Genomic DNA, 140863 nt, shown 5'->3' with positions numbered 1-140863 from the left:
AACACAGGGGCTCAGAGCCCTTCCCCGCTCAAAGGGCTGGGGCACAGCGGTGCACCCTGAGCCCCGGAGGTTGCCTCTTGGCAACGCATGGACACTGAGCCAGGCCAGGAGGGCACCCCCAGCACGCTGCGGGTGACACACACACACACCCCTGCCAAAAAAGGGGGAAAAAAATCAAACAACGTGTCTGCATCGGGAATCAGTGCCCATTTAATGAAAGTTAAAAAAGAAAACAACAGGGCTGGAGCGATAGCACAGCGGGTAGGGCGCTTGCCTTGCACGCGACCGACCCGGGTTCGATTCCCAGTACCCATATGGTCCCCTGAGTACTGCCAGGGGTAATTCCTGAGTGCAGAGCCAGGAGTGACCCCTGTGCATCTCCGGGTGTGACCCAAAAAGCAAAAAAAAAAAAAAAAAAAAAAAAAAAACAACAGAAGCTTCCACAGGATTCCAGTCTCTGCACTGAACTTGAGGAGGGCAAACTAAGCCAGTAAGAGTGTGCGCCCAAAGCAACTTCCTGCGGACGGGCCGGTCCCCGCCTCTTGCAGGAAAGGCCCAGGGCAGGACGGCTGACGAGAGCGAGTCACGCGGTGGTGCCAGGTGACTGACTTTGTCCAGCATCCTTCCTGTTCACACTCACAGTGTCACATCCGTCACCGTGTCTATCACACCATCCACCACCCTGTGTCCACCACCCTGTGTCCATCACCCTGTGTCCATCACCCCGTGTCCACCCAACCCGTGGACGTGTTGCCAACCACACACGAGACATCCTGACTCAGAGATTCACAACGTCACCATGTCACCGTTAGTTTCCTCTCTGAAAGGTGGCGACACCTTTACAAGCCCTTTCTGTCAGCCTCTGCTTCTCCCACACTCCTGATCTGGAGGTTCACAGCCTCCCCCTCCCCCCGCCCCGCTGCAGCCCTCCTACCGGGACCCGTCCACCTTCCTGGGGCAGCGGCCAGCGTGCTCCAGGAGTTCTGGGCATCCCCGGCCCAATGGGATCCCAGTTCTCTATCTTTATTTCTTTTTTTTTTTTCCTTTTTGGGTCACACCCAGCCATGCTTAGAAGTTACTCCTGGCTCTGCACTCAGGAATCACTCCTGGCGGTGCTCGGGGGACCATGTGGGATGCTGGGAATCGAACCCAGGTTGACCTCGTGCAAGGCAAACGCCCTCCCCGCTGTGCTATCGCTCCGGCCCCAGCTCTCCATCGCTGCTCCCTCTCCTCTTCCTCGTGGCAGGTGGAGACAGAGGCCCGGGCGTCCTGGGACTGGGTGTGAGGATTCGGGCACTTGACGTCTCCGCAGCAGCAGGAGAGAGATCACAGCAGCCCAGAGATGCCCGGACGGGCGCGGGGCCTCCCCACACCCCAAGCTGGCCCCTCAGAGCACAGCCGGCAGGATCCCTGAGTCCTTCAAGCCTCTCTAAACAATCCCAGCCAAAGTCCCCTCAAGCACACAGGGCCCTTCCCTTGGCCACCATAATCCCGAGACAACAAACATTTGAGTTCCCCATTACATAGTGAAGTGGTCTGAAATACGGGGAGTATTAAAAGTGCCCTATGTTTATTTCAAAATAGATATCATATGAAGTACCTTGCACTGGAGCGACAGCACAGCAGGTAGAGCATTTGCCTTACACACAGCCGACTTGGGTTCGATATCCCTCTCGGAGAGCCCGGCAAGCTACCAAGAGTATCCCGCCCGCACGGCAGAGCCTGGCAAGCTACTCATGGCGTATTCGATATGCCCAAAACAGTAACAAGTCTCACAATGGAGACATTACTGGTGCCTGCTCGAGCAAATTGATGAACCATGGGACGACAGTGCTACAGTGCTATAAAGTACCTTATTAAACAAAATTCTTATTTTTTGTCTTTTTTTCCCTTTTTTTTTTTTTTTTTTTTGCTTTTTTTGGGTCACACCTGGCGATGCACAGGGGTTACTCCTGGCTCTGCACTCAGGAATTACCCCTGGCCGTGCTCAGGGGACCATATGGGATGCTGGGATTTGAACCCGGGTCGGCCGCGTGCAAGGCAAATGCCCTACCCGCTGTGCTATCACTCCAGCCCCTTTTTCCCTTTTTCCTTCTATGTGAGATTGTGATTTGTTTTAAAAGATGAAACTATGTGAGCCAGAGCAATAGTATAGAGGTCACTTGCCTCGCATGTGCCTGACCCTGGTTCGATCCCCGGCTCCATGTATGGTCCCCTGAGGGCCCCCAGGAGTGATCCCTGACCACAGAGCCAGGGGTAGGCCCTGAGCACCATCACATATGGCCCCAAACTGGGGCAAAGTGAGATCATTCATTGAGTACCCACCTGGGTATGGATCAAGCGCGGCAGTGGGGGGCCAATGTTTTCTGTCCTCAGCACCGCACAACCCAGCAACACACAACCGACTCGGGAGGATGTGACAGCACCAAGTGGAGGAAAGAGCTGCTACAGAGCAGAGACGCAGAGAGAGAGAGAGAGAGAGAGAGAGAGAGAGAGAGAGAGAGAGAGAGAGAGAGAGAGAGAGAGAGAGAGAGAGAGAGGGAGAGAGAGAGAGGGAGAGAGAGAGCGAGAGAGCCCCCTCGGAGTCTGGTATGAGGACACAGAGAGAGAGAGACCCCTCAGGGCCTGGTAGAATGACGCTGCAGAGGAGCCCGCAGGAGCCGGAACCTGGCGGGTGAGAATGAGGCTGCAAAGCTTAGTCTGGGCCATGTGCCTCTCAAGACAGGGCACAGGGAGGACACTGGGGCTTGCAGCCCTGTGGCCCTGCAGGACCTGCAGGAGAGAGAGAGACAGAGGAGAGAGACAGAGACAGAGAGAGACAGGGGGGGGGGGCTCAGAGGGTTGGAGCACAGGCTTTGCACACAGGAGGCCTGGGTTCGATCCCTGTCACCGCATGGTCCCTAGGCCCATGCGGAGCAACCCTTCAGCACTGAGCTGGGAGTCACTCCTTAGTATCACCAGGTGTGGCCCAAAATTAAAGAGAAAGAAGTTTATAGAAAACAGACTAAAAATCTGGTAAAAACCAGATTTTTAAAAAATGGAGACGGGGGCTGGAGCGATAGCATACAGATACACAGCGTTTGCCTTGTATGCGGCCGACCCGGGTTCGATTCCCAGCATCCCATTATGGTTCCCTGAGCACCGTCAGGAGTAATTCCTGAACACAGAGCTAGGAGTAACCCCTGTGCGTTGCCAGGGGTGACCCAAAAGCAAAAAAAATGGAGAGATGTTGTCATGAACAGAGCGAGGGGACAAAGATCCGCCTGTGTGAGCACTGAGACAGGAGTAAATACAGGGACTCGGGGCTGGGACGGTAGGACAGTGGGTGGGGCATTTGCCTTGCTCGCAGCCGGAAATCAGGACAAAAGTGCACAAGGAGGAAAGTCACAGAGAGAGAACAGCAGCCCGGAAGACCAATTCCTCAAGGAGAAGCCAAAGCAGGACTCGGCGTCCGTCCGGGACCGGCCTGAGTCACCGGAGCAGCGGGTTGGGAGCAGCTTGGCGGGCACTTCCCTGCCCTCCGGCCCTGCCCGGCCGCTCCCTACGCCCCTGCAACTGTGGCTCCTCTGCCCAGGACACCCCTTCTAACGGCAGGGGCAGCAAACACTCCCTCTTTCTTCAGGCTTCCCCAGGAGGGCTTCCCCCGAACCCCAGGGCAAACAGGGCCTCGGCCCCAGGGGACCTGCCATCCCTACCAGAAGCATCTCAGTCTCCTGCCTGGTCCTAACTTCACCTCTTGTTTCCTTGTTTTGGGGGTTGCACCCAGAAATGCTCAGGGGTGAGCCCCTCTCTGTCTCCTTCCTTCTTCTCTCTCTCTCCCTCTCTCCCTGTCTCTCTCTCCTCTCTCTCTCTCTCCCTCTCTCCCTCTCTCTCTCTCCCTCTCTTCCTGTCTCTCTCTCTCTTTCTCCTCTCTCTCTCTGTCTCTCTCTCTCCCTGTCTCTCTCTCTCTTTCTCCTCTCTCTCTCTGTCTCTCTCTCTGTCTCTCTGTCTCTGTCTCTGTCTCTCTGTCTCTCTGTCTCTGTCTCTGTCTCTGTCTCTGTCTCTCTCTCTCTCTCTCTCTCTCTCTCTCTCTCTCTCTCTCTCTCTCCCCTAGCTCTGCAATCAGGCATTACTTCTGGTGGTGCTCAGGGGACCCAATGGGGTGCCGGGGGTGTGCCTCGTATAAGGTAAGTGCCCTCCCTGCTGTATTATCACTCCGGCACGTGGTTTCCCCTCTTATTTCCAAGCGTGAACAGGACTCCCAGTGGACGCTCTGTCTGTCTAAGGACGCGGGCTCTGAGGCCTAAGGCATATGGGGAGGAACCCCAAGTCTGCCACGTGTCTGGGCTGGGGGAATTCGCTGCCACCCACTGAGACGCCGTTTCTCTAAGGGGGATAGCCACAGCATCTACTGTACAAAGTCTATGGGAGGATGGAGCAAGACGGAGACTCGGACACATCCTTGGGAGCCGTGAGCATGAGCACGTGGCGTCCAAGCCAGAGGAACAGCCCAGGTGTATCTGTGGATGGAGGTCAACAGTCCTATGGACACCCTGGTAAGAAGAGGCTGGGCTGGCTGGAGAAACTCTACAGGGGGCGATGCACTTGTCTCGCACACAGCCAACGCGGGTCCAGTCCCCGGCACCACAAACGCTCTCCTGAGCACCACCAGGGTGATTCCTGAACTAAGAACTATTAGCAAACAAACAGATTTTGAAGAAAGAGAGAAACTGATTCAAAAACACTAAGATTTGATTTTTTTTCCTGCTTTTTGGGTCACAACAGCGATACCCAGGGGTTGCTCCTGGCTCTGCACTCAGGAGTTACTCCTGGTGTGGCTCAGTGGACCATAGGGCTGCCGGGAATTGAACTAGGGCCAGCCGCATGCAAGGCAAATGCCCTACCTGTTGGCAATACTATCTATTGCCCAAAACTGCTAAGATTTGAATAACAGCTTCAAAACGGCTAAGAAATCAGCCAGGTGGACTGTGAGCCTGCTAAGATCTCACCTTAGCATGCTTCTCACCCCTGCAGCTGGGCATAGCTGGCGAGGGAAGTTTTCCAGCCTCCATCAACCTCAGCTCTGCTCTGCTTACGGCAAGAATGAAGACTGTCTCCCCGCCCCCCCACCCCCACCCCATGAGAAATAAACTGGAGGGGCTCCGGCCGAGATTCGACCCGGGTGGCCATGCCTTTGCACAGCCAGTGGCTGCGGAACGAGCAGGAGCCAGAGCCAGCTATAAGACTTGGGGTCCCAGCGAGTGCTTGCAACCATGTATCCAGACTGTGACTAAGCTTTTGCTCCATGCTGCTCCAGGAAGAGAAATGATTCAATTTTTAACTTAAATCTCCCTGGACTTAATCAGTAAAATACAGAAATTGTAAACCGCGTGGCCGCAGTAGCGGACTTTTTTATCTCTTCATTCTCATCAGTGGAAAACTAATCATAAAATATTTCCTTGTCAATAGGGCTGTATTCTTGGGGGATAAATTCCAACAAAAATAGTGAGTCTGTGTTGAAACTCCAATAACAATAGTGAGTTTGGTGTTGAAATATGGAATGTAATCAAGGTAAAGAGAAAAGGAAGTGAAATTTATCAGTTACGCGGGGAGGGGGGTTGGGGGGGTGAGGGGAGGGATGTATACTGGGATTTTTTTTTTTTAACTGGTGGTGGAATATGGGCACTGGTGAAGGGATGGGTGTTTGATCATTGTATAAGCCTGAGAACTTTGTAACTTTCCACATGATGATTCAATAAAATAAATTTAAAAAAATTAAAAATAAATAAAAATAAAAACAGAAAAAGAAAAGAAATAAACTGGAGAGGGTCAAGTCGTAGAACAGGCAAAAGGAGAGATGGTGCAGACCAGAACAACGATGAAACAGCAAAGAAGGCAAGCATGTGTCAGGGCTGGAGAGACGGGACGGCAGGCAAAGCGCAGGCCTTGCACACAGCCAGCCCTGGTTTGATCCCCAGCACCCCAGAAGCTGCCCTGAGCTGTGCCAGCAATAAGCCCTGAGCACTGCCGGGTGAGGCCAATAGCCCAAAACAAAAATAATAGATGAACACGTTAAGTGTCGAGTGGGAGGTGGGCTGCCAGTTTGCTTTTATAACTGAAAAAAGTAGTGATGAAAGACACACTCATGAATAAAACATTTGGTGCTCTCAGATGAAAGAATGAAGTCAGCGATACAACAAGCTAAGCTTTGGTTGGGGAGAGAGATCGGCATTTTCTAGGTCTGCACGAAAGGCTTCTTCTCCAGGGCAGGACAGGAGCACGACATGGCAGGCGCTTGCCTTGCACACAGCCAACCTGGTTTCCATCCCTAGCACCCATATGGTCCCCAGAGACCCCTGCGAGTGATCCCTGAGGCAGGAGTAAGCATTAAGCACCACCAAGTGTGGCCCCAAGACAAAACAAAACAATAAAGTTTCCTATCCAATTAGAAATTAGTCAATTTAATAATTGACTGATTTTCGTCTTGATAATTTTGTCCACTTCAGTCCTGTAGACTGATAATAAAAGAGTGTGTTTTTTGGGGAGTGGGGCTTTTAGGGTCATATCTGGTGATGCACAGGGGTTACTCCTGGCTCTGCACTCAGGAATTATTCCTGGCGGTGCTCAGGGGACCATATGGGATGCTGGGAATCGAACCCAGGTAGGCCAGGTGCAAGGCAAGCGCCCTACCCGCTGTGCTATCGCTCCAGCTCCCGAAAGGCAATTATTTCTTATAACTCATGTGATTCTTAAATTCACAAGTTCACAGAATTTAATCATCCTCACAATATCTTGTATCTAATACCTTCCTTCAGGTAATAGTTATTCACTAGTTATGGGACAACAGACTAACTGACCAAGGTTAAATTCAGTTTTAGGGCCAGAAAGAGGCTCATTGGTTGAGGATTACAGGCTGGAGGCCTGAGCCTGACCCCCAGGAATGCCCAGGGTCCCTCAGTCATGACCAGGAGTGGACTCCAAGTATTGCTGGGTGTGGCCCCTAAACAAAAACTAAATAAAAATAAATAAATCCAGTTCCCGAAAGAGCTAATTTACTCGCCCAACCTGAAAATGAATCTGAGGGAAATAACCATAAGATGTCAGATCATGGGGCTGGAGCCGTAACACAGCGGGTGGGATATGTTTGCCTTACACTCGGCCAATCCAGCTTCGACTCCCAGCATCCCATATGGTCCCCTGAGCACCACCAGGAGTAATTCCTGAGTGCAGAGCCAGGAGTAACCCCTGAGCATCGCCGGGTATGACCCAAAAATTAAAAAAAGAAAAAAACAAAACAAAACAGAGCAAAATAGATGTCAAAGCAAAGACAGACGACAAAGAGAAATTCAGTCTTCATAATATCTGTGGAAAGGTTCCTTCTGGTCTCAGAGCCTTTCCTTTAGGACGGTGGGCGGGGAATGTCGGGCCAACCCAATTTATATTAGATACTACACTGCAGAAAAATGACGTCATCCTTTCTGCATTAATTACCATAAAAGTTGAATAAAGGTTAATGGATTTGAAAAAATCACATTTCCAGGAGTCGGGCTTTTAAGACCAAGTGGCTGGCAAGTGACCCATCCATTATAAAAAAAAAATCATTGAGATAAATAACACATACATTAGATAGTAGCAAGGATTTGAAAAGACCTGCTACTACTTTATTTTATTGATTAATTGGTTGTTTTTTTGTTAGGGTACCACACCCAGTAGTGCTCAGAGGCCACTCAGGGCTTGGGGCTGTGAGCTCAGAGGTCACTCTTGGTGGTGTTCAGGAGAAAATGCAGCACTGGAAATCAAACCCAGGCCTACTGCTGCTTAAGTGTATGTGAAATAAAGCATTTAAAAGAACAAAAACGTGGACAGAGAAATAGCACAGCTAACAGGGTGCTTGCCCTGCACGTGGCTGACTCTGGTTTGATCCCTGGCACCCCATATGGAATGCTTGAACCCAGGAGTAAGCCCCAAGCACCACTGTGTGGCCCAAAGACCAGAAAAAATGAAAATATTTTCACACTTGTTTAGAGAAAACAAATAATTTTTTTTTTTTTTTTTGGGTCACACCTGGCGATGCACAGGGGTTACTCCTGGCTCTGCACTCAGGAATTACTCCTGGCGGTGCTCAGGGGACCATATGGGATGCTGGGAATTGAACCCGGGTCGGCCGCGTGCAAGGCAAACGCCTTACCCGCTGTGCTATTGCTCCAGCCCCCGAAAACAAATAATTTTTATTTAGCTTCACAAAAAAAGAAAAATGAACGGCAGGAGTCAGTCAAGAAATTAATCTTGATGTTTCCTCTTATGTGAAAAAGTCCTTCTGGGGGCCAGAGCGATAGCACAGCGGGTTGGGTATTTGTCTTGCATACAGCCAACCCGGGTTTGATCCCCAGCATCCCATATGGTCCCCCGAGCTCCACCAGCAGTAATTCCTGAGTGCAGAGCCAGGAGTAAGCCCTGAGCATCTTCGGGTGTGACCCAAAGAGTAAAAAATGAAAAGACAAAGCTCTTCTGAAATGCATACATGAACATAAATCACTGTCAACTCCACAAAAACAATTTTATTAATAAAAATAAAATATGTCCTGAGGAGTAGCTCACAGGAACACATGGTGACTACAGGCCACGTGAGCTCAAACCCATCTCGAAAGCCCAGAGAACCGCCAGGAACAAGCCCCGAGCACAGAGCTGGGCAGTAACCCCTCAGTGCTACGAGGTATGGCCCCCAAACTAAAAATTACTGAAGGGGCTGGAGCAATAGTGCAGCTGGTAGGGGGTTTGTCTTGCCCATGGAAGCCATGTTGGGTTCGATCCCCAGCATCCCATATGGTCCCCTGAGCCCTGCTAGGAGGGACCCCTGAGCACAGAGCCAGGAGTAAGCCCTGAGCATTGCCAGCTATGGCCCAAAAACTTAATTTTTTTTTTAAATAAATGGCTCACTCATCACTTACGGGTGATCAGATGATAATCCAGTTAAATACAAATATTCAAGACCAAGGCCTCTGAGGAGAGAGGCATGTCGGGTCCATGGTTAGGGAACCCTGGGAGTTTCACTGCAGAAAGTGATGGAGATAAAACACCCGGGGAATTAGGTGCAAAATCTTAGTGCTTTAATGCTTAGTACTTAGTACTTTAATTTTCTTCCCTTGAAATTAATGTTTTTTTTTTTTAATTTTTTTTTTTTTTTTTGCTTTTTGGGTCACACCTGGCGATGCACAGGGGTTACTCCTGAGCACGGCCAGGGGACCATATGGGATGCTGGGATTCGAACCCGGGTCGGCCGCGTGCAAGGCAAACGCCCTACCCGCTGTGCTATCGCTCCAGCCCGAAATTAATGTTTTCAAATTGAATCATCATAGCACTGAAACAGACTAATGTCTCCCTAATCATGACACTAAAGCAAGGAAGTTAAGGAAGTTTTATCAACCACAGCACAGCTGTGGATTCAGGCCGTTAACAGCCGTATCTGGGAGAAAGAAAATTCAGACAGAACTATGATTTCCTAGTGAAAAGGGAGGTCATCTAAAAAAAATAAAAATAAGGGGTGGGATTGGTAGTACAGCAGGTAGGGTGCTTGCCTCACCTTGGGGCCAACCTGAGTTTGGTCTCCCAGAGGGTCCCTGGAGCCCACCAGGCGCGATCCCTGGGCACAGAGCCAGGAATAATAATAATAATAATAATCAGCCAGGATCCCTGAGTGCCACTGAGTGTGGCCCCAAAACCAAACGAATAGCAATAATAATAATAATAATAATAATAGTAAAATAAAAAAATTAAGGGGCTGGAGCAATAGCACAGCGGGTAGGGCATTTGCCTTGCACGCGACCTACCCGGGTTCGATTCCCAGCATCCCATATGGTCCCCCGAGCACCCCAGGGGTAATTCCTGAGTGCAGAGCCAGGAATAACCCCTGTGCATCACCAGGTGTGACCCAAAAAGCAAAAATAAAAAAATAAAAATAAATTAAAAAAATAAAAAGGGATGGCGCTTCATACTAACACCCAATTGGGTAGCATTAGTAACTACAGACATATGTTAAACGTATTATATCTCTAAATACAAGTAACTTTCATTCAGTATTGAGGGTTTCAATATTGCTATGAACTCTTATTATCTTCATATTCCAGAATTAAAGAATCTCTTGCAGATATTATCATAAAAAGACACCAGGCTGAGTACTTGGATATAGTCAAGTTCTTGGGTTCAAATGAGTCAAACTAAATTACAGTGCTCTTCTGTCTGTATGTTTTACATATACCTATCCGGGGCTCTGCACTCGGGCAGGGATCAGGAACCATATTTGGCGCCAGGGATCAAAGCCGGGTGGGGGTGTGCATGGTCCTCCTGTGAGCGCCCTCCCGGCTGCTCTACCCTCCCAGCTCCTCAATGCTCCTCTTTTTCCTCTCCTGCAAATGGCGTCTGCACAAAGGGACCTTCGTGAGATCTGTGATCCTGAATCTATTACCGTTCAGTCTCTGGAATAGATGATTCCATCGATTAAATCCCAACATAGAACAAAAGCTGCAATTTTGATTTTGATTTAGGAGGGACACAAGCAATTTGATGGGGGGGAGGGGAGCCCAGGGAGGTGCTCAAGGAGATTTCTGAGTTTGTTCCTGTTACAGAACTGTTACAAATGGGGGCTGGAGTGATAGCACAGCGGGTAGGGCATTTGCCTTGCACATGGCCAACCCAGCTTCGATTCCCAGCATCCCATATGGTCACCCTGGCGATGCACAGGGATTACTCCTGGATCTGCACTCATGAATTACCCCTGGCGCTGCTCAGGGGACCATATGGGATGCTGGGATTCGAACCCGGGTCGGCCACGTGCAAGGCAAATGCCCTACCCGCTGTGCTATGGCTCCAGCCCCTGTAAACTAATTCTTTAGTGGCATTTCACATAAACGACAAACAGCAAATTGAGGTAGAGTGACTCCCAAATAGTGCTCAAGTGCCCTACCTACTGTGTTATCTCTCCAGCCTGCAAAATAAAAACTTATATTCATTGAAATATCGATGCACCAGTGTCTAGGCCCGGAGTGAGAGTACAGCGGGTAGGGCAGCATTTGCTTTACAAGTGGCCGACCTGGGTTTGATCTCCTGCACCCCACATGGTCCCCCAAGCCTTTCAGGAGTGATCCCTGGGCTCAGAACCAGGGCTAAACTCTGAGCACCACTGGGTGTGGCCCAAAAGACAAAACAAAACAAAAATCAAATTAGAAATAAGTGTTAAATAGCAATTCTACCTCTAATTGCCACCAAGTGGAAGCTTCCCTTTATCTACGGAATGGCTAAACAGTGGTATGCCCACAGACTGGGCCACACTCTGTGATGAAAGGGAACAACATTCCAACACAGGTGAGAAGCACAGGAAATAAGGCAGCTGTGACGAGCGATGAGCTGATGGAAAAATAAATTCTGGTGCTGGATAGATACTACAACAGGTAGCACATTTGCTTTGCACACAACTGACTGAGGTTAGAGCCCTCAAACCCTTTTTGGTCCCCGAACCCAGCCAGAAGTGATCCCTGAGTGCAGAACCAAGCAAAAGACTTGAGCATAGCTGGGTGTGGTCCCAAAACAAAAATAAAGAAAAAAATCAAATTTAAAAGATTCTAAGTAGTGGGGCGCTGGAGCAAAAGCACAGCGGGTAGGGCATTTGCCTTGCACGCAGCAGACCCAGGTTCGATTCCCAGCATCCCATATGGTCCCCCAAGCACCACCAGAAGTGATTCCTGAATGCAGAGCCAGGAGTAACCCCTGTGCATTGCTGGGTGTGACCTCACCCCGCCCCCCCAAATAAAAGTAAAAAAATAAAAAGATTCTAAGTAGAGCCAGAGAGATAATAGAGGGGTTAAGATAACGGCCTTGGGGCACAGTGATTAGGGCGGGCATTTGCCTTGCACACAGCCAAACTGGGTTCGATTTTCCAGCATCCCATATGGTCCGCCAAGCACCAACAAGAGTGATTCATAAGTGCATGAACCAGGAGTAACCCCTGTGCATAGCCGGGTATGGCCCAAAAAGAAAAAAAAAAATCAACGGCCTCACAAGCAATTGTCCCAGATTTGACCCCTGGCTCCATATATGGTTCCCTGGACCTTGGCAGGAGGGATCCCTGAGTAAGGAGTAAGCCTCAGCACGGCTGGGTATGTCCCCCAAATGTAAACAAAGTATGATGTGCTTGATGAGTCCATTTATAAAAGGCAAAAATATGGTGACACAGGACAGTTCAGTGACTGCCAGAGGCTAGAGGGGGGGATGAGTTGTTTGATTCCACGGAGTTAGCATGAAGGAATGTTCTCGGGAAATAAACTGCTGTGTACCAGAGGCTGGGGGTGGTTACATAACTTTATGTATTTGTCAAAAGTCATTAAACAGTATAAAAAGTGACTTTTACCGCGTGCAAATTTCATTGAAACCATCCCGTGCTGGGAGACAGCTCAAAGGGCTGAGCCCATGCTTTGCCCGGAGGTCCGTGTTCCATCCTCGGCATTTCACGGTCCATGGAGCACCAGGGGGAGCAAGTCCCCTGAGCACTGAGCCAGGAGTAGCCTCACGCTCCTCACACCACCAGGAGCGACGCCCGAGTGCAGAGCCAGGAACAAATCACACATGTCCTTTAATGCCTGTGCTACTCAGTTCCTGCCTTTTCCCCACCTTCCCTCTGCTTTTCTTTTTTTTTTTTTTTCTTTTTGGGTCACACCTGGCGATGCACAGGGGTTACTCCTGGCTCTGCACTCAGGAATCACTCCTGGCGGTGCTCAGGGGACCATATGGGATGCTGGGAATCGAACCCGGGTCGGCCGCGTGCAAGGCAAATGCCCTACCCTCTGTGCTATTGCTCCAGCCCCTCCCTCTGCTTTTCTAACTAAAGCATCCTTTTCTGGCAACTCCACTACTGTGCACAACATGAACATTCATAATGTCCTTTATTTATTTACTTGTTTGGGGTTTGGGGGCCACACCCAGCTGTGCTCAGGGTTACTTCTGGCTCTGTGCATAGGAATCAACTCCGAGCACTGTTCAGGGAGACCATATGCAGTGCTAGGATGGAATCCAGGTCAACTACATGTACGGCATGAACCTTCCCCACTGTACTCTCTCTCCAAGCCCCAAGACAGCCCATTCTGACAAGCACAAACAAAGATAGGAATTAATATTAGGAGCAACTGAAAAACTTGAAAATTGTCAGCTTGTTTTGTTTGTTTATGCCTGTTTGGAGCAATAGCACAGCGGGTAGGGTGCTTGCCTTGCACGCGGCCGACCTGGGTTCAATTCCTCTGTCCCTCTTGGAGAGCCCGGCAAGCTAGTGAGAATATCCCGCCCACATGGGAGAGCCTGGCAAGCTACCAGTGGTGTATTCGATATGCCAAAAACAGTAACAACAAGTCTCACAATGGAGACGTTACTGGTGCCCACTCGAGCAAATCGATGAGTAACGGGGTGACAGTGATACAGTGATTCCTATTTGGAAAGACTCTCCTTTAACCCAACTACTTCTAGGGTTAGTTTCTCCGGACCGTTGTGGAAACAGCAAGAATAACTGAGGAGCTCTGGGGCGTTGGGGAAGTGAAGGCACCAGCAAAAGTTCATTTCGGAGCTCAAGCTCATCTCTTGGCAACCAAGACGCCGAAGAATTGCTCCTTCAGAGAACATAAAAGTGAACATTCAAGTTGCTTTCATCCAATAAACGGAGGCATGAAAATGATTCCAACTTCGCTATAACTTGTACATCCAACTTAAAGGTGACCTGGGGAGAATTCCTGAAGAATGGTTTGGGTCAGGGAAGAAGTACAGAAAATAAGGCACTTGTCTTGCATGCAGTTGACCCATATTCAATCCCCTGCATGACACATGGGCTCCTGAGCACTGCCAGGAGTGAGCCCTGAGCATAGAACCAGGAGTAAACCCTGAGCACTTTCAGGTGTGTTTCAAAATAATTTTAAAAATAATTAAAAGGAATGGTTCTAAATAGTTGGAAATAGTGAGAGCTCTAAAAAGGAATACATACCTTCAACACTTATAATGGCTGAAAACTAAGATGGTAAGTAATTAAGTTATTTTGAGTGGTAACACTGTAGCACTGTCGTCCAGTTGTTCATCGATTTGCTCCAGCAGGCACCAGTAATGTCTCCACTGTGAGACTTGTTCCTGTTTTTGGCATATTGAATAGCCATGGGGAGCTTGCCAGACTCTGGCGTCCAGGCGGGATACTCTCTGTAGCTTGCGGGGCTCTCCAAGAGGGACACAGAGGAATCGAACCCGGGTCGTGCAAGGCAAACGCCCTACCTGCTGTGCTATAGCTCCATTTGAGTGGTAACTCATGAGAATGCCACAACTTAGTTTTTTTTTGAATGGAGGTTTCTCCCCTGGCCAAATAAATGGTGGTAACATTATCTCCTTCCTGGGATTGCTGTGAGAAGGGCGCAGAGCTTAGCAACACGGCTGGCTCTGCAAACTCATTAGTACCTTAAGGAGGTCCCTTCGTTTCTACAACAAACAGAGAGACAAATGGCCTTGCTGCCTAAGCAAAGGACAGACACCCGCAGATCTGGGGGAAGGACTGATGACACCTTCTGTTTTACTGGGATTGACAGCTCTCCAGTTCCCAAAGCAATAGATTTCTCAGAGGCTCACCTCGCGACTCTCTCCTCACAAGGAAAGGTGCAAAGACCCAAAAAAGATGCTTGCAAAATGGCAGGAGCAGAGACGGTGCAGGGCACTTACTGTGTACATGGCTGACCCAGGTTCAATCCCCGGCACCCTATTTGGTCCCTCAGGCCCACTCGGAGTGACCCATGAGCCAGGAGTAAACCCTGAGCACAGTTGGGTATATTCCTCCCACACCCATTTGTAAAAATGCCAGTTTCTTATCTATAAATCTAATATCATCTTTAATAATGAAAAAAGGACAGAAATATATCAGATAGATGCAAGCACAAATCCAGTTAGTCGCTTTGCAGGATTTGTGAGAACTTCCATATTATTGAGGTAGAGGAATGAGGAAATAAAAAAGCTTAGACGTGTGTGTGTGTGTGTGTGTGTGTGTGTGTGTGTGTGTAATCTGGAAAATACTTTATAATTTAGTCAAATTTCTTTTTGTTTGGTTTGGTTTGGGGGCCATACCCGCTGCGCTCAGGGCTCACACCTGGCTCTGTTCTCAGGGGTCACTCCGCCAGGGGCTGGGGGACAGTGTGGGGTGCGGGAGACGGAACTCAGCATGGCTACATGCAAGGCAAACACCTGGCCTGCCGCACTATCAGTCTAACCCAGGGGATTCAACTTTCAAGTACTTTAATGCTTGTCTTTATTAGAAACTATCTCACCTACTAATAACTTAAAATTCTTCATCGTCTTCACCCCTTTATCTTTAAGGCATGAAACCTTACATAAGCTGATTAAGCATGGAATGAACAAATCTTCATTCTATGTGAATCGTCATACGGATCATCTCATTGAGATTAAAAGCTAAGTATAATAATTTACCATTGCGCCCAATTTCACCAAAAGTCTCCCCAAACTACTTTTATTTCTAGACTTCATTCTATCATGAAATCACGACTGAAGAGTTTATCTATTTGAATTCTCTGTCTCCATTGTCTTCCCCTTCAATTCCTCTGCACTCTGGCCTTTTTCAGTTATACCTTTTCTCTCATCCATATTTCAAAAAAGGAAGACAATTTTATTTCATGTTTAACTCAGCCTTGTCTTAAACCTGAATAATTTTTATTTAAAGAAAAATAATTGATAAAAAATAATGAGAAGAAACATGTCTGGGGTACTTTGGGACCATTAAAATACACTGACTGGGAACTCAAATATTTCAGCCCTTCTCAGGAAAGCTCAATTATCATCCCATTTTTCTCTTCTAATTGGCTCAGAATCCCTTCCAGGCATATAAATGGTGGTTTTTGCAGTCAGAGGTGGTTAGTATCTGGTCCATCTGCCCAGATGAACCTGATAGACTAGTATGGATAAGTAATTCCAACAACCTCAACAACCTATTTCTAGACACTATGCAAATTAATGCACCAATCACTAAAAAATCGGCCCTGTAAGGTCATATAAATTAAAGTCTGAACAGAGGATATTAGTAAGTAATTTGAATGTTGCAGCATGATGTCATTTGCCCAGCTACAAAATCTACAGAAGTCTTTGAAAATTAACCTTTCGTGCACATTTTTTTCCTAGTAACTATTTTCCAACATACTGTTCCTTAGGTCGAGAAGGGTTCCAAAAATAGATAGAATAAGATTTCATAGAGTGACAGAGATTTTTATAAGGGCATATGTTCGATTTCAATGAAGATATTTAATTACCTCACGCTTATATATAGATAGATACAGAGGTACAGACATACATGGCCAAATATGAAAAACATTTTTTTTTTGCCTAGGATGCAATTTCTGTAATGTTGCAAGTGGCAATAACTTCACCTTCATTCTCAGACGCATAATAAATATCACAAATACAAATTTAATGATGCCTACTGCCGCAATTCATGGGGGGGGGGCGGAAACACCGCTGGGAATGCTATTTCAAATTCATTGTAACAAAATTAGAGACTTCGAAGCAATAAGGATTTAAAACCAAACAAATTTTTTCGGGCACAGGATGCCATTAAACAATTTTTAAAAAAATTTAAAGCACACATTTGTAATGGTAAAAATACATGCACATCAAGAAAGACTGTTCCTAAAGCAAGTCCCTAGTCATATAAAATTCAGGGGCGGCACAGAGCTTGTTACGTATCAAGCACATTTTACTGTCATGTTTTAAATTCTGACGTGTCTGGTGGTCTTCAAAATTCCCTCTGGCTTGGAGAAAGACGCTTTTGTTGGGCCCGCCCTTCCCGGCCCGAGAGGAACCCTTATTCTCGGCCCCAAATGCTTTGATCTTTTGCTGAAGGGGAATCCAGTTGTCTTGGGGAAAAAGAGGGCGTTTGCGGGCGGCCATGGGGGGGCCTTACTCTCACCCCCCAACGCCTCCCAGGACACCAGGCGGTCACTTGGGTGACTGGTCTGACCGCCTGCAGGTGCTAATGCCGTAGTTCCGGCCAGAAGCCCCCACCGCACGCGCCAGACGCCGCACCCCCTTGTCCTCACAGCCTGGTGCGCCCGAGCTCGGGGCTCCCCCAGCGGCCCGGGCACCGCGCGCGCCCCGCGCCCCGCCTCGCCGGTCGCACCCTGGGGCACCCGCGCGCAGGCTGCGGGGTCGGGGCCAGGACTGCAAACGGGGGGATGGGTGGGTGGGTGCAGCTCGGTCTGAAAGTTGAGGTCCCGTGAGCCGCCTCCGGAGGAGCGGGGACGCCCCCAGCGGGGTTCGCGGCTGGGGCGCACCCGGGTCTCTCGTCCTCCCCAGGGGTCCACTCGAGGTTCCGGGGACCCGGGGCGCGGCGCAGAGGGTCATGTGACAGCTGGGGGCGCGCCCCCGGATTCTTGGGGGTGTGTGGGGGGGATGCATGCGAGAGGGCGTGTGCACAAGTTCCCCATCGCGGGCCGGGGAGGCGGGCGCGGCGGGGTGCGCGCGTGCCGAGACGGGCGTGAGCGTGGGAGCGGGTCGGTGCAGGGGCTGGGGCCGGCCTGGGCGCCGCGCGTCCGTGTGTCGGTCCGTCCGTCCTCTGGGCGCTGGGGGCGAGGACAATGGGGGGTGCGCGCGCTCGGGGCACCCACCTGACGCATCCGTGGCGGGTTCGGCGGGGTGCGGGCCCCGCCTTCGGGGGCCGGGGACGAGGGCGAAGCCATGGTCCCGGGCCGGGGCCCCCCTGCCGAGATCCTGGCGGCGCGGCCGGCCGGGCGATGAGCTCATGGACAGCTCCCAGGATCCGTCCACGGCGCCGCGGCCGGGGGGTGGGGACAGCGCGGCCGGGCGCGTCCCCCGGGGCCCGGGCCGCCGCCTGGCCCGGCCGCACACGCTCTTTGTTCTGCCCGCGCTGCCTCGCGGGTCGGGACGCGCGGGTTCGGGTGGGTGGGTGGGTGGGTGAGTGGGTGGGTGCGGTGCCCACCGCCCCGCCAGCGCGGGTCACATGGGCGCGGGGGGGGCGCGCCCGCAGCCCGCGGCTCTTCCACGCTTGCCGCAAGGTGAAACGCGGCTGCTCCCCCGCCCCCCGTGGGTGACGCCCCTGCCGCGCTGCAGGCCCCTTCCTCCCGCGTGTGGCCCCTGGAAGGACTTGAACCCCCCTCCCTCCCCGCCCCGAGGAGCCCCGAGGAGCCCGCGGCCGGGGTGGTGAGCCGCACCGCACCCTGAGGCCCGCCTGATGGCAGGGGGTCCCGCAAACCACTTTCCAAGCCCTGTCCCGAGGCCCCAGGGAGCTGGGAATAGGGACATTTTGCCGAGGTGACCACCCCGGGGAGACTTGAGTTTCTTTCCTCTTCTTTCATGAAGGCGCCGTGATTTACAAAGTTATTCCAGGCCGCGTTTCAGGAATACACTGTCCCCCACACCAAGCCCCGCCTGCGAACAAATACAACTGGGGCGCCAAAGAGACAGTACAGGGTTGAAGGTGTGTGGCTTCCACTCCGCCCACTCAGGTTCCCTCGCGGCGCCCCCGCACATGGCCCCTGAACCCGGCCAGGAGGGATCCCTGAGCCTCGGGTAAGCCCAGAGCACTGCTACGGTGTACCCCCCAAACCAAGTCAAACACAAAACGCCGAACCCCAACTCTGATTCCCCTCCTAGACGCCCTGCAGCCAGCTCCCCTGTCCGAACGTTGTCCTGAGAAGGTTCCAGGGCCGTCCCTGTTCCCGAAACACCGTGATCAGTTCTGCCCTCCTGGCCTGACCTTGGAACATTATTATTTTTCAGTCTTGTCTTGAAAGCGCCTCCCCCTGGCTTCTGGGCGTCCTCGGGGGCTGCTTCTCCCCCACCTCCTCCGTGGTGGGCCCCTGTCATCTCCCTTGACCCCTCAACCTTGGGTGTCGGGGCCTGGCACTCCTTCTCTTCTCTATCTACACTCACCCCATTACTCACCCTCACACGCTCCCGTGACTTTAAATAGAATCTATTTTAAGGGGACCAGGCTGCCGCTGAGGGGTAGAACACTCTCGCCTTGCACGGGTGAGGCCCTGGGTTAAATTCCAATACAGAAGGGGGGATGACCCTCTCCCGACAGCCCCCGTTCCGCCCGCACCCCAAATCTACACAGTGGTAATTCCCAACTGCTTGCCCCAGGCTCCACCCCCTTGGCTACTTAGAAGCGTCAAATGCACCGTGTGCAAAACCGAGCGTCATACTCAACAGTGTTGGAAAACGGTGTGAGGGTATGCCCAGCTCAGGGCCCGGGGTGGGGGGCTGCGTCCCTCCTGTGTCTGGGACCCAGGAGGTGCCAGGGCTGAAGCTTGGGCCTCCTGTGTGGGTTTATGCTTCGTTTCCTTCTTCATTTTTGTTTGCCCGGAGAACCACCCGCTCCAGTTTTGTTTTCCCCCATCCTTCAGGGGCCCAGGACAATAGCCACAGTGACACGTGCCTGAGAGTCCAGGGGACGGTAAAGGCGCTGCCTTGGACACTGCTGACCCTGGTTCTGTCCTTAGACCTGCACACAGTGTCCTGGGCCCTGCAGGATGCCAGAGCCATGCCGAGTGTGGCCCCCAAACCAGACGGCAAACAGAAGCCGCACAGCGTTGGGTTGGTTCACTTGCTCTCATGGTCCACATCCGATCCAGCAGCAAAGCGAGGCCAACTTCCTGCATCCCGCCTTCACATGGCGGCCGTCTCGCTCTCTCTCTCTCTGTCTCTGTCTCTGTCTCTGTCTCTCTCTCTCTCCCTCTCTCTCTGCCCCCGAGGTCCCTTTCTACTCACCTCAGCAGGGAAAGGTCAGAGCTCACTCCACTCTTGCTGTCCGCAACAGCCTTAGGTCGTGTCATTCCCTAGGGCCCAAACACCCCTTCGTCTGGCCCACTCACGGCTGTTCCATCCTTCATGCCTGCCCAGTCCCACCTCTTGCCTGCCAGCCTGGTTTCCACCTGGAGAGTGTTCCAGGCTGACCTCGTCCGTGCCCTAGTACCTGCACTGTGCCTCATCCACCAGCCTCCGTGCCTCCCTTCCTGCATGTCCCTGGGGTCTCAAGCCACTATTACCCGTAAGCCTGGCCTCCCTCTCTCCCCCGCTGTGGGAGGAGCCATACCCCTTCAAATCAGACCTTTTGGGGGCCAGAAGGATAGTCCAGTGGGTAGGGCACTTGCCTTGCACACGGCCGAACAGGGTTCAGTCACCAGCATCCTTTGTAATCTCCTGAGCACTTCAAGGAGTGATTTCTGAGCATAGAGCCAGGAGTATCCCCTGAATATTCTCAGCTGTGGCCCCAAAACCAAAAAGAAAAACAATCCACCCACCCCACTCACCCTAAAGCAAACCTTGCTGAAGGTCTAACCGCCTGTAAGATATTGCAGGTGTAATTCGTTAAGACGATCACATACTGGAGCTGGAGAGATAGTGTGGGAATTAAAGTACTTGCCTTGCTTGTGGCCACCCCTGGTTCAAATCCCGGGCATGGGGCAGGGGCCATAGTTCAGTGAGTAGGGTGTTTGCCTTGCACACGGCTGACCCAGGTTTGATCCCTGGCATTCCATATGGTCCTTCGAGCACTTCCAGGAGTAATTCCTGAGTGCAGAGCCTGGAGTAACTCCTGAGAATCACTGGATGTGACCCCAAATGCAAAAAAATAAATAAACCAAATTCTTGAGCACAGGAGATGGTCTCCTGAGCACAGAATCAGAGCAACCCCAGAGCACTGACGGGCTGTAGCACAATACCCCCCAAATGAGAAAACAAATAAAAGGACATTTGGACACAAACATACGCACAGGGAGGATGTGTCAACAAACATTTGGGGGGATGCTTCTGCACCCCAAGGAATACCAAAGCGTTCCACAGAGTACCAGAAGCTAGGAGGTTTTCTTGTCCAGTTCCATCCCACAGTGCTCAGGAAGAATCACCTCTGCCCAAACGGACTTTTCAGGCAATAGACGTGGATTTCTTCATTTTTAAAAAAATTATTTATTTTTTTTGTTTTTTTGCTTTTTGGGTCACACCTGGCGATGCTCAAGGGTTACTCCTGGCTCTGCACTCAGTAATTACCCCTGGCGGTGCTCAGGGGACCATATGGGATGCTGGGAATCAAACTGGAGTCGGCCACGTGCAAGGCAAACACCCTACCCACTGTGCTATCGCTCCAGCCCCTAAAAAAAAAAATTATTATTTTGATTTTGGGTCACCTGGCGATTCAGGGTTACTCCTGACTATGAATCAGGAATTATGCCTGGCAGTGTTTGGGGGACCGTATAGGGTGCTGGGGATCCAACCCAGTACGCATTGACGCATTGCAAGGCACTAAGTGCCTCCCTGCTGTACTATCGCTTCAGCCCCTCTTCACTCTTTTTAAAACTCAAATGTTCAGGGGCTGGAGCAATAGCACGGTGGGTAGGGCATTTGCCTTGCATGTGGCCAACCCAGGTTCGAATCCCAGCATTCCATATGGTCCCCTGAGCACCGCCAGTTGTAATTCCTGAGTGCAGAGCCAGGAGTGACTCCTGTGCATTGCCGGGTGTGACCCAAAACAAACAAACAAACAAAAAACCCAGCTCAGATGTTCAGCACTTTTAACACTTTGAACAGTCCAGCAGGGCTATATCTCTTCTGAATAATTCCGTCTCTATCACGGTTATGTAGACGGCTGGAGACACTGCAGAGCTGGGGGTGGGGGTCGCCCAGGGCCACTCCCAGCTAGACCAACCCTGGGGGCTTAGTGACCCGGCCTAGTCACTGTAGTTCAAGATCAAACCCAGCTTCCATCCCTGGCACTCCATCTGGTCCCCTGAGCCGCCAGGAGTCATCTCTGAGCACACAGCCAGAGGAAACTCTGAGTAGAGCTGGGTGTCCCCACCGCACCAAAAAAAGAAACCAGCAAAAATATTTTCTTTCATATTAGAGCATCAGGGAGATAAGTGATAACAGTGCTTGTGCAAATTCCTGCGGAGTCCCCATCAGGAGGCAGCACAAAGAAATCAGGATCAAGGTCTTTACTCCCTAGGGGGTTGGGTACTAATCTAAGTTAGCAACAACATTAGTTTACCGCATTGTGGTTTTAAGTAGATTGACAGGTGTATAATAGGGAGGATTAGATATCAAGATTAATAAATAGACACATAATTACATATTTAATTATTTAATTAATTATTTAATCAAACAATTAAATACTTAAATTAAATAATTAAATACTATATCATATATAAGAAAATATTTTCCCCCCTTTGTGGTTTTTTTTTTTTGCACCTAATGATGAAAAACTTTATTCTGCATCAAGGTATCTGGAAATGAAGCTGCATTTGAGCACATTACAGATGAGGGATGATCCACATGTGTTGAATACAAAACAATTACAGAATTATTTCTTAGTTATTACCAGATACCCCAAATTACCAATGCTTAATTGAAGTAAAACATGATTTGCCACACTAAAAGGCTAGAAGTGAAATATGATAGAATTTAAACCAGCAGAGATAAATGTAGCACCTATTTGTATATATTAAACAAACCACCAAATACTGTATTTTCCCCCCTTTGGAGAAAGGGGCAACACCTAGCAGTGCTCAGGGATTACTCTTGGCTCTGTGCTCAGGGGACCCTCGTGGTGGTGCTCGGGGGACCAAATGTGGTACCAGAGTTGAAATTCTGGTCAGCCATGTGCAAGGTAAATGCCTTCTCCACTGGGTACATTTTTGCCTTCCTAACCCTTGTCACTTGCCACAGTAGTAACAATTGTTCCCTGGAAGTGTCACCTAGTTTCCAAAGTGAAAGTATTATTCAGTCCCTAGATGGGGAGATATTTAAAATATGATTTGGAAAGGTCAGAGAGATAATACAGCGGGCAGGACACTTGTCATGCACACAGCTGGCCAGTTAAATCCCTGGCACCAAATATGGTCCCCTGAGCCCTGCCAGGAATGATTCCTCATGGGGCCAGAGCAATAGTCCAGCGGGTAGGTCAGCTGTCTTGCACACGGCCACCCTGGGTCCAATCTCTGGCATCTCCAAGCCTAGCCAGGTGTGATCCCTGAGTGCAGAGCCAGGAACAACCTCTGAGCACTGCCAGGTGTGGCCCAAACAACCTCTGTAGCCCCCACAAATAATAAAATATAAGTGGGGATCAGTCTGGGTACAGTGGAGAAGGCACTTGCCTTGCACATGGCTGACCAGAATTCCAACTCTGACACCACATTTGGTCCCCTGAGCACAGAGCCGAGAGTAATCTCTGAGCACTGCTAGGTGTTGCCCCTTTCTCCAAAGGGGGGGGGAAGAAAAGAAAATGCAACTCATCCCTTTTTCCTTAGTCAGCTCATCTACCTGTCCACTCTGTCCATGCACACAAACACTCAAAACCTGGTCGGTCCTCAGCATTTCTGACCTAGATGAAAATTCTCACTCAAGTCGCCCAAATGAGAATCCTTCATGTGATTCTAGAATCCTCCATCTCACTTGCTGTGTCACCTTTCCCCACCCCCTGGTTTTCTAGAGCATGAGGACTTGCTTCCAGGGCTTCATTCCAGAATTTCATTTCTCTTCATGGACGCTGGGAGTTTCTCAATCCTGACTGTGCCAAGTCTGTTCCATCCTGGAACACTGCATAACTCGGCCAGAGTGCCTTCCTTAAACACAGAAATCCTCCTTCAAAAGCCTTACGTCATGTTCCAAAAAATGACATAAAATAGTTTTGTAAAAGTGAGATCGATACCTCAAGACCCTAAGAGAGTGGTGGAGATACCCACAGTCTGGCGGAGCAGGGGTGGCTGGAACACACACCCCGTAAATCACTGTGACCAAAATCCATCTTTTTTTTTTCTTTTTGGGTCACACCTGGAGATGCACAGGGGTTACTCCTGGCTCTGCACTCAGGAATCACTCCTGGCAGTGCTCAGGGGACCATATGGGATGCTGGGAATTGAACCCGGGTCAGCCGCGTGCAAGGCAAATGCCCTACCCGCTGTGCTATTGCTCCAGCCCCCCCAAATCCATCTTTTTAATGATAAATTCCTTTTTGTATGTGTTGTTTACCTTTCCAAATCTTTCTTTTTACTCACACTTATATGTCCATGGGGGGGTGGCCCCTGGCCCAATAAACAGCCTCCCAACAACAGTATGTTTTAATATCAAGAAGCTTTATAATTTAATGTAGAAAGCTATCAATCTCACTTGTTGCTGGGCCATATCCAGGCTTCTTGGGGCTGCTGGAAGAGATCACGAGGAATGGGCAAAAGATGACCAGAAAAGCTCGCCTTCTAAGTCACTGTCTCTGTCATCCCGTTGCTCATCGATTTGCTCGAGCGGGCACCAGTAACGCCTCCATTGTGAGACTTATTGTTACTGTTTTTGGCATATCGAATACGCCACGGGGAGCTTGCCAGGCTGTGCGGGCGAAATACTCTTAGTAGCTTGTTTAAGCTCTCTGAGAGGGGCGGAGGAATCAAACCCAGGTCGGCCTTGTGCAAGGCGAATGCCCTACCGCGGGGCTATCGTTCCAGCCAGCCTTCTAAGTAAGAGCTCTTTTTGTTGATTTAGATTATTTGGGGGTTGAGGGGTACACTCAGCCCTGCTCAGGGATCACTCCTGATGGGGCTCAGGGAACCACAGGGGGTGCCGGGGATCCAACTGGGGTGAGCAGGATGCAAGGATGCGAGCGCCTTATCTGCTGCATCATCCCTCCAGTCCCCACTCTGTTCCTCTCTTAGAAGCGTCTACTCCCAGGGTCGCCTGGACTGGTGTGAGCAGAGGGCAGGCCGTGAGGGTGGGCTGTCTTGCTGGCCCACAGGCCGTGAGGGTGGGCTGTCTCTCTGGCCCACAGCTGGCATCCCTGAATAGCATCTGCCTCGCTCTCACCCCCCTCGGTCCCCAGTGACCACCGTGTTGTTATTTCTTCAAATCCGGCCCTTTCCCCAGTTCCACCTGAAAGATCCTAAGATTCATGCTTCCCTCTGACTCCGGTCACGGGTGTGGCGGACTCAGGCTGGCTCCCCTGTGACACATGGCAGGATGTCTTCTGTCTGGGTGAAGAAGGTGCCACGCTGCGTACTGCAGCTCCCCCACCCTCCCTCTATCTCTGGGCACTGCTTTGTTTCAGCCTCTGGGACCTGGGAACTCGGGCAACAACACGCAGGAAGTTCAGGGTTTTTTTGTTTTGTTTTGTTTTGTTTTGTTGCTTTTTGGGTCACACCCACCAATGCACGGGGTTACTCCTGGCTCTGCATTCAGGAATTACTCCTGGCGCTTCTCAGGGGATCATATGGGATGCTGGAAATTGAACCCAGGTCGGCCGGCCGCATGCAAGGCAAATGCCCTCCCCGCTGTGCTTTTGCTCCAGCCCCCAAGCCACAATTTCTAAAAGGAAATTTGAAGAGGACACAACTGTGGCTTATGCAGATTCTGCCCTAGGAGAGCACTTTTTCCTGGAGAAACTTAGAATTCTCTGAGAAATTTCTGGGCTGATCCCAAAGGGACAGAAAGCAGAAAGTTCAGGCGAGAGTTTGGGGCATGGGAAAACGTGCGTGCAACCTTGAGTGGGTTTTTGTTTGGGGGCCAAAGCAAGCAGTGCTCAGGGCTCAGTGCTGGCTCTGTGATCACTCAGTGATCATTCCTGGAGGGGCTCAGGGGATCCTGTATGGCGCGAGGCAAGCCCTCCACCCACTGTACCCTCTCTCTCTGCCACAGTACACACATATTTCTGAATCAAAGAAAATGTGATGGAAGGCTCTGCATACTCGTAGGGACAGAATATTCAGACAAACAGAATATTCATGGGCAGTGAGAAAACTTGAAGACCAAATTTCATTGGTTAGCAGATGGCATATAAATGTCAAAATAGATCAGAGAGAACAGCAGAGAGTTGGAGAATCACTTACATCATTTACAAGAACAGCGTCAAAGGGGCTGGAGAGATAGCATAGCAAGTAAAGTGCTTGCCTTGCTCATAGCCAACCTGGGTTCAAATCCCTGGAATTTTATATGGTCCCCCGAGCACCACCAGGAGTGATTCCTGAGTGAGTAAGCCCTGAGCACCGCAGGTGTGGCCCCCAAGCCCAAACTCAACGCTATTGGACGTATTGGTCAACTGCCCAGGCCCAGCAAACCTCGGAAACTCAGTTTGTCCTAGACTGGTCCCAGCTGCTTCTCTGCATCCTTACAGTGAAACTGGAAATTTGCAGGCTGAACCTCATGCCTTTCTCCTCTTCCTCCAATTTCCTGCTCATTCATTAAATTCTCACGTAGACTCTTCTAGACCACCCACTTCTCCACATTGCCACAGATTTTTTTTTTAATGGCTTTATTTTGGGTCACATCCGGCGATGCACAGGGGTTACTCCTGGCTCATGCACTCAGGAATTAACTCCTGGAAGGGCTCAGGGGACCATATGGGATGCTGGGATTGAACCTGCGTCGGCCGCGTGCAAGGCACCGTCCTACCCGCTGTGCTATCCCTCCAGCCCCATTGCCACAGGCTTTGTTTTGGACTCTCACCACTTCCCTTCCTGTGCTTTCTTTTTCAGGGGGCGTAGGAGGGAGAGGCGGTTTGGCCCCCCAAACCATCAGTGGTGTTCAGGGCTCACTCCTGGTTCCAAGCTTAAGGATCACTCCCAGCAGCGCTCGGGGACCAGACACAGTGCTGGGGATCAAGCCCAGTTTGGCCGCGTGCAGGGCAAGCTCCCTGACCACTGGGCTTTCTCTCCGGCCCCTGACTTGGCACTTTCTCCAGAGGAAAGGGCAAACGAACCCCTCCAGAATAACAAGTCTTGCTTCTCAGCAGCTAGAGGCAGAACCGTAAGACTCAATGAAATGACAGCGCGTTCAAGTTTGACCGAGGAACCCGTGATCCTCCTCAACAGCGCACTATCAGTGTCCCTGCGGGGAACACTGAGGAGACCTCTGTTGGCAGGGCACAGCCCCGCCCAGTCCCCACTGAGCACTGTCCTCTCCTCCTCTGTCTGAGTGGCCACACGCTCCTCTTCCCCGCAGACCGAGAGGTTACTTGGGGAGAGTTTCGTTTCCAACCCTTGCACTGTCTGTCCAGCACTTTCTACGCCTGCCTTCACGGAGCTTTGGGGGACAGACACCGTTTGGAGTATTGCGGAGAAGGACACAACCCTCTTCAACAGGAGGGCCGAGGGTTTATTGTTTGTTTGTTTGTTTTTTGCTTTTTGGGTCACACCCGGTGATGCACAGCAGTTACTCCTGGCTCTGCACTCAGGAATCACTCCTGGCGGTGCTCAAGGGACCCTATGGGATGCTGGGATTTGAACCCGGGTTGGCCGTGTGCAAGGCAAACGCCCTCCCCACTGTGCTATTGCTCCAGCCCCGAGAGCCGCGGTTTAGATGGCGTTTCCATGTGGGCGAGGCAGGGGTCCAGTCTCCTGAGACACCCAGTGATGGCGGTCAGCCACGGCACGCAGACATCTTTGTTGTTTTCTTCTTCCGGGTCACACCTGGTGGGGTTCAGGGACCACTCTGAGCTTGGTGCTCTGGGTCGCTCCTGGCAGAGCTGCTGGCATCATGCGGTGCTGGGGAGTGAATCTGGACCCCCCACATGCCAACTTTGCCCTCTAGTCCTTTGAGCTATTTCTTCAGTCTCTCTCACCCACTTTGTGTTGTAGAGATTGCCAAAGGGTGCCTCCCTCTCGGTGGTCCTCACACACTGTGCTGGGACCATCTGCGACTCTGGGGGTCTCAGCCAGTGTTGCTGCCAGGGCTATGCTGGGGCGTATGTGAGACACTGGGGCCTTGAACTCACGACCACACGTTTGCAAGGCGGGCCCTCCCTCGAAGATGGAAAAGCATAACTTCTCACCTCGAAAAACAAAACAATAAGCGTGTCCTTCAATGGCAGTTTCCTTGTGGAGGTTTTTTTTTTTTCCTTCCCCCCTCAAAGGATTTAAAAAGTCTTAGATTCTTTCATCCAGGGCACAAAAAAACAAGCTAAAGAAGGTGAATGTTGGGACTAGAGTGATAATGGGTAGGGCGCTTGCCTTGCATGCAGCCGACCCGGGTTCAAGCCCCAGCATTACAAAAACAACTGAAAAAAAGAAGGTGGCTGTTGGATGTAAAAGGAAAAAGTAAGTGAAGGTCCAAGGGAAAAGATGGGTTTCAGAGGCCCAGGGCCCTCAGCTGTTGCTGCTTCTCATCTTGCACTTGGCCTTCTGCCCACCGAGTGCTTGGTCTGACCGCCCTCTTGCTCCTGCCCTTGAGGAGACAGACTCCGAGTGAGGCAGTGGGGACCCGAACACCCACTCTCCAGGGCCAGCTCTAGGACGCAAAGCCAGTCCTGGGTGATTTCTTTGGGGTTTTGCAGCCATCAGCATTGCCTGAAGGCTTTCTTGAGTTTGGACCTTTCACCTGAATGAAAAAAAAAAAAAAACCAAAGAAATCTCTTGCCATAAAATCCGCAATTTAAAATATGAGTTTCAGAATCAAACCACCTAAGGGCTGTAGACTCAATATTGACATCATGCCATGAGATGCTAATCACCTGCGAGGGTGAGACACAAGCTATCGGTCAGATAAATTTGGAATCTTACTCGTGATGGGGTCACCTATTAGTGTGTGAGAATCCTCGAAGCAATTGATTTAGTTTGGTTTGGGGGCCACACCAGCTGTGCTCACGGGCTTACTCCTGTCTTTTGCTCAGAGATCTCTCCCCTGGGGCTCAGTGTACTATTTGCAGTGTTGGAGATTGAATCCGGATTGGCTTGTGCAAGGCAAATGCCTCCTCTCGGTACTATCTCTCTGGCCTCCGCTGAAGTTATTTATTTATGTATTTATGTACTTATTTATTTACTTACTGATTTGGTTTTGGAATCACACCTGGCGATGCTCAGGGCATGCTCTTGGCTCTGTACTCAGGAATCACTCCTGGCAGTGCTCAGGGGACTATATGGGACAATGGGCATGGAATCCAGGTTGGCCTCATGCAAGGCAAGTGCCCTCCCCACTGTACTAATGCTCTGGCTCCAAGTAATTATTCTTCAAGTAATTTATTCTTATTCTCTCTTGAGAATAAATGACAGATTGAACCCAGAGCCTCACACATGTCAGGGATGTGCTCTGTATTCCCAAGAAAGGACTTCGGGATTTGAAAGGATGGCCCGGAGGACACAGATGCAAGAATTTTCCAACAAGTAGCCACAGAACCTACTTCAGTGAATCAACAATCGAGTTATGCAGAAGCAGCTTCCAAGAGTCCTGGCAGAAACTGGGTTCAAATAGATTACTTAGAGGGCTGGAGAGATAGGACAGTAGGTAGGCACTTGCCTTACATGTGGCCAACCTGGGTTCTACCCCTGGCATCCCATATAGTCCCCTGAGCATTGAGCATTGCCAGGTGAACCCCAGGAGGTACTCAGGGAGCATATATGGTATAGGGGACTGATCCAAGGTCGCTTCCTTTACGGCTTCGTTTCTCTCTCTGTCCATCACTGTATCACTGTCATCCTGTTGTTCATCGATTTGCTCAAGCAGGCACCAGTAACATCTCCATTAATTCCTGTCGCATGCTAGTGTAGCCTGATGGCATATTGGATACCGTATCTTCAGGGTTAGGGGAATGAGGACCGTCATTGTTACTGTTTTTGGCATGTCGAGAATACCACAGTTTAAAGTGATAAATTTGTACCCAACTTCGTACTGGAGAAACCCATCAATATGTCAGGGCAAACAGCCAATCACAAGGGCACCTTCTTTGCCAGTTGAGTGCCTTTCTCCCCAGGACCAGAGTGCCCTCCTGCCCCTTCAGGCCCTGGCTCCCGTGACCATTCTTCAGAGCAGGACCGAGGGTCTTCCAGCCCCCTTCTGCCTCACTGCTTTTGGAATCCACATCTGTGTAGATCCACATGCATTTATTTTATTTATCTATTTTTAATATATATATTTTTGCTTTTTGGGGCACACCCTGTGATGCTCATGGATTACTACTCCTGGCTCTGCACTCAGGAATCACTCCTGGTGGTGCTCGGGGGACCATATGGGATGCTGGGAATCAAACCCAGGTCGGCCTCGTGCAAGGCAAACGCCCTACCCATTGCACTATCGCTTGCATTGAAACGCACTTTCCCTGTCTGATGCTCACACTTGAGTACCCCAGAGGGAGGAGAATCCTCCCCTCCGCCCCCTGCACTGTGTCCCAGCATCATCCGCTGCTCTCCCCCCTCACTCAGCACCAGGCCAGCTGCACGCCCGGCTGAAAGGCGATCCCAGGCACCACAGGGGCTGTGGGCATGTGGCCCTCTGGGCACACAACCTTCAGGTCTTAGTTCAAAGACGATCCTGCCTGTGAGCTCAGACTGGACTGTCCCCCTCTCAGAACTGTGCCGTCTCCATGGACAGCCCTCCCCCCAGCCCCAGGGACAAACCTGGTGCTGCTCAGGGGTTCCTCCTGGCTCTGCACTCAGGAATCACTCTCAGGGGGCTCAGGGACCGGGTGGGATGCCAGGGATTGAGCCTGAGCCGGCTGCATGCAAGGCCAGTGCCCTCCTCCCTGTGCTCTCTCAGCCCCTCACCCCAACTTATCTCCCTTCCTGGTTTTCCTTTTCTTTGTGGCAGGTCTCAAAACTCCACTCGAGCGGGTCATGGATGCAGAACTCCGTACTTCCTGCCTGCTTACTGGAACAGAGGCCCAAGAAGGACAGGTGTTCAGTTTGGCTGCTGGGGTCTGGCCTTTCTGAGCATGCTCAGTCTTTGCTGACTCTGCCATGTACCCTGGACGCATCGGAGGAAGCATTTTAATAAAAGCACATGATCAAGGCGGCGTGGGATCCCAGGAGACCCCACCCGAGGAGGTGAAGATGAACGTCCAGATTCCGGAGGGTCTGAGATGACATGTCCACTCAATGGCTCTGCAGGATCTCTGCGGGGGTGGGGGGTGAGTTGGGGGGAGGGTGCAGAAACAATACCGCATTATTCCTAGTATTGAAGTGCCTCTGTGACCATTTCTCATTCATGTTAATAGAGCTCCTGTTTTCTCCTTTTCCTCTGAGGGCAGTAGAGCGGGGGGAAAAAAAAAATTTAGTTCATGGGCCCAGAAGGGAAGGACTAACTAAATATAGCCACACAGTACTGTAAGAAATAAAGATTGTGGAGCTGGAGCAATAGTACAGCGGGTAGCACGTTTGCTTTGCATGCGGCCGACCCGGGTTCGATTCCCAGCATCCCATATGGTCCCTGAGCACCGCAAGGAGTAATTTCCTGAGTGAAAAGCCAGGAGTAACTCCTGTGCATCGCCGGGTGTGACCCAAAAAGCAAAAAAAAAGAAAAGAAAGAAAGAAAGAAAGAAAGAAAGAAAGAAAGAAAGAAAGAAAGAAAGAAAGAAAGAAAGAAAGAGAAAGAAAGAGAGAGAAAGGAAGGAAGAAAGAAAGAAAGAGAGAAAGGAAGAAAGAAAGAAAGAAAGAAAGAAAGAAAGAAAGAAAGAAAGAAAGAAAGAAAGAAAGAAAGGAAGAAAGAAAGAAAGAAAGAAAGAGAGAGAGAGAGAGAAAGGAAGAAAGAAAGGAAGAAAGAAAGAAAGAAAGAAAGAAAGAAAGAAAGAAAGAAAAAGAAAGAAAGAGAGAGAAAGGAAGAAAGAAAGAAAGAGAGAAAGAAAGAAAGAGAGAAAGAAAGGAAGGAAGGAAGGAAGGAAGAAAGAAAGAGAGAAAGAAAGAAAGAAAGAAAGAAAGAAAGAAAGAAAGAAAGAAAGAAAGAAAGAAAGAAAGGAAGGAAGGAAGGAAGAAAGAAAGAAAGGAAGGAAGAAAGGAGAGATTGTGTCCTTCTGCCAAAACTCAGATGCCATCAACAAAGAACACGTGACGTCACCCCGGCCTCAATCTTTCCTCCTTCTAACTCAGTAAACCAGGAGCCGTAATTCCTCACTGTCCCTCTAACAACCAGAAATGCAGAGCGAGCTGGCATTTGGCTTGTCCTTCCCAAGTGCGACCTGGATATTTAAAGGGACTACGTGACCGCAGACAGAAATACACGCACGGTTCGGGAACCTAGCCGGCTGCAGGAGGAACATTTGTCACTGGTGACAGCGTTCTTCTCACTCCCGGGAGAGCGGGCATCTCTCCCTCTCCGCTCCAACAGCTCCCTGGCCAGGGCGGGTGCCACGGACGGGGGCAGGGCTGTGTGCAAGGCCCGTGCTCCCACCCGTGGCACTCTCCCCAGCTGGGTTTCTATTTTCTTTTTTGTTTTCGGGCCACACCCAGTGATGCCGAGACTTGATCCTGGCTTTGCACTCAGGAATCACTCCTGGCTAGGCCTTGAGGGACCATAAGGGATGTCGGGGATCAAACCTGCGTTGGTCGGGTGCAAGGCAAGTGCCCTACCCACTGTGCTATCTCTCTGACCCTTTGCTAGCTTTCTAAGGAATTTTTTTTTTTTTCTTTTTGGGTTACACCCGGCAATGCACAGGGGTCACTCCTGGCTCTGCACTCAGGAATTACTCCTGGCGGTATCAGGGGACCATATGGGATGCTGGGAATCGAACCCAGGTCGCCTGCATGCAAGGCAAACGCCCTACCTGCTGTGCTATTACTCTAGCCCCCTCTAAGGAATTTTAAGTGTCATCCCATCCCTACATTTTCCCAAACCACTTCCTCCTCTTCCTCCTCCTCCTCCTGCTGTTCCTCCTTCTCTTCTTCTTCTTCTTCTTCTTCTTCTTCTTCTTCTTCTTCTTCTTCTTCTTCTTCTTCTTCTTCTTCTTCTTCTTCTCCTTCTCCTTCTCCTTCTCCTTCTCCTTCTCCTTCTCCTTCTCCTTCTCCTTCTCCTTCTCCTTCTTCTTCTTCTTCTCCTCTTCCTCCTCCTCTTCTTCTTCTTTTGCTTTCTTTTTTTTTTTTGGGGGGGGGTGGTCACACCTGGTGATGCTTAGGGGTTTACTCGGCTCTGGACTCAGGAATTGCTCCTGGCGGTGCTCAGGGGGTGTTGAGTTGCATGCAAGGCAAATGCCCTCCCCGCTCCAGCCTCTTCCAAACCTTTTCAAAGTGAAATATCAGGCCTCAGCAGGTACAGTGACAGTACAGGAGGGGTGCACTGGAACCAGACAAGACATCCGCTGACCAGGGAACATGATGTGAGGGTTTCGGCAAGTAGCAGCATCTCAGAGACATGTCAGTACGTGCTGGAGAAGGGGCTACACATCTCCTGTATGTAGATAGGGTGGGACACTTGCCCTGGCCACGGCCAACCCATGTTTGATCCACAGCATCCGGTATGGTCCCCAAGTCCCGCGGGAGTGACGCCAGAGCCGAGGCCAGGAGTAAGCTCTGAGCAACGCTGAGTGAGACCAGCAAACAAATTAAAACAAAAGAAAACCAAACGTGTTGGCGAATCCCTCTGGGCGGCGAGCTGCGGGTAGGAAGGTGAATGTGGTGGTCACCAAAGGCAAGTGTGGGCCAGGTAAATTCCCAGGTAAAGGACAAATTTACCTGGGAATTTGTCCAAGATAAAATTTCTCTGAAGGCCGAAGCGATAGTATAGCAGGGAGGGCATTTGCTTTGCATGTGGCAGGCCTAGGTCGATCTCCAGCATCCCATAGGGTCCCCTGAGCACCACCAGGAGTGATTCCTGAGTGCATGAGCCAGAAGTAACCCCTGAGTATCGCCAGGTGTGACCCAAAAAAGAAAAATAAAAAAAAAGAAATTTGTCAGACCAGAGCCATAGTACAGCAGGTAAGGGGCTTGCCTTGCAAGCAGTCAACCGGGGGCTCGATGCCCGGAGTCCCATATGGTTCCCCCGAGCACCGCCGGGAGTGATTCCTGAGTGCAGAGCCAGGAGTAACCCCTGAGCATCGCCGGGTGTGACCCAAAAAGCTAAAAAATTTAAAAAAGGAAGCCCGTGCTGGCCACGAGGGAGACAGCTGGCCTCCATGGACAGTGACCGGAATCCACGGGGACGTGCCAGTTCCGGGCCACCCTGGGAGACGGGAGCAGGACAGGCAGTGGCTGGCGGGCGGAGACGGCCCGGCAGTCACGTGCTGCTGCCTCTGCCAGTTCACTTGGCGCCCGAAGAAGGTCATGTCAGGGGATGACAAAAGACGGGGCTGCAGAGTTGACGCTGCGCCCGGAAGGCTGAGCTGAGATACCGTAACCAGTAAACAGGGGATTCGACAGGTTTACAAATGAGGCCGGGCCGGGCCAGGGCGCCTACAAGCCGCCCGTCCAGGAGTCTAGTCCAGAGCCAAATGCATGGCTTGGTGGTAGGGACTAAGCAGCTGTCTTGGGCAAGGACTGAGCCTAAGGTATATGATTGTACACAGTACTTCTTTGGGTGCTTAGGTGCTTACTGTGCTTTATTTGGGGGGGCCACCCTTGCGGGTGCTCAGGGCAAGTAGGGCTCCTTGGTAATGTTGGGGGGACAATGTGGTGCTGGGGATTGAACCCGGATCCCTACATGCAAAGCTTCACTCAGCTTGTTGAACTGTCTAGCCCTATTGAATGTGTTTTAGCATCTCCTTACACTATTTCCCATCTCCCACCCAACACCAGAGTGTAAACTCATCAGGAATCACAATCACCGAATCACAAAATCCCGTTAATCACCAATTTCTCGGGCGGGCTCAGTAACATCTCATTTTGTCCTTTCCCTGAGATCTTAGAAGTCCATTTCGACTCGGCTCAGTCCTCCTAACGATGTTGCACTGGGGGCTCTTCAGGGTCAGGGGAATGAGATCCAGCTTGTTACTGGACTTAGCATATGAATACACCATGGGAAGCTTGCAAGGCTGTCCCATGGGGGCAGAAAACTCTCAGAAGATTGCCAGTTTCTCCCAGAGGGAGAAGAAGGCTAAAGATATCAGCTTCTGGGAGCTTACTTTTAAGTCTCTCTCTGGATGTTGGCCGTTGATGGGATTACACACACCTGGGTTCCTCTGCCAGTACCTTCATGCATGAGGCTTGTCCGAACGTGTGGAGAGGGGCCTCCGGCATGGCTGTAGCTAGATTCCGGTGGTCTTCAGCTGCCAGGAGCTCTGCTCGGGGTGGGGAGGGAAGCTGGAGCCAATCTGAGGGTAAACTCATATGCAAATTAAAAATGGGGGGGTTCACTGACAACCAGCAGTGCTCAGGGATTACTTTTTTTTTTGCTTTTGGGTCACACCTGGTGATGCTCAGGGGTTACTCCTGGCTCTGCACTCAGGAATTACTCCTGGCGGTGCCAAATAGGATGCTGGGGAGCAAACCCAGGTCGGAAACGTGCAAGGCAGATATCATACCCGCTGGACTATCGCTCCGGCCCAACTCAGGGCTTACTTTACTGCTGGCTCTGTACTTAGGGATCATGGGGATTATGCTGGGGAGACCACACGTGGTAACGGGGTGCCAGACTGGCTGCATGTAAGGCAAGGGTCTTACCTGCTATGCTAGCTATCTGGCCCTCCCCTGGGGCATCTTCCATTAATTTTTGTCTTCTTCAGTTTCTTTCATCATTGTTGTATAATTTTCAGTTTGTAGGTCTTTCACTTCCTTGGTTAAATTTATTCAAAACTGTTTTATTCATTTTAACACAACTGTAAATTATTTTCTTCATTAATTTTTCAAATAGTTTCTTGTCCAGATACAGAAACACAAGTGATTTTTGTTCAACTTTAGCAACACAATAGACAATGATTTTTTTTTTTTTGGTTATTTTTGTTCAACTTTAGCAACACAATGGACAATGATTCTTTTTTTTTTTTTTTTTTTTTTGCTTTTTTGGTCACACCCAGCAATGCACAGGGGTTACTCCTGGCTCTGCACTCAGGGATTACTCCTGGCGGTGCTCAGGGGACCATATGGTTTGCTGGGGATTGAACCCGGGTCATCCACATGCAAGGCAAATGCCCTACCTACGGTGCTATCACTCACTTCAGCCTCGACAATGATTTTTTTAATTAATTTTTTTCCGACAATGATTTTTTTTTTTTTTTTTGCTTTCTGGGTCACACTCGGCAATGCACAGGGGTTACTCCTGGCTCTGCACTCAGGGATTACTCCTGGCGGTGCTCAGGGGACCATATGGATGCTGGGACTCGAACCCGGGTCGGCCACGTGCAAGGCAAAAAGCCCTACCCACTGTGCTATCACTCCAGCCCCCCGACAATGATTTTTAATAGGGCAACATACCAGAAAACTTTTATTAGTATTAGCAATACGCAATACTAATTAGCTTTTTATTAGTAATTAGATGTTACTCACAAATATTTATTATTAACTCTTACTAGTAATTGGCTTTTACTGGGTGTTCATTTTTATAAAGTTAAACACAGAGCTGTGAGTCCATACCCCTCCTACCCTCTAGCTGCAAGTACTGTGAGTTGTCCAGCGGTCAGAGATGGGACAGGGATGAGGCCATTGTAGTTAGACCCGACACAGCACCTGAGCCCCAGACCACCTCCAAGAATACTCCGTGAACAGAGCTGGATGTTCTCCAGGCGGCCTCTCAAATCCCCCCAGTAAGAAATAAAGTGGTAGGAAAGAGACAGGTTAGTCGGTGGACAGTGGAATTCTGAGCCCAGTGGCCACTGAGCCGCTCCTGTGGCCAGCTCGGTGCATCTGCCCCTGGGAGAGGGTACGGGGTCCTCAGAGGCTGGGGGTCTCCCAGCTGCCCTCTCGTCGCCCTGAGTCTGGACCGAGTCGGTCTTGGGCCCAGTTACCAGGCAGGGTTCTGTTACAGGGCCAGTCCTGGTGTTGGTTCTGGGTGGTGCCGGGACTGACCCGGGCCTCCTGCATGCAAAGCTCAGAATCAGAACAAAAAAACTGCAGGAAGATTTAGGAGCCAGAAAGGTAGCCCAGTGGGTAGACCACTTGTCTTAGCATACACCACCCAGGACTCAATCCTGGGACCCCTCTGCTCCCTGGCACCCCTCCAGGAGTGATCTTTGAGCATTGCTAGGTCTGGCCCTCAAACCAAAACCAAGGAGAAACAAACAGGAGACTTATTTATCTAGGCTTTTCTGTTGGTTTGGGGCCACACCCAGTGGTGCTCGGAGGTCCTCCTGGCTCTTCACTCAGGGATCACTTTTGGTGGGCTTCGGGGGACCCTATGGGGTGCCGGGGATTGAACCTGGGTCGGCCACGTGCAAGGCAAAATGCCGTACCCACTGCACTATCTCTCTGGCTTGATTCAGCTGGGCTTTATCCAGGAGTTCATGTGCCTTCTTCTTTGTACTTCACCCTTCGCTTTGCCATAAATGTTTCTAGGAATTTACCTGGAGTTAAAGACTTACGGGGGAGGAGCAATGTAGAGCAGGGAGGGCACTTGCCTTGCATGCGGCCAACCCAGGTTCCATCCCCGACATCCCAAGGGCTGGTAGGAATTATTCCTGAGTGCAGAGCCAGGAGTAACTCCTTTTGTATTTTCTAATTATTTTCCTTCGGGAATGTTATCTACGCAAAAAAAATTGTTAAAGGGAGCTATTTTCCAGTATTTTGGATAATTTAAAAATATCTTTAGGGACTTAGCATTTGTTTCTTATTCTGTCAAATTTATCTGCTTTTTAAAAAAAATCTAGAGGCCTGGTAAATAAAGTTGGTCTCCTTAGTAATAGCAGTTAAAGCTTCCAAGCATTCTTTTCCTTTTTGTTTTCTGCATTACTTCCTTTTAAGACTGTTTAGATTTCCTGAGTAATAGAGATGCATACTAATTATCCAATTTTATTCTAGGAGCTTGAAAATGATGACTGTGAAAACAACTTGATTCGAAGCTAAAAACCAACAATTTATCAGCTTTAAACAACAATTTTAAGTGGGTCACCACTTCCTCCTAGAATTTTCAGATGCTTTCCAATACCATGATTTAAGTTCAAGGCAAGGGTGGATGGAATATTGCACAGATGTCAAGAGGCTTCTCAGTCATATTAAATCTGAATATTGTATTTTCAAAAATATGTTTCTCTTTCTTTTTGTAGGCAAAGGCACACCAACCAGTGCTCAGGGCTTACTCCTTGCTCCATGCTCAGGGATCATTCCTTGTAGTGCTCAGGGGACAATACAGGGTGCCAGGGATCTAACCTGGGTGAGCTGCATGTAGGGCAAACGCCATTCCTACTGTACTATACCCTAGCCCCAGTCTCCTTCTTTGTTTTTTAAATGAAGGGACAGGGGCCAGAGCGATAGTACAATGGGGAGGGCGGTTACTTTGCATAGGGAGGACCTGGGTTCAATTCCCGGCATCGCATATGGTCCCCAGGAGTAATTCCTGAGTGCAGAGCCAGGAGTCACCCCTGAGCATGGTTGGGTGTGACCTCAAAATAGAGCAAAAATAAACGAATAAGGGGACAGCAATGCAGTTTAGAGGTTTGGGGCCACATCTGGCGTTGCTCAGGGATTACTCTTAGCTCTATGCTCACGGACCACTCCGAGCCGTGACGGGGAAAACACTTGTGGTGCAGTGGGTCAGAAGGCTAGCTGTGGCCTTATCTCTCGGCATCACTGCTGGCAGGGCTCTGGGGACCATGTGTGATGCTGAGAATCAAGCTGGCGGCACGGCGGGAAAGTGCCCCACCTGCTGTACGACTGCTCCGGCCCCACCAAGTGCAGTTTTCAGTATACAACATATACTGCATGTTTCTGCCTGATGACACTCCTGGGCCTATTCCAGCTCAGTGCTTGGGAGTCCTGAAGGACTTGGGATACCTCGTGGTGCTGGGGATCAAGCCTGGGCTTGTTCCTCGCAAAGCCGGCGCCCCGCCTGCTGTCTCCCTGCCCCTGCATTTCATACTTTAATAAAGTGAACCGCAAGGTGTTAGGGTAATTGCTCCCTGTAGGATTTAAGCACTGGTGTTGGGGGCTGGAGTGATAGGACAGTGGGGAGGGTACTTGTCCTGTACAGAGCTAACCCAGGTCTGATCCCTAGCACCCCAGAGGGTCGCCTCAGCCCCACGAGGAGGGATCCCTGAGCAGAGCCAGGAGTGAGCCTTGAGCACCGCCAGGTATGGCCCCACAGCACACGCTGGTGTTTTGTGCGATACAAAGCGGCTGACGCTAACTTCACTGGGCTGGAGCATGCACTTCTGTGCATCTGAATGACTGCACATCTAGGAAGGACTTCCGAGCCTATGGCCGACACCGAGAGCCTGACAGCTCCCTAGGCTACACCAGCGTCACAATTTCAGTAGCAGAGCTATTTGGGGGGAAACTCAAGTCCCTGAATTTTTTTTTCTATTTGGGTCACACCCGGTGGTGCTCAGGGGTTCCTCCTGGCTCTACACTCAGGAATTACTCCTGGCGTGCTCAGGGGACCATAAGGCGATCGAACCCAGGTCGGCCACTTGAAAGGCCAACGCCCTCCCTGTTGTACTGTCGCCCCGGCCCAAGTCTTTGAATCTGGCTGCTGCTGATTGTGATTTCTCTATGTCCAAACATCGAGAGGAAATTTCCACTGGGAACTCTACCACCAAGTCAAAACATATTAAAAATTTCCCACTCCGTGGCTGGGGAGAGTGTCGAGAGAGGGAGCGGGTGGCTGCCTGCCTGCTGCTGACTCCGGTCCATCTCTGGCACAGGATGATCTTCCTGAGTACTTACTGCACTGATCCCTGAGCACAGAGCTACGAGTCACCCCTGAGCACTGCTGGCTTAGCCCCAACATCCACATCCCAAAAAAAAAAAAATGCTTACTCTCATTCCTCCACTCTACCACCAGTCCATTTCCTGAAAGTCAGCTCTCATCTTTCCTTTAAAAAATAAAAATCAATTGCTGTGCTGTCTTCCAGCCAAACATCTCACCAGCAGCCCCGGCTCCTGTTCCATCAATCTCTGAACGTGATCAGTCACCGGCCTGTCCACTTTCCTGATCCAGAACTCGGCGTCCCCAGTACCCTTTCATTCTCATCCAACTCTTCGAATCTTGTTTAGCTGATGTTTCTTCCTTCCTCGCTTCAAGTAACTGACCATTTGGGGCCAGAGAGAGTTCCCGGAGCTGGAGAACTCAGGCACAGCAGTTCCCAGCAGAGATCCTGACCATAAGCTTGAGCACTGCCAAATGTGGCCCCCAAACAAATCAGAAAAAGGGGCCCTTTTACATTGGTTTTATTAGCTTGGTATTTCATGTTCATTATTACTTTTTTTTTTGCTTTTTGGGTCACACCTGGTAATGCACAGGGGTTACTCCTGGCTCTACACTCAGGAATCATCCCTGGCGGTGCTCAGGGGACCGTATGGGATGCTGGGAATCGAACCTGGGTCGGCTGCGTGCAAGGCAAACGCCCTACCCGCTGTGCTATGGCTCCAGCCCCATCTTTCACTAGTTTAAACCTCCAGCTGCCTATAGAGCGGATTCCTAGGCCTACAATTAACAACAATAACAAATAAACTCTATAGACCAATCTTAATCTGCCTAAACCATTTTTTATCTTTTGTTTTGGAGGAGGTGGTGCTGGACGGGGGTGTCTGTGGGTGTTTGGGGGCCACTCTTGGCAGTGCTGAGGGGACGGAGGTGTTTCAGGGACCGTAGGTGCTGGGGATCCAAGCTTGGGCTCCTGTGAGCAATGCACACATCACAGTACGTATGGATGTATGTACGGAGCGTGTGCAAAACTAAGCCCTCTCTCCAGTCCTCAGAACCATCTTCCCGGTCGCTTTTCCCTTTGCCTCCGTCAGCCGCTGACACACCAGGCAACTTCCTCCCGCTCCAGGACTTATACGGGTGCCATTCTCTCAACTCTAGCCGACAGGGAAGGATCAGGGGGGTGGATGTCAGGGATCGAACCCAAGGTGGGCCGCATGCAAGGCAAGTAAGTGCCTCTCTGCTGTAGTATCTCCTGGGCCTCTAGTTCCGACTTCCTGTAGCCCAGAGAATGGTGACACAGGGTTTCTCAGCTGCTCTCGTACTTTCCTGTCAGTAAGCTGCCGGGTCCGGTACTGACCTGTCTCTGACGGTGATGAGAGTGAGTCAGCCAAGTGCCTCTTCTGGAGCTGGGTTTGCAAAAACACAGAATATACCTCTGTATAAATTGAAACGAAGGATAGCCAAGGTTTGTGAAGGAAAAAAGCAAACTCAGTGAGGATTATTATGACATTTTTGCAAAAGCTATTTTTGGTAATATAAAAACAACCAAAGATACATGTTCAAAACACATTTATTTACTGAAGTACAAATAATTTCAACAAACAAATGTTTAATGGAAAACTGTGGTATATAATGTATGTGCCTCTTGAAAAAATTCTCCTTCACAAGTTAAAGAGCAAAGGTGTTTCTTTTTTTTTTCTTTTTGGGTCACACCCAGCGATGCTCAGGGGTTACTCCTGGCTCTGGACTCAGGAATTACTCCTGGCAGTGCTTGAGGAACCATACGGGATGCTGGGGATCAAACCCGGGTCGGCCATGTGCAAGGCAAAACACTCTCCCCGCTGTATTATCACTTCAGCTCCACAAAGGTATTTTTCATTAACTGTACATCTTAAAGAAACAATCACTACATATTACCATAATAAAAATGGGTTTTATTTTATTTTTAATAGCTTACGTATCCAGTGAAATATTCAGAGATAAACCAAAACTTTTCAATCATATTCAGAAAATCTAATGTGTTTACTTGCTTGCTGAGTCTTCTCCAGTCTAATCTTCTCTGCTTTGGTAATTAACTAGAGAAAGAAATCAGAAATTAGAGTTTACTGAGTATCTTAAAAAAAGAAAATCACGACTAAAAAACTGCACAAAAATCAATCTCAATGACAAGCTTTTATTTAAAAGAGCAGTAAGAGGCTGCGGTGATGGAATAGCAGGGAAGATATTTGCCCTGAGCAGCTGACCTGGTGGATCCCCATATAGTTTCCTGAGCCCTGCCAGGAATGATCCTTGCGCACAGTCATGAGTAAGCCCAGAGCACAGAGTCACGAGTAACCTCTGAGCACCAGTGGGTGTGGCTCCCAAACAATAGGAAAAACAAACTCCTCTCAAGACAGAACTGTGATAGTGGTGGCACCGGGATGAACCAATAAGTGCTCTGTATGCCACGGGGACAAGCCCCAGTTTCCCCCAAAAATAGTTTTATAAATATAACCCCTAATCAACAAACTGAGAATTTAGGGACCATGACTTTCTTTGTTCCTGAGACACACTGGTGGTGCTGTTTTTGAGCCACATTGGTGGTGTTCAGGGGAACGTACAGGGAGCCAGGAACTGAATCAAGGTCTGTGGGGATCTAGCCCAGGAGAGACCACAGGAATCTATTTAGCTTTCTTAAGACTCTTTTTACAGGAGCCCGCATTCTAGAATAACTTGATTTTCTGCCCCTGAGCAAGGAATTCAGATACAGGCACCCCGGTTCGCAAGAAGGGTGGTGGTCAGACCAGATAACCAGACCCATATCACATGACCCATATCACAAGACCCAGAACTGCCCCCAGAACCGGGACATTCCTGAATATTGGCGCGAATACTGATCTCTGAAACCATAGGCTAAGGAGTGATGTCCTTTTAAATGGATTGGTTAAGAAAGTTTGCAATATTACAAATCTATTGGCTATGAAATGCGCGGGCTCTGCTGTAACGGCTGGGGAAGGCCTATATAAGATCTCCTTTGGAGAAGCTCGGGGTCTTTCGCCCAACCTGCTGGACCTGAGTGTCCGTGTAGGCGGCTAGACCCTGGCTAGCCAGTCTTACAATAAACCCTGCTTGCTATTTGCAGTCTCTGGAGTCTCTTTGTCGTTATAGGGAGATCTCGATCCTCGCCCTAACAGGTCGAGGGCAATGCCTTGCCTGCTGTACTTTCTCCGGTTTAAGGAGGACCTTTTAAAGTGCTAACCAATTAAAGGAAAAAAGGTCTCCCGGATCTTTATCATGTACATTAAACATCTTCATAGTGGGGCTGGAGAAACAGTACAGCATGTAAGGCACTTGCCTTGCACACAGCTGACCAGGATTCGATCCCAGGCACTACCAGGAGTAATTCCTGAGTGCAGAGGCAGGAGTAACTGGGTATTGCTGGGTGTGACTCAAAAACAAACAAACAGAATCTTCATAATAATATGAGCAATTTGTCCAATTTTGTTCAAAGCAAAAAGGTTTTCTAAGACTTATATAATCTGGCTTAAACAATAAACTTGAGCTCACTAACAATAGTTACTGTGTTAGTATCACTTAAAATAAAACATGAAAGACATGTCTCAAATTAATATCCAACTTGTTTACATATCACTTGTTGACTAGAGCAAGAAAACTCAGCACGGCTGTGGAGAACGTCCTGTATGCAGTGCCTCAATGCAGCCTGCAGAGGCTTCTGTCTGAAGGACAGCAGCAAGAGCGAGGGTTAGGGCACTGGCCCTGGAGACACAAGCCCACTTTGATCCACGGGGCATCTCCAAGAGCAACCTCTGAATACAGTCATGGGGGGCTGAGAGTAGCAGCATGGAGTGAAGCCTTTCAAAATAGAGAAATGATTACCGCCCCCCCCTTCTACCCAAAACACAGTACATACCCTGCGGTTTTTTTTTTCGCCTTTTGGGTCACACCCAGCAATGCACAGGGGTCACTCCTGGCTCATGCACTCAGGAATCACCCCTGGCGGTGCTCAGGGGACCATATGGGATGCTGGGATTTGAACCCGGGGTCGGCCGCGCGTGCAAGGCAAATGCCCTACCCGCTGTGCTATCACTCCAGCCCCACCCTGCATTTTTTTATTGCAGGTTACTAACCTCTGAGCAGACAATCAACATCTGGGAAATGGGATTATCTTAGCAAAGACAAAATACATCAACTGATTTACCTTCTCAGTGCCTCTCTTCTTTTCCCGAGGCTGATTAAGTTTCGCTTGTCTATCTACCAAAATCTTCTGCCAGTACCTCTGCTCATGATCACCTTAGAAATAACCAAAATCACCCATCACATGAGGAAACACAGCTGAGGAATCTTCCAGTCTCAGTAGGAGAACAGAAATAATTCTCGAATTACACTGAAAGTCACTGTAGGCACATTCCCGGATAGTGAAATTACTGTGACCATCCCACAAGAAGAATTAGTACAGGAGTCCAGGAAGCTTTACCAGAAAGGATCTCGAGTTTCCAACAGTGCTTCTTTTTAATTTCTGCACACACATTGATGACTGCCTGGGCATCCTCGGGAGTTTTGAATCTGGCGTGGCACTCCGTGTCTCCTTCCAGCAAATCAACATACACGACTTCTGAGATGGCTGCCAAAGTATCCTGCCGCAGAATTGAGAAAGACTTAAGGAATAGGAACAAGAGCTTCCCGAATACCTTTAATATTATTCCAAAGGCTCGAACAGAATGCATTATATAGGTAATATGTATCTCTGAATGAGGGAGGCTAGCCTCAAAATCAAATATTTCTCGCTAAAAACACACACATGTTCTTCAAAACTGACTCGGAAGAAGCGGAAAACTAATGCAACATCAACTCGTAACTTTTCTGTTTGCCCGTACTTTGCATCTTAGCCAGAACAGGTATTTGGCAACCGGATACATACGCAGAGCACAAGGTACTTCCCTGCACCCCCAAATCAGCAAGAGGGAGGTTCCACACAAACACTGGGTCTGTGCAGTTTTTGTGTGGAGAAAGACACAATATAAAAACCATAATACACACATAGACGCAAACCTTCTTATTTTTCCAGGAAAAACTAAACCTTTGACAACTCCTCATGGAGAACAAGGGTCAGCTACGTGACTGCCTATCAGGGCCTATCTTCCCCCTAGGAGGAACCACCGAGCACCTCTAGGTGCAACTCAAACCAATTCCCCCCCATGTTTAATGAAACTTGCAAAACTTACTTCTAGCTCCTACAGACCATGGAAATACAGGTCAATGGTTCTTTGGGATACAAGGCCTAAGGAACCCATTCTAAACATTTAATGGTCACCCAGCAAGGCAAAGTTTCACCTAGGAAGCCTGCTGTGAGGGCAAATGAACAAGATTCCTGCATTCTTAATGACCTGCTCTGGGGAGTCTCAGCAGGTTGGGAGAGTACACAAAGCAATTATGCAGGAATGTTACACTAATTCTAAATTCATCAACTTCCATTCATAAAGTTCAAGAAATCACTGGAGATTCCCAGGGAAAGAAGGCTTTAGTCATCTCCTTCACCCTTTTTTTGGCTATTTCAGATTTCAAACCAAAACTAATTTAAATGCTAATGTAGATAGCTTTAGATGCTTGATTTTTTAGATTTGGAAGTACAGAAAGAATTGAGTGAGAGCAAGTATTATTTCATCAAAGAATAATAAGAAATGTATATTTGTTACAGATAGACAATAAGTGATAAAAATTTAAGCAGAAAATAAACAATCGAACTGGCGAAATTTGAAGAAGTTACTAACAGTAGTGACTTTGTAACAATTCATCAGATTACAACAATTCAAAAGATATTTACTAAATATCCATTATAATCAGGCTAATCTTCGATTTAAAAGCTGCTAAGAATGACAAATTAGTGTAATAACCCACATGGGCAAGTCACGGATCAGTAACCATCTGAGCTTTTGTTTCAGCAAAATATGTCATGAACTTACTTAAAGCTATTACTTTACAAGTTTGAGATCATAAATGAAGAATCTGTGATTAACACACTACAATAACTACTGAAATAACAAAAACTATTTGAAAATGTAATGAGATCTAGGCTAATAATTTCCAATGCAAATGTTGAGTAATTTTTCTATTAAAGTTTTTGCTATCTAACGACAACTAGCATTTATATCCTCAACAATTTTGTCTTTTTCTCTGAAATTCTTTATGACTAAGGTACCTCAAATGCAAGCTGATTTTACCATCACCTTGGGAGCGACCAAGTCATGTCAACATCTTACATTTGAGAAATTTAACTTAAGAAAGAGAATCTTAAATTTATGTCAGCAACAGCTACAGGATTTTAGGTTAAGGTTTCAGATAATGTGCTGATGGATGACAACAACCCAAATTATGCAGATGATCAAATGTGAGTCTATGCAAAACCAAAATAACAGAACATACAGTGCTAAATGTCAGTAAAACAACTTATAAAAAATATGCAAACAACATTTGTATAAAAATGTCCCTCCATCTAAATGGATGGGGGGAGTAAAAAAGATAAATCATTTTACACAAAGAAGACTCAATAAATACTGCTATGTAAGAAATGTGGAAGGATACAAACCATATACTATATATTTTTTTATAGTAAAAAGTTTTCCTTTATAGTTTAAGCTAGATTTATTTGCACATGAATAAACAAATTTTGCTTTAAACTTTTCTAATTGTTGCAGTGTTTTAAAGCAATCAACATGGATCAAAAATACACAGCTTTTTGTTTTTCTGGTTTTCCAAGAGTTAGCAGGCTCTAGAGCCCCTTCCGGCCGTTATCAGGGGTGTGTGATCAACACCTGCCCCTCCAAAAACAGAATATCGAAAGCGAGTTGCTGGAATGGAAACAAATGGTAATCTTAGACCAATTCTAATGCTGATTAGATCCTAAAAAAGAAGCTTTTGGCCACAAAGTATTTTTCAAAAAATCCACTTTCTCTGAAAACAAAATAGTCCTCTAAAAAACTGAATATTGTGAAAGTATTTTACTGCATCTTACTACTTTGAGTTCCAATGCCTAGAACACGGCTGTCTTTTGAACTACACCGGCATCATTAGGGGCACCTACAAAACATAAGCACGAATTACAATCTTCCTCACAAAGAAGTGTGCTTCAACACGGTTCACTCCAGACTTGTTCTGGTGAAAAGTTTGGTCTTCAGATTCCGAATCAGGTCGAATTTAAGTGTCTCTATGGCACCAGAATTTTGCAAGTTGTTTACTAAGAGGAAGAAATTCTCACTTGATTTCACTGTTTTACATATCCAAAATACTTCCAGGCAAGAAAGGTTTTAAAAGAGAGGGCTACAGCGCTGGGGCTTGGTGGGCAGACAGAGGGTGCAGAAAGCATTACCCTGATGAGTTTCCTGCCAGGCAGAGGGCCAGCGCCGAGAATCTTCACGATTACTCCGCTCACAAACTGCGGGCCCGGTGCGTGAACCTTCTCTTGGGGCCCACGCTGTTCACTGTTGTCTACCAATTTGAAAAGGAAAAGACAAGAAATAAAGCATCTCTTACACGGACAATACTCTAACAATACCACTTTAAAAAGACACTGAGTTCTTAGCCTGGTATATGTGAAATTGACATTATTATTATCGTTACTGTTAATTTATGGCTACACCCTAGTGGTGCTCAAAGATTAAATGTGGTGTCGGGGGTCAAGCAGGGGTTGGCCAAATGCAAAGCAAGTGCCTGAACCTCTGAATTGACTCTCCACACCGTAATTTAAAATTTAACTCTAAAATATTTTAACTAAAAGAATTATGTCCATCCAAGCCTGTGCCCTTAGCGGGCACAAATTTAGTTCATATTGTTTATGACAGCAAACGGCAACTGGAATTATCAAAAAAAAATAGATCAATTAAAGTCAATTTGTGATAAAAAAAATTATGTCACAGGCGATATTGCTTACAGCAGATCACTGTGGCATAAAATACAAAAATCTTAATCTCGTAAAATGCAAAATGCCACTGTTAAAATATGTTTAGAAATTTCCTTTCCTAGGAACTATGGATGTGCTAAAGAACTTTAATAAAGAATGGTGCTATGAAAATGTATACTATTAATACATTTAATAAAAATTTTAAAATACTAATTATTCTGCAAGAATCTTGTTATAATTTATTCCTGTTTATGTCTCCTGACACTGGAATGAAAGGTAAAAAAACTACTGTTCACTTCATAAAAAGACACTCATGAATGAAGCCTGGGGAGAAAAGACATCCTTAGAAAAGGCACCGTTTGGACTCAGCCCTGCAGAAGGCAGGAGCTTCATGGACATGCAACAACATAGGGGGTTCACAGCCTGGCAACCAGTTTTGCAAGAAGCATCAAGGCAGCTTCTTTCCAGGACAGGAGGAACACTCGGTGCTTGGCACTGAGTGGGCACACTCAGTGGCTATGGCTGCCCCCCCACAGATGAAGGAAGGTAGGCTTCCTCCTAGCTTACTACGCGACTTCAGGTGTTTCCAATCATGAATTGTCTTTGGATAAAACACCTTGTACTTTTATATTTCAAAGGCATACCATATCTCCCATTAAAATTTTTTAAGTCTCTTAACAAAATAAATTTTACATTTGTGGATTTTACCTATTTCATGTGAACTTATATATTAGCACAGAATTAAAAAAAAAATGCTTTAAATTTAGGAAAGGGGAGACATGATAATCACATTAAGACCCAAATACAAAATAAAATTTAATGCAATATAGTTTACATACCGAGGTTGAAAATTTACGAGAATAGACACATTCTATTGTATTAAATGTTTCATTCCAATTTTAGTACATGTGCTGCTGAAGTGAGCACTGTATTAAATGTTTCAAATTTCTTTATTATGTAGGTTAACATCATATAGCAATCAGTCATCACAAACTGACTTCTATTTTTTTGGTGCTGTTGTTTTGGGGCGACTCCCAGCAGGGCTCAGGGCTTACTCCTGCCTGTGCACTCAGGGATCATTCCTGGTGAGGCTGGGATAACGCCCTACTCCCACTTCCCCAACCTGACTTCTATTCATTTGTTATCCTGATAATTTCATTTGCTAATCCTTTAACTTTAGCTGGAGCAAGCAATATTAGATTCGTTCTATGCCTGCCAGTGGGGAAGGTTGATGGGAGTGGAGAGGGGATACGGTGGGTGGGACTGGTTGGGTAACACATGCCTGAAACAACTCTATTTGGAACAACTCAGTATAAGACCACGTCTTAATAAATAAATCCCTGGATCAATAAATAAACTTAAAGAAAAAAAAAAGGATCTGCCCTTCAAAAAAAACTTTATAGCAAGAAGTTAGTAGTTGTTTTAATGACTATCAAATTTTAAAAAGTTTACCCCATAATACCTCAGAGACAGCATCTTGTTGAGAATACCAGTAATATGCAACATCCCTAAAATCGGTTACTTTTACCTTTTTCATTTTTTGTTTCAGACTTATTAGGAACTCCATGCTCTGTCTCCATTTCTGACTCCAATTTTATTTGGGATATTGTTTTCTTTAAAGATGCCATGCTGGCTTTTTGCAGCGCTAAATACTCTTTCTTTAAATCCATCCATTCACTCCTGTATTAGGAAAAAAGGAAAAAAAAAAGAAACCAAACAAAGAGATGCTTTTGAAATAGTGATAACAGATAACTCAATATATAACCCCAGTGACCTGCAACTCTTCCTCAACTTTTCTGTTTTTAAACACACACTAAATTATTTCCTGAGTTCTAAGTCCATCAAGTAAAAGCAAACACAAGCCACCCTTGCACCAACATTCAGATTCAATGTTTGAAAACCTGGCAGTTCAACTACTGAGCAAGCTAGCGGCAGAGAGCTGGACTTGTAAAAATAAAAGTTTTAAATTAATTAACCAACTAGTAACATTTACTAGGACAGTGGAGCATTTGGGAGAAAAGACTAAAATTTAAAGATTACTTGTTAAAACTGCTTCCAATTAGAGAGATAACATTCCTCAGTATTTACTTGAATCAAAAGGAATGCTAAGAAGAAAATAACACCCCATGGAAGCAATTTATTTATTTACATACATTTAACATGTAGATGTTTCTTCAAACAGCTCCAGCTCCTCCAGATAGGAACACAATGCCTCGCAGGCTCCACGGGGGCACTCATTGTTAACCTAATCTAGGCCATCAAACGGGCAGATAGGGGATTTTCTTAAAGAGGAGGATATTTTGTGGTAATGGTTTTAGCTGTTAACATTGACATTTGTATACTTCAAAAAAAAAGGCAAAAAAAAAAAAAAGTATCCAGACCCACCCAGGATCATACATTCCCTGAGAGCTGATACATTAAAATAACAAAAGGCTCTTGTAATGATTCTCTGAGATAAAAAGGCAAAAGGAATTCAGGAGTTAAGAATAGTATAAATAGGAGGGCCGAGGTCTTTGCATTTTAGCCTTCCGAGGGAGAGCCCGCTGTTTGTGGAGTGGATCTGGAAGGTCAAGAAACACTTCCCTTCTCCAGGAAAGGTATGTGCCGGGCTCCTCGGGGCGCTTGCTGGACGAGGTGGATTCCCTTTGACTTTAACATGGGAGTGCTTTCTGTGTGTTCTCAGAGAGTAAGTGCTTCCATGTTTGAGTAGAAGTGGGTCCAAATGCTTCCTCCCTGCCGGGCCGCTGCCTCCGTGCGAGGGTCCCGGCGACCCCCTTCGCTTTAACACGGGGGCACCTGCTGTGTGCCACAGAAGTAAGTGCTTCCGTGTTTCAGTGGAGGCGTCCCCCGCGGCATCCCCCCGCGAGCCGGCTTTCCGGACCCGCGCACCGACTAGGCTCCCCACCACTTAAACGTGGATGTACTTGCTTTGGCACTAGAAAAGTAAGTGCTTCCATGTTTTAGTGATGGTAAGTCTTGCATTTACGTGTCCGCAGCCCCCGGCCGCACCACGCTGCCTGTCTCTCTCTGTGCCTGACCAGGAGCACCCGCGACTTTAACATGGAGGCACTTGCTGGGACGTGACCAAAAATAAGTGCTTCCATGTTTTAGTGTGGTGGTTCCCTCCCGCTCCGCCGCCCACGCAGACCTCTGCCACAGGCCACGACTGTTGCTAATCTGCAACTCTGTTCAGCTCACACTGGAATTGCACTTTAGCAATGGTGATGGAGTGTGCCAGGAGCCCGCGACCCCCGGCCCACCACTTACTTGGAGAGGACGCGCAAAGGGATCACCTCTTCCCCCATTTTATGCCTCTCCTTATGCTTCTTCTTGTGCTTCCGTTTTGTTTTTGAGAGCGACCCGTCTTTGATAATGTCTCCTGTCTCTTTCTCCTCTTCCGTGGAAACTTCTAAGTCTAAGAAAATTTAAATTGTTAAAACAGATCGTATGTTAAAATTGGAAACAGATAGCCACTTATTTCAATCTAACCTTTGGTTTCCTTAGAGACTGCTGAAGTCTCCTTTTTAACGTCTTCTTTCGGAGCCGTTTTCTTTACTTTTGCTGTCGGATTCCCTTCTGTGTCTTCAGAGTTGCTCCTCTTCCTCTTCCCTGGTCTGACCAGAGGTAAGCCGGATGCCTCAGTCTTCTCCCGTTTTTTCTTTTTCTTCGAGGGCGGCTTCTGGGGTTCAGGAGCCTCCGTCTCGGAGCCATCCGAGGTGGGCCTGGATCTTTTCACTTTGCAGACATTCTCTTTGCTTCCGTCCACATCCATGTTCGAGTCTTTGGCCTGCACATTGTCTTCCTTCTTAATTCGGCCTTTCTTCTTCTTTTTCTTCTTCTTTTCTTCTGTAACAATACTGCATTCTTATTTTTTGTCCAACTTTACTGAGATGCTTAACAACAAATTTCCTTAATACAAAATTACAAGTAAATGTTATTACTTCTTACCTGCTGCTCTGAGGCCTGGAATCGGCTTATTTTTCACTGTTTTAGGAAATATACCCGGTTTTCTGGGAGCTTCTTCTGGAGGGTTGTTAAGGAACTAAAATGATGTAAGTAAAATGGTACATTTTTAAAAAATCTGTACATTTAATATTATTAGCTAATTTACCTTTTTTTGTTGTTGTTTTTTAGGTTCTGCCAGACTTTTACCTCAATAGCTTTTGCGGCTTGTTCTTTTGTTTCAAATTCCACAAACGCAAATCCTTTTGGATCTCCTGTAGACTTATAATGTGGTATGCTAACATAAACAACATTGCCACATTTTCCAAACACTCTTTCAATCCAGCTGTGGTTAACATTTTTGGGAAGTAATTCCTACAATAGTAAAAAGCACATTTAATACGCATTTATTCTGAAAAAATAAAGCTTTCTGTTGCATTAAGGTGTCCAGTTGCCTGACTTACCACATACACCGTCCGCTCATCCTCATCCTTCGGTCTTTCTCCGAGGGGCTTTTTTCTCCTAATTCTGGTGCCTTCCAAGTCCAGCTTAAATAAAAAGACTTTAAAGGTTAAACTGAGCAAAATGTGTGACATAAATTACAGCTACATTTTTAAACTGGTAATTCTTACCTCTACAACAGCTGAACTTTTCAGTGCCCTGGCTATTAATTTACCATCTGTGGTCAATTTTTTCATTTTATTAAAAGACACGAGAAGTGATATGTCAACATCTAAATAGAAAAGTAAGAAATTCATATAAATTATCAGCTATGAATTTTAAGTAATTTTTCTTTTTCATCATGGCTGAAAATTTCTTTAGAACTTACACCCATCCCTAGATTTTTCGATCTGCTCCCGAAGAAATCTATCCTTGTGAAGATTTGCATCTCCAAACCAGAAGTCCACTTGCTTGGCAATATCTGCCAGCACCTGTTTCACTCGAGACCTTTTCTTTTTTTCTACTTCCTTTTTCTTCTCACTGCTTTCCTGTTCCATCGCCTTTTCCTGATTCCCAGTTTTTGGTTCCATTCCTGTGAATGTGGGAAGTGGGGGGACGAAAAGGAGTTTATTTTTAACCTTAAATGTACAAATATTTCACATATTTGTTGTGCATGCTACATGTTATAAACATTTACATATTTGTGTGGTAGTACACTTTCTCAACTTCATCTCAGACACTATAAAGGCAGAGTTAAAGCCCTATAATCAGCACTGTACAGCAGTCCCCGCACGTTTCTAGTCACAAAGATGTTTTATCCCTTAGAAACATGACCTCTTTTGTTTTTCCCTCACTTGAAGTCTTGTAGTTAAAATGTCACCAGAGGTAGCCTATATCTATCTATCTATCTATACATATATACACACACACACACACACACACTCTTATTTCGGGACTATGTATTTCTAAGTAAATCACTCTTCTCTCTACCTTTGCTTGTCACCTACCATTATATACCCTTTATGTTCTCAGAATGCCTGAAAATAACCTCAGTTTACCATAATATGGTGTCCTTGGGAAAGCTAAAACAGGTAGAGGATGTGTTGTGGTCCTTATCACTGGGGAAGCTACCTACCTATGCAAATACCTCTGTCTGTTGGAAAAGTGGGGGAGAGATAGTGGACCTGAACTTGGGTGATATGACAGAATTCTTAATATAGTTGGCTTTGGTAGCTGCTGTACCTCAGCAAACAGCATCAGTTTGAAGGGTATGTGAGCCAGAAGGTGGTTTCAGAGGCCCAACATCCTGCTTTATAGGTGAATGCAAGGTTCCAGGAACATTGAGTCAGGAGCAGTTTATCCGCTCAGATCTGGCCCAGAAACTCTTGCCTACAATCTGCGATCTTGAAAATCTGTTGTGGGGACTGAGCTGAAGACTTGTATGCAGGAGTGTGGTTCAACCCCTGACTCTATTGGTCCCGCAGGAGCACTGCCAGGAATGACCCCAAACCATCCTAGGTAACAGAAAAGTGACTAGCAGCAGCTTTTGTTAGTCTCGGACCTAAAAGTCGTCTTTCCCAATACTGTGTGAACAAAAGTGATATCATTTCATAACCCCAAATCAAACATTTTTTGGGGGGTATGGGGGGGAAAAGCCACACCCAGCAGTGCTCAGGGCTTACTTCTGAGCAGTCAGATAATCACTTCTGGCAGGGCTTGGGGGACCCCATGGGGTGCCTTGGAATTTGAATAGATGGCATGCAAGGCAACAAACACTCTAACCACTGCACCACCCCTGCACAGGCCCCTCTCCAGACACTTGTATTTTACAGAGGGCCGAACACGAGGTGTGCTGGCCACAGATACTACAGTGTCTGGTTCTTTAGACTGCCACATGGCCCACGTGACTGGCGGCTCAAACCCCGAACCTAAATGAATTCCATGTCATTTTGGTTTCAATGAAGTCTTGTGAAGCATTAAAAATTCTGCAAGTTCTAAAGCACTCACACAAACAGTTGACGAGTACAAGGCAAAAATCTTACTTAAACCTGGGAACTGGCAAAGCATTTAAGAACCAATTCAAAGGAGACCTCAAAAACGCGGAGAGGCCTAAGCAGCAAGAGCCTGGCTTGGGGGGCGTGGGGAGGGGTGTGTGTGTGTGTGTGTGTGCAAAATCTCGCTAGCAGATGCACAACCTGTTAGGCCATAACTGCAGAATGAATGAGCTGCAGGGCGAATCTGCATGGATAAAGAGCACTTTTGCAAATGAGCTCGACGGCAAGGAAAGGCCGAGATGAGCTGCAAACGCGCGCTAATGCAAGACATCCGGCCTTATTTATTCTCTTTTCAGTTCCCTGGCGAGGAGTCAAGGAACCCGAGACCATCTCCAAAGCCCCCAGTGGGAGAAAAAAAAAAAGTCATCCTGCTCCCAGCTCTCCGCCCCGCCACGCCCCGCAACACACGCAGGAACGCCCTCCTCCACGGTGCACGCCTGCCCCTCCGACGGCGCGACTCCCAGCAGCCAGGACGCGCGCGTCCACACCCCTCGCGAGCCCGCATCCTCCCTCTCCGCGCGCAGCCCGGGGGCGCCAGCCCCGTTCGCGAAACCCCATTGGCCCCTCTCGGCCCCCGTCGCCCACCCCTCTCCGACGCCGTCAAAGGCTGGCGGGCCGAGGGTGCCCCCTCTCGCTCGGGCCCGGAACTACGCGGGCGGCAGGAGGGCTTCTGCGCCTGCGCAGAGAAGCCGCAAAGGCGCCGAGAGGCAACGGGGACGGGGGCGGGGCGCGACCGCGGACACGGCACGGAAGAGCGCTGCGGGGAGTCCGCCCGCCGCAGCCACCCGCCCGTGCACCTGGAACCCCCTTCGCTCACCTCCCCGGCTCCAGGCCCCGAGGCCGCGTCCTTCCGCCCTTTTCCGGCTCCGCAGCCTCAGGCTGGCGGCGGCGCTCGCGTCATAGGAGGAGCGACGCCGCGCTCCGCTCCGCTTTCCCGAGAGGCGGGCCTGAGGCGGCGCGCGGCGTCGCCGTGACGTCACTCGAGTGGACGGGCTCCGAGGGGCGGGGCACCGGAGGCGGGGCGGGGAGGCGGGAAGGCGGGGCGCCGCCAGAGAGAGAGGTGATTGGCTGCGAGAGGAAGGGGGCGGGCCTACCGCTGGGACGTTCTCTGTGGCGGTCCCCGGTGGATGACGCACGGGCGTTCGCGGGAGAAATTCGAAAGTGTATCCTGTGCGCTCGGGCCGAGGGACGGAAAGTGTTTTTGCGGGGCTGAGGCGGAGATAAACGCCGGGATCGCAGCGTGCGGCCGCATGGCCGGCCTGGGGCGGGGGGACGGAAGGACCTGCGGCAGCAGAGGCCGAGCGGTAAGGGCGCCGAGTGGAAGCCCCGCCGCGGGCTCCTCGTCTCCGCGGGGCCGGCCCGGCGCCGCCGCCCCTCGCCCCGCGCGCACCTGGACGGGGGCCGCAGGACGCTGTCGTGTCGCCCGGGGCCTGACAAGCGTCCTGTGGCGTGTGCCGGCCCCAGGGCCGGAGCGTTGGGGACCGCGGTCCTCGGGAGGCGCGGCCCCGAGGCCTCTGACGCGGCGTTGCGGGGGGGGGGGTGGGGGTCGCACCTCGGAGGCGTTTCCACCCGGGGAGCCTGTGCGGGAGTCCCGCCTGTCCCCGCGCCCGAGGACGCCCGGAAGGTCTGCTGTCCCCGCCAGCGTCGTGAGGGCAGCGCCCGACGGCCCCTGCGGCGTGGCTGGGCCTCCCCGGGCAGCGCGGGGGACTCTCCCCCGGGGACGTGGGCGCACTCCCCGGAGTTCCCGCGTGAGGCCTCCGGCCCTCGGGAGCCTGCTGGGGGGCAGCGTGCCCGCCTCCTGGGCCAAGGATTAGTTCCCCTCGCAGGTTGGCCCTTGGGTGCTTCTCGGAGCTGGTGGGTTGTTCACGAGAGGCCCCTCTTATTCCTGGCGGTGCTCCCGGGGATACTCAGGAATCAGTCCTGGCGGGCTGGGGGGACCCTCTGGGAGACCCAGGGTTGAACCTGGGTGGGCCCTGTGCAAGGCGGGCGCACTACCCGCTGAACTGTCACGCCGGCTCTCCTTTAGTATTTTAGCTATTAGTCACGCCCGCTAGACTGAAGATGCCTTGAGATTAGAAAGGGTATCACTGTATCACTGTCATCCGTTGATCAACGGTTTGCTCAAGCAGGCCCAGTAACATTTCTGTTCGTCCTAACCCCGAGAGTTTAGCAGCCTCTCTTTACTTGTCCTTCCCAACAGTGCAGCAGTAGAGGCTCTTCAGGGCCAGGGGAATGAGACCCATCATTGTTACTGTATTTGGCATATGAATACACCACGGGGAGCTTGCCAGGCTCTGCCCTGCAGGCAGTAAACTCTCGGTCGCTTGCCAGGTTCTCCAGGAGAGAGAACTAGGCTCGATGTCACTTCCGGGAGCTTGGTTTTATAGTCTCTGGATGTTGGCCATTGAATGGACTACACGGCACCAGGGGCAGTTTCTGGGTGTGACCACCTAGCTACTGGAAAGTGGGGGATCTGGGTGGTGGAGGCCCAGTCCCGATCCATCCTAGAAGGCTTGGAGATCTCAGCCCCAGGTCCCCCAGGTTCCTCTGCTGGTTCCTTCATGTGTGAGGCTCGTCTGAACGTGTGGAGAGTGGCCTTGAGCATGGCTGTGTGCCTGGGCTCTGCTCCGGGTGGGGAGGGAAACTCAACCCGCCTGCTCTGAGGGGTCCTGGTGAAAACAGCCAGGTGGTACTTTGTTTATTTTATTTTGTTTTTTGGGGCCTCACTCAGCAGTGCTCGGAACTTAGTCCAGGCTCTGTGCTCAGTAATCACTTCTGTCAGTCCATATGAGATACCAGGGATCAAACCCAGGTTGGCAGCGTGCAAGGCAAGCGCCCTACCCACTGTACTATCTTTACAGCCTCATGGTTTGTTCATTTTAGTGTCTCGGCATAGTGCAGTATCTGACATTAGTATCTATTGAATAATATAGGTAACATAAATAATGTGTAGGTACCCTATTTGATGGTTTTTTTTGTTTTTTTTTTTGTATAAAGGACTGGAGTGATAGCACAGTGGTAGGGCGTTTGCCTTGCATGCAGCCGACCGGGGTTTGATTCCTCTGCCCCTCTCAGAGACCCTGGCAAGCTACTGAGAGTATCCCGCCTGCACGGTAGAGCCTGGCAAGCTACCCATGGTGTATTCGATATGCCAAAAACAGTAACTGCAAGTCTCATAATGGAGACATTAGTGGTGCCCACCAAGCAAATTGATGAACGACAAATTGATGTTGTCGGGACTACAGTGCTTGTATAAAGGAGGATCAGACCCAGATGAAGCTTTGTGTAGGCCCCCTTAGTCTTCCGGATTGAGTTTTCAAACTTGGCAGGTATCGCTAATCATCTGCAGGCTAGTTAAAACTGTGGCTACCCCGGGCTTTCTGGCTTACAGGTTAGTGCTGGGGCCAGAGAACCAGAGTTTTTCTTTCTCAGATGGTGCTATTTAAAGCTGCTGTTCCAGGATTCATATCTTTATTTATTTATTTTTTATTTTGCTTTTTTTGGGGTCACACCCGGTGGTGCAAAGGAGGTTACTTCTTTTTTTGGGGGGTCACACCCAGCAATGCACAGGGGTCACTCCTGGCTCATGCACTCTGGAATCACCCCTGGTGGTGCTCAGGGGACCATATGGGATGCTGGGATTTGAACCCGGGTTGGCTGCGTGCAAGGCAAACACCCTACCCGCTGTGCTATCACTCCAGCCCCGAAGGAGGTTACTCCTGGCTCTGCACTCAGGAGTTACTCCTGGCGGTGCTCAGGGAACCATATGGGATGCTGGGAATCAAACCCGGGTTGGCCACGTGCAAGGCAAATGGCCTACCCTCTGTACTGTCACTCCAGCCTTGGATTCATACCTTTAGAACTATTCCTTTAAGGGGAAAATAATTATTTGGCATCTTTACTTTTTAATTCACCGCTGAAGATTTTCTTTTAATGTTTTAAAAATTTTTTTTGGCATTTTGGGTCTCACCTGGCAAGGCTCAGGGCATACTTCTAGCTCTGCACTCAGGGGTTACTCCTGGCAGTGCTCGGGGAACCATATGGGATGCTAGAGGTTGAAGCCGAGTCAGCCATGTGCAAGGCAACGCCCTACTCACTGTACAGTCTATCCGGCCCCAGTGATTTTTATTTTTAACTTTTTAACTTTTGGGGTGGTGCTGGGCGGGACCTCATGCAAGGGGTCCCCGACCCCTGCTGAGGATGAGATTTGCACATTTCGACAATAACAATTTTACCCAGTAGGCATAGGATAGCTATAGTACTTGTTTTAGTGATAATTGAAAAGATGTGTTTCTTGCAGAAATATATATTTGGTCCTAGCTATAGTGCAACATTAACATGTAAAAAGGAAAGAAATTCAAGGCAAGGGGGCCATCTTGTGGTGAATATAGTGACTCAGTAATTTTAAAAATGGAACCGCCTAAGGAACTTAATGTGTGAGGGGTCTGGGGGGAAGAGTTATTTTCTTATAGCATCAGAAATATGTTTGAGACTGCTAGTTATTTTTGATATCTTTCCTGTCTTGGGAGATCTTCCCACAGCTTTTATCCTGTTATTTTTGTAGATAATTTGAGCCTTCTTTGCTTGGTATGATCTTGGAAGCGTTAGAGCAAGAGTTTGGGGTGGGAGGAGGGTTGTATTTTGATAGTCTTTTCATAAGCTTGAAGATTCTTTGTCCTTTTTTCATGTGGAGGAGGTTTGTATTTTGATACTTAGGCTCTTCCTGGGCTTGAAGATTCTTTGTCCTTTTTCATTTTAGGTGGTATAAACAGTTGAACAACCACTATTTTCTGGTTTATACAGAAGAAACAATGGGAACCCAGGAATTTGTTGTAAGTCTTAGCAGTTTTCAATTTATCTCTCTCCTTGTCTTTCCTCCCCTCCTTTCTTCCTCAAAAGTGCCTTGCTAGGGCTGGAGCAATAGCACAGCAGGTAGGGCATTATTTGCCTTGCACGCGGCTGACCCGGGTTCGATTCCCAGCATCCTATATGGTCCCCTGGGCACTGCCAGGAGTAATTCCTGAGTGCATGAGCCAGGTGTAACCCCTGTGCATCACCGGGTGTGACCCTTAAAGCAAATTAAAAAAAGTGCCTCGCTAGAGTTGCCAAGATTTTTTTTAAGAGAGAAAAAAAAAAAAGTCAAGCAAACAGCCAGAGATATAGCCCCAAATTTAAGGCACTTGCCTAGTGGCCAAGATCCTACTTCGAATCCTGGCTCTGCCTGCGCTCCTGTGGGCACGGAGCCCACAGTGGCCTCTGAGCATTGCCCCTTCGGGTGTTGCCCAGAAACCAAAGGGGAAAGAAGCAACCAGGACGGTTAGATTTGAATTTCAGGCAAATAACGGTCTCATTAAAAACCAATTTTATACCTTACTAGTATAAATGTGTGCATATTTTATCTCTTTTTGTGATAACGGGGGGTGGCCACCCATTGTGATCCTCTGGGGTCACCCTGTAGGTGTTTGGGGGTCATGTGGTACCTGGGCTCAAACTTAGGGTGTATGCTCTTGTGGGGCATATATTTACTGAGGTATTTCATATTGGAAATCATAAATGTAAAAAAAATAATTTTTAAAATTCCATTTAACACAGATTGCTTCTTTTGGTGGTATAGAAGAGTGAACAAAAATTACATCTGTATGAAAATAGCTCTGTATATAAGATCATAACACAGGGGGGGAAACGTTAAAAGTAGTTTTGCTATATGCTTTTCCAAATTCCTTTTTTTTTTTTTTTTTTGCTTTTTGGATCACACCTGGCAATGCACAGGGGTTACTCCTGGCTCTGCACTCAGGAATTACCCCTGGCCATGCTCAGGGGACCATATGGGATACTGGGATTTGAACCCGGCTCGGCCGCGTGCAAGGCAAGCGCCCTCCCCGCTGTGCTATCTCTCCAGCCCCTCCAAATTCTTTTTGTCTGTTAGCCTTGGCAGTACTCACGGCACCACTCACGGCAGTACTCAGGGCTTACTCATGGCTCTGCGCTCAGGGATCACTCAGGAACCATCTGTGGTACCAGGAGTAAACCAGGGTCAGTCTCATGCCAGGCATGTGCCCTGCCTGCTGGCCTCTAGCAAATTTTTTAATGTTTGACTTAATAGAGAAGAACTAGGTTTTCAGATAATGTTTCTGCATTCAATATTGGATTTATTTTGTTAGTTTCTAGTTTTGGGGTCCTATCAGGGGCAGCCTCCAGTGCAATGTGTGGGGGCTGCTCCTGGCAGTGCTTGGGGGACCATGCAGCGCTAGGGCTCAAACCCAGGCCTCTCACATGCAACGCATGCACACTAGCCCTTCTCACTAGCTCCTCAGCCCTCAGTGTGGAACTGAATTTGCAGTATTACACGTGCTTTTGATTTTGTTTTGGAACCAAATCCAGTTCTACTCAGGCCTTCTCCTGGCCCTGTGTTCAGGGGTCACTCCTGGTGGTCGGGGGACCACAGGAAAGGCAGTCATCAAACCGGGGTCAAGGCACACACCCTTCCCCCTTACTGCCTCCCCGGCCCCACAGCATTACACATACATAACCCTAGGAGAGGACTCCACTGCGCGAGAGAGGCAGGTGGTGTCTGAGTGGAAGTCTGCGGGTCCCTGAGACTGTCGTGCGGCCTCTGGGACTCCGCACTCCATTCTGAGGAGAAGCTTACAAAGGTTTCCCTGCCCAACAACAACTGGTTTCAGGTAACTCAGAAGTACTTTTGTTGCTTAGCTACCTTTTCAATTTTTTATTAGATTTTTAAATTTGTGTTTGTTTTGGTTTTGGGGCCACACTCAGTAGTGCTCACTCCTGCCTCTGAGCTCAGGGGCACCGTAAGCGGGGCCAGGATTGTCCCAGGGCAGCCACCTGCAAGGCAAATCCTCTCCTCACTGTACACCCCCCAGCCCTCCTTAGGTTTTTATACTTCTCTTTTCCCCTTCCATTTTTTTTTTTTCTCTTTCTGGGTCACACCCGGCAATGCACAGGGGTCACTCCTGGCCCTGCACTCAGGAACCACCCCTGGTGGTGCTCAGGGACCATATGAGATGCTGGGAATTGAACCCGGGTCAGCTGCATGCAAGGCAAACGCCTTACCTGCTATGCTATCGCTCCAGCCCCTCCCTTGTCTTTTAAATTTTTTTTTCATTTAAAAAATTTTTGTTTGTAATTGCTGTGCTGATCTGTTTTTTTTTTTTTTCGTTGACAATGTCTTTAAAACACTAACTGCTAGAAATAGAAACCCTTTCTTTGTTTTCATCCTTGTGGACTTCAGGTACTCTATACTCACCAAAAGCTAAAGAAGGCAAAAGTGTGGCAGGATGGAATTCTGAAGATCAGTCACTTAGGAAATAAGGTAAGTGCCAAGTAGTTGACTACAAAGTCCAAAGCTGGGTTTTGACTTTTGATAGAATAAGGAAAACTTTATTTTCCTTATTGAATAATAATGAAAACTTTGGAGGTAATAAAATGTTAGATATGTCCATAAACTGACAAGGTATGAAGAGAGAAATTATCAGTAAGTCTTACTGCCCCCACAAAAATCCAAAGTAATAGAAACTAGCATATAAGTGTCTAGTGGAGAAATAGCTAGAGGAGCCAAGGAGAAAGCCTGAAGCAGTAATGGGATTAGCTTCCTTGCCCCCAGGACTCCTTTGTATCAGACCTTATTATTATTTTTGCCTTCATTATACTTTATTATTATTTTATTTTTGTTTTGGACCCAACTTTGCACTTATAACCCTTACTCCTGGCTATGCACTATGGCAGTGCTCAGGGGACCATATGGGGTGTTGGAAATTGAACCCAGGTGAGTTTCGTGCAAGGCAGATACCCTAACTGTTATACTATTGCTTTGGCCCCATCTTCATTATACCTTATAAACAACTGTTTTGTCCCAGTGCTGATGACCACTTCAAACACTGTTCATCCTTCTGATAGTCCATATTTCATTACTACCATAATTTGTTTTGTATTAGGGGAAGGGGCACCATCAGCAGTGCTCAGGACTTCCTCCTGGCTCTTTGCTTAAGGATTTCCTCCTGAGGGGCTCAGGGGTCTCTCTATGATGCCTTGGATTTATTTAACCGGGTACAAAAGAAGCCCCTTCCCTCTGTCCAGCTCTCTGCCCCCTCCTGGTTTTGTTTGCTTGGAGGGTCCCCCTCGCTTGGGTCTTGGGTCGCTCCCCTTGGCGTGCCGGGGATTGCCCCCACGCCTCCCGTTTGCACTCCAGCCCTGGGAGTTCTCTCTGACCCCTGTCTGCTGTTGCCAAAGCCCCGCTATTCCAGTTTTGCTTCCTAATTCCATTTCAGGTTCCTCCTGGTAGGGCACACAGCCCTTTGTTCTCTTGCGCAGTGCGTCTGTTTCAAACATGATGCACTTCCTACTGTTTTGGGGGATGGTGTCAGGGGTGGATCCCACGGCCTCTCACACATCCTCTATCACCAAGCCATGTCCCCCGGCGGCCTATGCACTTTCTAATCCAGATGACAAAGTGGGTGATCTTTCATGGTATGGTTTACTTCTATAGCTATTTTGTTTGCTACTATGAATGTTTAAGAAAACAGAATTATGTTTGTTCCTGTTTAACATTTATTTTATTTTATTTTAATACAGGCCATTTTATATGATGACAAAGGACAGTGTTTGGAGAGTATATTTCTTAAGTGCCTTGAGGTATTTTAATGTTTATCTTAATAATGTTATCTTATTTTTAAGTTGTTGTTAAGGAAATCTTTTTTGAGTACTTCTCTTTGAGTAGTTAAATAATATAGTCATTATTACTATTACTAGTTGGACTTTGAGCTAAACCTTTTAGATTTTTTTTTTGAAGTAAACAGATTTTACTTAGAGGTTTCTGAGGGAAGGAGGAAGGGATAAGTGGGAGAGAGAATAGTAAGAATAACTCGCTCAAGAGAGAACTCGGGCTTCTCCTAGGGTGGAGAGAGCTCTACACACGTCCTAGCACTAGACAGGAAAGCATGAAAGTACACATCTCAAGAGGGGAGATGCAGGCAACACATGTGCTCGGCCACGTGAGCACAAGCAGCACATGGGATCAGGCCGCATATGCGCTAAACGTTTTAGATTTTATTTCATTTAAAATGAAGTCTTTGAGGCCAGAGTAATAGTACAGCGCATAGGGCGTTTGCCCTGCACACGGCTGACCCGGGTTCAATCCCCAGCATCACATATGGTCCCCCAAGCACCGCCAGAAGTGATTCCTGAGCACAGAGCCAGGAAAAACCCTTGAACATCGGTGGGTGTGACCCAAAAAGTGAAAAAAGAGAATGAAATCTTTACATATCCCTATTTTTTGTTTTGTTTTGGGACCATACTGGTGATGCTCAGGGCCTACTTCTGGCTGTATTTGGGGGTCTCCCCTCTAGGACCCACGTTGGTGCTTGGAGAACCACGTTGTGCTAGAGATTGTTAGGGTCTCATTTGCCAAACATCTCCTAGCCCCTCCCCCGTGGTTTGTGTAGATTGGAAATGCAGCATAGAGAGGTGGTGACTTGGCAGGTTCCCAGTGGCGGAGCTGGGACTTGAACCAGAAAGTGACTCATTCTGTAGTCTAACCATGACATGGTTTTGATAGGCAGGGAACTAGAGTGAAAACTGTATTTGGGGATCAGGGGTCACACCTGGTGGTGCTTGGAGGACCATGTGGTACAGGGTCTCCCATGTGCCAAGCAGGTCTTGAGCTTTCCCTTGTCTCCTTAAGAGTTTGTTTTGGGGGCTGAAGCAATAGCACAGCGGGTAGGGCATTTGCCTTGCACACGGACAACATGGGTTTGATTCCCAGCATCCCATATGGTCCCTGAGCACCGCCAGGGGTAATTCCTGAGTGCAGAGCCAGGTATGACCCAAAAGGAAAAAAAAAAAGTTTGTTTTGGTTTTGGGGGGGGTCTCACTTCGTGGTGCTCAGGGGATACTCCTGGCTGAAGAGTCATGCCTCAGCAGTGATACTATGTGATACAAGGGATCAAACTTGGGCCTCTTGCATGCAAAGCACGTGTGCCAGTCCTTTGAGCTACCTTTCTGACCCATGACATTAATTTAAAATATTTTATCAAAGATTCTGTTTTTCTTCCATTTGAAAAAAGGTAGGGAATTAAAGATGTACTTCGGTGGTGAGAGTCAGGATCTTAGGGGCTGGAGCAATAGTAAGCGTGTAGGGTGCTTGCCGTGCACGTAACCCACCCAGGTTCAATCCCTGTCATCCTACATGGTCCCTAAACCCGCCAGGAGTAACTCCTGAGTTGCAGAACCAGGAGTAAGCCCTGAGCATTGCAGGGTGTTTCCCCTCCTCCCTCCTCCCCTTCCCTCACCACTTTAGAGCTCGTCCTTTCAAATTCATTTCCTTCTTTCATGTACTTCCCAGGTAGCCTAACTTCTCCAGTAAAACCAAACCAGACTTGGGCTGGTCTAAAGTCAGACCAAGACTATAGAGGTGCTATCTTATATACTTTTTTTTTCAGTGATTCTTAGTGTTATAATGCATATTTTTATTAACACTGTAATGATTTGGGCCATGGTATTTAAACTGTTTTAAAATTTTATTTGACATTAATAGTGGTCATAGTATTTTTTTTTTAAGATTTTTTTTTTTTTTGGCGGGGGGGGGGCGGGTTTGGGTCACACCCGGCGATGCACAGGGGTTACTCCTGGCTCATGCACTCAGGAATTACTCCTGGCGGTGCTCAGGGGACCATATGGGATGCTGGGAATCGAACCTGGGTTGGCCGCATGCAAGGCAAACGCCCTACCCGCTGTGCTATTGCTCCAGCCCCAATAGTGGTCATAGTATTTTTTTTTTTTTTTTTGCATTTTGTTTTTTTTTTTGTTTTTTTTTTTTTTTTAATTTTATTGAATCACCATGTGGAGGGTTACATAGTTCTCAGGATTATGTCGGTTATACAATTCTCAAACACCCTTCCCTTCACCAGTGCCCATCTTCCATCACCAACCCCCCCAGTATTATAGTATTTTTTAATGGTATTTTAATATTGATAGTATAAAAGTATCATATTTTATATTGGGACTGAGACACCGTTTTTGTAGATAATCAGTTTGTGGTAATTACTGTTATTTCCTTGTAAATAATTTAATTACTAAAGATTAAGCTGATACAGAGTTTTATATTTCAAGTATTGGTATGTTGCAGTCAGATGTGTGTCAATTGCTATATTTTAAGGTGATTAAAGATGCTTATATAGAAATTAATTAAATAATTATAATGACATAATCACTTAAGTTGTGATAATTATGACTAATTATGTTTATTTATGAAGATATCTAATTGGTATTGAAGAGTTCTAGTTAGAAAGATTTCGGGCCCAGAGAGATAGTACAGCAGATAAAGCACTTGCTTTGCAAATAGCTGGCCTGGGCTTGATCCCCAGCACCACATATAGCCCCCTGGCACTGCCGGGAGTGGTCCCTGAGCAGAGCCCTGAGCAACACTAGGTGTGACCCCAAAACAATAGCGATACACACACATTTATTTGTCTTTTTTTTTTTTTAATTGTATGTATGAATTTCAACAGCTTGGAAGGAGGCCTGTTTTTCTTTCTTTCTTTTTTTGTTTTGCTCATGGCTTATTCCTGGCTCTGCTCAGGGATCACTCCTGACAGGTCTCACAGGGGACCATCTGTGGTCCTGGGATTGAACCCAGGTGGGCTGCATACAAGGTATGCCCCCTGCCCACTGTACTATCCATCCAGTCCTCATGGTTTTTCCTGTTTGCCTTTATATCTCGGGCATACAGCAAAAGATTTCATATAGGCCCCCAATATTATGGAATGAAAAAATATTTATTGTTGCTGTATCCTTTTTGCACTGGTTGGTAGTTAACTTAGTACTAATGCTAAATACAGATTTTGCTGTTGGGGGTCAGGGAGACAGCTCAAAGTTCCAGGGGTGCTTGCTGTGTTTGCAGGAGCCCGAGCTTCAGTCCCTGCCACCACCTGGTCTCCTGAGCACTACTGGGTGGGCTTCCCTCCAAAAGAATTTAGTTACTTACTGTTGGGGTCCTGGCCAGTCGACCCCGGCACACTGGAGTATGAGCCCCGAAGTCACCGGACTTACTCTCTGTGGGAGAGGGAGTGGGAAGGGGAGAAGCCTCTGCCCTGCCCTCTGCTCGCTGCGGGATTCCTGCTGCCGCTGAGAAAGAAGGTCACCGGGCAGAGACGGGGAGTCTGGTGGTCAAGCAGTCTCCGTTTATTCATTCTTACACAGGGGTCTTTATGCACACAATCAGGGGGAAGGGGGTGGAATTCCACGCATGTATCACGCTTGTCTCATCGAGCTCAGTACAGATGCTAGTTAGTGATTTGAATTCCCCAATCTCAGGCCCGGGTTAACTAGCTCAGGCAAATGTTAACTGTCACACTCTTTATCCCATTGCCTCCTCAACCAGAGTGCCTGTGTGTGGAATGCAGGACCCCGGGGCCCCTGAAAACAGGACTGGTCTTGCTTTCAGGGGCAGGGGGTTTAGTCAAAGTCTCAGGCTGGCTCCTGAGACCCCAACAGCTTACTCAGAGAGCAGCTACTTATATATCATCTGACTTAGAAGACATAGAATTCCAATAATTAGCTACTTATGACTTTGGTCTATTCTTTAAAATGCAGGTGAAACCTGGAGATGACTTGGAAGGTGACCGATACTTGGTCACCATCGAGGAGGTTAAGACTGCCGGGCCCGCCGCCCTGGGGCAGCCCGTCGCTAGAGCAGCCCCTGGCTTGGGGAGGTGCGTGTCCTCTGGCCGCGCCCAGGGATGCCAGCCCGCTGGTTTAAAAAGGAAGTTTACTGTAAGTTTCTTAGGGTTTTATGTATTATTTGGGCACCACACCCAGGGGTCCTCGGGGCTGGCTTTGTGCTCAGGGTTCACTCCTTGCTCTGTGCTCCTGCAGTGCTTGGGGACCGCATATACAGTGTCTGTCCCACATCCAACCAGGGTTGGCCGTGTGCAGGGCTGGTGCCTGACCCTGTACTCCCTCTCTGACCCATGTTTTTCTCTTTGAGCCTCCTCTGGCCAGACTCTGGGCTTTCTCCCACGTTGGTGCTTGGAAGTCCCCTCCTGCTTGCAAAGTGCGTACTCCGCTGAGTATCTCTTCCCCCCAAAGCATACACATTTCATATCTTAATAAGAACTTCACTTTGCAGAACATTTATATTCCTTTTTTTTTTTAAGGCAAATTCATTTCATAAGTTCTTTGGAAAATGTATATTATGAAACAGCTAATTATTGCTTTTAAATATTTTTAGGGTTTTCAAGGACCACGTCAAGTGCCCCCCAAAGTAGTTGTTTCAGAAAATAGGGAACTGGCTGCACCGCCTGAGGCTAAGGAAGCTGGGCCTTCGCTTCTTTCTTCACTTTATGACACATCTCCTTTGTTTGCTGTTGCTGGCCAGAAAGATAGAAGCAGTGGGCCGGCAGTCGCTGAGAACACTGTTGCTTACGAGAACAGAGAGAGAAATGGCATGCCACCTTTTTCTTCATCAGCCTTCAAGAGTCATCCAGAAACGCGAGGTGACGAACATGACTTTTGCCCTCCTGTCAGTCCTGAAAACAAGCGTTCCTTCCTGACTGACGGGCCCGTGAAACGAGATGGTTTGTCACCTCCCCACGCAGGAGTCTCGCACAGCATCAGAAGCAAAGCCCGGATCTTGGCTCTGCTGAAGTCCCAGCCAGCCGGTGCGTGCAGAGCACTGGGTTCTGAACTTAGAGCACAGCCACAGGGCTGTGGCACCATCCCTCCTCCGCCAGGGTGCTCGGCTGAGCGGAAGCGGCCAGAAGGTCTGCAGTACCCGCAGCCATCGGGGAACACCGCGAGAAAAACAAGCCGCTGGGCCGTATACTTGCCCGCACAGAGGTCACCTGAGCAGTCCCCAGCTGAAGAGGAAAATGAGGCAGCAGCGAAGGCCGAGGTCCAGGACGGCAGCCTGGACAACGGGAGCGACGTCTGGGCACAGGAGGGGAAACCTTTCTCTGCAGCATGGGCGGGAAGCGGCGGGGACGGTAATGAAGACAGTCCAGTGGGTGATCATGATCCACCCTGGGCTCGAGGAGGAGAGTTAGAGAGTCCTCCCGTCACAGAAAGCAGTGCTGCCCCTGTTACCTGTGGCCACGGCGAAAATGGCGGCCTTCTGTCAGAACCTGGCACTCAAGAAGAGAGTGAAATACGTGTTCATCAAAGCAACCGGATGTGCCTGGGAGAATCACTTCTCATTCGAGAAAATGCTGAGGAGAGAAGCAGACATGGAGGACGCGAAGAGGAGTCTGAGCAAGGGCTGGAACCGGAACATCTACCGACGGATCCCTCCCTCAGAACCAATGCTGGGCTCTCTGATGACATCACCCACGTGTCTTCTGAAAATAACAGTGATAACGAAGATCTTAATCGAATTTCTGAATTTAGGGATAATGCCGAGCAACCGCTGGTGGAGGTGACGTTTAATCTGAACAGTTTTGAAGCCAGTGACACTGAGGGGGAATCCGAGGGGAGCCACACAGTGCCCCAGGACGCAGAGGATTGGGGAGAGGAAGCCTCAGGGACCGATGAACATTCCGGCCGTCAAAGGCGACAGGGTGGAAGTTGTGAAGGTGCTGGCGGTGCACAGCTGCACCTCCTCAGGTCCGAGAGGGGCGAACCAACAGAGCCTCTCTCCCAGTTTTGCGATAGAACTCGTGTAGGCTTCTACCCAGGACCCTGGAAAGCTGGGAATGCTGGGAAAGAAATAGAGCAGGAGTGTAGTGACACATTAAGCAATTTTGACTCATCTTTAGAGTGGCCGGATGATGAAAATGTAGATAATAAAGAGGCCACTCCGTCTAAAGCCAGCATTCGTAATGCCGTTGCTGCACTTCCAAATACATCTAAAAAGACTGAAACAAGTTTACTGACGCCTCACTTTTCCAGCATTGCTACTAATCAGCCTCCTAAAAACAATTTCTTTTCAGAACAGGCTCAGTCTTTTGTTTGGGGAAATGACTCAGCTGTGAACGATGAACAGGTTTTATTCCCATCAACTTCTAGCTGTGATGAGCGTGTCCAGCTACTGAATGTTAAACAAAATCATTTTGAAGAACGTGTTGCCCTTGGAGAATCACATACCCAAGCTTCCAACCCTTTTTTTCACCCTCTGGGAACAAGGAATCCTATTTCTAAAGACACAGAGGCACACATTCCTGAATCAAAAAATTTGGGAAGGATTCAAAAGTCGCCCCAGGATCTTACGGAAGTAGAAACTGCTGGAGAAAAACAGTATTCAAATAGTTCTAAAAATCTTTTGGAACCTTCTGGATTCATAAATGACATTTGTCTCTTAAAGTCATTGTCTGAACACAGTACAGCTTTGGAAGGCCTGGAGATAATGCAAAGGAGAAACACTACATTTAAACAGCAGCAGGGTCTCCGGACAGCCAAGCCACAGAGCTATCCCGAAGGTTAGAGCCACTTTGGACTGCTCTGCCCCTTTCCTTTCCATTGGTGTGAATATTTGAACTTGACCTTAATTAATTTATTTTTAATGCTTAAGAGCATATTACATTTCCTTTTTTTGTCTTCAGCTTTATTTTTGAAACATAACTACTGTAGAATTTGTCCATTCTTACTGTATATAATTTTCTATTTCATGGAATTCTCATTTTGTCCTTATTACTTGATTCTTTTGGTCTTAAATAATATTTTGTGACCTTTTGCTAATTTCTTTTCCTAGCTGGGGAGCTACCAGGGCCACTGCTGGCACTGGTGTTGCCAGGGACCAAAGCCAGGCTTCCGCGTGGCAGGCATTCACCCTAGTCGTGAGCTTTTTTCCCAGGTGTAATTTCTTTTTGTCTTCAGTTTTCAGTCTCCAGCACTGCATGCGATTCCCTGGGCACTGTCAGGAGTGATCCCCGAGCTCCCCTCCAAAAACCCCTTTTATTAAAATAACACTGACGTAACAGGTTTTAGGCATATAGCATTATAACTAAGCATTTGGGGTTTTGGGGGTCACTCTTGGCAGTGCTCAGCGCTCACTCCTGGCACTGCACTCAGGGATCACCACTCCTGGTGGGACTGGGGGGGGCTAATAAGGGGTGGTAGGGATTGGGTAGCCATACGGAAGGCGAGCCCCCTGTCTACCATACTATCAGGCCCTAATGAGGCGTTTGTATCTGAGCCACTGTTAGAGGCTTCTTGGGGTTACATGATGCTGGAGTCACGCCAGGGCCCTCCAGCATGCAGAGCTGCCTCCACCCCGGCCCCCAGTTCGAGCTCAGAGGAAGAGCGGGCGTTTGCTCTGGAGGCTGCTCTCCACCGAACAGGCACACGATACTGGCATAGGCGTCAAATCCCGCCCTTATAAAGTCAGTTGTGAAGGAGGGTGCATGGTAAAGGGAGGTCTGCTGCCTCCTCCGGGGCGCCCAGCAGGGACACGTCCAGGTGAATAATGCCTCATGTCAGAATTCATTCCTGATCATTGCTTTCAATCCATGCGAGCAGAGTTTTTAAATTAGCTTTTTTTAGGGGGGGTTGGGGGGCTGGGCCACACATACCCTGCAGTGCTCAGGGCTCCTCCTGGCTTCTCTGCTTTAGGGAGCTTGTGCTGGGCATCTAACCAGGGTTAGCTGGTGCAAGGGAAGCACCTTAAGCCCCTGTGCCTCACTGAGCCCAAGGAGAGGCTGCAAGGCAGGCACCCTTGGGGGCCCCTGGACTCTGCTCCAGCCCCGTCTTTGCTTTCTTTCTTCCTTCCTCCTTCCCTCCCTTTCCCTCCCTCTCTCCATTCCTTCCTTTTTTTTTTTTTTTTTGGTTTTTGGATCACACCCAGCAATGCACAGGGGTTACTCCTGGCTCTGCGCTCAGGAATTACTCCTGGCGGTGCTCAGGGGACCATATGGGATGCTGGGAATCAAACCTGTGTTGTCCGTGTGCAAGGCAAACACCCTACCAACTGTGCTATTTTGCTCCTTCCTTCCTTCCTTTCTTCCTTTCTTTCTTTCTTTCTTTCTTTCTTTCTTTCTTTCTTTCTTTCTTTCTTTCTTTCTTTCTTTCTTTCTTTCTTTCTTTCTTCCTTCCTTCCTTCCTTTCTCTTTCTTTCTTTCTTTCTTTCTTTCTTTCTTTCTTTCTTTCTTTCTTTCTTTTTTTTTTTTTTTTTTTTTTTTTTTTTTTGCTTTTTGGGTCACACCCGGCGATGCACAGGGGTTACTCCTGGCTCTGCACTCAGGAATTACCCCTGGCCGTGCTCAGGGGACCATATGGGATGCTGGGATTTGAACCCGGGTCGGCCGCGTGCAAGGCAAACGCCCTACCCGCTGTGCTATCTCTCCAGCCCCCTCTTTCTTTCTTTCTTTCTTTCTCTCTCTCTCTCTCTCTCTCCCTCCCTCCCTCCCTCCCTCTCTCTCTCTCTCTCTCTCTCTCTCTCTCTCTCTCTCTTTCTTTCTTTCTTTCTTTCTTTCTTTCTTTCTTTCTTTCTTTCTTTCTTTCTTTCTTTCTCTTTTTTTTTTTACTTTTGGGTCACCAGCAATGCTCAGAGGCTACTCCTGGCTCTGCACTCATTAATCACTCCTGGTGTTGCTCAGGGGACCATAGGGGATGCCAGGGATCAAACCCAGTTGCCCTACTATTGCTCCAGCCCCTGTTTTTTTTAAGTCCTGAGTTCAGATTGATCTCATTACAATTCTCTTGGGCAGCGGGGCGGGTGGACGGGGAGCCTATCCAGCAGTGCTTGGGAGACATTAAACCCGGGGCTTCAGCATGCAAGAAGTGCCCAGGGCCTCAGAGCCGTCTCCCTAGCCCCAACTGCCATTCTAAACACAGGGAGGGGTCTTCCTGTCCTCTATCCATAATCGAGTTTCCTCATTCCCGTCCCCATCAGTATTGTCACTTCCTCAAGCCCCACAGTACACAGCAAAAGTTCCAGTGTCAGACTAATGTCTCCGAGAGCAGAAAACTTGTACATTTCATCAAGTCCCAAATCCGCTGAACTTTGTTTTTAGAATAGCCTCCTGAGAATACTGAGTTGGAGGCCAGTGTATGTTTTGCTCTGGGAGCCACCCCTGCTGGTACTCGGGTACTCCTGTCTCTTCTCGGGTCATTCCTGGTAGTGCGCAGGGGCCAGAAGGGATGCTGGGGATTGAATGCAGATTGGCTGAGTGCAAGGCCAGTGCCCTATCTGCTGACCTATCACTTGCTCCTGGGTTGATCACATAGAATGTCATAAGTCCCTAATATGAAGCTTTAGGAGTTAACATTTAATTTTTGGGAAATGACCTCATTTTGGGAAATGAGGCTTATAGTCGATTCTCATTTGTGGTAGCCACAGTCTTGAAAGCAGTGAAAGCCCTGAATTACCACTCAGGAGAAATACCAATCAACATGGAAACCTGCTTGTGTGTGCCATTTTCAGCCACCTTTACAATAGATTGTTGGCTCACTGCCATTGAACTCGAGGCCAGGAGCTCAACAAGTCCCACCTGAATAAAACATCAATGCGCAAATCTTCCTGACGGACATCACAGCTTTTTGGCACTCGGCACTAGATAGGCCTGTGCTGGGGACCATTTTAAAGGCAGTTACCAACAAAATCCGGGTGTGAAAAGTGTATTAAATAGGTCACCAGAAGCCAGCTGGGCTGGGAAGCAGGGTGGCCCACCCACCTCTGCTGGACAGTCGCGTGCACTGGAGACCCCAGAAGGCACATTGGGGTGGTGGTGTAGGGAAACAGTGGTCGGGTGGGTAAGGTGGGTTCAGTCTCTGACACTATATGACCCCCCCCCACCCTGAACACTGCTGGGTATGGCCCCCAAATGACTTTTTTTGGTCACACCCAGCAATGCACAAGAGGGGGGTTCACAGGGATACTGTTGATACGCAGGGCCTACTTTTGGCTCTCGGCTCAGGATTAGTCCTGGGTGGGCTCAGGGGGCCACATGGGGTGCCAGAAACCAAGTTCGGGTTGGCGTCAGGCAAGGCACACTATCCCCTGTACTATAGCTCCAGCCCAACAGCCCAACTTCAATTTCAAGACAAAGCCAAGCACTGATTCTTACTGGATCTGGGTCTATTTAACCACCCTCTGTATGATAGGCTCTCCTGTTTCACTTTATAATTAAGCTTAACAGGGGCCAAAGTGATAGTACAGCGGGGAGAGCGCTGGCCTTGCCCATGGCCTACCTGGGTTTGATCCCTGACAGAGTAGGGTCCCCTGAGCCTTGCCAGGAGTGATGCGAGTGTAGAGACAGGAGTAAGCTTTGAGCATTGCCAGGTGTGTTCCAAAAGATAAGTTTAAGAAATATTAGTGGGGGGCCGGGGCAATAGCCCAGTGGGTAGGGCGTTTGCCTTGCACGTGGACAACCCAGGTTCGATCCCCATCGTCCCACGTGGTCCCCTGAGCACCACCAGGAGTAATTCCTGAGTACAGAGCCAGGAGTAACTCTTGTGCATTGCTGGGTGTGACCCCCAAAAAGAAAGAAATATTAGCATACTAGTATCTGTGTGAAGAATAAGATGTTCATCTTATTCCCTTGTAGCTGGGGGACCAGTGTCTGCAGTCACCTCACGAGCTGTGCCAAAGCCTCCCCACCTGGACCAGGGTTCTCAACAGGTAAATAGGTATTTTTAGCAGTATGTTGTCTTGTGCTGCTAGAGACTGTTCTAGAATTTGTAGAGGTTAGAGTAATGCAGAGGACTCACGTGGGTCAGAAAAGACTTCTCAGTTCACATTGATTTTTATGGGGGGTTGAGGCGACTTGGGCCACACCTGGCAGTGCTCAATGGTCAGTCCTGGCTCGGTGCTCACAAGTGACTCCTGGCCGTGCTCAGGAGGCATATGGAGTGCTGGGGATCAAACCCGGGTCAGCCGCATGCAAGCGCCTACTGCTATACTATCGCTCCAGCCCCTATTCCTGTCTTTCTTATGTCTAGTATAAATTCTACATATTTTTATAGCTTACTATTGCTTGTTAATTTATCTTACATGTATTAATGTTCTGTTTATCTCACATCTATTAATGTTCTGTTTCTAAGATGCTAAAAGAAAATGAGGTAGAACCTGCTGAACCACTTCAATCTTTGGAGGTGAGTTCACTTTTAAATGTAGAGTCTCCAGGCATGCTATTTGTATGTAGAGGTAATGGGATACAGTTTAGTTTGTATGTTATGAAGCCGTAGTTCTCACACACAGTTGAACTTCTTTGTCTGCCCTTCCATAGTGGACAGGTGAGCCTGGGCCTGCTGCCCTTTGTGAAGTGTCCTGTGCAGTTAGTAGGAGTTGGGAATTCGGTTAAATATCAAATCCCTCATTATAAGCAAAATCTGTGGTACTGTAGCACCATAAGGTCCCCCAAGAATCGCTGGGTGCAGCTGCGAACATAGTGGGGTACAGGCCTGGGGGGTCTGGGCCCCATGGGGTCAGAGCTGCCCTCTCGGGCCTCACACTGACCCACCCACCAGCTGGGTGGTTGAAAGGGTCTCCTGGCCTCCTGGCCCTATAGCACAGCCCCCAAATCCCCACAAAAGATCACTTTTTAAAAATGTATTGGTTTCGAGGCCACACTCAGCTGTGTCAGGGCTTGCTCCTGGCGGCGCCTGGGGGACCAATATGATGTCAGGGATCAGACCTGGATGGCCGCGTGCAAGGCAAGCACCTCCCCACTGAGCTGACTTCTCCAGCCCCAGCAAGTATGTGTTCAAAGGTCACATCTGACCCTGCATTTGCAGAAGGCTTTCCCTTGAGAGTCAGGAACAGCTCAAGAACGATGCAGCCCTGTACTTGTTACTATTTTGTTCTAGTTCTTTGCCTTGAACACTGAAGAGGAGCCTGCTTTTGTAGCTGTTACTCCCAGACAAATAGAGATAGCGGCCTGTGACCCTCAGGTAAAATTTATGGAAAACATTGATTTTTCTTGCCACCCGTATTTTCCTATTGTTTATTCCCCTCCACCCCAACCCTCCGTAAGTGTTACAGTTTCCGCAGACAGGTCAGTGATATAACAAATGTGTCTGGTTTTAAGAACAAGAGAAAGGAACCACTTTTTTTGCTTTTTGGTCTTGATCCCTTACTCTGTTACTAATGAGTTAATAAACAACAGACATATGATGTCTTGGGGGTTGGACATAGATATGGCAGCAAGTTGTAGAGAGGGTGCAGGGGTTAAGGTGCTTGCTTTGCATGTGGCCAAGTTGGGTTCCATTCCTGGCACCCTTTATGGTCCCCAGAGCACCATCAGGCATGGTCACTGAGCAAAGAGCGAGGAGGAAGCCCTGAGTACTCCAGGTTGTGGCCCCAAAAAAAACCAAACAGGAAATGATTGGTACAATTAATGAATGTTTTGTGGAGAACGGAAATGAAGCCTTGAATAGCCTTTAATTTGATCTGTCCACTCCCCTCTACTGGCTCAGTGTGTAGTAGATATAGCCCGGGCTCTAATCTGGACTGTCTCCCGTGCATCAGAAATTGATAGATATAGCCCGGGCTCTAATCTGGACTGGACTGTCTCCCGTACATCAGAAATTGATAGATATAGCCCGGGCTCTAATCTGAACTGGACTGTCTCCTATGCATCAGAAATTGCCAGGGGCCAGAATGTGGCTCAGGTCCTGGGACCCACGGGCGCACACATACACCGATGAACACAACTGCATGTCAGTGATTAGGTTTTGCAAATAGCAGTTCTATTCTAAGACCACAGAGAGCTCCACAGGCCGCAGAGAAAATAAAGCATCTGTGGAAACAATGTACCTCTCACCAAACAAAGCCCATCTAGGCAGTCTTTAATACTTGAGACTTTCTTGATTAAAATATTTTAAAAATTAAGAGTATTTTCAACAAAAAAGCCCCCTCTATGTGAGCATTATTATTATTATTATTATTGTTATTATTATTCACTGTCACTGTCATCCCATTGCTCACTGATTTGCTCAAGCGGGCACCAGTAACGTCTCCATCGTGAGACTTGTTGTTACTGTTTTTGGCATATCAAATACGCCATGGGTAGCTTGCCAGGCTCTCCCATGTGGGTGGGCTCTCCGAGAACAACTAAAGATAATGACTATAAATTCTAAATATGGAAATAGAATATCATGGTAGAGTGCCTTTAAATATTCAGAAAAGCACCTGTCTTTTCCCTTCATTATAATAATCATCACCTAAAATGCCTATATGCTTTAACAAAGATTGCTGTGGGTATAGCACTTCAGATAAAGAATTAGATAAATACTGTTTTAATTGTGCTCGCTTTGCCAGCACATATACTAAAATTGGAATGATACAGAGGAGATTAGCATAGAGTAAAAACAGTACTGGGTAAAATTCCAAATTCCAATCACTTTTTTTTTTTTTTGGCTCTTTGGGTCACACCTGGCAATGCACAGGGGTTACTCCTGGCTTTGCACTGAGAAATTACTTCTGGCGGTGCTCCAGGGACCATATGAGATGTTGGGAATCAAACCTCGGTTGGCCGCGCACAAGGCAAACGCCCTACCCGTTCTGCTATTGCTCCAGCCCATTATTATTGTTGTTGTTGTTGTTCTTGTGTTATTATTTTATTGTTTTTTGCTTTTGGGGTCACACCTGGTAATGCACAGGGGTTACTCCTTGCTCTGTGCTCAGGAATTACTCCTGGCGGTGCTCAGGGGACCATACAGGATGCTGGGGATCAAACCTGGGCCAGCTGTGTGCAAGGCAAATGCCCTACCTGTTGGCATTTTGTTATCTTTTTTTTTTTAGTAGGGGCTACAGCTGGCAGTGCTGGGGCTGGGATGGGCAGGGAGTCCAACTGGGGCCTCTCACACGCAAGGCACCAACTGCCACGTCAGCCACACCCCCAGCCCCATTGGGGCAACTTAGATTTGCTTTTCCTTTCAAACGTGTGATTCACACTCACTTTAAAATAAGGGACTGGGGGCTGGAGCGATAGCACAGCAGGTAGGGCGTTTGCCTTGCACGCGGCCGACCTGGGTTCGATCCCCGGCATCCCATTTGGTCTCCCCAGCACCGCCAGGAGTAGTTCCTGAGTGCATGAGCCAGGAGTAACCCCTGTGCATCACCGGGTGTGACCCCAAAAAAGTAAAATAAATAAATAAATAGAATAAAATAAGGGACTGTTCCAGTTCCATATTAACATAATTGTAGTCATTTATCCATTAGAAATAAACTACTTTATATTTTTTCCACTATTAGCAATCTTCTTTTCCCCATTCTGGGCTGGCTTTGTTATGGGTCTGAAGTGAAAAATCTTAGTGCCCTCAAGGGGGCAGCAGAGGAAGCCATTTGAATCTTGAAGGCTTAAGTGTCCTGAAGGATGTGTTATTATTATGCCCGATTCTCAGGCCTCTGCTCTCAGGAGACGCTGAGCCCACCAGTCCTCTTGCAGTAAGCCTGAGAGTTCGTGGTCTCAATCCCCGGAACCCCATATGTCTCCGAGCCCCACCAGAAGTGATTCCCGAGCACAGCCAGCTGTCAGCCCCAGATAAACGGCAAGGACGGACAGCGGAGGGAGGGGCAGCTAGTAGACAAGTCAGAAGCAGGTGCAGGGCCAGGGATCTCGTGGCAGGGCTCATGCGTGACACGAGAGACCTGGGTTCAATCCCCGATACGAAAAAGAACAAAAAGCAGGAACTTGGGCGGAGTATGTGCTAAGCCCGTGAGAGCTTGTTCGGTGTAGCTGCGTTATTCATTGTTGATGGTCTGCCCGTAGCCTGTTGAGTTTCAAGGGCACCAAGTGAAAGGATCCGCTGCCGGTGCTGTGATGCTCAGAGGGCCCAGCTCTCCTTGGGGACACAGTCTGTTTCCCGGGAACGTCCAGGGTGAGAGTCACATAGCCCGCGCTTGGTTGCTGGCACCACAGGCTCCGGGCACTGACGTGCAGGCTGACTTCTTGCAGGTAAAAATATTTTCATAGTTGCATCTTGCCATGTCATTTTCTTTATGTCAGGGCTAAATACTGCAAAAACGGTCCATTTAAATTTCTGTGGATGATGGGGCTGGAACGATATAGCACAGTGGGTAGGGCATTTGCCTTGCACGCGGCCAACCTGGGTTCGATTCCCGGCACCCCATGTGGACCCTGTACACCACCAGGAGTAATTCCTGAGTGCAGAGCCAAGAGTAATCCCTGAGCATTGCTGGATGTGACCCAAAAAGCCAAAGAAAAATTAAAAAGTGTGGTTCTTGAAAGACATCAAAGTAGCAAAATTACTTAACATGTCTGAAAATAACTGTTCAGACTTCTAATCAAGTGATCATTACATGAAGAGTTACTAATTTGCATAGTGTTGAACATGTATGGGGAGTGATAACTATTGTCACAGGTTATGTTTGTGTTAAAGACATGTAAGACTGTCATCAGTTTTAAGGTGCATCTCTAGTTCAGAGATAAAATGGGAACTAAATGTAAGGCATGATACTTGATGGTGTTTACTATACTCTGCTTTAATGAATAGAATGAGTTTTAGAACTAATTCCCATTATTCTCTGCTTCTTTATAACTAAGCAGTATGTGAGTGTATAGATAGCTGTGCACATGGATTTTTCTTTTTACAAAATAAACGGATAAATTGACCTCTTGTTTTCTAGTTCCCAAATGAAGACTACTTTCCAAAAGGAAGTACTAGCTTTAATATTGAAGACAGTTATCGAGCAGTAATTGAATCTGAGAAAGACTCATTTGAAAATGATTGTAAGTAAAATATATCATTGGGCCAGAGAGTACAGTGGATAAGGCACTTGCCTTGCACGCAGCTGACTTGAATTTGATCCCAGGCACCCCATAGGTCCTGCAAACCCATCAGGAGTGATCCCTGAGCACAAAGCCAGGAGTCAACCTTGAGCACTGCCAGGGGTGGCCCCCAAAAAACAAAAACGCCAAAAGATATAATATTTAAGAAGTTATCTGACTTTGAACAAATTTATGTAAAGATCTATGCTTTTTCTCCCCCAAAGCATCTTTAGGTTTCCTTCCTAAAAATCCCGAACATTTATATCACTATTTGGATTATAATTTTAAATCAGCAGAGAGGACTTCTTGGGAAACAAATAAGGTATACTATAAACAAAGTTTTAATACTTGAGTAAATCATTTTGGTAGTTTATAAGTCATGAATCAATAAAAATCAAAGATAAAAATCTTAAGACTAGGTACTTTTAAAACATGACCAAGAAGGGGGGGCAGAAGGAATGGGTGGGAAGGTATTTTTTTTTTCTTTTTGGGTCACATCCGGCCATGCACAGGGGTCACTCCTGGCTCTGCACTCAGGAATTACCCCTCGAGGTGCTCAGGAGACCAGATGGGATGCTGGGATTCGAACCCAGGTCGGCCGCCTGCAAGGCAGACGCCCCACCCGCTGTGCTATAGCTTCAGCCCCAGGAAGGTATTTTCTTGATGAGCTTTACTGAGGGATGTTGAGAACCCTGTGCACAGAGCGTGGGGGACCGAGGGTCCCGCCGTTCTTGAATACTGTTGGCCTATCATAACTCACTTAGAACAAAAAAGAATCTTTATCAACAGTCAGCCTGCATTATTTTAGGGATGAAAAGGCAGAGTCGTTTCTACTAGAACAAATAATAAAATGTGGACAACTGCTCTCATCTTTGTTGTTCAGACATGTGTTGCTTTTTGCAACATGACCTCAGAGGTGTACAGAATTAGAAAAGAAGAAATAGGAGAATCAATTCAACCTGAGGAGTGAAGTGTAAGAATTCCCTGCCTGGGCTGGAGTGGCATGACAGGAGTTAGGGGCCCGCCTTGCCTGCTGCTGACCCAGTTCGAGCCCCAGCACGCCCTGGCCCCTGAGCGGCACACAGTGCAGCCGGGAGTAGCCCCCGCACACCACGACGTGGCCAGACTCCCGTCCCAAATTATAAAAGGGGCAGCTTAGCATTACTGTGTTCCAGGGCCAGTCACAAGCATGGGAACCCCTTTTCCCAGTTCCTTTTTGGCTTCATTTTGGTCTTTGGTTTTTAGGCCTCAGGTGGTGGTGCTCAGGGTTTACTCCTGGCTCTGCCTCAGGGGCCACTCCTGGTGGCTTCAGCGGACCATATGGGATGCCAGGGATTGAACGCAGGCCAGCCACGTGCAAGGCAAGCACCTTACCCGCTGTACTAGCTCTTTGGTACCTCCAGAGGTGTTTTTTTTTTTTGTGAGAGAGCAGATGATAAGATTCAATTCATAACTTTCCTAACCAAGCTAGAAACAGAGTCCCAATAATAGCAACAAATTATATAAGTGCCCAAGCATAATTGTCATTGAAACTATATATAACATATAAAACTAACCATGAAATTTTACTATGAAATACAAAATTTATTTTAAAAAATGGGATCGGGGGCTGGAGCAGGTAGCACAGCGGGTAGGGCGTTTGCCTTGCATGTAGCTGACCCAGGTTCAATTCCCAGCATCCCATACGGTCCCCTGAGCACCGCCAGGAGTAATTCCTGAGTGCATAGTCAGGAATAACCCCTGAGCATTGCTAGGTGTGACCCAAAAAGCAAAAAAAAAAATAAAAAACCCAAATGGGATCCCATATAATTCCCTTATCCCTGTCAGGAATGATCCCTGAGCTCAGAGTTAGGTCTTCTTTCTTATTCTTGTCTTTTTTTGTTTTTGTTTTTGCTTTTGGGCCACACTTGGCAGTGCTCAAGGATCACACCTGACAGTGGTTGGGGAGCCATTTCTGCCACCAAGACTTGAAACCGGGTCAGCTGTGTGTGAAGCAAGTCCCTTACCCTCTGTACCTCTTCCTAGACTTGTAAGAAGTCATCCTTCTCTACTTCAGTGTAGATGCACAAAATACTTATCTAACTTTCTTTAAATGCCTACAAGGTGAGAGAGATAATCAACTCACTCATTCATCAAGTATAACTTAAGCCACTACCAACAGCTGCACCATTCGAGGTGCCAGCACTAGGCCGCCAGCGAGCAGAGGCCTGCCCTGGGGATATCGGCACTTTGTCGTAGCTGTGACATTCGAAGAGGGGTGAAATTACACTCCTAATGCAAACACGGTCCAGTGCCGTCTCAATTAACAAATAATAATAAAAGGCCTGCTATTTGAGAACGTTCTAGAGAAGGGAGGCAGTAAGCGAGTGTGGAGCAGCTCTGAGGGCCTGAGAGCCGTGGGGAATAGCAGTGCTCCGGAAGGGCCCAGGGAGTCCAGAGGCGTGGAACTCTCCCGCGGGCGTCAAGGAAATCTCTCAGGTGAATGGAGGGAGCTGCAGGCTGTGGGCACAGGCTGCTCGCAGGACCGCAAGGGTGGCGGGGTAGTGGGGGCTGACAGAGTAAAGGAGAGAGGTGGGAAGGGGGGTCCAAGAGCAGGGGAGGGACCTGAGCTTGCCGGGAGGCTGGACAGGACCCGTGACGAGCCTTCCTGCACCCAGACAGATTGGGAACGGCGGAGTTTTGACGAGAGGAACGAGATCGCTGAGCCCGGATGGGCTTGTAGGGGACACACTCAGGCAGAGACTCCCAGACTCATTGGACCCACCACCCCGCTGGCAGGGGGCAAAATCACTCAGCTCCCCCCGGACTCTTCTCGAAGCAAACACAGCACCCCCCTCTTGCACCTGCTCACCCACATGGGAAGCACTGTCCCTGGTCCCATTGGTTTCTTCTCCCAGACGGGCCCCTGGAACCCAGAGTCCCTGCCCACCTCCACGGCCTTAGCTCCCAGCGCGGGGCCAACACCACATGGCTGCTTGGGAAAACGCTTTCCAATGGATGTATGGACTGTCCGCAGTCACTGTCGCCTACTCAAAGAAAGAAAGCACACACATACACATTGTAACGAGTTCAAAACACTCAGAGTAAGCAGTTCCAAGTGAAATAACCCTCCCCTAAACTCAGCCTCCGTTATAAACCCTACAGACAGTCTCTGGATTCCTCCACACTTCCAGCCTCTTAGTCTGTTCCTCTGGGCATAAAATGTGAGCATCCTAGTAGGTTCAAGAAGCAGCAGCAAAATTAAGCTGCTTTAAGGAGGATGGTAGTGTTGCACAGAGAGGAATAATATGACGAGGAGTAAATCATCAGTAGGAAAGAACATGACTTTGGTCTGAAGTGTATCGAGAATCTACTCCTCGGGGGAGCAGTCTGTTGAAGTTGGGTCAGCTGTAGATAAGCCGGTCTGGGGAGCTGCAGGGAATTCTAGCTTCTCAGCATCACTTAGCCTCAGCTGCTTACACTGAAATTGACCATCACACGCCAAACCCCACAACTCAGATAAAGCCAGGCCTGAATCTGATCCATCTGATCCATTTCAAATAAGGTCAATGGGGCAGAGGGTCTGTATTTCACTGTCTATTTTTTTTTCTTTTTGTGTCACACCCGGCAATGCACAGGGGTTACTCCTGGCGGTGCTCAGGGGACCATATGGGATGCTGGGAATTGAACCCGGGTCGGCCGAGTGCAAGGCAAACGCCCTATCTGCTGTGCTATTGCTCCAGCCCCAACATCTTTAATTCTTTAATGGGTTTATTCTAGCCTGTCTTTTTTTTTCCCGCTTTTTGGGTCACACCCAGCAATGCACAGGGGTTACTCCTGGCTCTGCACTCAGGAATTACTTCTGGTAGTACTCAGGGGACCATATGGGATGCTGGGAATCAAACCCAGGTCAGCCGCATGCAAGGCAAACGCCCTACCTGCTGTGCTATCGCTCCAGCCCCTCTATCCTGTGTCTTTTGAAAGACTCTTTATCCCACTAGTGGTAGACATAAATCTTTGAAACAGAATTGCCCAGACTTTGACGGCTAGATGAATGCCAGCCGTGGAAAGGCACGGAGGAGGTTGTGGTCTGCAGCTTTGTTTCTCTCTGGCTAGGTGACCTCAACAGAACCAAGTCTCTCAACCTTCAGACCTGTTTCTGCTCTTCCTCTGAATTCAAGAGATGCGGACTTCATATTCGAGTTCTCTGAGGAGGCCCTCACAGCAGCTCGGCCTGGTGATCTGGATTTGCTTAACTGTGGTGGCAGTTACCGTACTGTTCTGATATCTGTCCATGTCAAATGGACCTTTTATTGGAAGAGATTGTTACCGAGTGAAAATATCTTGGAAACAGATCCGTTGTCCTATCTCCTAAGGCTTCCCTCATGCCCTCCTGCTTTTGACGTTTTCTATTATACATGGCTACTCCTTCTAGATACAATACTTGGTTCCTTTTTTCCTCCGTCAATTTCTCATCAGAGATATCTAAAGGTGTCTTTTAGTAGTGAGACCACTTGAAGGGCCGGGTTTGCATGCAGGATCCCTACACCACTTGGTTCCTTGAGAGCTGAGCCAGGAGTAGCCCTGAGCACTGCTGGGCATGTTCCCTAAAACCAAAATCAAACCCAAGAATGGCTTTTACCACTGTCTCTGCCTCTCAAAGCTCGCGCTCCAGCACCCACCTGAAGCTTCTTTCCCTCCCGGGTACTGATTCAGTGCGAGTACCTGACCAAGTGACAGATCACCACAGGTGCGGTAACATAATCCCCTTTTCCGCTCTGAGACTATCAGGAAGTCCCACCTGCCGCTACCGCCCTTGCATCTCAGGCCTCTGTGTTTTCATATGCTTTTTTCTTGTCCCTCCAAGTAACTTCCTGCTTCTAAATAAGTTTAATATGCTTTTAATAGTACCCCTTCACTAATTTCTCTTGTAATATTAACATATCTTATAATATCAATGTATCTGCCCTTGATTCCTGAAGTTACATTTGGTGAGAGACGAAGCTATAGGTGAGTCTTGTGGCCATAGACAGATTAAAGGGAAAAACTGTGGCCAGGAAAGATACTGTAGCTGGTCAGGCACTTCCTTGCCTTGCAGGCCGACCTGGTTTTAATCCCCAGCACCACCATCCCCATAGGGTCCCCTGAGCACTCCCAGGACTCACCCCGAACGCAGGAGTAAGCCCTGAGCACATACAGGTGTGGCCCCCAAACAGAGACAAATGAAAGAAAGAACTGCGTTGAGTGGAGGGGTGGGGTGTGCCCTGGGTCGGCTTGGACAAGGCTTGCTGGTTGTGAGGTAGAGGGGAGTGGGCATGGCAGCTGTGGTTTTCGGAAACACGTAACAGGGAGGGGATGGATGATTCCAGTTATTCAGGAGTTTGACTCGATGAAGTTTGCATTTTTCTGTCAGTGCTTGATTGTTCTATATGTTTGGCAGGGGGCAGCAGGGCTTTGAGCCACTCATGGAAAAGCTCAGGAGCAGCTCATGGCAGGGCTTGGGGGCCCAGCTGGGACCAGGGATCAGTCCTGGGGCTCCCGCATGCAAAAACATAGCGTGCTAGCAACACAGCCTACTGCTTTTTCAAATACTCATCCACTCACTTCCCTCTGTGCCATTTCCCAGGGGCTCGCCAAGCTTAGGTCCAACAAAACAGGAAGTCTACCAAATTTATGCTGCCTTGCACGCAGCTGACCCGGGTTTGATCCTTAGCATCATTTGTAGTCCCAGCCCTGCCGGGAGTGACCCGGAGTGCAGAGGCAGAAGGAAGCCCTGAGCGCCACTGAGTGTGGCCCAAAAACACAAACAAAATTATTATTTGTCCTCCTGGGCCATGTCCAGCAGTGCTCAGGACCTGGTCCTGGCTCAGTGCTCGGCTGGTGCTCAGCCAACATGGGGCGCTGGGATCAAACTGGGAATCCTACATGCAGAGCATGTCTTCAGCCTTTGAGCCACTTCCGGGCCCAAAACCATTACAGGTTTTTGGGGGTTTTTGTTTGTTTGTTTTTTGCTTTTTGGGTCACACCTGGCGGTGCACAGGAGTTACTCCTGGCTCTGCACTCAGGAATTACTCTGGTGGTGCTCGGGGGACTATATGGGATGCTGGGGATTGAACCCAGGTTGGCCGCGTGCAAGGCAAATGCCCAACCCACTATCGCTCCAGCCCTAATCATTACATTTTTAACAAAGGAGATAAAATGATACAAGTTGTGTTTTGAAGAGGGAGCCAGGCAAGTGCAAGTGCATACTTCTCTCTGTTTTGTTCAGATGTTTATACTAGAGTCGGGTGCTGGCTGACAATGCAGTTTTATTTCATAGGCATTTTTCTCCCTCCAGTAATGGAAAAGTCTAGTTTTCTGGAGAACAGAAACCTTGCAGAGCTTCCATTAGTCGGTGGAACCCAAGCTCCGCTCACCGCTTTGCCTCCTGCTGCTGACCCACCCGGCTTTGCTCTCCGTCCTCACCCAACGCCCTGGGACGGCCAGGAGGCGTCCGGGTTCCCGCTGCCGGGCTTGCAAGAAGACTCTGCACTTCCGGCGTCAGGCTTTGGGAACCGGGGAACGGGCTTCCCTCAAGCATCCAGAGCCGCGAGTCCGAGGGCTGCGTCACGACGCCTCCACAGAGAAGCTGCTGCAAGCAAGTGGCTGAAATATCAAAACCTCACGCAGGGCGGCACGGAGCGTGACCCGGTAGATGGCGCCTGTACCAAGCATGTCAGGGGCCCGGGGCCCAGGCCGCAGGACGCCCTGCACGCCGGCCCCGCAGACTCTGAGCGCTTGCAGAGGATCAAGGACATGCTTGGGCCCCAGCAGCAGGCCTGCGGCAGCCAGGACCCGGGGTCCGGAAGCAAAGCGTTCCCCGTGAGTTCACGCCCCGGGAGGGCACGCTCGGGAGGGCACGCTCGGGGTGGGCCAGGCTGCCCTGGGTCTTGGTGCGGGCTTTCAGTGGAAGAAGGAGAGAAATTATATTGACACTGGATCAGCTCTGAGAGCTAGTGACTTTTTTTTCCCTCTCTTTTTTGGGTCATACCCGCAATGCACAGGGGTTACTCCTGGCTCTGCACTCAGGAATTACTTACTTCTGGCGGTGCTCAGGGGACCATATGGGATGCTGGGAATCGAACCCTGGCCGACCACGTGCAAGGCAAACTCCCTACCCGCTGTGCTATTGCTCCAGCCCCAAGAGCTAATGAATTTTAACTTTAACTTCTCTAGAACAATAGCTGCGTTCCCATCTTTTTTGACTTAAATTCTTTCCTTGTTGAGGCCAGAGCAATGGTAGCACATTTGCTTGCATGTAGCTGACCCTGGTTTCCATCCCAGCATCCCGTCTGGTCCCTAAACTGAGTGATCCCTGGGCACAGCCGGGTGTGGTTCCCCATCTCCTCCCACCAAAAAATCATTTCTTTGCCTTGTGCTTGGAGCCATAAGTGAAATTAAGTATTTGAAAGTCCAGTATTTGAGTATCCGGCAGATAATAGATACTTGGGGGATCATTTTATTCTGTCCCACCACAGCCTTTACCAGGATCCTTGTCAGTGTCCCCTCTGTTCTTCTGATCAGGTCATTGTCAGGTCTGTCATAATTTATACTCATTGCAACAATTTGCTGAATTTAGGGGGATTTTTTTTTTTTTTCTCTCAGTGCTGGGGACTGAGCCCAGGACCTTAGCTTAGAAGATAAGTACTTTACAGAGTGGAACCCCAGCCTGCAACAATTCTTAAAATAGTTGTGTCTAGGAGTATTAATACATAGTGATACATTCACATCAGTTACATTTTCCCTAAAAAAATTAAAAGATCTGAAAGCGTATCAAGGAAAGGATAGTTTTGTTTATAGCTAAAAGTGCCCAGGAGAATCATTCTTGCTCTACTTAGGTTCTCACTTATAATTAGAAAATGATTTTGGAGGGTTTTGAAAAACAAAATATGTTTATTTTCTTAAATCAATAGAAAGTGATTTGCTCCTTAGTAAAACGAATTTTTTGAAGCAGTTAGAATAACCTGGATTATTTCATTTCAGGAGGTAAATGGCTCTGAGCTATGCTTCCCAAGTGGGCAGAAAACAAAATCTGCTTATCTTCCCCAAAGGCACGTCCACATACCAGCTGTCTTTCAGTCTCCTGCACAGTACAAACAGATTTTTACATCTTGTCTCATAGGTATGATTATTATCGTCTTATTTTATTATGATTGACTGTGGTTTAATATAAGTTGTGTATCATTGTGAGAAAGAATATCACCATTTTGTGAATGTTCATATTGAATTCTCTACTTGGCACCTGTTATGTTCCACACTCACTCCTGTTTTTTTAAGGTTTTTACTTTTTCTGCTTGTTTCCCACACCCAGCAATGCTCAGAGGCTATTCCTCATTCTGCTCAGAGACCATTTGTGGTGCCAGGGATTCAAACTGGGCGCAGCCAGTGTGCAAGCTGTGTCCCTGTACTCCCTCTCCGGTCCGGCCCCTTAACCCAGTTTGAAACCACTAGCTTTATCCTTTCTTTTTCTTTTTGCTTTTTTGGGTCATACCTGATGATGCACAGGGGTTACTCCTGGTTCTGCACTCAGGAATTACTCCTGATGGTGCTCGGGGGACCATATGGGATGCTGGGAATTGAACCCAGGTTGGCCGTGTGCAAGGCAAACGCCCTACCCGCTGTACTATCGCTCCAGCCCCTAGCTTTATTCTTATTTCATGTCAAAATCAAGTTTTATAAGGGGGAGCAACTATATACATACAGTTTTTTTAATTTTGACTTTGTGGATCTCTCAAAGAGAGACCAAGCACATTTTCAAAGTGCTGCGGGCCGCTGGACAAGAACTGAGTGTTTAAAGGAGGTAAAGGGATATTTTTGATAACCTTTCCATATCAGTATTGCAAAGCACAATGCCCCAAAGCAGGATGGGGGGGTGGAGAAAGAGAGAGAGAAAGAGAGAGATGGGGGGTGGGAGACAGAGGACAGAGAGACAGAGAGAGAAAGAGAGAGAGGGGGAAAGAGAGAGAGGGATTAAACGCATGCCATAGAGGCAGGCAGGGGTGGGGGTAAGCTGGGGGCACTGGTGGAGGGATTGGGCTTGGAATACTGTATGGAATCCAATCGTGAAGAGCTGTATGGATCTATCTCAATGATTCAATGAAAAAGTTAAAAAAAACAAGAACAAAAACAAAGTGTGCTGGGGAAATGATGTGGGGTGTTGGGGATCGAACTATAAGGCAAGCGTGTAAACTCTGTACTGTTGCTCCAGTGGAATTTATAGCTTTTAACGTATTTTAAACATGGTTATGTAAACAGTTGTTAATTCTAAGTGGAAAATTTTAAGTATGGCGCATGGTTCCATGATTAATTTAATTAAATCAGGTGTTTGCAGTGGGGCGTGCATACTGCGCCTGGCTCTGCTCAGGAGTGAGCCTTAGCGGTGCTCAGACTATAAGCGTTGTCAAGAATTTGAGCCTGGGTCCTGGGTCCTGGCCACACAGCCACGTATAGGGCAAGTGCCTCACCTCCTGTGCTCTTTCTGGCATGCAGCCAACTCAGGTTCGATCCTGACATCCCATAAGTTTCCCTGGCAAGCACTGGCAAGAGCAATTTCTGAGCACAGAGATAGGAGTAACCCCTGATCACTGCCAGGTGTGACCCCAAAACAAACAAACCAATAAGAAAATCAGGGCCAGAGCGATAGCACAGCGGGTAGGGCGTTTGCCTTTCACGCGGCCGACCCGGGTTCGATCCCTGGCATCCCATATGGTCCCCCAAGCACTGCCAGGAGCAATTCCTGAGTGCAAAGCCAGGAGTAACCCCTGAGCATCGCTGGGTGTGACCCAAAAAGCAAAAGAAAAAAAAATAAACCAAACAAACCAATAAGAAAATGGATTTTAAGGGCTGGAGCAATAGGACAGCGGATAGGGTGTTTGCCTTGGATGTGGCTGACCTGGGTTCGATTCCCAGCATCCCATATGGTCCCCTGAGCACCACCAGGGTGATTCCTGAGTGCAGAGCCAGGAGTAACCCCTTGCATTGCCAGGTGTGACCCAAAAAAAGAAAAAGAAATGGATTTTAGTATGAGGTTTTTAGCTCACTGTTAAAAAGAGAACTAACCCAGCTAACGAATAGCAGATGCAATACAGGCAAACTACTTTGTATTTCATTTTCATCCGTACTATCTTTGATGTGCTTTTTGGTAGAACATCTAAATATAATGCTATTTGGATTGGCCCAGAGGCTGCACAGAGCCCTCGCAAAAGTGGACATTTCGTTTTACACATCGCCCAAAGGAGAAGAACCAAAAGGCCCGGGAAAGAGCGTGCCGTCCTGCCACCATCAGCAACCTGCAAAGCTTGTCATGGTGAAAAAGGACGGTCCCAACAAGGTCCTGCTCCTCCTTTCTTCCCTCCCCTCCCTGCCGTGAAGGACACCTCTAACTGTAGAATAACTAGTTCACTGGTGTATTTTGATGCAAGCAGTGTTTGTCAAAGTCTTAACAGACAACATGCACAGATTAAAAAATAAAAATGTTGCCTTTTGTACCAGCTTACTATCTTTTTTTTCCCCCACTAGGGTCGTCTCTTTTATGCCTGTGATGGACCCAAAGCTGACCAGTGTAAGTTTTTCAAGTGGTTTGAAGCAGTAACTCCAGGAAACTTACTGCCGGGAGAGTCCCCACCTGTCAAGGTTCTAAGTGACATCAAGAGCATCGGCTTGTACTTGAGAAGCCAGAAGATCCCCGTGTATGAGGAGTGCCAGCTTTTGTTGAGGTGTGGCGTTCTGTGGCTTGCCTTTGTTCTCGGGCACACTCAGCAGTGCTTAGGGGGCTCTTGGCGGGCTCCGGGGACCATACGGGGTGCTGGGGATCCAACCCAGGCCAGCCTTGTGCAAGACAGATGCCCTACGTGCTGTACGATCGCTCCAGCCCCCTTAGTGAGCTGTGTCTTATTTTTTAAAAAATTTATTTAGCTTTTGGATTTGGGGGCCACTCCTGGCGGTGCTTACGGACTACTCCTGACCCTGCACTCAGGAATTACTCTTGGCGGGCTCAGGGGACTACATGGGGTACGGGAATTGAACCTGGGTGGGCCACGTGCAAGGCAAATGCCCTCTCCTCTGTACTGTCGCTCCAGCCGCAGTGCAGTGTGCCTTAGGTTGACCAGGTAATGGCCTCTAGTTATGTCAGAGGACAGCCACGCTGACAGCTCACAGTTTTCTAGGTGTTTGAGATGGGGAAGGCATTGGAAATACAGGATACCTTCATCTCTGCCTTGGGGGAACAGTCAAACAGGAAGATGTCCGTCCCCCCCCCCCGATATTTCTGGGGCCCTCTGTCCTCTGTCTGTCAGCATCAGCAATGCCACAGTCACTGCAGGAATGATCTCTTTGTCATGCCTGGGGTCAACCCAAGATCTCAGGCATGTCCTACGTGAGGCTTGTCCTCCACCACGGAGCCTTTGCCCGGCGCTAGAATGCCACTCTTCAAGCCACTTTACTTCTTTCTTTTTTTTTTTTTTTTTTGCTTTTTGGGTCATACCCGGCAATGCACAGGGGTTACTCCTGGCTCATGCACTCAGGAATCACTCCTGGCGGTGCTCAGGGGACCATATAGGATGCTGGGAATCAAACCCGGGTCAACCGTGTGCAAGGCAAACGCCCTACCCGCTGTGCTATTGCTCTAGCCCCACTTGACTTATTTCTTGGGCTCAGCATTCGGGCCTGGTGCTTTTTGGGAGGAGCCTGCAGCATTAGGGATCAAACTTAGGGCCTCAGCCTCGCCAGGCTTACACCGCCTGGCCTCCCCTACAGCTCTACCTAGTTTAATACATCTGTCACAATCCTCAGGGAAGTCCAACAAACCATAAGATTAATTCTTATTAGTGCAGATGATAAAAATTACCTATCTGATAAAAATTCTGATGATCTTTATCAGATAGGTAAGGACTTTCATGAGCCTGGAGCACGTGTTAAAAGTAAAAAATAGAGGGCCAGGGAGATAGCCCAGGGGGCGAGGTGCTTGCTTTGTGTGCAGTCCACCTGTTTGATCCAAGTCCTGCCAGGAGGGACCCCCAGCTGCAGAGCAGGAGTAGCCCTGAGCACAGCCCAGCGTGGCCTGAATCAAAACCAGCAGAGGCCCAGAGGGACAGGCCAAAGGGTACTGCAGCCTCTGCCTGGGGGGGGGGTGGTCCCAGGGCCTGTCCCCTGCACGGCAGCATCCTCAAGCGCAAGCTCTGGGAGAGATGCCCAGTGTAGTCCCTGCCCAAAAAAGAAGACAATGCTGCTTTTGGTAAAACATCTTTTAAAGGTAGGATTATCCAAAAGGTAAACATAATGACCATCTGCATAGTAATTTGCTGGTAATACTTATTGAGAAATTTTGTGTGTGCAAGGCAAACACCCTACCCGCTATGCTATCGCTGCAGCCGCTGGTCTTTATTTTTTGAGACATGTCCATACTGTTTTACACACACACACACACACACACACACACACACACACACACACGCACGCACACACACACACACACAAACACACACACACACCAGGAACGCCTAGTAATTGCATATATTATTTTAATCATATAATGACCTAGAAAATAGATATGGTGGGTTATTTGTTAATACCCTTTGAAAGTTATATAAACGGAGGTACTCAGTATCTAAGATAATTTCTTGTGGGTAGTGGTGGATGTCCAAATTGTTTTCAGGGGGTCGGGGGCCACTGCCCTTGATATTTGGCCACTGGGCCAGAAGTTCAGTGGTAGGACCCCCCCAAGCAGTGGGGCTTAGGCCTCGAGGCCCCCCCCCAGAGATGCTTGGAAGCTTGTGGTGCCAGGGGCTGACCCCAGGTCAGGCACACACTAGCCCCTGTACCCGCTCCCAGCACCTTGATAGAATAAAATGTATCTCTTTTAAGATTAATGTTAATTTTGTGAGTTGAGTTGCTGTTTTTTCTCTTGTCACAATATTCTATTTTGTTTGCATGTATAAAAGCATACATACACCCTGAATTTTTTTGTTTGTTTATCTTTTTGGTTTTTGGCCCAGTGGTGCTCAGAGCTTACTTCTAGCTCTATGCTTAGGGGCCACCCTTGGTGGGACTCGGGGAACCATACTGAGTGCCAGGGATTGAGCCGGGGTTGGCCTTGAATAAGACAAGCGCTTTGCCCGCTGTACTGTTGTTCCGGCTCCAATATCTTGGCTAGTGTGAATATTGCTGCATTGGACACAGGAGCATATATATCTTCTCAAATGAATGTTTCCGTTTCCTTATTTGTCTTGGGTCCCACCCAGCAATGCTCAGGGGTCACTCCTGGCTCTGCACTCAGGACAGAGCCATATGTAATGCCAGGGATCAAACCTGGGTCGGCAGCATGCAAGGCAAACACCCAACCCGCTGTACTATTTCTCCAGCCCCTCAAAAGAATGTTTGTATGTTTGGGGGGTAGGTGCCAAGAAACAATTGCTGGGTCATATAGAAACTCTGGTCTTCATTTTTTTTTTCTCTCTTTGGGTCACACCCGGCAATGCTCAGGCATTACTCCTGGCTCTGCACTCAGAAATCAGTCCTGGCAGTGCCCAGGGGACCATATGGGATGCTGGGAATCGAACCCGGGTCGGCTGCGTGCAAGGCAAACGCCCTACCCGCTGTGCTATCACTCCAGCCCCTGGTCTTCATTTTTTGAGACGTGTCCATACTGTTTTCCACAGTGGCTGGACCCTACGAAGTCCCTACCCAGTGTATGAGGATTCCTTTTTCCCTGCACCCCGCCAACACAGATATGTTTGTCCTTTGACATAATTTACTGTTCTTACTCTTGTGAGAGGCATCTCATTGTCATTTTGATTTGCAGTTCCCTGGTAATCAGTAACAAAGAATATTTTTCCATAGATCTATTGGCCGTGTGCCTGTATGTCTTGAAGATGTGTTTACTCTGCTTCTCTCCCCGATCTTTGGATGGGGTGATTTGTCTTTATTTATTTATTTTTTTAAAGTTTTGCCAGTGCTGTATAAATCATGAATATTATCTTTTTGCCAGAAGTGTGGTGAGTGAATATTTTTTTTCCCACTCATAAGGGTATCTTTTTTATTTTTGTTTTTTTCATTGTCTCATTTGCAGTGCAGAAGCTTTTTAGCTTGATGTAATCCTATTTGGGTTTTTTCGTTTTTCTTTTTTGCTCTATTTTTTCTTAGTCATTGAGACGCTTTTGAAGTCAGTATCATGAAGAGTTCTGCATCTGTTTCTTAGGTGAATTTTATAGATTTAGGTTTAATATTGAGGTCTTTAATCCATTTTGTTTTAATATTTGTTCATGCACAAATGTGATGCATAAATGGTCCCAATTATTTTAGTATGAGGCTAACCAGTTTTACTATAAATTTGAAAGTCAGAGGATAGGTCTTAAAAGTTCTCTTCATGAGCCAAAGAAAAGTTTGGAATTGTGGTGATGGCTGTTACAAGACTTGCACTGTAGTCGGGATTTGTGTCATATACCAACATATTAGTGTCATGAAACTAATATACTGCATGTAAGTCATAGCTCAGCTCAAAATGTTTGCCTCATATTCAAAATCATTTTTTGTTTATTTATTTTGCAGAAAAGGATTTGATTTTCAAAGAAAACAGTATGGCAAACTAAAGAAATTTGCTCCTATGAATTCTGAATTCTGTAATGATGAGCCTAAAAGCAAACTTTATCTTAAGCTGAGTCGGAAGGAAAGTTCTTCAACTTACAGCAAAGGTGAGAGGCTCTCATCTGATGACAGCGTGATCGCACCTAAGCCTTGTCACCCACCCACGGCTGCGCACCTCGCAGAAACATTTCCTCTTTAAAGTCTTTCATTTTGTTTGAGGCCTCCTGAGTCCCTGTGGTTTCAGGATCAAACCCAGGGTCCTGTGCACGCCGAGCATGTGACCAGCACTCTGAACTCTTTCTGCTCGTTTTTTTTTTTTTAATAGTGGATCAACATGGAGAGTATCATGCTAAGTGAAATGAGTCAGAGAGAGAGGGACAGAGAATGACTGCACTCATTTGTGGAATATAAAGTAACAGAATGGGAAGCTAACGCCCAAGGATAATAGAGATAAGAGCCAGGAGGATGGCTCCACGGCTTAGAAGCCGGCCTCACATGCTGGGGAAAAAGGCAGCTGGGATAGAGAAGGGACCACTAAGTGAATGATGCTTGGAGGGCCCGCTCAGGATGGGAGATGCGTGCTGAAAGCAGACTATGGACCAACATGATGGCCACGTACTACCTGTATTGCAAACCCTAACACCCAAAAGGAGAGAGAGTAAGAAGGAATGTGCTGGGAGCTGGAGCGATAGCACAGCGGGTAGGGGGACCATATGGGGTGCTGGGGTCAAACCCGGTCAGCCATGGACAAGGCAGGCATTCTGCCTGCTGTACTATGTCTCTGGGCCCTGGGAAAACATTGTTTGGTTTTTTGTTTTATGTCTTTTTTTGGCTTTTGGGGTTACATCCGGCAAAGCTCAGGAGTTACTCCTGGCTCTGCACTTGGGAATTATTCTGGCAGTGCTGGGGGACCACATGGGATGCCGGGGATCAGTCCCAGGTCGGCCGCGTGCAAGACAAATGCCCTCCCGGCTATCCTATCACTCCGGCCCCAGGGCATTTTTTTTTTTTTTTTATTGAATCACTGTGAGATTCAGTTACAAGTTTCATGTTTGAGTTTCAGTCATACTATTGTCATTTCTTGGGGGCTGGAAAGATAGTACCATTGTAGAGCCTCGGCCAACCCTGGTTCCATCCCCAGTGCCCTACATGACCCCCTGAGCACAGAGCCAGGAGTAGCCACTGAGCACTGCCGGGTATAACCCCCAGACAAACAAACAAAATCTTGTCTTTCCAGATGATCTCTGGGTGGTTTCAAAAACCCTGGACTTTGAGTTGGACACTTTCATTGCGTGCAGCGCTTTCTTCGGGCCTTCATCTGTCAGTGAAGTGGAGCTGCTGCCCCTGAAGGGTTATTTCCCCTCCAACTGGCCCACTAACAGTAAGTGTGTTTCTTTTAAGCAACTATTAATGGACCCATCTTTTTTTTTTTTTCTTTTTTCTTTTTGGGTCACACCCAGCGATGCTCAGGGGTTACTCCTGGCTTTGCACTCAAGGAATTACTCCTGGCAGTGCTTGGGGGACCATATGGGATGCCGGGGATCGAACCTGGGTCGGCCACGTTCAAGGCAAACGCCCTCCCTGCTGTGCTGTCGCTCCGGCCCTGGACCCATCTTTTGGGTGGAGACCCCACCCAAGAGTGCTTGGCGCTTACTCCTGGTTGTGCACTCGGGGATCAGTCCTGGAGGGGCTCAGAGGACCACCTGGGTGCCAGGGGTTAAACCCAGGGTGCCTGTCCCTAGCCCTACTGTCCCTGGCCTCCACCTCTTACCTTTCTTTGTGTTTGGGCCACACCCAGCTATGCTCAGGGATTGCTCCATGCTCTGCGCTCAGGAATCACTCCTGGTGGGGCTCAGGGGACCATACAGGGCACTGGGGATCTGACAAAAAAGTTTGTGTGCAAGGCAAAGACGCTGTCCCCATTGCACTATCACTTTGGCCCCTCACGCACCTTAGTTTCTGTTGGAAAAGGACGGCAAGGCCATGAGCCAGCTCAATGGTCAGTGCACGCTTCTCATGCAGGAAACTCAGTGCTGGCCCTGCACGGTCCCCGAGCACTTTTCGGGAATCACCCCGAACATAGGGTTGGGAGGAGCCCCTGGCACCACCAGGTGCGACCCAAACACCCAAATGGGCAGAGCCTGGTTGGCAAGACTCCCTCCCGTTATCCCGTCCTGCCCTGCTGAGTCGTTCCTTCAGCCTGTGCGTGCCCGCGTGCTGCTGTGTGGAGTCTGGATTGACCCCTCGCTTTAGGGGACCCGCATGGAAAGGTGAGTGAGTGGAGAGCTCTCGGTTTAATGGCTCACGGGACCTCTGCATATACGCAAGGGTTTAGGGTATGGCCTGTGATTAATTCATGATAGGGGGTGATTCAGGGCTGGAGCAATAGCACATCGGGTAGGGCATTTGCCTTGCACATGGCTGGCCTGGGTTCGATTCCTCCGTCCCTCTTAGAGAGCCCGGCAAGCTACCGAGAATATCCCACCCACACGGCAGAGCCTGGCAAGCTACCCGTGGTATATTCGATATGCCAAAGACAGTAACAAGTCTCCCAATGGCGACGTTACTGGTGCCCACTTGAGCAAATCAATGAATAACGAGATGACAGTGACAGTGACAGGGGTGTTTGTTGTGTTTCTTCCTGGCTTGTTTCCATACATTAAAGGTTCACTCTCAGTGTTCTCTCTCCAGCCGTGGTGCATGCGTTGTTGGTCTGTAATGCCAGCACGGAGCTGACCACTTTGAAAAATATTCAAGACCACTTCAATCCAGCCACGCTGCCTCTCACACAGTCCCTGCTAACAATGTGAGTCGTCGCTTACTTTTGCTTCCCTGACTTTCATAAACGGAGACTGGGGCTGGGCAAGTAGCTCAGAACACTGTCAGCAGAGCACTCCAGCGTGGGCTCGGATCTCTGCTACCATATGGTCCCGTGAGCACTGTGCTGGGTGAGCACTGCCAGATGTGGCCCCCAAACAAACAAAAAATTAGAGGTTAAATATAAACATGAAAATATAATAAAATGACATTACAAAAATGTTTCCAGTAAAAGTTTAATGATCTTTCAGCCTGAAATTGCTTTCAGTAGTTAAAAGTAAAATTTGAGAAAGGGAAACATTCTTCCTTTCCCATGTGTCCATCTTTCCATCTACTTATCGTAGTTGGAACTCATAAATAGCACCATAGTTTTCTCATAAATAGCACTATGGTTTTTCCCTGTTGTTAGGAAATTGTGTTTGTGATGGTGTGTGTGTGTGTGTGTGTGTGTGTGTGTGTGTGTGTCTGTGTCTGTGTGTCTGTGTGTGTGTCTGTGTGTGTGTCTGTGTCTGTGTGTCTGTGTGTTTTGACCACACCTGGAGGTGCCGGGAGTTTATTCCTGGCTTGGGGGATAATTCCTGGGGTCAAACCCAGGTGCTTTGGTAGCTATGTTTAAGGCCACACCCGGCAGTGCTCAGGGGAGCAGATGAGGCCCGGGGCACGGAGGACAGGTAGGAGCTCGCCCCACTGAGATATCTTTCTCGGTTCCATTCTTCAAGTCAAATTCCCAGCCTCAGAAATGATTTTTTTGGGGGGTGAGGGGTGAGGAGCCGCACCCAGAGGTGCCCAGGGCTCAGTCCTTGCTCTGTGTTCAGATCATATGTGGTGCTGGGGATTGGACCCCGGTCGGCCACGTGCAAGGCAGGCACCTTACCCACTGAACTGTCTCTCCAGCCCCGTTCTCATCTCTATTTTAAATTTACATCAGTGAATGTAAAAATTCCAACTTCATTTTAAAAACGGGAAGTGAATTTATTAAGTACATTAAAATGATAGAAAAGATCTAGTTTCGTTTTTGCTTTTTCGTTTTGGAGCCGTACTTAGCAGTGCTCGGGCTTACTCCTGGCTCTGAGCTCAGGGGTCACTGCTAGCCGGGCTCAGGGGACCACGTGGGGTGCTGGGGATTGAACCTGGGTTGGCGGCATGCAAGGCAATCACCTTACCTGCTGTACCAACTCTCGAGTCCCTTATTCTTCCTACCCTGAAAATAAGGGCATGTATCCGTCTGCGCCCACTGAAACTCCCCCCAGGAGGCTATAAATAAAGGCTTCATTACAAATGAGTCTCTCACTAACTTTAAAAAGCCATGTTTTCCCCTTGATTTCCCCCCCACCCCTCTGCTAGGTCTTCATCAACTCCAGCGACCAGCAAACCCGTCAGTACGAGAAAATTCACGCCCCCGGCCTTCTCAGGCGTCAGGCCTCGACCTGAGCTGCCCGGCCTGGGAGCCACAATGCGCTTGGCCAGCGAGTTGGCCCAGGCCCACGGGCTAAACCAGGACCAGGCTGCAGCGCTGAACCAGATCGCGCGGATGATGGCGCCACAGCCCATCCCGGACGACACGGCCCCGCGCGGCCCTGCCCGGCCCATCACCATCATCCACGGTAAGAAGCGAGCGCGAGAACAGCGGCCGGCACTCCTCAGAGTCCCTCCAAAAGTCAGATTCCGGAGTAACGCCAGGTGAAAGATCAGAGGGGACCCGCCACTCAGGCGGAGCCGAGCTGTGCATCTGGGGGCCGAGTCCATCCTGCCCACACTCTGAGGGTCTCGGGTAGGAGTCAGGTGCCCGTGCCCGGCACTCAGCAGTGGGCTTCAGCCGGGCCCAGGAGGGCCTGCTGTCAATCACTCCCAGCCTCCTGCCTGCTCGCTGCTCGGCCCTGCTCCTCGGCCTCCTCTGCATCCGGAACTGAGTCCCTAAGAGGAACTGCAGCGCCCCCCACCCCCACCTGTGGACGTGTCCATCCAGGGCAGGGGATAATCCGACACCTGACCTCGTTCTCTGCCTCTTTAGCTCACTCCCTCCCGCAGACTCCCGCCTGGAAGCCGCGCTGACTTTTGGCCATGTTTTGGGGTATACACCCCACCCCTGCTGGCCCAGCTGGATACCTCTTCCTCCTCATCTTCCCTCTCCCTCAGAGCTGGTCTCCGTCAGCCCGTCACTCAGCTGCGCCTTCTGTGTCCCTTCGCACTCCCGGCTCCCCCGGTCCATGCTTGCCTGTCTCCTTGCAATGAGAGCGTGAGCACTGAGCACTGAGCTCATTCTCTGCACTGCAGGGTGGCTGCAGACAGCCTGGCCCTCAGAGGCTGCAGGACTCCATGAATACGCTGCATTCGTCAAGGCCCAGCAAGGTGCCCGGCTTGGTGGCACTTAGTAAAGTGAGCGTATAGTGTGATGCCGACCCCACACCACTTTATCACTGATCCTTTGGTCCTGCTTTTCTCCGTCCTGTCACCTAACTGGTGTTTGGGTTTGGTTTTAGAGGGTGAGGTTGGTGCTCAGGGCTTCCTCCGGGTTCCCTCCTGGTGGGGCTCCAGGGACGTAGGCGATGCCAGTGAGCAAGGCGAGCCCCTCCCCGCTGCACTCTCTTCTGGCGTCATTTTCCCTAAACAAGCAGATCAAGTCAGATTCATTGCTTAAAATCCCCTTCTGCTTCCTCGGCCGTGAGCCAACGCTGACGCAGAGCGGCAGGGAACACACTCCTGGGGCTTCCTGCCGTGGCCTGCGGAGCACTTAGCTGCCACCTGTTCTGCCAGAGCTGACTTCCGGCTGGGTGCGGGCGGGACGGGGGTCCCTCATACAGCTCGCGCGCCCCTCCTGGCCTCAGCGCTCTGGGACAGCTGTCGGCACACTGAGCTCTGCTCCTTCTTACTCTGGCGGCCCCGCCTCCCCCAGGGAGAAAAACTGCGCTTCCCTCTCCGCCTTGGTTCCGACCATCCCGGCTGCCTATTGTTCCCCCTCCCCCCCCCCCCCCCCCCCGTCCCTCCCCGAGTGCCCAGGGCCTGCTGGCGCCGAGGCTCCCGGTGTTGGCCCTGCTGGGCACCTCGTGTGCGCGCAGTGCTCGCTGTGTGGATTCCGTGGGGAGGGGGCGGGACACGGGTGAAGCGTGTCTGGCGATTTCAGGATTTATACGGCGCCTTTATTTTCCTCCCTCCCCCAACATGCTCAGGTGTTTTCGGAGCAGGAAAGAGTTACTTGCTGGCACTGGTGGTCTTGTTCTTTGTGCAGCTGTTTGAGCAGAGCGAGACTGCGCCCCTGGGGGACGCTCGGCCGTGGAAAGTGCTGATTTCCTCCTCCACCAACGTGGCTGTGGACAGAGTGCTCCTTGGGTAGGTGTGGCGGCCGTGTGGGACTCGGGAATGCGTTCAGTCACTGCTCTGAGAGGCAGTCCCCCCCGTCTGTTTATATTGTTCTTGCAGGGCATGCCAGAAATATAAGGCCTTTCATGTAAGAAAGATATGAAATATAAGAAATATAAGGTGCAGTGCATGCGCCCGCAACCATAACATAGTACCAACCTGACTTGGTTGTTTTCATTTATTTATTTATTTTCTTTTGGGTCACACTCAGGAATGCTCAGTTATTGAAAGGGCTTGCCTTTTCCTGGCTTTGCACTCAGGAAGTACTCCTGGCGGTGCTGGGGGACCATATGGGATGTCAGGGACCCAACCCGGGTCCACCATGTGCAAAGCAAATGCCCTCCCTGTTGTACCGTTGCTCCGCCCCAGTACCAGCCTGACTTGTAGCAGGAGAAAAAAAATATACCAAACTTGACAAGGTTAGCACAGGATTAGCCAAGGAACATATAGGCACTTAACATGGAATTCTACACGTACAAAATAGTCCTGTTACACAAAAGTAACTTTGGTCACATGAGACTTTCATCTCCTATTTTATCAATAATGAGAATTTATTTACCTCCTCTTTAAAGGCTTCTCAGTCTGGGATTTGAAAAGTTTGTCAGAGTTGGCAGTATTAGGAAGATTGCCAAGCCAATTTTACCTTATAGGTAAGAACACTAAAGTATTGTTTTGTTTGTTTGTTTGCTTGTTTGTTTGGGGGGCCACACCCAGCAGTGCTCAGGGGTTCTACCTGGCTCTGCACTCAGGAGTCACTCCTGACAGTGCATAGAGGACCATTTGGGATGTTGGGATTGAGCCTGGGTTGGCTGTATGCAAGGCCTTACCCACTGTACTATCTCTCCAGCCCAAGAATACTAAATTCTGAATGCACAGAATGTTCGCAAAAGAATTTTATCTGACTCTTACCTTACATTTAGATTGTATTTATTATTTTATTAAATTAAGCAATTAATGTTATTATAGTTGAAGTACCCAGTATTTTGTTTTGTTTGTTTGTTTGGGGGCCACACCTGGCAATGCTCAGGGGATACTCCTGGCTCTGCATTCAGGGATCACTCCTGGCAGTGCACAGGGGACCATATGGGGTGCTGGGGACTGAGCCTAGGGCAGCCCTGTCCAAGGCAAGCGCCCTACCTGCTGTACTAGCTCTCTAGTCCCCCCAGTATTTTTACACACAAGATGATAACAGTCTTCTCTTTCTCTTGGTTAACTTGGACAAAACATATTTGACTTTCTGTTTATTGAGTTTTCATTTGTCTTTTTACCATGCTGGGGACTGAACACAGGCAGGGGTGGCACTCTACAAGGAGCTTTTGGTAATGTTTTTCAAAATGATGACTGGAGCCAGAGTGATGATACAGCAGGTAAGGCACTTGCCTTGCACATGGCCAGCCTGGGCTCAATCCCCGGCATCCCATATGGTCCCCAGAGCACCACCAGGAAGTGATTCCCGAGCTCAGAGCCTGGACTCAGGCCTGAGCACTGCTAGGCGTGGTCCCCCAATATAAAAATTTTTAAAAAAGGGACTTAATAGACTTTTTTTTTTTGTTATGAGCTTTTATGTTTGGGTTACAGTCTCACAATGATCAAACACCCATCCCTCCACCAGTGCACATTCCCCACCACCACTATCCCCAGTATACACCCCCTTTCCCGCCCCCCCCACCCCCCGCCTCCATGGCAGACAATATTCCCCACACTCTCTCTCTACTTTTGGGCATTATGGCTTGCAACACAGACACTGAGAGGTCATCATGTTTGGTCCATTATCTCCTTTCGGCACACATCTCCCATCCTGACTGGTTCTTCCAGCCATCATTTTCTTAGTGATCCCTTCTCTATTCCATCTGCCTTCTCCCCTCCGCTCATGAAGCAGGCTTCTAGCTGTGGAGACCCCCTGGCCCTTGTATCTACTGTCCTTGGGTATCAGCCTCACGTGATGTTATTCTATACTCCACAAATGGGTGCAGTCCCTCTGTCTGTCCCTCTCTGACCCATTTCACTTAGCATGATACTTGAGAGATTTCTTTACAGAGGGTTTCTTTAGCTTGCACGCAGGCTCCGAGAGCGACAGCGAGCAGCTGCAGGAGCTGCAGGCGCTGCTGCGGGCAGACCTGAGCCCCGCGGAGAGGGTGTACGTGAGGAGGAGCCTCGAGCAGCATAAGCTGGGCACCAACAGGAAGCTGCTTCGACAGGTGACTCCCCGCAGGGTCCTGGGGACTCAGCTCTGCGCCGGGCCTTCTCCCTCCCCCTGAGGAGAGCGGGCGGGTCTAATCCCAGGAGATCCTGATGGAGAGAAGGGCCATGCCCGGGCCCAAGCCCCGCGCGGTCTGCCCGGCTGCTCTCCCAGGGCGCCTGCGCTCTCGGGTCCACGTTCTGGGCCAGAAGTAAGGTCACTCAGTCTGTCCCTGCGCTAAACTGTCATTATACTTCACGTTGTTAGAAGGGGGAGAAGTCTGTATGTCTATTACATGCACATATAAAATTATGTATCTCGCACGATGATAATTACATCTATGTGAATGTGTAGTTGCTGAACGCTCAGTCAGTGACCACACCACCAGTGACCACGTCCGACTAGAAAATCCATCCACTCTCCTCTCATTTACACTTAGCACTGAGGATTAACTATTAGCTTTAACAAGGTTTTTTTTTTTTTTTTTGAGAATAATGGTGTTCTACTCAGCTACTTAAGACTATTTTTATGCGAGTCAAGGATACTTCAGAACACGTGTCAGTTTTAATTTACATCATTCAGAATGAGTTGGTCTTGGCCATCTTGGCCTTCACCAATGAAGACATAGTGTGCCGAGGGTGAAGGGGATTAAGGCCACCGACTTGCTCAGTGCCCTCTGGGGAGACTGGTCCTATGTTGGCACATTACTACAGGCTGTTTTCCCTCCGCCTTATCCAGAGAGAGAAAATATGTGTGTCTTCCTGGGCATTTTAAAAATGTTTGGAGTTATAACCCCTTTCCTCTGAAAACCAGAATGTGCCTTTCATTATTGTCTGCTGAAGGGCTGGTGGCTTAAGAATCTCTCTTCCACGATCTCCATCTTATATGGTGGAATAGTGAGAATGTGCACATCATGTGACCTATGATTTCCAGTTGCTGGTAATTATTACTTTTTTGTGATTTTTTTCCACTGAATCACGGTGATGAGACCTTACAAAGCTTTTCATGGTTCGGTGTCAGCCGTACAGTGTCCATTTCCCAGCACCAGTGTCCCCACCTGATTGCTGGTCATTGAATTAGGACAAGCTCACTTTCTGGCTTTAGCCTTTAAGTGCTTTGCTAAACACATCCTCTTATTTCTTGATAACGACACTAACAATTTCTCATCGTCACGAAGGTCCGGGTGGTCGGCGTGACCTGTGCCGCCTGCCCCTTCCCGTGCCTGAACGACCTCAAGTTCCCGGTGGTCGTGCTGGATGAGTGTAGTCAGATCACCGAGCCGGCCTCTCTCCTCCCCATCGCAAGGTACCGCACTGTTCTTTCCCCGGGGCTGTCAGCTGTCACAGTCTTCTAGGCGTGTCCTCGGTTCCAGCCTTCACCAAGCTTTAGCAGTCATCTTTAGCAAAGCGGGTATTAAACTGATTTTTGTTTTGTTTTGTTTTGGGGCCACACCCAGCGGTGCTCAAAGCTTACTCCTGACCCTGCACTCAGAGAATACTCCTGGCGGTGCTCAGGGAACCATGTGGGGTGCTGGGGATTGAACCTGGGTCGGCTGCATGCCAGGCAAGCATATGCCTGACACATTCAAATGTGCCGGACACATTTAAATACCCATAAAGTTCCAACAATGAAATCAGACCAAGAATTTCTTCAGACTATATTTCTATGTCAGGAAGGTGGAAATTAACTGTCAAAAGAAAGTTGGGAAAAGCTGCAACATTTGGAAACTGAACAACGTGCAGTTAAAAAACTATTGAGCCAATAAGGAAATAAGGAAGAAATAAAAGCTCCCTCGGGGTGGATAAGAATGACTAAGAGGGAAGACACGGGCTATCAAACAGATGGGCCCCGGCAACACAGGACCAAGCGGGGAATTCACAGCCACACCAGCTCACAGCAAAGCCAGGAGAAAGCCAAATCAGTACCGAACCGCACAGCCTGGGAAAACGGAAAAAGAACAGCAAAGAAAAGGAAAAAAAAGAAAGAAGAACAGCAGAGAAATCTCAAAGTAGGGCTGGAGCCATAGCACAGCGGGGAGGGCGTTTGCCTTGCACTCGTCCAACGCAGGTTCGATTCCCAGCATCCCATATGGTCCCCCGAGCACCACCAAGAGTAATTCCTGAGTGCAGAGCCAGGAGTAACCCCTGTGCATTGTCTGGTATGATCCAAAAAGAAAAAAAGAAAAATCTTAAAGTAGAGGAAGGAAATCATGAGATTAGAGCAGAAATACACAGGCAGAGAACAACATAGAGGGCAATGAGATCAGGCACTGTTTGTTTTGGGGGAGAAAGGGCTTGGGTCACATCTGGTGGCGCTCAGGGCTTTCTGCCAGTGCTTGGGGGTCCATATGCGGTGCCACAGAGGCCCCCGGTGCAAGGCGAGTGCCTTAACCCCTGTTCCATCTCTAGCCCCCGGGAACTGGTTTTGCCAAAGAAAAAACAAGTGTTCATTGTCAGGCAGAGGCACTGGCCTTGCACACAGCCACCCCAGTCTGCTCCCCCCACCACAGGCCCTCCCCCCTGAAAATGTGCCCACTGTCACTTATTATCAGGGGATGCAAATCGAACGGCCTGTATAAAAAAGACTGCAAACAAACCAGTGTGGGTGAGATGGTGGTGGAAAAGGGCCCCTCACTCCCTGGAGGGGGCGCTGTGTCTGTTCAGCCTCTAGGGGGCAGTATGGCGACTTCTCAAAAAACCAAGGATAGAGCTTCCAGGTGAAGCCGCAGTTCCACTTCTTACCCTCTAGTCCTCAGACACAAAAGCCATTTGAAGATGTATGCACACCTGGGAATGCCCACTGCTGCACTTGGCACAACCGCCAGGGTCTGCGTGAAGACGAGGGGTGGGTGGGTATCCACAGAGGGACATAGATGAAGCCCTGCAGCCGCTGCAGCTTTATGGAACTGCAGGGTTGTCACTGAGCATGATGGGCGGAGGGGGACCGGACACTGGGTGACCTCAGTCATCTACGGTCTCCAGAGAAAGACACGCAGCACACCGTTGGCCTTAGGCTGTTTAACCGAGAGCGCCAAACCCGGGGCAGGGGTGGAGGAGGGGGGGAGGAGGAGGAGGGGGAGGAGGACGAGGAGGAAGAATGGAGAGACTTGGGCATTTGGGGGAGCAGGGCAGGGAGGGCGGGCAGTAACTTTGTGTATCAAAGCCATAAGCGTGAACGCCACTAGAACCACCTATAGCTAAGTTACTTGCCTTGTCCTTAGAATAAAACAGTTCCGATTCCGACACAGGTTGGTTTTATACAGAATTCAGACTATTTCCCCCTTATCCTGCTCAGAGACATTTGGGTCTGGAGCCTACCGGCTTCAGGTGTAAAGCCAGGGTTTAAGCCAAGTGACTTCTAAGAAAGCTTTCATTCTAAGAATTTATAGATTTAAAACAAAAAAAAACCATTTTTTCTGAAATTGTGTTCTGTGAAATAGTTATTTACATAACATGGGACTTTTTTTAAATATAGCAAAATTAAATCAGTAAAGAATTCTGGACATTGTTACAGAGTTTTTTAGACCCCCGTTCAATGGTAAGGAAGGGCTTCTTCAGCGCAGCGCGCTTGAGGCATGCAAACTCTGACATGCGTGTTGGAAGCCTGCAGCTAGTGATGTCTGCTTGCTTTTCCTCTTTGCGCGCACTAATTGCTGGGTTTTTGGTCTTTAGGTTTGAATGTGAAAAGCTGATTCTCGTTGGAGATCCGAAACAGCTCCCCCCAACCATTCAGGGCTCCGACGCCGCTCACGAAAACGGACTGGAACAAACGCTGTTTGATCGACTTTGCCTAATGGTAACCGCTGCTAAGCGGGTATGGGATTGACGATACACGGGGTGGGCAGGCGGACTTTCATTTACGCTCTCTGCGAGCTCCCAGGGCAAAGGGAGGGGCTGGAGAGAGTTTGGTGGGAAGGACACTTGGCCTTGCATGTAGTTGATCTGGGTTTGATCACTGACATCCCATATAGTTTAGTTCCCCAAGTCTGCCGGGAGTGATTCTGAGTGCAAAACTAAAAGGAAAGGAAAAGAAAGGAAAGGAAAGGAGAGGAGAGGAGAGGGGAGGGGAGGGGATATTCTGTGTGTGGGTGTGGTGGTGGTCACCAGAGGCCAGGGGAGGGGGAAATGGGGAGCGAGTGCTTTTCTGTGGTGCTGGCTGGACGCTGGTTGGGAGGGGCACACTCCCGGTGGGTCTCAGCCCTGTGTTGCTGAGGGACCCGGCACCGAGCCCAGGGCACCCGGCGTGCTAGACCATGCTCTGCCACTCGCCCGGCTTCCACGCCTGAACACACACATGCAGGGCAGCTGCGGGCTCACGCCCTGATCCCCCCGAACCACCGTCCTGGCCGCTGCCCAAGCTCCTGGCGCTTGGTGCTCGAGTCTTTCTCCTTTCTTTCCCGTTTTTGGTGAACCATCCGAGGGGGCGTGGAGTGGCCTCTCGGCGTGGCCTCCTTAGCAGCTGACTGAGGCCGAGCAGGCTGATTCAGGTTCTTACTTGCCATTTCTGCACCTTCTTCAGAAAAATTCCTATTCAAGTCCTTTGTCCGCTAAAGGAGAAAAAAAAAATCTAACTTCTAGTTTTATGAGTTTTGGGTAACTTCTGGCTACTTAACTCCTTTATTCGGCGTATTTCAAGGTTTTGTTTATTCCTTATCAGATGGGTTGTCTTTTTTGTTTTGGGAGTTCACTTTAGTCTTCTCTAGTTTTTCTTCTTTTGTGCTTTTTGGAGCATGAAATTTTTGCCAGCCACAGTGTGGGGAAGACTTCCCGCAGCCCCTTCTCCCCGCTGTGGTCGTCTGGCTCTTCCCGCCCAGTGCTCGGTCCTTCTGGGTGAGTCTGTTGGTCTGGTGTGAGCTTAGCTGTGCTTCGTCCTCTTGCGCGAGAGCCAGTTCCTGGCTCCCCGGCTGCAGGCGGTGCCCGCCGCTCTCGCCCAAACCCGCGGCCGACCTCGACGGGGCTTCAGGGGAATCCATACTTGAAGCTGTCGGTGACGCGTGGCACTGTGCTGTCGTGAAGCGTGTGGCGCCCCTCAGCGCCCCTGGGTGCCCATCCAAGAGCCACGGGGTAGGTGCCCGGCGCGCCTGCCTATCGCCCTGTCTCTCTGCCCCGCGTCCTTTGCACAGGATGCCTGTCTGCCTCCTCTGTCAGTGCTCTGTTATGTGCCACCTGCTCTGGGCAGGGTGCAAAGGCCAGGAACAGTATTCTGTCGGAGCACTGCTGGGGGCAGCCCCGACCCCCGGCCCAATTTAAACACAAAAGGATTTAACATGTTTTGTATTTTATGGTTTTGTCATGCTAAGTAATAGTTTGCTATGGACATGTTTTTATTCTCCCTTTCCTGGAGGGGGCGCAGGGGCACACCAGCGATGCGCAGGGCTTACTCCCGGCACTGATCCGTGTGGGGTGCCGGGGATCGAGCCCGGCTTGACAGGCACGCAGGGCAAGTGTCCTACGTGCTGTATTATCACGAAGCCCCCAGGACATAGTTTCATTCCAAATTTAAGAACTTAGCCAGAGTGATAGGACAGTGGCCAGGGCGTTTGCCTTTCAATCCTCAGCACCCACACCCAATATGGTCCCCTGAGCACCGCCAGGAGTGACTCCCTATCATCTCCAGGCGTGACCCACATAGGAAAAAAAAAACCTAAGAACTTTTTGATTTATGATCCTTCTTAGCAGAGTTCGACTGCTCTCCCTAAGAATGTAACATTAAGTATGTAATATTTAATGCTTTGATATTTAACTTTAATATTTGAGAACCTTTAAAGTACTTTCCATGTCCCCCCCCGCCCCCCAATGGAAAAATAGCGTGGTACTTTCTTTCCTGCATTTGCACTCCTTAGGGTCACGAGCCGGTCCTGCTGAGGACCCAGTACCGGTGCCACCCTGCCATCAGTGCCATCGTGAACGACCTGTTCTACGAAGGACGGCTGCTGGACGGCGTTTCCGCCGCAGAGAGGGGCCCGCTGCTGGCCTGGCTCCCCACTCTGTGCTTCTACAACGTGCGAGGGCTGGAGCAGGTCAGTGGCGCCCCGAGGCACAGGAGGGCCACTGTCCGGGGAGCCCCCGTCCCCCCAGCCTTCCCGGAAGGAGAGCGGGGTCTGTTTCTTGTTCCAGATGGAAGGAGACAACAGCTTTCATAACGTGGCCGAGGCGGCGTTTACGCTCAAGCTGATCCAGGCGCTGCTCGCCGGTGGAGTGGCGGGCTCCGTGATTGGGGTGATAACACTGTACAAATCCCAGATGTACAAGGTGCGTGTCGCAGGGCCTCTCCGGGGGCTTTGGAACTTTACAGGACAATACTTGATATTGTGCTTCCAGTACTTTTTCTTTTGGTGTCTGAAAAATTTGGATAGTGTATTTTAAAAAGAGACATTTTGATTTTCATCTTTTTTTTTTTTTGGGTGTAATTACATGTAGTCCTAACAGGCTTTAATTGAATTCAGTTTACAGCTGTTGGGGTAAAAATGCAAATAAACAAATTAGAGGGAAGAAAATGCGGTGTATGCTTTGTGTTTAGGGACAGATGGGGCTGAGTCTGACTTCCAAAGTGTCCTTCCGGGATTATTACATTTCACGGGGAAACGGAAGACAGATACCAGATAGCAGAGTCCCCGCGCGCCAGTTGCTTCTAACGAGTTTTTCCTTTGCTGCTTTCAGTATTTTTTTTTTGTCTCTAGTTTATTAACTGTAAATTAGCGTATCGAAACGATTCTTCCAGAAGTAGATAAATCCTCACTGTTTTCTTTGGCTTTTGTTTTGTTTGGGGGCCACACCCCGAGGTGCTCAGGACTTACCCCTGGCTCTGCACTCAGAGATCCCTCCCAGTGGGCTCTGAGACCACAGGGGGTGTCGGAGTGGGGGTGGAACCCAGGTCAGCTCACGCAAGGCAAGTGCCCTACCCACTGCGCTCTCTCTCCGGCCCGGCCTTTCTGAAATAATAGAGGTTGACACCTCGTGCTTGTGAGCGCCTCATCCGTTATTTTAGAAACTGGCCCAGTGTGTGAGAGCCCTAAACCAGAACCGAGAGGCCCCGCGCTTGGGTCTGCCCGGCGTGACCCCGCCTGCCGCGCCCGCCTCTCCCCTCCGCAGCTCTGCCAGGCGCTCTCTGCCTCCGACGTGGACCACCCCGACCTGCGGGCCGTGCAGGTGTCCACCGTGGACGCGTTCCAGGGAGCCGAGAAGGAGGTCATCATCCTGTCCTGCGTGCGCACGCGCAACGTGGGCTTCATCGACTCCGGGCGGCGGATGAACGTGGCCTTGACCAGGGGGCGGCGGCACCTGCTCATCGTGGGGAGTTTGGCCTGCCTGAGGGAGAACCGGCTCTGGGGCCGCGTGATCCAGCACTGCCAAGGTGGAGGGGCGCCCGGGCGCGCGGGGCGGGTGGGCGGGGCGGGCGCGAGATCCCGTTGTCTCCAGCGCCCTGGGTGTCTGTCTTCTCCAGGGAGAGACGGCGGGTTGCAGCACGCCAGCCAGCTCGAGCCACAGCTCGACCGGCTCCTGCAAGCGTATTTGGAAGAACAAGCAGCAGCAAAAGAAAGGAGAAAGGGAAGAAGAGAGACTTAAAGGAGGCCTGGAGCTCTGAGCTGGTCGGAAGTTGTTCAGAGTCACGCACACAGCATGTTTATTGCTTATTATTCCCAAGCCTTGTTAGAGAGAAAAAAAGACTGTGATCTTTAACATCTGAAACATCAGATCCGCTCTTTAAAATGTATAGCACTTCCATTGAGAGCGATAGTATTGATAGTCATGTGAAGTTTTTTTTTTTTGTTTGTTTGTTTTTTTTTTCTTTTTGGGTCACACCCAGCGATGCTCAGGGGTTACTCCTGGCTTTGCACTCAGGAATTACTCCTGGCGGTGCTTGGGGGACCATATGGGATGCCGGGGATCGAACCCGGGTCGGCCGCGTGCAAGGCAAACGCCCTACCTGCTGTGCTATCGCTCCGGCCCCCAGTCATGTGAAGTTTTATAATAAAAGTTAATTTTCTAAAAATATGTGGCTTCTGGTTAGTAAGAAAAACTGTCCTCGGGGCCAGGAAGCGCCTTCGTGGGACGGCACAGCCACGCAGCACGAGTGTTGCTCCCTGCGCCCCGTAGGACGCACCCCCATCCCACAACCCACGCCTTCCTGCGTACTGCGAGGTCCCAGTCTTAACTTTCCGTGTGTGGGGGTCACACCTGGCAGTGTCCTGGGCTTACTCCTGGCTCTGTGCTCCAGGCTCACTCCTGGCAGTACTCAGGGAACCATGTGGGGTGCCTGGGGTTGAACTCAAACCAGCCGTATGCAAGACCAACACCCTCCACACTGTACCACCACTCTGACCCCCGTGCCCCTCCCTTTTTTCTTTTTTCCTTTTTGGGTCACACCCAGCAATGCACAGGGGTTCCTCCTGGCTCTGCACTCAGGAATTACTCCTGGCGGTGCTCGGGGGACCATCTGGGATGCTGGGAATTGAACCCGGGTTGGCCGCGTGCAAGGCAAACGCCCTCCCCGCTGTGCTATTGCTCCAGCCCCCCACCCCCTTTAAAGAAGGGAATTTGTGCCATCTTAGGGGTGCAAACACTCACAGGAAGACCTGCAAGGGGTACAGAAGAGGCAGGAGCCAGCAGGGGTGAACACTGGCCTCCCATGCAGCCACCTCGGCCAGTGTTTGAGGGCTGCTCCCAGGCCTGTGCTCAGGGCTTGTTCCCAACAGTGCCCAGGATGCCATGATGCTGGGGATCGAACCCGGGTCACCTACGTGCAAAGCAAATGATCAGAACTTTATACTACTTCCCTCCCATTCTTACGTCACTTTAAATCATTTCAATGAAAGGTACAAACACTGAGACCAAATACCTACTCACTGACCCCAAACTGGACTCATGGCATTACAATTTACTTTGGTTAAGTTATTAGATAACCACTTATTAGCAGTGAATTTATTTGGATAATCTGTGCTTTGCTGGTGAATAAATTTCACTAGTGAAATGGCATTGGTGGCTCATTGAAGGTTTCTGAGGGCTTATATTTGCCACTTAAAGTTTGCAACTTAGTGCAGGAAAAACATTAAAACAATTATTAGTAACTGAATTGGAGAGACAGCTTTTTTTGCCATACCCAGTGGTGCTCAGGGACGACTCCGGTGGCGCTCAGGGACACATGCCATGCTGGTGACTGAACTCTGGCCTTTCACGTGCAAAACTGACGCTGTTTGAGCTGTCTCTCCCACTTTTCCGAAAGTTGGTTACAAAACTACATGTATTGAGCAATAGCACGATAGATAAAGCGTTTGCCTTGCATGAGGGCAACCTGGGTTCAATTCCCGGCCCTCCATATGGTCCCCAAGCCCCACCAGGAGTGCTCTCTGAGTGCAGATGCAGGAGTAAGCCCTGAGCATTGCCAGGTGTGGTCCCAAAATAGAACAAAAAATCAAATACATATGTTTTATAATCTGTACCAAAATACTGCTCTTAAAAATATACTCTTCAACAAGTTAAAAATTATAATCTAATTATAACTTAAAACCATAATAAGATGTAACTTTTGGTAATACTTTTTAAATATTTGTACCAAAAACTGCTTTATTTGGAAGTGCCAGAGCAAACCCCAAAGGCTGCACCGGCTATGGCTTAATTTAAAGGCAGCTGTGAAATAGCTTTATACTAACTCAATCTTTTTTATATTCAATAAGAAAGAAATGGAAATTGGTGATTTACTCGACAGATAATGGACCTCGGAAATAAATAATTGCTCTAAAAGCATTAGCACAATGCTGATTTGAAATGCCTGCTTTGTAATTAATCATGAGGGAAACGTATGTTCAGGTTGTGATTTTGGTTTACATTAACATGAGTTAATAAAATTAAGGAAAAATACAAATGGAATTATCTCTGCAAGCCTTCAGTTTCTTTTATCCTGAAACACTAATGTTAGGCAGGGTTTTGAAAGTTCTGGTAATTACTGCTTTTCCTTAGTATTCTCCAATCTAGTCTTGCAAAGTTGGTCCCAACCATTGAGTCAAAGAGGGTAAGAGAGAGAGAAAATGGGAGCGTGGGTGAGAGAATATTCAGGAAGCAATCAAAGCTAAAGAACTACTGGAGAGGGCTGGAGCAATAGCACAGCGGGGAGGGCGTTTGCCTTGCACGTGGCAGACCCGGGTTCGAATCCCAGCATCCCATATGATCCCTTGAGCACCGCCAGGAGTAATTCCTGAGTGCAGAGCCAGGAGTAACCCCTGAGCATTGCCGAGTATGACCCAAAAAGCAGAAAAAAAAAAAGAACTACTGGAGAGCGTGGAGAGCAAGTGGTATGGGGTGAAGGCACGCGCCCTGCGAGTGGCTGACCCCAGTTTGATCTGCACCACGTGACCCTCTGAGCCCTGCTGGGTAAGCATGGGGGAGCTGAGCACGGGGTGTCCTGGGTACCCCCCAGCCCACATAGTCTGAGCAGCATCACATCCTCGTGTCCTTACACTGACCCACACTGTCCTTACGCTGAGCCCTGAAGGTGAAGCAGTGCACACTGGAGCTGGGTGGTCTCTGCAGCCCTCCCCTTGGGGGTCCCAGACACCCCACCTGCTGTCACACATGGGTGTGGATCACTGTTGCCCCTCCAGGCCCGGAGACCCCCCGCAGGGCCCGTTCCTTCCCTGGTATTCATTCTCTTCCCAGCTGCTCTTCGCTGCTGCGGATTGGGAGTGGGGAGGGCCGGTTGCCTTGAATGCCCCCCCCGTCCCCCCACCCCCGCGGGATCCAGCAGTCCCCAAAGTATCGGGACGCCGCGTTCTCATCACTTTCTAAGGATTTCCCTATCAGGCCAGTTGTGTCCTCCGGACGCACCCCAGAGCCTGGCGCACCCAGTTGGGACCCGCTGACACACCCCCACGTTTCCGGGCCGCTTCCCGCACTGTTATGATGTGGATTCACTGGACTAGTGTGAACTCAGACTTCACGGTGTTTGATAAGGAGTTGTGAATCCACGTATGCTGACCGTGGCTCTCCGGGCAGGATGTGGGCGCCAGACCATCCTGGCCTAGGCTGGGGATTCTGGCCCTGCCTAGTGCTCCGGGAGTCTTGGGAGGGAGACAGTGCGGTCCAAGGACACACTCATGTCCCTGGCCTGAGTGTGGCTGACCCGGCGCCATCCAGCAAAGCCCTCGGAAGCGACGCCCCAGGGATGCCCAGGGAATAACCCCACATCGCCATCCCCCAAACCCAAACCATCAGCAAAGCCCAACCCAAGCAGGCAGGCATGGGAGAAGTCGGTGGAAGGAGCGGCGCTGCGGCCGGCCGACGGTCTAGGGTTCTAAGTGGGTTGCCACCAGAGGGCTGAGGGAGAAGGCAGGGGTCCCGGACGTTTGCTCAACACCCCCTCTGCCGCCTCCGCTCACCACCGACGCTTTGGAGTTGGCAGGCGAGAAACGCCCGTTTGTGCATCTCGAGCCGCAGGGGAGGACCCAGAGAGCAGGTGTGGGTGCACCGTCCAGACTGCAGCCCGGGCTCCCCAGCACCCCGCCAGGGGGCGCCCGCACCCCGCCGCGCCCGCACCCGCTCGCTAGGCCTGGGGGCCGGGCGGGGGGCGGGGGGCGGGAGCTGCGGGCCCACCTGGGAAGGCTCAGGTGTCGGGCGACCCCCCCGCCCCCGCCCCCGCCGGGCCGGCTCTAGGGGGCGCCCCTTCCCTGGGCCATGCGCCTCCCCTTTGCACGACCGTGTTGTTTTGTGTTTGGTTTTCAAAGCCGGGGTCCGCCTCCCACCCCCCACCCCTCACCCCCCACCCCTGCCCGGGCTCCGAGGCGTGAATGGGCGGGGGGGGGGGTGGGGAGCGAGCGAGGGGGCGCTGGGATGCTGAATGCCGCCTTTAAATTACTACTGACACCTCGGCTCCAGGCCCCTAAAATCTCAATCAACAATCCATTAGAACTCGACGGGAGTAAAACGAAATCCTCGTTTAAGTGTGTTTATCCGACCCCCTTTCTCTCTTTCAAATGCTAAACGCAGGCGGCATATGCCCGCGCGCTCGCGCCTTCCTGCGGCCTGGCAGCCCGCAGCAGCGGGTAAATATGAAAGATGCTAATCATATGACATATCACGTCTCCGCCGGGGCCCGGATAAAGCCTTCAGATTTGGGATCATTGCCTCCAGACAACAGCTTCATCAGCCGGAAAGTTGGGGTTTTTTTTCTCCTTTCCTTCAACTCTCAATCCCTTCTTTGTCTGGGGGAAAATGCGGCCGACTCGAGCCACCCAAGCCATATGGTTCGCTCTGTATTTTCTTTTTATTTATTTATTTATGTAATTATTTTTTTAATTATTAAAAAATTAAAAAAAAATTTTTTTTTCCCCCGTTCCGTATTTTCTTAGTTGAATTCGGAATTGTTTCTGTGACTTGCGAAGTTTTTTTTTGGAAGTGAGTATAAAGCCGTCCAGGAGCTCCCGGTGCTGGGAGCACCGTGGCCGCCCTCTCTGGTGCGGGGTGCAGGGGGGTGCGGGGCGGGGTGCGATCCGGGGGCGGGGGAGAGGGGGAGCGGAACGGGGCGACCCGGATCACCGGCCCAGCTGCCTGGGATCGGGGACACACCTGCACCTGGCAGTGCGTCTGGCACACAGTAGGTGCGACACAGCCTTAGGGGAGTGAAACAATGACCGAGCCCGTCTCAGCCCCACACTGAAGCTTCTCAGGTGTCCCTTTGGGTCAGTGAGAAGGAAAGAGAGCCGGGGTTTCTCTCTCATGCTCCCCCCTTCCATCACTTCTCTCTCTCTCTCTCTCTCTCTCTCTCTCTCTCTCTCTCTCTCTCTCTCTCTCTCTCTCTCTCGGATCCTGAATCACCATAACTTTTTCTCTTACGTGTGTGTGCTCTTATTCCAAATGAAGCTCTATGGAGGTAGGAATCATCTGTCTTGGGGTGCACTGTGCCCCCCCAAAGTTGTTACAGTACCCTGAAACCTTCATTAAATCTATTTTGAGTGTAAGAGGAATGGGAGGTTGAGTTTGAGTAGTCACCCTCTTTCCCAAAGGGACAGATTAGAAACTTTTTTCTGCTCAAGATTCGACGTTATTCATCCTAAACTCAGCCTTGTAATTGATATCAGCAACTGCAAACAATACTTTCTCTCCCAGCCCCCCAGCCCCCAAAGAAAGAAAATTCAGTGTGGTTCGGGTGGTTTTTTCGTTAGTGGAGAGAAGAGAGAGGAAAATCAGCTTTCAGATCTTTCTCCACTGCTCTGAATATGTTTTGTGTTTTCCAGGTTCGGAGGGAGCAGGCTGCCAAATTTCCTTTCTGTCTGTCTAACTCCTTACACAAACCCCAAAGGGTCCTTTCACCCAGTCATTCAATTCTCCAGCGGTGGTCAGACTCAAACTGCTTTTCATGGGATGGAGAAAGAAAAGGGTCCTTGAAGTTTAGAAGATGCCCAAGGAAAATTCCTTGAATGACATCAAAAGAATGAGTTTCCATAGCTGTTGAAGCACGAGGGCTGTGTATCCGCACAAAGGGGACCCCAGCACCGCGACGGGCCCACCGCTCTGTCCCGGGACAATTGGGTCACTGAAATAGGGAATTAATTACCATTGGAGAGAGGGCTGCCATTCTCCGCTGGCTGAGTTTTATTAAACGCCAATATAAATAACAAAACAACTCTTGTGGCTGCACTATTCCTACACGCCAAAGGAAGGATTATGCGGAGGATTAACATCTTAAAGTCTATGAGACTTTCTGACTCAAGGCTCCGAGCTGGTAATCGTGTTTGTCTCCTGGTTCAGCGATTAGTACTCTCTTTCTCGTGCTTTCCCCTGGATGGCCAATGTCCCTTTTTGCAGGCACAGAGGTCTGGGGGTGGGGTGGGCTGGGCCGGGGGAGCCGTCTCTAACTCTGGGTCCCCAGCCCCCTAGTCACAGGTTGGCTGTTCTTCTCCCTCCCCACCCTCCCACCCTATCTAGCGGGAAAGGACCCAGCAGAGCTGGCAGGGATGGGTAAGATCTCCCTTGTGTGCCGTCGAGGGCCGCTTGGGTAACTAGTGGGGAGCAAGGAGAAGCCTGCGGGGTGCTCCCTTTCCAGCACCTGGGGGGACCCGGAGAGAGAGCGCTCAAGGGACTGAGGGCAGGTTTTGCAGGCTGCAAGTCCGAGAGCACTGATCCAGGGGCAGCCCCCAGCACCACCGACGTGACCCCAACACAAGAGAACAAAACCAAACCCAACCCCAACAGAGGGTAGCGGGCAAGACTGGGGTGCGCGGAGGAGGGCTCTGGCGGTGGGCTTCCCTGCCTTCAAGCCCCAGCCAAGAAATATCCGGCTAGGGGCCCCAAAGCTTGAGTGAGGGAAGGGGGTCGGGGCTGAGCCTCTGCCAGCCCGATTGCTTCCAATACCTCCAAAGGGGTGGGGCTAGCGCTGCTTGCGGGGGACCCCTCCAGCACCGGCAGGGGCTAATCTTCCTGGAACAGCAGCGAGGTGAGGCCGAGAGGGAGGACGAGCGTTCCGGGTCCCGCTCCAGTGAGAAGGGGGCACTGGGACCGGCCCCCTGCGGCTCCCAACCCCCCCCCCCCACACACACACACACACAGTCCCCAGCCGGGAGCTCGAGGTGTCCGACTGGCCAGAGTCCCTTTCTGCCTTTCTGGGAGTTCACCCCGAGATTAGCGTTGGGGCTGCCGGACCCCCCGGAGGAGGCAGAAACTGCCTGGTCTTTGGTCTTTTCAGTGGCCAGCGGAGACGCTTGTTGCCTTTGGGGCAGGGATGTTTGCTTGTGAATTGGGGGGTTGCTCGCAGGGTGGAAAAACTTGCACTCTCCCCGGGATTGGTACCCTCCTCTGCCCCCCCATCCCTCTACACCCCTCCCCCAGCCTCTATTCACTTGCGAGAACCCGAGCCGACCGACGCACGGACGCACGAGGGTCGTGAAACCCCTTTGGCCACTTGTGAGGTCGAAGTGTGGAGGGGTTGTCGCGGTGGCCCCATGGCACCACCTACCCTAAACTTTAGGGCTTTTGGGTCGGCTCAAAGTTCAAGCTTCTTAGGGGCAACAAAGACTTTCTAAAGGTCTCCACCCCTTCCCCCTCCCCTAACTTCGCTCTCCCTGCTACAGCCCTGGGCCCCTTTTCTCCCTACAGCTCGGGGATGAGTTTAAATCATTGTGCTCCCATTTCTGGATAACTGCCGGCTTTGAGCTTTTGTTCTCCTAAAGTAGGGCTGCGCACTCAAAGAGGGGCTGAGGATGAACAGTTTGACCCTGCAGGACAGTTCACGCGCTGGACAGGAGCGGCCCCCCGGTCACCGCCTCACTGCGGCTATTCACCCGCGCCCCTCCCCCGCCGCCTCCCGTGGCCGCCCCGTTTCATCTGGACAATCTTTTGGACCACACAAGTGCCTCTTGAATTTATTTAAGTCAAAAAGGGCCCCAGAAGTGTCCAGTGAGGGCGATGCGATCGGGGCCACCGGTCCCTGTCTTTGCAAATCTGAGTACAAATGGAAATCGCTTCCAGGGAAAAACAAGCAAAACGCTGAGCAAACAAGCCGGCAACTGCTGATGAAATGAGGGGTTTGGGGGGGTTGCACAAGTGTTGGGGTGAGGGGAGTTTCCTTTGTTCTTTCCTTCCTTCCCTCTTTTTCTTTCCTTCTTTCTTTTTAATAATGTTCTTGGGGCTGAGGGTGTAGATCCATGAGAGAGAATTTTCCCTGCAAATAGGAGATCCAGGGTCCGATCTCGGGCAGCACGATTACAAATTCTTCAAAGAGAAAAAATTTCCAGAATGTTCTATTATGAAGAGAAATGCTTCTCTGGAAAGAGACACTAAAAACCCAATATAAATCCTTCAAATGCCAGCTCTGGAGGGTGATTTTTTTCACACCTGTGCTTTGCACAATAATCAAACGCACAGGCTTGCAGGCACCCTATGAAGCCCCTATTGAAACAGATAAAAGCCAAGAAAGTCCATGTTATCTCTGTATACACAGTTAGAGATGAATATATATCCAAGTTTGGATATGTTGTAGCACATTTGGATATGTTGTCCCGTTGTTCATTGATTTGCTTGAGCGGGCACCAGTGATGTCTCCATTGTGAGACTTGTTTTACTGGTTTTGGCATATCCAATACGCCACGAGTAGCTTGTCAGGGGCAAGATACTCTCAGTAGCTTGTCGGACTCTCAGAGAGGGATGGAGGAATTGAACCTGGGTCAGAGGAATCAAACCCAGGTCTCCACGTGCAAGGCAAACACCCTAACCACTGAGCTATAGCTCCAGTTACAGATCCTTATTTTTCTTGGTGGTTTAGAATGCTCCCTCCCCCACCCCCCAAAGAAATTTCTAGAATCTGAATAATTCTGTTTACCCCAAGACTGTTTTCTGTAACTAAATATCATCATAGGGGACTGAAATATACATTGGTGCCCTGTACTATCTTGCAAGAACATAAAAAGGACGGTGTCGGTTACCCAAACACTGTTCACAACCAATTAGAGAGACTTTAATTGGCAAGTGTTCCTAGCGCCAGCCAGTTCGGAGCACCAAGCATTAGATTTTGCTTGGTCGTGCTGTGTTTGGGGTCAGGCCCATCCTCCTCCCCCACTTAACTGGATTCTGACTCCAAGTCAACTTCCCTCAACGTGGATTTTATCATCAGATTGACCGAGCACTTCCAAGTCGATAAAAGAAAATTTTTCAATGACCTGTCCAAAGAGTTATGTTTCTATTGACAGGACAACAAACCTTCTTTTGTCTTCGATTACACCAGCCCGCTGGTTTGTGTTTCTTGGCAGGCTGTAAGATGTAGATATCTAAAGGCTGACACCCCGGGGTTCCTCCTGTCATTGCATTGTGTTTATTTTTAGCACTCTTTGATCGCAAATCAGAAACCTAGATCCTCCCCCCACACCTCAATGTCATTTAAAGGGACACACAAAAATCTCACTCCCACATTTGCACATTCCTTCCATGCTTACAAGCCAGGATACCCTACTCTTGAAAGGTTTCCTTTAAGGATCTGTGTGAAGAGTGTGTACTTGGTTGATTTGTGTCTATAAAATAATGCAAATGTGGCCTTGCAAGCAAAGCAAGTATTTCTGGGTATTGCACTAAGGACCTGTCTTCTGTTGGAATCAACTTTTTTTTTTCTTTAAAGGTGGGGTGAGTGTTGAGGGTCATACAGGCTTACTCCTGGCTCTGTGCTTGAGAATCACTTCTGTTAGGCTTGGGCTACCATATGAGGTGTCCAGAATTAAACCCGGGTTAGCCATGTGAAAAGCAAGTGCCTTGCCCTCTCTGCTCTTTCTCTCACCCGGAAGGAGACTCTTTCCTTCAGTTCTGATGCTTGGGGTTCAGGATGCAGAGACAGACCCCAAGTGGCCGCAGGAGAACTGCAGAGACTTAGGTCTCTCTCTTCATTCCTTTCCACTTCTGCACTTTCAACAAATGAATCAAGCTTCTCTGAAAGGATGGGGGAGGGCAAATCGTGCCTGTAACTTTAGGAAATTTGTTTTAAAAAGGGAGGAGAGACAAAGTACAAATATCAAAGAGTACCAAAGAGCAAAGTGAAGAGCATGACATTTTCCCAATAGGTTTTTTTTTAATTGAATCATCATCAGATACACACTTACAAAGTTGTTCATGATTTTCAGCCACATAATGTTCCAACACCCATCCCTCCCACCATCAATGCCCCCAGTTTCCTGCCCCCCATGGCCCTCCCCTTCCCTCTAGGATAGGCACTTTTGTCTCTGTCTCTGTCTCTCTCTCCCCCAATACTTTTCAAGATAGAAATTTGGGGGTGGGAGAGTTGGAACTCCAGTCTCTCTCCACGAATAGATACCATTTTACCTCGTGATTTCTAATTCTACTCCTTACTGCCTGTCGAAAAAATTACATTTGAGACTGCAACAACTGCTTGCATCACCCCTTGTCTGAAATAGCAGTTCCCACCATTTCCTACAAAGCCCATTTGAAGCGATTCGCCCAAAACCTTGTCTCAGCCGCTCCTTGACCGTTCTAATTATGTCTTGCTTCAACTTCATTTGCAAAACGGAGCCCGGAGAACTGTCTAGTGAGCTGCAGCCCAGCCTCATGCGTGATCCTCATGCATGAGCTAATCCTGAGTCCAACACACACTTGGGGGTGGGGGTGGGGGTGGGGAGTCGGGTGGGGGTGTGTCCTTGCTTCGGTCTCCAAGAAAAAGCCACATTGGCTTGAGGGTGGTTGTGAGCGCTGGGGAAGGAGAGAGATTGATTCCGGGAGGAGAGAGTAATTCAGGACGAGTTTCCTCCAAAGTCCGAGCCCGAATGTCCTTTTTCTTTTTTCCTCCCCCTTTCTCTTTCCTCTATTGAAAAGCCGGAGAAATGGGGAGGACGGGCCTCATGTCCCTACAACGCCCCCCAGCGCGGAGCAGAGGTCACAGAAGTGTCAGCGCAGCCCCTTCACCCGGGAGCTGCAAGACTCCACCCCGCCCCGCCAGCAGCCACCGACGCCCGACTCCGTGCAGACGGCGCTGGCACCGCCGGGGGACCCCGGGCCAAGACAGTGCCCTCGGCTGCTCGCAGGTACAGCCAAGAGCCCCCCACCCCCGCCCCGTTCAGCCCTACATGGGAGGGCTTCGCTCGCACAACCTCAAGGAGCCCACCAGGCCGCGCGCGCGCGCCTCGGATGATGCTCCCACGTTGTCCCTGGGACCTAACCACCGTCGTGCCCGACGCATCCCCAAGCTCTGCCCCTCGACTCTCCCTTCCTCTCGAAAGCAAACGCCCCGCGTTAGAAAGTCGTTTGCTCTCTGCGGCGGCTCGTAAGAGGCCGCGCGGCCAGCGAAGCGCCGGAGCTGGGGCCGTCGGGGGGCGGATTCCCGGACGCCCGACGGCGCGCAGCGGGCCGCGCCGGGCTGCGGGGGCCCCTGGAGCGCGTGCGCGCCGGGGCGGGCTTGGGGTGCGGCGGCCAGGACGGGGGGCGGGGGCGGCGGCCAGGGGTCTCCCCGGCGGCCCCCCGCGCCCGCGGCCCTAATGAGCGGCTGAAAGCGAGCGGGCTCCGGCGCGCGTGGCTCGCGGGCCTCCCGGCGCGGCGGACGCCCCGATTGGCCAACGGCGCCGCGCGCCCGCATTCATTCATCAATTAGCGGCACGCTCCAGCCGAGCGCGAGCCGCCAATCACAATGGGCAGCGGCCGCCGCCCGCTCCGACGGGGGCTGGAGAAGCATTTTATGCTGATTAGACGGAGGGGGAGGAGGGTGCGGCGAGGAGGAGCTGGAGGAGGAGGAGGAGGAGGATGGATGGATGGCCCGGCCCGGGGAGGGGGGCCGGGGGTGAAGCCAGAGAAAGAAATGAATGATGATAATGCAATGAAAAGAAGAAGCGGGGTGGTGGGGGGGTGGAGGGAGGAGAGGGGGCGAAGGGGGGCCCGCGCGGGGGGAAGGAGGCGGCGGGGGGAGCCGGGGGCCCCGGGGGCAGAGGCGATTGTTTTCTCGGTGGTATATAAGGGGTTTTAAGGAGAGTCGTGTGCCAGACACGCAGCCACTGAACCACAAGCAGCTCCCTTGAACTGGAGTGCCCGGGAGTCGCGTGCCGGAGCCGCGCGGCCGCGAACTGACTGACAGACCGACACGCACCTCCGCGCGCCACGCACGGGAGCCGGGCGGGTGGCCGCGGCCGCCGCGGCGCTGAGCGGACTCACCCGTCGCTGAGGTCCCCGCTTGCAAGCTGCAGGGCGGCGGCCCGGGGAGCGGCGACAGGGACGCAGCGCCAAGGGCCGGCTGCGTTGGAGCCTCGCGGCCACCGGCCACCGCGACGCCGAGCAAGTAAGTCCGACGGCCGGGCCCGAAGTCCCCGCGGGGGCAGTGTCCCGCATCCTGGGTCTCGGCTGGCGCGGGATGGCGTTGGTCGAGCCCGCAGTCGGTTCCTGCGGGGGAGCCCGGGGATGCGGGCGGGGCCGCTCGTAGGCCGGGGGCGTCGGGGGCGCGGGTGGGGGGCGGCCCGGGAACGTCCGGCACGCGCCCCGGCTGCGGCCCGGCTCCGCCCTGAGCTCTCCCCCCCCTCCCCGCTCGTCTTCCCCGCAGGATGTTCGTCAAATCCGAGAGCCTGGAGTTCAAGGAGGAGGAGGACATGCTGGTGCTGATGGGCTCGGCCTCCCCGGCCTCGGCGACCCTCACCCCTCTGTCGTCCAGCGCCGACGAGGAGGACGAGGAGGAGCTGGGCGCGGCGGGCGGAGCTCGGCGGCCGCGCGGGCCGGACGCTGGAGCCGGAGCCGGGGCCGCGGCCGGGGTCGGCGCGGGGGTCGGGGTCGGGGGCGGCCCGGCGTCGGGGCCCGCGCGGCTGCTGGGGCTGGTGCACGAGTGCAAGCGGCGTCCGGCGCGGGCGCGGGCGGCGGCGCGCGGGGCCAAGACGGCCGAGACGGTGCAGCGCATCAAGAAGAGCCGGCGGCTGAAGGCCAACAACCGCGAGCGCAACCGCATGCACAACCTGAACGCGGCGCTGGACGCGCTGCGCGAGGTGCTGCCCACCTTCCCCGAGGACGCCAAGCTCACCAAGATCGAGACGCTGCGCTTCGCGCACAACTACATCTGGGCGCTCACCGAGACGCTGCGCCTGGCCGACCACTGCGGCGGCGGCCTGCCGGGGGCGCTCTTCTCCGAGGCCGTGCTGCTGAGCTCGGCCGCCGCCAGCGCCGGCGACAGCCCGTCCCCCGCCTCCACGTGGAGCTGCTCCGACAGCCCCGCGCCCTCCTCCGCAGCCTCCTCCACCTCCCCCTACAGCTGCGCGCTCTCGCCCGCCAGCCCCGCGGGCTCCGACCTGGACTACTGGCCGCCCCCGCCGCCCGACAAGCCCCGCCACGCGCCTCCCCTGCCCCTCGTGAGGGACTGTATCTAGAAGTGCGCGCATCCCCTTCCCTGCCCCCGTCCCCCCAGGACCGAGCCCTCCCCGCCGCCCCCCTCTCCTGCCCCGCCTTGGCTCGGGAGAGCGGCGCGCCCAGCAGATGCGCGGTTCCCAGTCCTCGGTGCACCGCGTGGGCCCAAGGGCCGCTTCCTGCCTCCAGCCCGGCTCTGCGGCACGGCAAGTGCCGATGGCTTGTTGTCCAAGAGGATGGTGGCGTCTGGGGGCGCTTCTTAAGAGTTCAAAAGATGCTGGGAAGGGACGAAGTGGGACCAGTGAATTGACCGACGCCCCTTCACCCCCATCCTCCCTCCCTCCTCCCCCCGGACTCGGCGCAGTGCGTGTGAATCTCCCAGGGGGATTGCAACTGGTTCCTGTGATCTCTTCACCTTGGCGGTCCACATAGAGATGTTAATGTCGAGTAGAAAGAAATGTGTCTTAGCATCTGAATGATTTTACCGGTAATAATGTTATCCACAGATTTGTAATGCTGGCATCTGCTTTCTTCCCATTGCTTTCGGCGGGCTGTGGGAATTTCACCTGTCAAACCAAACCCTCCTCCTCTGATGAGCACTTTGTCCCGCTTCCCAGATTCGTCACAATGCCCATTGTCCCGTCCTTCGCTCCCCTTTTTTCTTCTCCATTTTGCCATCTGTCTCTTATGATTTATAAGGGGGGAAAGAAGTTGTTTTGTTAGAGGGCCAGGTTAGAAGTCATTGTATAATTTGTAGGCTTTGTAATGACTGAATGCAAGTGTGGAAATTTAGGCTGAACTCTATCAAAAGGAAAACTGTGGAGGAAGAGGGAAAAATCGAGAGGGAGGACTGCCTCATGCATTATTTATCTCGACCTTCTGGGGGAGAAGGAACTCCCCTATTCTTTCAAGAGATTAAAAATAAATCAACAGACTGAAAACCTGAGCAGACACGGGGCATTATCAGAATCAGCCACACACGTGTTCCCCTTCTATTTATTATAAAATTTTTTTCATGGGAAAATATGTATTTTTTTGTATATTCCACAGAGTTTATTCTAGTATGTATTCACAACTTGAGGAACAAGAAAATGGTTCTCATGATTAAACTATAAATAAATATATAATTTTCATAATTTGTGCATGTTGTATTGTAACTTTTTCTTGCTTCCGGGGGTTGTAGAAGCTGAATGAGCTGGAGAATTGTGTTTCTCTGAAACAAATAGAATGGTGCGCTTGTAGTTTTTATTTTGTGTGTAGAATTTCACTGGAGGCCTGAAAAATTGCAAGGGTTGAATAATATGGAACACCAGCACGAGCAGAGGGTCTTAACTTGAAAACCAAACTATTTTGAGCCAACATGAGTGGTAAAATGGAAAGTTTTGAATCATGAAGCCACTGGGAGCTCTGAAAGTCTTCCAAACAAAAATCAGAAATGTTGATTTTTAAAATGAGTGAAGTTGAAATTTCTTGGAGGAATGTGTGGACATTTGCTCTTTTATACTTCTCTGATCTTCAGTTATCTGCTAACTGGAGAGAGGACTAAGGGCCCCATTGAACTGGACATCAACTCATCAGAAGCCGATTTTATCTGAGCCCTTTTAACCAGCTAGTGGATCTGAAAAGAAAATTTGTAGAGACAGAGAAATATTATGCATATTATACACTGAAATGCAGTAGTGTCTGAACGGGCTCAACATCTCAATCTTTCAGGAAATTCGGACAATGTGATTTACAAGGAGCACGTCAAACTGTTTTTCTAAGCCACAAAGACACATAACTATCAGTGGCACTCAAAGCTCCCAAGCAGAATTGAATGACCTTACATCAGCCTTGGGTTAATGAGGGTGGGTTGGGCAGATTCTAAGTTTAACACCCTCGGACCTTGGGTAGAGTTCCAGAACACCGCCCCCCATCCCAATAGCAAGGAAATACTGATTATTTGGCCTTTCAACACACCGCCCCCCCCCCCCCATTTTTTCGCACCAATTCCATGTCTTCTGATTTGGGTTAAACCCTCAGCTCCTGTGCATAAAACAATGATCTCCTGAGACAGCTCTCTCCCAGGGAGAATCCCAGATGCTGAGCCAGTCACTCCCCACTCTTGCTTCTTCCAGCTGTTTCCTTTGAAAATCATGTTGAGAGAGAGAGAGAGAGAGAGAGAGAGAGAGAGAGAGAGAGAGAGAGAGAGAGAGAGAGAGAGAGAGAGAGAGAGAGAGGAGAGAGAGAGGAGAGAGAGAGAGAGAGAGAGAGAGAGAGAGAGAGGAGAGAGAGAGGAGAGAGAGAGGTGATAGGTGACTATAGTCTAGAGGGCACATGATGCAGTGCTGAGACTGTGCTAAGGGCTTTCTTCAGGAACTAGTCAGGAGGCAGCTCAGGCTCCAGGCTTTCTGCAGTTAGACCCTGAAGTGGTCTGGCGCTTCTGCAGGGGAAACTCAGGTGGCTGGCGAGGCGCTCCCATACACAGCTGACCCTAATTGCCCAGTAGGGAGGCCTGAGTGGGTCGAGGAATAAATAATCAAGGAGTGAGGGTCAGCTAAAGACCTCACAAGAGCCCCAGCTGGACCCGACAGCTACCTGGGCACTGTTGGCGGGTTCACTGACCTGCTCTCCCGACCTGTGCGGTATCCCCATATCACACCTGGTGCCGTCCTGGGCACCACCTGGGGGGGGGCAGATACCCAGAGCGCCCTTCTGCGTCAGAGGCTTCCCTTGCCCCATCTGGGGTCACCATATTTCACACCCAGTAGCTGATGGGTAATGTGTTCATGGCAGCTACTTATCTGCCAGTGCAGAATGCCCGTTCTTGGGGTTCCAAAGGACTGTGTGCGTGCCTGGCACGCAGAGGACTCGGGTTCGATCCTCAGTACTGCATATATTTCCCAGCACCACCCCGCCCGTGTGACACCAAAGCCTTTTATTAAAAGGGTTTGGTCTTTCCCCCTTGGTACTGGGGCTCCACCTCGTCGCAACACACGGTCGTGATGCGGGTGTACGGGGGGGGGGGGGGGGGGCGGGGAGAACTCTTTCCTCAGCTCCCCTCCCTTTGCACTTGGGCGGGTGGAAGAGGGCCGGGTGGGGGAGGGCTGAGAACCTCGACACTTTGCAAGCTCTCCTGCGGGCCCTTCTTCCGCAGAATCTCCAGCGTGCCAGCGCCTGCGGGCGCCAGGGGTGGAGGTGGTGCCCGGGGAGACTGTCCTGGGGGTCGGGTTGACTTGTCCGAAAGCCCAGGCCGGGTTCCACTTTGCATTTTCGGGGCTGGGGCGCCAGTAACGGCAGGGAGGGCGTTTGCGCCGCACACGGCTTAGGTGGGGAGGAGCCCGCGCCAGCATCCACGTGGCCCCCGGGGCCGCGCCAGGAGTGACCGCGGAGCACCACAGGGTGTGACCCAAAAAACGAGAGAGAGGGAGAGAGAGAGACAGACAGACAGAGACAGAGAGAGACAGAGACAGAGAGGCAGAGACGGAGAGAGACAGACAGACAGACAGAGACAGAGAGAGACAGAGACAGAGAGGCAGAGACGGAGAGAGACAGACAGACAGAGACAGAGAGAGACAGAGACAGAGAGGCAGAGACAGAGAGGCAGAGACACAGAGAGAGACAGACAGACAGACAGAGACAGAGAGAGACAGACAGAGAGGCAGAGACAGAGAGAGACAGACACAGACAGAGAGAGGCAGAGACAGAGAGAGAGACAGACAGACACAGACAGAGAGAGACAGAGAGGCAGAGACAGAGAGAGACAGAGAGGCAGAGACAGAGAGAGACAGAGACAGAGAGGCAGAGACAGAGAGAGACAGACACAGACAGAGACAGAGAGAGACAGAGACAGAGAGGCAGAGACAGAGAGAGACAGACAGACAGAGACAGAGAGAGACAGAGACAGAGAGGCAGAGACAGAGAGAGACAGACACAGACAGAGACAGAGAGAGACAGAGAGGCAGAGACAGAGAGAGAGACAGACAGGCAGAGACAGAGAGAGACAGAGACAGAGAGGCAGAGACAGAGAGAGACAGACAGAGACAGAGAGAGACAGAGACAGAGAGGCAGAGACAGAGAGAGACAGACAGAGACAGAGAGAGACAGAGACAGAGAGGCAGAGACGGAGAGAGAGACAGAGAGAGAGCGCGCGCATCAATGGGTATAGCTGGAGAACTCAGCAAGAAAAATAAGTAAGACCAACGCCCCCCAAACAAAGCATCCTGCAGGGTGAGAGCCTGTCCCAGGTTTCAAGTCCACCCACTCAGGCCCAGCGGGGAGGAGCCGAGAGCGGAGGCAGCGGGTCCGGGCGCGAGTGCAGCGGGTCCCGGGCGAGGTACCGAGCGCGCACCCCGGCCCCGGGGTGAGGGTGCGGGGGGGCTCCGGCCCCGCCCGAGAGCTGGGTGGGGGAGGGGTGGGGAACCCCTCCCGCCGCACCCCCGCACCGCAGCGCCGGGCCCCGCACCTGGACCCCGAGCAGCGCGGGCCGGGCGCGGGCCCCGCATGTATTAATTCAATAAAGCCGGCGGCCTCGCCCCGCGCCCAGGCGGCCGGCACCCCCGGAGCCGCCAAAGAAAATGTGTGAAAAGAGAATTAGTGAAATTAGGTTAGACCAATAAAACGCCAGGCCCCGGGCACCCGCACCCCGCCCGCTCCCCCAGCCCGGGGCGACGGGGGCTCCGCGGCCTGATCTATTGTTTCTGGGCCCGGCAGGGGGTGCATTGTGTGATAACTAATTCCCCCTCCGTCTGATTCTGGGGGGGGTATTTGCATAATCATGGCTTTGATGTGGGCCAGGAACCGAGGCTGGGGCTCCCCAAGTCCGCTCGGGAGCAACAAAGCTCGGCCTCCCCCCACTTAAGAAGAGAGACAGAGACAGAGAGAGAGAAAGAGAGAGAGAGAGACAGAGACAGAGAGAGACAGAGAGAGAGACAGAGAGACAGAGAGAGAGAGAGGAGAGACAGACAGGAGAGAGAGAGAGAGAGACAGAGAGAGAGAGGAGAGAGACAGAGATGAGAGAGACAGAGAGGAGAGAGAGAGAGAATCCTTTTTAATGAGTAAACTCAAGGAATGTTCCAGAGAAGCGGGGGAAGGGTACAAATGAGGTCCTCAGCCCCTCCACCTCTCCGGGTCCTTGGGGGGGCAGTGGGGGGCACTCGCGGGTACCCCCCTCGGGGGTCCTGCCATGCGCCCCCCCTCCGCCCCCCAGCGCCGCCCAGCGTGGCTCATCCACCCCGGGGACGAGCTTCATTTTAGGGGGGCGCGGAGCTTGCCTTCCTGCGGGAGGGATGCGGCTGGGGCGCGGCGTCCCCTGGGAAACGCACCTTGGGGACAGTTTCAGATGGTCTCCCGGGAAGGGGGCAGGGTGGGGGCGGGGACGGAGTGGGAAAGCCCCCGATGGCGTGCGCGCCACAATCAACGTCTATCCTCCTCCCCCTGGCCCGGGTTACCCCAGCTCAGGCGCCCAAGTGGGGGGCGGGGGTCCCCTCGGCACCCTGACGCCCTACAGCCATCCCCCACGGCTCTCACCTCCGGCTTCCCCCGCCAGCCCCAGCGCCCCCACACACGTGGCTGCACCCCAGAGACAGGGGCGGGGCTCAGGGTCCAAGCAAGATGGTTAGATCACCGTCCCTCCCTCCCTCCCTCCCTCCCTCCCTCCCTCTCTTCCTTCCTTCCTTCCTTCCTTCCTTCCTTCCTTCCTTCCTTCCTTCCTTCCTTCCTTCCTTCCTTCCTTCTTTCTTTCCTCTCTCCCTCCCTTTCTCCCTCCTTCCCTCTGGAGTTACTCCTGGCAGTGCTCAGGGGACCATATGGGAACCAGGGATTGAACCCAGGTCAGACATGTGCAAGGCAAACATTCTATCCTCTGTACTATCACTCCAGCCTTCCACTTTTCTTTTTTTTTTTTACTTTCTTTCCTTTCTACTTTTTTTTTTTTTTTAAGGCCTGGGGTTTGGTTCTTCCCCAGAGGGGAGGGGTGCTACACCCAGCAGTGCTCAGGGCTTACTCCTGGCTCTGCACTCAAGATCATTCCTGAGGGTGCTGGGGGGGAACATGTGGGGTGCCCAGGATTGAACCCCGGTGCAAGGCAAACATCCTGTGCTCCAGGTCCCACAAGCGGTGAAAAGTTACCCAGGGGGGTTAAAGCAGGAAGGGGTAGGGGACAGAGAGCTAGGTGAGGGGGTAAGGCGCTTGCCTTGCACACAGCAGACCCCCGTTCTATCCCCAACACCACATATGGTCCCCTGAGCACTTCTAGAAGTGTTACCTGAGCACAGAACTGGGAGTAAGCCCTGAGCATCCAGGGGGTGGCCCAACCCAACCGCCCTCCCCCACCCACACTCAGAAGGGGTGTGTATGTGCTGATAGAATTCAAATCACTAAGGGTTCCCCTAAGTTTCTTCTTTTCAAACTTCCACATTAGCTTGTTTTCACTCCGGAACCTGGAGTCACGAGGCCATGGAGCAAAACACGAAAATCAGTCCCCTCTTTTTTGTTTGAGGCGGAAATAATGAAGGAGGAAAAATGGGAACTTTCCAAATAAGCAGAGCAGCTCCAGGCTGTCCCCACAGAGCAGCTGGCAGTAAACCCTAATTCCTTGCAACAAAGAGGTCATCTTCTTTCTCAAATGTATTTATGATCCCTTTGTGCATTGTCCGTCAGCATAAAAGCTTCTCTGCACTGTCCGGGCGCCGGGGGGCTCTGTGATTCTAAGGGGGTTATTGCCTCGTTGGTGTAAGAATAGCAGAAGGAGTCAGAGCAGGGCTAGGGGGACAAACTCACGTCCTCCCACTCACCCTGTCTTTTCGGAAAACCACAGCCTTGCTAAGCATTGAAGGAATTGTTTGATGAGAGATTCTGGTGCATTTCAAATTTTTTTTTTAATTTTATTGAATCACCATGAGGTAGTTACAAGCTTTCATTTTTGGGTTACAATGTCACAATGATTAAACACCCATCCCTCCACCAGTGCACATTCCCCACCACCGATATCCCAGGTATACCCCCCCCCCTTTCCCACCCTCCCCCTGCCTCCATGGCAGACAATATTCCCCACACTCTCTCTCTACTTTTGGGCATTATGGCTTGCAACACAGACACTGAGAGGTCATCATGTTTGGTCCATTATCTACTTTTGGCAGGTGCATTTCAATTTGATTGCTGTCCCCTCCTCTCCTTTCTTTTGGCTTTTTGGGTCACATCCGGCGATGCTCAGGGCTGACTCCTGGCTCTGCACTCAAGAATCACTCTTGGCGGTGCTTGAGGGACCATATGGGATGCTGGGAATCTAACCTGGGTCGGTTGCATGCAAGGCAAATGCCCTCCCCGCTGTGCTATGGCTCCAGTCCCATCCCCTTTGACCTGAACCCAAACAGCACTATAAACAAATACAAGAAGATGCATGTGTTGTGAGGATAGGATTAGTTTCTTTTCTTGCCTTCCTTTCCACATCAGAGAAAATAATCAAACTGAAGTATTATATCCATGCATTATTGCCTCTTTCACTTCACAGCACTCAGAACATATCAAAAATGATCTGGGGCTGGTGAGGACAGAAAGAGAGTGCAGTGGTTAGGGACTCGCCCTGCACATAGCCAACCCGGGTTTGATCCCCGGCATCCCATACGGTCCCTTGAGCACCGCCAGGAGTAATGCTGAGTGCAGAGCCAGGAGTAACCCCTGAGCATCACAAGGTGTGGCCCCCAAACCAAAAATTAATTTGTTTGGTTTGTTTTTTTGGTGGGAAGAAGGGGGTTCTGACCGCACTTGGTAGTGCTCAATGTTTACTCTTGGCTCTGTGCTCACACTCCTGGCAGGGCTCAATGGACCATCTGTGGTGCCAGGAACCTAATCCAGGTCAGCTGTGTGCAAGGCTGGCACCCTACCCACTGCACTATCTCTCTGGCCCTTGAAACAAATGCAAAGGGGCCAGAGAGCTAGAACAGTCGCATGGTTTGCATGCAACTGAAACTGTTCTGATCTCGGTTCCACCCCACAGGCCCCCAAGCACTGGGCTGCCACCCTGGAGACCCCTTGAGCACTGCCAGGGCAATGCAGGTAACCCCTGGCCCCGCCAGGCATGGGAAGCGCTGTGCTTGCCGCTCAGGCCCTCACAGTGAATCCCCAGCCCAGATGGCCGAGAATGGCTAACAGCGGCCCTGGCCCACTGAGCACTGCTTGGGAGTCACCCCCACTCAATTATCTATTTTTTAAAAAACCCACCAAGTTTGGGTGGTTACTACTGTATTGTAAGAGCCTAGTCCAATGAATAAGAATATATATGTACCTAAGAGCTACTGCAAAAAAGAACCCCAAAAATAAAAAACAAAACACCCCCAAATATGAAAACCTTATCATAAATCAAAATCTGGGAGTTCATCTCAGATGGGTTTGAAGATTCTGTTATAAAACGTGCTGGTTTCCTTCTTTCTGTGTCGGGCCACACTCAGCAGTGCTCAGGGCTTACTCCTGGCTCTGTGCTCAGGGATCTCTCCTGGCAGGGCTCCGGGGATGCTAGGGACCCAACCTCACCTGCAGCACCATCTCTCCTGCCCAAAGCCAGTTTCCTCTAATTCCTGGCCGTGCCAGAAAGCATCAACGTCTCGAAGTCCTCAGCCCAGATCCCTGCGGTGACCTCAGGCAGCAGTTGTCGGTGGCTCCTGCAGCACAAGTGATTTCTGGCCCCGCCGGAACAGGGGCAGTACAAACGGGTGTGATGCTCGAGGCGAGCGCTGAAGCTACAAGCCTGCGCAGGCGCCCTGGTCAGAAAGCGTCACGGAGACGCACACGCCCAGAACTAAGAGCGCGGGACCCCGGGAGCACCCGCTGGCTGTTGTGTGGGACCCGGAGCACCATAGCCAGGATGCGTGTGCACCGCTCGCCCCCCTCCCCCCACTATATCAACAACAGGAGCCCCGCCTCAGTGACGGGAAGGGAGAATGGGACACATACGCACAAATGTTGCCACGTGCCACTCAGGCGTCCATCGGGCGATGCGGGAGGCTGTCTGCAGGATGCTTCTTCCTGGAAAATGGAAGCGCAAGGGCCAGAGGATGGTCCAGTGGTTAGGGCGTGTGCCTGCAACCCAGACTCGGCCTGGGCTCAGTTATCCGAACCCTATGGTGCCCCAAGCTTCTCTGGGCATCGCCCTGGAGAACCCAGCACCTCGGGGTGGGAGGCTCGGGGATCCCCAGCACCCAAGGGCCGGGCCCATTCTCATCCTCTGGCTCTTGTGCGGGGCCCACAGCCGGGTTGCCTAAGAATCGTCAGTGGGACCGTCAGAAGCCCTGAGCACCGTTTGGGAGGCCAAGAGAGATGCCCCGAGGAAACCTTATATGTTTAAGCAGCAGTCTTCATTCTCCCACCCACCGTTCCATTTTATTCCTACGAATTAAAGTACTTATATCACTGTCATCCCGTTGCTCATCGATTTGTTCGAGCGGGCACCAGTAACGTCTCTCATTGAGAGAATTATTGTTACTGTTTTGGGCATATCCAATATGCACGGGTAGCTTGCCAGGCTCTGCCGCGCGGGCAAGATACTCTCGGTAGCTTGCCGGGCTCTCCGAGAGGGGCGGAGGAATCAAACTCGGGTCGGCCACGTGAAAGGCGAAAGCCTAACCGCTGTGCTATCGCTCCAGCCCTAAGTACTTATATATCTTACATAATACAATTATGAGATAATGTGGGTTTTCAGTACTGTATTGAAATACTGTATGCTAGGGGCATACACTCCTGCTTTGTTTCGGAGGGGGAGTTTGGGCCACACCTAGTGATGCTCAGGAGTTACTCCTGGCTCTGCACTCAGGACTTACTCTTGGTGGGGCGCAGGGATCCACACTGGATGCCAGGGACTGAACCCAGGCTGGCTGCGGGCGAGGCAGGTGCCCTATCCACCGTACTCTCTCTCCAGCCCCAATGCACACATTAAATGTGTGCCCACACCTCTGTACCCCAGCCCAGTCCCCGGCGCCCGCTCTCGGCTCCCCTCCCTCCCTCACCAGTAAGCTCAGTGCTGTGGTCCGAAGGTAAGGCCGGCGTGGGCTTCCAGCCAAAGTCTCCAGGCACGCACACTCCCGCCCGCGTTTGTCTGCATGTCCTTTGGCCAGACTTCAGTTCTCCTGATGCAGGAACAAGCATGTGTGAGACCCAGGCATTCTCCACACTGGCCCCTCTGCCAGGCCTTCTTGTCTAAGCGAGGGGACTCTCCTTTGGGCCTGATTGTCTTGTCTGCAGGCAGCACCTGGCAATGTCGGACTCCGAGGATGCGGAGACGGAATCCAGGGCTCCAGCCTGCAGAATCCGAGAACACACTTTCACGCCCTCTTCGTGGCCGGGCTGTGACACCCAGGGAGGGCGGTGTGGCCAAGAGCACCGGCTCCTTTGAGTGGAACTTTTGCTCTGAGCGCCCGGGCGCCTCCTAGCAAGGAGTGTGCAGCTGCCGAAGGCTCAGGTGGCTGTGTTAAAGGACAGAATCCCAGTTCCCAGGACGTGAAGCATGACTGTCCCTGGGCCAGCTGCCCCCGGCCTGTCCGAGGAGCGGATGGTGAGCCCACACGGTTCACTAGAGTCCTGTGGCGTGCTTGCGCCTTCGAGAGCGTGATGTGCTTTTGCATTTGGGAGTCTCAGAGCACAGGATGGAGCCGGGCGGCTGCATGTGTGGCCAGGGTCCTTTCTGGTTATGGCGTGGCCTTGTGGCCATCCTCCTGGGCCGGCAGGCAAAAGGCAGTAAGACTCGGGATTTCCAAAGCCCCTTCAGGCTGTGTCTTCACTTTTGTGGCTGTCGTTGGATTGGTATTTCCAGACCAAATCCTGTGGCTCTCAGGGCTGACTCCTGGCTCTGTGCTCAGAGGTCACTCCTGAAGGGGCCCCAGGACACTGCGATTCCAGGCACTGCAGGTGGGGTGGACGCAAGGCGAGAGCCCACTGGCCTCGCTGGTCTTTACAATGGGTGTTTAGTGAAATAAAGTAGGTTTGCTTTTCTGAACTCTTTTCTGTTGGGTTGCTTGTTTTGGGGTGATACCTGGAGGTGCTTGGGGGTCACTCCCAGCCCTGCACCTCCTACATACAAATGCATCAACTCATTGAGTTATCTCTGGCCCAGAAAGATTTTTTTTTTTTTTTTGCTTTTTGGGTCACACCCAGCAATGCACAGAGGTCACTCCTGGATCACATACTCAGGAATCACCCCTGGCGGTGCTCAGGGGACCATATGGGATGCTGGGATTTGAACCCGGGTCGGCCGAGTGCAAGGCAAACGCCCTACCCACTGTGCTATCACTCCAGCCCCTGGCCCAGAAAGATTTACTTTTTTGGAGTTGGGGGGTGAAGGGGTTGCTTCCAAGTCATTCTGGCAGTGCTCAGGGCCTTCAGGGCAAGGCTTGTGCCTTAGCCCGTGGCTTTATCTCTGGCTCTGGAACGATTTCCTTTGCTTTAGGCCACACATGGCAGTATCATGAGCTATTCTTGTATATCTACCCCATTATCAGGGTTTGTTCAGTTTTTTTTTTCTTTTTTTTTTCCGCTTTTTGGGTCACACCCGACAATGCACAGGGGTTCCTCCTGGCTCTGCACTCAGGAATTTCTCCTGGTGGTGCTCGGGGGACCCTATGGGATGCTGGGAATCGAACCTGGGTCGGCCGAGTGCAAGGCAAACACCCTATCCGCTGTGCTATCGCTCCAGCCCCTCACAGGCTATTCTTGGCTCTGTGCTCGAAGTGATTCCTGACGGACTCAGGGGACCATATGTGGTGCCCAGGATAAACTGGGGCACATGCAAAGCAAATGCCTTAACTCCTGTTCTCTCTGGCCACAGAAGAGTTTAATGTAAAGAATCTCACTGACTTTCAAAAAATTACACAAAGAGGGCCAGCGAGGATTCCAGAACACATACTTGGCACATGGGAGCCTGAGTTCAACTCCCAGCACCACACAGTCTGACGAGCACTGTCGATTGTGCGACACCCCTCACCTCCTGGCAAATAAACCAATAAACCAAATTTTTACTTGATTTTCATAACTGTGTTTTTATTTTTTTTGCTTTTTGGGTCACACCTGGCGATGCACAGGGGTTCCTCCTGGCTCTGCACTCAGGATTTACTCCTGGCGGTGCTCAGGGGACCATATGGGATGCTGGGAATTGAACCCGGGTTGGCCATGTGCAAGGCAAGAGCCCTCCCCGCTGTGCTATCGCTCCGGCCCCATAACTATCTTTTAAAAAACAAGCACTGTAGCACTGTCATCCCGTTGTTCATCGATTTGCTCAAGCGGGAACCAGTAGCGTCTCCATTGTGAGACTTGTTGTTACTGTGTTTGGCATATGGAACACAAAACAAAAACAAAATAAACAAAACACAAAACAAAACAAAATAACCTCTTTGGGGGCTGAGCAAGAGTGCAGCAGCTAGGGCACTTGCCTTGCATGTGGCTGACCCGACTTTGATCCCTTGCGACCCCATAAGGCCCCCTGAGTAACCCCAGGAGTGATTCCTGAGCACAGAGCCACAAGTAACCCTTGAGCACTGCCAGGCATGGTCCAAAAGCACTGTAGCACTGTTGTCCATTCATCGATTTTCTCAAGCGGGCACCAGTAACGTCTCCATTGTGAGACTTGTTGTTACTGTTTTTGGCATATCCAATACACCACGGGGAGCTTGCCAGGCTCTGCCGTGTGGGCGGGATACTCTCAGAGCTTGCCAGGCTCTTCGAGAGGGACAGAGGAATCGAACATGGGTCGATTCCACATGCAAGAAACTGAGAAAAAAAACATTACGTAGGGGTTGGGGAGGCTGAGGCCACAGCCAGCACGCTCAGGCCTCATTCCTGCAGCACCAGGAATCCAACCACGGGTGGCGTCACGCAAGGCAAGTGCCGTAACCCAAGTGCTATCCCTCTGGCCCCGTAAGTGTGTCTTTAAAAATAAAAACTGGGGGCTTGAGGAAGGGGAGCGGAAAGGGTCTTTCCACAGGCCTGGCTCCTGGCTCCGCCTCCTTCCCAAGCTGCTTCCAGGCAGAGCTCGGCTGTTTGCTTCTTCTCTTCTGAGGCTCCTTTCTCCTCCTCTGACCGTGTCTCTTGACTGAGGCAGGGTGGATCTAGAAACACATCGCACAAGTAATTTTAAATCATTCTTTGTGGGGTGGGGGGGACAGATTAAGTCTCAGCTCCCCATGAATAGAAGGGCTCGCTCTCCTTTTTAATAAAGAAGAGTCAGACTGGACCAGTGCCGATGGTATATTTACCTTCAGGAGCTAAGAAAAAAAAAAAAAAGAAAGTGAAAGAAAAAAAATAAAGGAAGAAAAAGAAAAAAAAAGTTAATTACTGCTCGGAGCAAGTTAGTCTGGCTGTCCTGAGCTGTCTTTTATTAGATGTTCCCTTCATTAATTTCCCTCACTGGATTTGCTGCTAATAGCTCCCTGGATCCCGTCAGCTCAAAGCCGCATCTGTGCCACTGAGCAAAAAAAAACAGTAGGAGCGGGGCCAAGGTGGGGGGTGGGGCGGGGTGGAGGCAGGAGGGAGACGCTATTTACACATCGACTCTTATTAACATGATGGCAGGGGAGAGCTGGGCTTTGCAGCAGGAAAAGAGAGGCCAGGGGGTGATGGTGACCCTTCCCCACGGGCGTCAGGGGTTGCTACTCCCCTCCTGGGTACCAGCACCTCTCTGCATCAGCTTCCAGCAACACTCCTCTTCCAAGTCCCAAGAAGGACTTCTTTTTTTTTTTAAGTTTAATTAACTATTTTTAATTTTATAAGGTAGTTCACAATATTTGACTACATTTAATATTCAAACGCCAATCCCACCACCATGACACCTTCCCACCACCATATTTGGGATGTTTCCATCCCAATCTCCAATCCCTGTCCCAAAGCAGAACCAAAATAATATATTTTGTATTGTTATGAAAAACCGCTGAGACTGCTACAAAAAAGTATCCATAGAGGAAAGAGTGTGGAGATTGTTCTATTTGGGCAGGGGCCATTAAGACCTTCTATACGAGATCACTAACATGTTGTGAACTTTTGTGTGTATATATATGTGTGTGTGTGTGTGTGTAAATATATCCAACTCCATCAAGGGGGAACAAAAGCATTGATCTTTCCGTGGCGAGGTTTGACTCTTCCCCCACCCCCATCTGATGCAGACCCTGAGTCCAGTACAAGTCAACTGGGGTCCTTGTTTCCTTTCTCAGTGAGGAGCTTCATTCTAGAAGCTTCATTCTAGGAGCTTCATTCTGACTTCATTCCAAGTCATGGACCAGGTCCCGGGTGAGACCCAGATCTTAACTTCTCGTTCCCGCCTGGCTGTTCAGTACTTTGGAAGGACTTTATTATACCGCTGTGACTCTTGCACTGTTCATCAACAGGCACATCTCCTATTAATGCCCTGTGTGTACGTGGCCTCCCCGGACAGGAAGGGGCACCTCAGGGTGTGTGTGTGTGTGTATGTGTGTGTGTGTGTGTGTGTTTTCTGCCGTCATCTCTAGCAGCTGTAATAGTACCGCCCACATAGCAGGAGCTTGATATAATATTTGTTGGATGAATATGGATACTTCCACGAAATTTTATCAATCAAGAACAATCAGTTCTAAATTCCTATTTGTAGGCCTGCACAGTGAAGGCCCGTCTCAGTGACCCTTTCCCCCCGATAGAGAAAGCAATTACTTCTCATATTGACCTTCCCGTGTTCACGGTGGGTGGGGCTAAGCCTCATTTTTCTTCTTTATGTCGGTTTGTTTTTTTTTCCAGCTGCCCCCAGACTCTTTCAAAGCTGAGAAAAATATTTGCATTGATTTTAGGGAAGATTAGGGGGGGTGAGGGATTCAGGATATATTCCCGATGACTGGGGGGGGATTTGGGGTCTCTTGGCAGTGCTAGGGAGTTACTGCTGGCTCTGCAGTTGGGGGGTCCCTCCTGGCAGTGCGCAGGGGGCGATGTGCTGTCAGGGATTGGACCTGGGCCTCCAGCTGGGAGGTTCTCAGCCCGCTCAGCTCTGCCTGGCCCGGCCCTCCGCAGATGCAACTGCTGAAGGAGACTCGGCACCACAGGACCGTCCATTCACATCCACTGCAGTGTCCTGGCGCTTCCGTTCCTCATGGTGAAGCAGGAAGGGACAGCTGAATACTCTGGGTACTGCCCCCTGAACTTGAGCTTCGGTCAGAATCTGGGTTCCGATCCTAAGTCTTCTTCCTTTCCTTGAACTCCTGGCTCTGTGCTCAGGGCGCATGGCTGCCGTGTCCGAGGACTGAGCCAGAGCTGGCCTCGTGCAAGGCAAGGGCTTCATCTTCTGCACGTCAGCCTGGGTTATTTTAGTTACTTCAGAAATGACGTGAGTGCTGCACTCGGGATGGGGTGAGGGGGCGGCTCGGGGGTAGAGTGCCTGACTTGCACGCAGGCGGCCCCGGCTTCTACCCCCTGCACTGTCCTGTGCCCCGAAGTGTGATCTGGACGTCTGCGGTCAAGTGCAGGACACACGCCCGCAGCTGGGGGGTCAAGGACAGAGCTGGCTGATGAGTGATCCCAAAGAGCGGAAGGAAGAGCCTTTCTTCTCCTCTTCACAGGGCAGCCGAATCCCATCCTTTGCAGCCGCCTTCCGTGGGAACACTCTTCCTTTCCTTGACTCGGGAGAATCTAGATTCTCCCACCGGGCTGGCCTTTCACCAGTCAGCGTGAAACTCCCGCTTTAATCCAGATGCCCAGGGCTGGCCATGACGTTATCCGACCCCACTACCAGCTCCTGTGAGTCCCGCTGAATGGGCAGAGCTCAAAAAAATTCTTTTAGGGTTTGGGGAAACAGTAGAGCAGGTGGGGTGTTTGCCTTGCACGTGGTCGACCGGGATTCGATCCCAGGCATCCCATAGCGTCCTCCCCAGCACTGCCAGGGGTAACTCCTGAGAGCGAGGCAGGACTAGCCCCTGGACACTGTCAAGTGTGGCCCCAAACCAACTGACAAATCCAAACAAAGTAAAAATAAATTCTTTTTTTTTTCTGATTTTTGGGTCATACCTGGTGATGCACAGGGGTTAACTCCTGGCTCTGCACTCAGAAATTACTCCTGGCGGTGCTTAGGGGTCATACGGGATGTTGAGAATCGAACCTGGGTTGGCCACGTGCGAGGCAAACGCCCTACCTGCTGTGCTATGGCACCAGCCCCCTAAAAATAAATTCTTTTAGAGGGGCCACAGCCAGTGGTGCTGGGAGGACCTTGGGGGCCTGTCCCAGCAGTACTTAACTCACCAGTACTCAGTTTCAACAGTATTCAGTCTGCACAGTACTAAACCCTGGAAGTACTTAGTTCCAGCAGTACTCAGCCTAACTATGCAATACTCAGCCCAGCGGCACTCAGCACTCAGTCTTGGCAGTACTCATTCCTGGCAGTACAAAGGGGTGGGTCTGAGAGTTCAGGGCTTGGGTCAGTACCGGGTCCTGGGCTCAGCGGACTCGGCTGTGTAATGCTGGGATCCAACTCAGGATCTTGCACATGCCAGGTGTGCACTTCACCCGTCTAAGCTATACCCCTGGCACTGGTAACGCCATTTTCATTGGTACCAACGTGGAATGGTTAGCTTGACCAGAGTGATAGTACAGCAGGGAGGGCACTTGCCTTGCAGGTGGCAGACCTGGGTTCGATCCCCATAGAGTCATTCCCCCAAGCCCCACCAGGAGTGATCCCTGAGCACAGCCAGGTATGCCCCCCACTCCCCCCAAAGAAATCAATATGAAATAATAAACTGGTGTGAGTTTTGCACAGAGATTCCGGGGAACTTGGCTAGAACGTCACATTGTCACATCGCATCTGCTGCCGTGCTACAAACTCCTCCTCTGAGAACGATGCCTTATTAGCATGGGCACTGGCGGGAGAAGAGTCTCAACGTAAGTTTGTTTTCCAGGAAGAGGGGAAGCTCCCTCTCTTGAGTCGCCTCCCGGGCCCCTCACTGGCTTCCTTAGGGGACCCCTGTGGTAAGCTGGATGCTTCTCAGGAGCGCATCCCTCCCTACGCGAGGCCCTGGGTGTGACCCCGACACCACTTGGGTTTGTCCTTCCACAGAAGAGCTGCTTGATGCTATTCTATGCTCACGTTAAGAATTGATTTTTTTCTTTATTTTTTCTTTTTTTTTTTTGTGGGGGGGGATGAGAACCTGACAGTGGCAGGGCTTACTCCTGGCTCTGTGCCCAGGCATCACTCCTGGCAGTCCTTGGGGGATCACGCAGAGCCAGGGCTTGAACTCAGGCTGGCCACATGCAAGACAAGTGCCTTGAGCCCTGCACTGTCTCCCTCCCCCTGCCCTTTGTCAGCTGGGATGACTGGGGGTCGCGCACACACCTGGCTGGGCTGCTGCTCCTTTAGCTGTGGTGTGCCTAGTAGGGGATGTCTCTGCAGCGCTCACAGCAGTGCGTGCCAGCTGCCGCATTTCCGAGCCAGAGATGGTACCTCAGTGCTTACACACACCTAGAGACATAGGGGGCTGGAAGTGGCGTGTTTGCTGGAGGTCACAGTCAGCAGGGCTGTGAGGATGGTGCTCGGTGCATGTGGAAGCACCGGGGTTTGGACTTGCTTACCATATACCTGCAAGCTGCCACTCTAAGATACTGATCTTCAATCAGTGGCCCACGAACCCATACCGGTCCTTAGGGGTAGAGAGTCTGAAACGCACGGGTCTACCACCTTGGCTGGAGCTCAGAGCTCCATGGGAGCATGCAGGGCAGGGGTCGATCTGCAGGTGTGAAAGGTCACTGAGGCTCTGTCACCGAACTATTCCTCTGAGTGTGCAGGAATCTGAACACCGCTGGAGTAGCTCCTGAGCCCCCTTTAGCCCCTCAACAAAGGCTCCTGGAAAGCTCCAGGGCTCACGACTCAGTTTTTTTTTTTTAAAGTTTCTTTCTTTCTTTCTTTCTTTCTTTCTTTTCTTTCTTTCTTTCTTTCTTTCTTTCTTTCTTTCTTTCTTTCTTTCTTTCTTTCTTTCTTTCTTTCTTTCTTTCTTTCTTTCTTTCTTTCTTTCTTTCTTTCCTTTTTGGGTCACAGCCAATGATGCACAGGGGTCATCCTGGCTCGGCACTCAGGAATTGCCCCTGGCGGTGCTCAGCGGACCATATGGGATGCTGGGAATCAAACCTGGGTCGACTAAGTGCAAGGCAAACGCCCTCCCCGCTGTGCTATCGCTCCAGCCCCTCACGACTCAGTTTTGAATGGCCTCAGAACAGAGACAGAATCAGACAGCAGCCGGGCGCAGAAGGTTGCGCGACTGAGAATGAGAGAATGGTGGGCCCCGTCTGAGCAGAAGCAGAAAAGGCGGCGTGGAAAGCGCTTCTGTTAGCGGTGGGCACGCTGGAGGGCGATGACAGCAAAGACCACTGGGGACCCCTCTTCCACCCACAGGGGCCTCCAGGGGGACACGGCTCATCCCCTCAACCCCCCAAGGTAGCAATGCAGAGGTCCCTGGATTATGGAGTATAATGACAGTAATGGAGTAGGCATAGTGACGGAGAAGCAGGAGGAGCACTGGAGAAGTTATTACATTAGATTATATACATTATATTACATTTTCCGGGAGCTGGCTTTTAAGTCTCTGGATGCTGGCTGTTGACAGGATTACAAGGCGCCGGGGGCAGTCCCTGAGTGTGACCGCCTAGCTACTGGGAAATGGGAAATCTAGGCAGAGCAGGCCCAG

At 50.2% G+C, this 140863-nt stretch overlaps 5 protein-coding genes across 5 annotated transcripts in view; 3 read left to right on the top strand and 2 right to left on the bottom strand.

Moving 5' to 3' along the window:
- Positions 1 to 17808, bottom strand: part of ANK2 (ankyrin 2) — a 580173-nt gene extending 562365 nt beyond the window's left edge. The window contains exon 1 of the mRNA XM_055143281.1: positions 17655 to 17808. Within this exon, the coding sequence (XP_054999256.1) occupies positions 17655 to 17726 (72 nt within the window). The 5' untranslated portion in view covers positions 17727 to 17808. The remainder of the gene's footprint in view (positions 1 to 17654) is intronic.
- A 23212-nt stretch (positions 17809 to 41020) lies between these two features.
- LARP7 (La ribonucleoprotein 7, transcriptional regulator) lies at positions 41021 to 54761 on the bottom strand. The gene is made up of 13 exons (XM_055143458.1): positions 54617 to 54761; positions 52134 to 52337; positions 51937 to 52037; positions 51769 to 51852; positions 51515 to 51679; positions 51311 to 51404; positions 50852 to 51208; positions 50630 to 50777; positions 48891 to 49042; positions 46832 to 46950; positions 43943 to 44102; positions 43667 to 43758; positions 41021 to 41543 (listed from the first exon to the last, which is right to left on the bottom strand). Exons 2-13 carry the CDS (start codon positions 52333 to 52335, stop codon positions 41463 to 41465), a joined length of 1755 nt encoding a protein of 584 aa, XP_054999433.1. The 5' UTR covers positions 52336 to 52337; positions 54617 to 54761; the 3' UTR covers positions 41021 to 41462.
- A 155-nt stretch (positions 54762 to 54916) lies between these two features.
- LOC129405649 (protein ZGRF1-like) lies at positions 54917 to 69343 on the top strand. Its single transcript, XM_055142508.1, has 6 exons — positions 54917 to 55103; positions 58559 to 58631; positions 61052 to 61132; positions 62392 to 62451; positions 66409 to 66588; positions 67046 to 69343. Exons 2-6 carry the CDS (start codon positions 58611 to 58613, stop codon positions 69230 to 69232), a joined length of 2529 nt encoding a protein of 842 aa, XP_054998483.1. The 5' UTR covers positions 54917 to 55103; positions 58559 to 58610; the 3' UTR covers positions 69233 to 69343.
- Positions 69344 to 73788: 4445 nt separating this feature from the next.
- On the top strand, positions 73789 to 109173 carry LOC101543665 (protein ZGRF1). Its single transcript, XM_055141920.1, has 21 exons — positions 73789 to 73839; positions 74554 to 74637; positions 77460 to 77645; positions 78338 to 78440; positions 84796 to 85319; positions 86481 to 86619; positions 88643 to 88827; positions 89016 to 89212; positions 93042 to 93184; positions 94315 to 94458; positions 95769 to 95883; positions 97239 to 97498; positions 99062 to 99221; positions 99824 to 99901; positions 101302 to 101449; positions 102608 to 102735; positions 105102 to 105225; positions 107273 to 107449; positions 107547 to 107681; positions 108522 to 108783; positions 108874 to 109173. Exons 1-21 carry the CDS (start codon positions 73789 to 73791, stop codon positions 108993 to 108995), a joined length of 3465 nt encoding a protein of 1154 aa, XP_054997895.1. The 3' UTR covers positions 108996 to 109173.
- Positions 109174 to 120920: 11747 nt separating this feature from the next.
- On the top strand, positions 120921 to 123114 carry NEUROG2 (neurogenin 2). The gene is made up of 2 exons (XM_055143474.1): positions 120921 to 121176; positions 121435 to 123114. Exon 2 carries the CDS (start codon positions 121436 to 121438, stop codon positions 122243 to 122245), a length of 810 nt encoding a protein of 269 aa, XP_054999449.1. The 5' UTR covers positions 120921 to 121176; position 121435; the 3' UTR covers positions 122246 to 123114.
- Positions 123115 to 140863: the final 17749 nt, after the last annotated feature.

This window comes from Sorex araneus, chromosome 6 (assembly GCF_027595985.1).
Source record: "Sorex araneus isolate mSorAra2 chromosome 6, mSorAra2.pri, whole genome shotgun sequence".
NCBI lineage: Eukaryota > Metazoa > Chordata > Mammalia > Eulipotyphla > Soricidae > Sorex > Sorex araneus.
This window is presented reverse-complemented; position numbering and strand designations above follow the sequence as displayed.

What these genes read in the sequence shown, in the direction of transcription:
- LOC129405649 (XM_055142508.1), top strand. Translation starts at nt 58,611, where the DNA reads ATGGGAACCCAGGAATTTGTT. An exon ending in TGGGAACCCAGGAATTTGTT is followed by an intron (nt 58,632 to 61,051) that starts GTAAGTCTTAGC and finishes TGTGGACTTCAG; the next exon opens with GTACTCTATACTCACCAAAA. An exon ending in TCAGTCACTTAGGAAATAAG is followed by an intron (nt 61,133 to 62,391) that starts GTAAGTGCCAAG and finishes ATTTTAATACAG; the next exon opens with GCCATTTTATATGATGACAA.
- LARP7 (XM_055143458.1), bottom strand. Translation starts at nt 52,335, where the DNA reads ATGGAACCAAAAACTGGGAATCAGGAAAAGGCGATGGAACAGGAAAGC. An exon ending in AGTCTCTAAGGAAACCAAAG is followed by an intron (nt 50,778 to 50,851) that starts GTTAGATTGAAA and finishes AAATTTTCTTAG; the next exon opens with ACTTAGAAGTTTCCACGGAA. An exon ending in GAAACTCGAGATCCTTTCTG is followed by an intron (nt 43,759 to 43,942) that starts GTAAAGCTTCCT and finishes GTTATTTCTAAG; the next exon opens with GTGATCATGAGCAGAGGTAC.
- LOC101543665 (XM_055141920.1), top strand. Translation starts at nt 73,789, where the DNA reads ATGCTAAAAGAAAATGAGGTAGAACCTGCTGAACCACTTCAATCTTTG. An exon ending in TAGCGGCCTGTGACCCTCAG is followed by an intron (nt 74,638 to 77,459) that starts GTAAAATTTATG and finishes GTCTGCCCGTAG; the next exon opens with CCTGTTGAGTTTCAAGGGCA. An exon ending in ACAGGAAGCTGCTTCGACAG is followed by an intron (nt 101,450 to 102,607) that starts GTGACTCCCCGC and finishes ATCGTCACGAAG; the next exon opens with GTCCGGGTGGTCGGCGTGAC.
- NEUROG2 (XM_055143474.1), top strand. Translation starts at nt 121,436, where the DNA reads ATGTTCGTCAAATCCGAGAGCCTGGAGTTCAAGGAGGAGGAGGACATG.